Genomic DNA, 144179 nt, shown 5'->3' with positions numbered 1-144179 from the left:
ATGCAACAAAAAAAACAAATAAACGGATAACTCCCTCAAGCTATCCGTACGAATACGGATACGAATAAAAGGAGATTATATACGTGCGGACGGACAGAAATTGTGGCATCGGACAACTGTGTGGGATTTTGCTGTTGTTATCCCAGGCGTACCCACCCTGCCTGTATCCAAAGGCAAAATGTTTCTTGGATACCCTTAATTTGGGCCGTGCTTGGGCTATTCCATGGCAAAGGTGAGTCTCCCGCCCCTACTGATGCTGCTTTAATGCATCATCACCAACGGTGCGACCATTAAAATTAACAATTAATTTTCAGTTTATGTGGCTACAAACATACATATATTTCAGTGTGATTGAGTGTGAGTGCAAACAATGTAAACATGGAACAAGAATTTTTATATAAAAACAAAATAAAGAAGGCTTGCCAACGGCCAATGCGGTTCTTTATGTGCGCCAACATGCAAGTATGTTTATGGCAAATAAATATGTATATAGATATATGTGTATGTGTATAAAAAAAATATGCGCGGTACAAAAAATTATAGAAAAATGTCCAACCAAATCCTAACGAGAGCTCTCGACGGTCATGGGCGCAATAGAAATATAAGACTAATATAAAACACTGCGCGCTACTGCAATTGGCAATCTTCGTACAATATAAGTGTATAAGAGTGTGAACTTTTTATTAATTAAATAGAGCGCCAAGCTCTGTCTAGGTGCCACTTTCTGCCTCGTTTTGGTTTTAATGATCTATGTATATATATTTTGTTTTATCTTCTTTTTTTTTCTTTTGCAGAAACTTCAATGGGCGGCGTGTGGGACCCTGCAGGCGCAGCCCATACAAACGACACGACGTAAGGCGCGCGGGATCTCTGCCTGATGTCGCTGCTCAACCGCGAACAATAGGCACGGCGCGTGGCCAAGGAACGGACTCACCGGCTTTTCTATCCTCCGCTGCTGATGGCGCAGACGGACGTGTCTGCTGTTGCGTTGTGGTGGCGCCGCTATTGCTGCTGCTACTTCTTGGGTGGGCGCCTTTGCTCCGGCTGCCACTGTCGTTGCTGCTGCTGCCGTTGAAAACGCTGGTGCTGGATCTGCTGCTGTCGCTGTTGCTCCTGCTACGATGCGGCTCGTGCTGCTACTTATGACGGCCGCTGCAGCTGCTGTGTATGGTTCCACCGCTTTCCGAAAACTTGGCGATATGCCGGAAAATCTATATGCCAAGGAACAAAAGGCATTTAAGCACTGGTCGGCACATTTAAGTGGATATACAGGTATGCATACATCGGCATTAGTTCTGCCTTGCATCTATATCCTTATGCTCACCTTCGAACGGCTTCTGGTTCTTCCTTTCCTTTTGCAGGTTTCAGCACGGCCTCCAGTTCACCAAAAGAAAACACTGCCTCGTGGGTCTGCACCGTTGCCCCAAAAAACAGGAATGGCGTGTTGCGGCTTGCCTTTTATAGGCCGGATGTCGTATGCCTGCGGATTTTTACGTCCTTGCGCATCCGTTCATCACGGCCTTGACGTTTCCCCACTTTGAGGTGCCATCGGGACACAACCCTGCGCCTGCGTGGCTGCAGTTGCCACCATGGTGCCTCGCTCGGTACCGCTAGATGGCGCTGCAGTACCTTTATAAATTCTTGGCGCCTTCCGTAGCGCTGCCACCTTTTATTCTTCGTGACCAGCCCGATGCCACAGATGACTAACCTCATTTTCACTAATTTGACTTGAGACTATGAGCTTTTTAGTCTTGACGTCAGCTTACATATGTACATAGGATAATATATTTATTAGCCGCCCTAAGAGTCAGTTGTTACTTAACACTACTTAGCTGATATTTGATTTTGCATTGCGCGCGCAACGGCAATGGAAGTGCTGCCAAATGTGTACAAGATGGGAAACCAATAATAAATAAACGGTGAAAAAGTGGCAGCCCTCAATGCCATATCGCCACTGATGTTGCATGTATCCCTGGTCCAGTCTATGTGTCATCACTACCATAAACATCTTCATGAAAACAAAAACAGTTTATTAACAATTAAAACATAAAATTTAGAAAAATCTGAGACAATAATGAATTTACGCCTAACATTATGTGCAGATGCATATTGTTGATTAATTTATGCTGCTGTATATATAGATATGCGAAATTCTTGTACTTCATCGAAAGAAGAAAAGAAAAGTTGGAGACAATAAAGGGCAAATATTTTCCGCATTTATGTATATGTATATTAGTAGAACTATAAATATTCTTGTAATTTTAGAAGGAATGATCTAGTAGCAGACTCTTAAAGCACGGTTAACTGCCCCCGCTATGTGAGATACGTTTTTTGCATCCGACGCCGCCACACACGCTATCAATAACAATAACAACTTTATTTACTCATGACAACTGTTGGTGTACGGGAACACGCTTTTAATTGAAAAGTCAGCAAACGAGGCACGCGACATGCCGAGAGCATTCTCATGACCAATTGCTGTTGTCCTTAGACATCTAAGGTAACCTCAGCTAACTCTCTTAATTTGATTCGGCGGTCGTCCAGAAACATTTGGTTCTTAGGCGTCCCAGACGTTTCTTATCGTCAAAGCTCGAAGGTCCAACTTGAAACTCAGCTGCTCGGCACTTAACAGTTATGTATAAATGATGGGGAGGAGTCCCTTTAGACAGCGTCCATCTCGATGTTAATTTACCACGGCATATTGCTCTTCAAAAACAAATATTTTATGGCATGATATTGAACTCTTTCCATTTGTACAAAGCACTGATTTTGTTAATCGAGTTTTGAACGGTAATTATTAATTCAATATTTGCAAGCTTTGATTAATGTAGGAGGTCGTCTGCCCTCTTAGAAAATAACAAAAGTTAATTTCCGTCTGTTTTTATACCCTGTGTAAGGCTATATTAGGTTTGTGGAGAGTGAATAATTCATCGTGGCAGATCCCCCAAAGTGTCTGTCCGTCTTAATACCGTACGTAGTACGAGTTTATTTTGTTTTTCTGATGCACCCCCACTCCCCCGTCGTTAGTAATTTCTATATATGTGTATGCAGATGATCTGTACCTAAAGGGTATATGGGTACACAGAAGTATATATTTTATATGTCTGTAATATATATATATTTGGTCGATCTTCATGACATGTCTGATGATCTGTCCCAGATCTCATATACTGTAAGAGCTAGAGAGACAAAATTTTGTACAAATTTTAAATGTTGACGTAGCTTCCCTTCGTTGTTAAACATGTTATTTAGTGCTTAGTGCTTATCCCGACAGGAAATGCGACATCAAAGATATCGGCTGGAACAACACACTAGGAGCGTGCATGCAGAATTTTATGCACAAAGGCGATTGGAAATTACAAAAAACACGTGTCAAAGACTGAAGCTTTTTCACTTTAAGTTGTTTTTGCTCGTTTACCTTCACTGTTTCCTTTCATTTACATGCACTGTTTTGTATTCTTTTGAGCCTCGCAACCACATTACATATAGACGCACAAGCACACACACTCCCACAGAGATGTACACCATATGCCAAAATGCAAATAAAACCAAGAAGTAGCAGATAGAATTATCCGCAGTGCGACGGGAAATGGGAAGGAGTTGGTGGGATGGGGCGAGGGAAGTGGGGTGTTTGTGTGTGGCATTTAAGCTGAAAAATCGGTTTATTAAATGGCGTGCACTGCAATTAAGGGTAGCTCAAAATTAATAACCGCAAGCCATGCCGTAACTACTAATTATAGATTGTATACAAAAATGTTGTACATACGAGTATAGAGTATAGTAACTGGAATAGTTTGCACTAGAAAAGAAAGAGGCAACTACATATTTTAGGGTTATAAGTATTTCATATTTCAAAAAATAACAATTATGTAAGTCCTGTGGCGTACAGACATCAGTTGGTCCTTAGTGTTGGCAGGTCAGATCAGTTTTGGAAATAGAAGCAGGATGGTCTTCTGTGAGGCAGTGGCAGAAGAGTTGTTCTAGGGCTTCGATCGCTTCTGAATCCTTGCATTTCGTACAGCTGTGCGCGTTATTAATGATCATGATCGTATACGAAATAATTCCACAATTTATAGACAAGTATAACAGTCCTTATATTAACGAATACAAGCAGATGAAAAATTTCTCAAGAATAATACTGAGCAATAAAGCAAAATATGTTAGTTGCAGTACTTTGGCTGAAGTCTGACTTATCTGCTCCGTACCTTTAGCAGTGACTTAAATTTGTACCAGGTAGGGCCTGGCATATGCAAGCATTGCCAGAGCGTTCATGCTTTATCGCATGTTTTCACTTCATTTACATATGAATTCGCATAAAGTAGACCAAAAGGCAGCGACATCAACGAAAAAGAAGAACAAGAAAGCGAAAGCCAAAAGAAACTGCATGCAGGCCCAAAGGACACATTCAAACTCCCCTACACGCCCACACAGATGACGCTTGAAAAAACTTGACACATGGTGTATGCAAAAAAGTAGGCGGATATGGCAACTGGCTGTTCCTGCTGCTGCTGCTGCTTCTGCTTCTGCTGGTTCTGATTCTGATTCTGCCGCATATCATATGTGCAGGGCCTTTATATGTAACACAATGTATGTATGTATGTATGTATGTACACGTACATGTATTTGCTGCTTGTAAGCTGCTACTGTACAGATTTTCTTGCATAAATAGCAGCAGCAGCAGCATGTGTGCATTTTTTTATTGCATTTAAAAGTAAAATGCAACTTCCTTTCATGAAATTGTGCGCATCTCTACGTAAGGATGCGCTTCCTTACGAAGAATTCGATGGCAACTTATTTAATATAGAAAATATACACATACAAATGTGTATGTATTAAAACAAAAAGTATTGGGGGTTCATAAAAAACACCAGAAACCAATCAGATAGAGCCCATTTAATATAAAATAATATATACATATAGAGTACAGAAACAACATCCTAACGGAAGGATCCCATAAATGTTGACTGGAGTCTAAGCTGTTATTATAATAGGTCATCATTATATAAATATTAATGCTGTTTCAGCGAAAAATAAACTTATTTATTTGAAAAGTATAGGAGAAAAGCATCCCGACACTCGTCTAGACCAGCAGTGGGCCCGAAATTTTTAAATCGGGATCCTACAAAAACTTCTACAAGAAAAACTATCGTTAGGGTCATGAGTAAATCCTACTGGAATCGATCAATAAATGTACAGCTCTTTTGTCAATCCTATTGTTTTTAAATATTGGAAGATATCATTTGGAATGCACTTTTGTATTATCAACTTCGAAATTCGTAGAGAAAACCATTTACATTAGTTAAAAGACTTAATATTCCCCAAAAATATCATTTTTTATACAATTCATAGTTTTTTGTAACAATTAAACAAGTAAAATTTTAACAATAATAAACCCGACTTCAGGTCCAGTGCTGTGAATGCGTTTTTGTCATTTAAAATGACGGATGATTTTGAGGTAAAATATTCAGGAATATAACTTTCAGCTATTTGGACTAAATGAGGTAGAACTGGCGAAATTGGTCCCCACAGCAATTTTGGAAAGCATCCGCCTTAAAATACAAGAAGAATCATCAATATCAGTTCTCCCCGTCAAAAGTACTGAGGTTACAATCATTAAAACAAGAAAGGAATGCTAAAGTCCAGCAGGCTCAACTCTTAAATACCCTGTACCACCCCACAAAAAAATAAATTAATTTAATTTAATTAATGTAAGTAATTTAATTAATTTAATTAAATAACTAAATTAAATATAAAATATTCCAATCATGCATACATACATTTACATCAGAATCGTGTCTATTCGTGTTGATGTATTTGTACATATGTATGTACGTGTGCATTGGGCATGGTTATATGGCTATAACTTTCTTTCTGATCAACCTATCTTAATGAAACTTGGTATACGGATATATAATTACTAACTGGGTGTGTCTACCAATTTTAGTTAAAATTCCAAGAATTACGGGAGTTATAGAAAATCTTGAATAGGGGGGGAGTTGGGGGGTGCATCGGGAAAAATGAACAAACTCCTTTCTCGGGCTCAGGAGAATCTGTATACCAAATTTGGTTATTCTAGCTCTTATAGTTTCTGAGATCCTTGCGTTCATACAGACTGACGGACAGACAGACGGACAGACAGACATACAGACAGATGGACAGACGGACATGGCTATATCGACTCGGCTTGTCATGCTGATCAAGAATATATATACTTTGTGGGGTCTGTCACGCCTCCTTCTGTGTGTTACATGTACACTCGCACAAAACTAATATACCCATGTACCCTTTGGGTACAGGGTATAAAAACACATACAGTCGAATTGAGAACCACATCCTTTGCAGTACCTAACAAAAATCTCATCAAAGTACGCTTTCCAATAAAAAAAGAATCATCGAAATCGGTTGGCGAGATATTGAGTTATTCGTCCATTTGTCGGTTATATAAATATATATAAATATACATATATATATTCTATCGAAGGATTAAACTTGCATTCAGTGGACTTAGGAAAAGTTACTCTAATAAAAGATATATATTTCTTAAGGAGCTTCGTGAGACTGCTGTTCTTAAAAGCCTTAAGAACAAAAAAGTTATGGCAAAAAAAAAAAAAAAAATTCCAAAAATTTATTTTCCAATCGGGTGAGTAACTATTTCATTCTTCCAGGAACTTAAAAGGCTGCAAAAAGGGGAGTTTTAGGGAAGAAACTATTCCTTTGGTGCACAGATAGTGCTGAAACTTTGGAATTATTGAGGAACTATTTGTATGTATAGTATACAAAACCCATAATTACCACATTCTATTAAGTTATCTTATTTAATGATGTTAGAACAATAAACTTTCTTCTCTGAGTGTAGCAATGTTATTGTTATAAGTGTGTCAGCACAATCGAATCGCAAGTTACATCGCACATGCCTTGAAACGTGCTTGACACGCGGTTGTTTTTTAACATAAACAAAACTTTTTACAAAGGCAGTTGCAGTTCAAAGTCGACTTCTTCTTCTTCTATTGCTGCTGCTGCTGCTGCTGTTGCTGTTGCTTTGGCTTCTGCCTCTGCTGCTGCTGCTGCTTCTTCTTCTTCGATATTCACTGTACAGTTGGAAAGTTGCATTAAACCGTTAATTGCATGTTTGCTTGGCGCGCTTAAATTGCTTGCCAGCAAGTTTTGTCGCTGGCGCTGACAGCGTTCAACTTTTTTATTTTGGAATTTGTTTGGCAAGCACTTGCAGTGGAAGTTTCAGGGACAACAGTGTACAGACTGTCTGTTGTATGTGTGTGTGAATGTGCACAGCAAACAAAATTTTGATTAATTGTTAAAGTTTACACATTTCCTGCCTTCTCGGTCGTTCTCGGTCGTCTCCTGTCCAATTGTTCGTCGCAATCCCTCCTCGGTGTTGCGAACTTTTGAGGGATTTGGCAATGGCCGTTGTCAGATTTTTCGAGTGCAGTGCATATATTGAGACTATAAGATATTTTAAATCAAACAATTTTTGAATTTAAGTGTAAAATACAAATAGTTTCTATACATACCGCATATTAATCAAGCATATATATTAAAAAAAGAAGACGCTCCAGCGAAAAAAGTTCTCGATGCGGATGTTGGGGGGAGACGACGACGGGGGAGGCCTTGCCTACGTTGGAAGGACCAGGTAGAGAACGCACTTACTACCTGCGGAGTGACCAACTGGAAGCGACGCGCGCGAAGCAGAGGCGCGTGGAGAGCTGTGTTACGTCAGGTCATAGCCCGATAACGGGTTTGAAGACCAGTCAAGAAGAAGATATATTAAAAAAAAGCAACGGTGCAAAGATTTAACGGGCTACGATTTAAAGTCGTCTTGCCATGATGATCATGATGGAGAAATAATACATACTGTACCCCTTTCTTCACGTCCTCCACGCCACATTTCGAAGCCACATAAACCAAAGATTCCACACATGATCTGAGGGCCTTCCAGGCTGCAGCCTTTTTGTTTGGTTATTTTATTTATTACTTGTGTGGTGTAGAGTATTGACCTGTCTGCCTTGCTTCACTGAAATATTTTCTTTGGTTTCCATTTTACATATGCGTGTCAGATATTGACAAACAACATTTTCAGTTGCACGCGTTTAAAAGCACTCCTTCATCCGAAAAGTATGCAATCATTTTCGTGAGAGTATTTATTTAAATTTCTTCATAACAAGCCGGAAAATTGTACACTTATTTTGTTCACACACATATTATTCACAACGTAAATCACGACCAGATAAAACTCACCTGATTTTATTATTAATTTTTCAAGGATTACGCTTCGTTGGCCGTTTCAATTATTTATGATCACATGACCGTTTACAAAAAATCGTTTATTTTCAACAACCCATTCATTGACACTGCGCCCGCGGCTACTATTATTTGCATATGTGCTACGCGCGCAATAAATTGTTGCTTGTAAATGTTAACGACTACATACTTTTATTAAAACTACAATATAACCAATTTTTTGTGCACCAGCAACAACAGCAACAACAAACAACAAATTTGTTAAGTCTGGCGACGTGCACAATAAGCGCGCCATTTGTATTCGAGTATGTAGTACGACGAGCTTGTTACATCGACAGGCAACATACATACATACAGAATGTATGTAGAAACATTTGTATATACTATATTCTGGCAATTTTTGTCAAATCCAACCGACATCAGCACGCATGACAAAAAAGCAAATCGAACAAATTCCAGCCTGTTGTTGACAGTTATGACATTAGCGAACCGAGAAAAGGGGGTAGAAGATTATGCGAGCCCTGGCAATACCTATTTGATGAAATATACGTATACAAGAATAAATTTTACAGTCGAGCAAGTCCGACAGTGAAATACTCTGTACTAAAAAAACTTCAGCGCCTGTGTTATATAGCAGAAGCAAAAAAAAAAAGAGCCAACTCGATGCTTCAGCAAAATTGTTTGTCTAATAACTTTTTGTAGATTTAGCGGTTTTAATGAAATGCTGTAGAAAATGTAACCAAGTCTCCATTTTCTTATTTGGGTAAATAATTAATTTTTATAGCCTGTACTGGCTAAGTGTAAATGCAATATATACCAACTGGAAAAACCAATCTTTGTTTTCATATTACAAGTAGGATGAATACACTAAATTATAATTTGTTAGTGACGTCAGGAAAAATATTGGATCCGATTTTTGGGCACTTTGGATATTTCATTAGCGGCACATGATTATAGAGGAAGGCAATCAACCATGTTCTTAGCTCTTTAATTGCATAACCTCCTGGAGGAGGAGTATGGAATTGGATCAGTTCGATTTTATTGTCCGTCTGCTGTCCTGCGCTTCGGTCCGTATTAAGTATATGGGCTAGAATGAATCCACATGGTATACCCTTTTCGGAAGAAGGCTTGCTTTGTTATCACTTCCTACACTCTTACGCTAGAGACCTTTTGCTGGAAGTTTCGTCACACTTTGATTTTCGTTTGTCGAAAGGGTTTCTTGTTGCCATGTCTGTCTTTCCAAATTGAGTCTCAAATGAATTGCGAATAATAAAACAAATAGCATTCTATAAATTCCCCTAGTGTTGACCTTTCACGTTAAAACACAACATGCCGATACAATTACTTTGGGAAAATTCCAAGAAGTACAGAAACTATGGAATAATCAAACTAGTAGGGTAGTGTTACTAAATAACATACATATAGATGAGGGATCTACCCTTGTACCCTTACAGAGTACACAAATTGTAAAGTTTTGGTTAAAGGAGTTGCAACTTTGTTGCGTTGTTATCTGAAGAAGGCAAGTAAATAATTATTTTTTAAAATTATTTCAACTTCTAGGCCATAATTGCAATAGTTGTTATTTGAGAGAGGGACTTGTGGACACGTAAAGGGCGGAAATGGCGGTTGTAATCAGGGCATCATGTCAACCACACCAGTGACTCTGAAAAGAAAAAACGTGCCATTCTCATTGCAATTAATCAAATGGCGGACCAGATATCTTAATTTGTTTGCACGGTGCTCTGACAGCTGCGAGTATTATAAATATGTATATTTTTGCATGCATCTGTGCGTCTGTCTGTCTGTCTGTTCGTCTGTCTGTCTGACTGTACATCTCTCTCCTGTTCGTGGTGCGTGTGGTCCATAGTTTTTAAAACTCTTTTGTAATGCAATATGTTGAACGTCAATGCCTGTCCATATCCAATTTGTGACATATATGTTCCCGTATGTACATATTTTTATTACTTAAACCATTCCTTTTTAAAAATTCGTATTTTAATGCGCTTTAATGTGTACACAGTGCATGCTCTTTGCTTTTTGTAAATTTGCGTGATTAAAAGCAAATTAATTTTAAATTAATTAAAATTTCGTTCGCTGTTTATTTTTGCTGTCACTCAACGAGCACTTTTGTTGCCATTGATGTTATTTTGCCTTGGTAATTTATTAAATCAATTAACAATTGCTTTGACAGGCCGGACCTACATACGATTATACTCCATGGAGACTAATGCAAAATGTTCGTTCATTTGCGATTGCACTAAAAATATTTACCCATTTGTATATGCTAATTCATTTAATTCTAAAACGAAATTATTGAATCAAAACACAAACACACAGACACACGCTCATAATTTCCAGTGATATATAGTTCGAAAATGTTGACCAGCTACGAGTATGTACACATACGTTGCGTATACGTAATATTTGCAGCACTTAAAGCGTGCGTTTCATGCAAATGGCCATGGAACACAATAAAAATTTTGCAAATAATGCATTTAATGTGGGCTTCGCCTACAAATTGGATGTCATACCATGGACCAATATCCGAAATGCGAGGTCACGCAGCCCCACTGCCATTTGCATACGTAACGTATACGCGTTTTTGTTGACGACCAAACACAACTAATGCATAATGCGTGCACTCCCATACATACAAGTATATATGTGTGTATGTATTCGTAGCTGGAGTAAATAGTAACTTAGTTAAGTGCCACCACCCCCAGTTGGCCAAAATTTGCCTTTTTGTAAACTATCGCAAACGAGGCTTTGTCCAAATACAATGCCATTTATATTTGAAATAAAAGCAACTCTTCAAGAACAGACTCGCAAATAATAATGTGTAGTGTGTAAATAACAAACAAACAAAACGACCAAAATAAATAATTTAACCATGATTTGATTGTAATGAAATATTTCAATTGTTTGAAATTTATGCACTTTACTTAAAGCAATTACATTCTGTCGTAAGAGTTTTTTTCAGTCTCTGTTTTTATTGTCTGAAGCATTCGTCAGACACGACAATTAAGGAACAACAAAGTTCGATTGCAATGCATATTTTGCCACGCAGGGCCACCAAGGACCAAATGCAATTTCACAAGACAAAAGGCCTTAGAAGTACAAGAATTACAAGTGCGTTGTCAGCGGGATGTCTTTTTAGAGAGACCGGCACGGAGACCTACATACATACAAACACTTACATACATACATACGCATGCATATGAATTTGTACATAAACTTATTTGCCTTGCAGCTGCAGCGGCCGCTGATGCGACTGCGAAAGGGACAACAAATGTACAAAGAGAGCTTTTACAAAATTAATTAAGCGTTTCTTGCTTCGCAGAGCAAATGCGCGAAGAGAGAGGTTTTACAAAATGAATAGAGCGCGATCGCAGCAATCGTATTAAGAGTTACGAATTATTGAGTGCTGTTTGCTTCGCAGAGCCAAAGTTCAATTTATCTACATACTTGTACATACATACATATTGGTCTATCAGCCAGAGCTGCCAACTTTATAGAAGTACTGAAACTATGCAAATAAAGGTTGTTTTTGCCGGGAAGGAGATGACAAATTTTTACAAAAAAGCGTTAAAAGCAAATTTATTTTAACATAACATTTTTTGGAAAATGTATTTCCCAAGGTTTTTATCACCTTCACGAACATTTTAAGTGATATTGTTCTATGCGCCTTCAAACAATTGGCCAATCTGCACTATTCAACTGTATGCTGAGCAACAAATAGGCACAGCGTTGTTTCTTCCTTTGATGGTTTCACGGGCCAGCAAAAAAAAAACCAATTTCGTTTTTCTGCTGAAACGCGAGCCAAACCTCTCGGCATTTTCCCTTGAATTCCTTCGACTTGATTGACAAATATTGATAATAAAGAAACAAAAAAAAGCTAAAAAGCTAAATGAATTTTAAAAAGCCCGAATTCCCGCGTTTCGCAGTTTCGAATATTTTTCCGCAATTTGATTTCAAAAACAAGTAAAAAAGCTAAAGTCGGGTGTCCCGACTTTGAAATACTCTGTACATATGTTTACAATAATTATAGAAAATAAAAAAATTAAGAAAATAAAAAAAAAAATTTGATCGATTTTACCTCTCTCGGTATTCGAACTCACGTAAAGGGTGTATAATTGCACATTTACATAGCAATTGCGTCTGTGTGAGTGTATGTATGCCTATGCGCATCTATTCGTGTCTGTGTAAGCATTTTCGCAGTCAACCAAACAGCAACATCAACAACAGCCGCGGGCAGCGCTTGAGCAGCGCTGCATCTTGTTAAATCGGTCTATCATAATGAAATTTGGCATACGGACACATAATAACCAACTGGGGGTATTTCCAAAATTTTAGTTCGAAATTCCAAGAATTACGGGAGTTACGATTTTCGGGGGAGAGGGGGGAGGGAGGGGAATTCCAAAATATACATTTTCTGCGTATTCACACAAGGCATCTTGGACTAAAATTTGGTGTGCCTAGGTCTTATAGTCTCTGGGATATAGGCGATTATACGAATGGAAAATCGGGAAAACCCCCATAGGGGGGAAGTGGGGGGGAAAATCAAAAAAATAAAACAAACTCGTATAGAATACACACATAACGCATCTTTGTGGAAAATTTGGTGCCTCTATCTCTTATAGTCTCTGAGATCCAGGTGTTCATACGGACGGACAGACGGACAGACAGACAGACAGGGCTAGATCGACTCGTCTTGTCACGCTGATCAATAATATATTTACTTTGTGGGGTCTGCCACGCCTCCTTCTGCCTGTTACATTTTTCAGCTCCCGCAAACCTAATATACTCTTGTGACTTCTTCCTGACTTTGAAATACTCTGTACATTATAGAAATGTAAAAAATTAAGAAAAACAATTTTTTGATAAATGTTACCTCCTTAGGTGTTCGAACTCACATAAAGCGTGTATAACTGCACACAGATTGTGTGTGTCTGTGTGTTTTTTGTGTGCCTGTGAAAAGCAGCAACATAAACAACAGCTGCTGGCCGTGCTTGGGAAGTTTTTATATATACATATATATATAAATTACTAATTGTAGGCGAGAAGGGGGAGGAAGGGAAATTCCAAAATACACATTTTCTGCGTATAAGGCATCTTGGAATAAAATTTGATGTCCCTAGCACTGATGCTTCTGTGAAAGGGACGACAAATGTAAGAAGAGAGCTTTTAGAAAAGGAATAGAGCGCGATCAAAGCAAACATATAGGGAGTTACGAACCATAGAGCGCTTTTGCCTCGCAGAGCAAAGTACAATTTATCTGCATGAACTGACTGCGGCTGTGGGACTTGTGTCTGCACTAGTTCAGCCTTTTAGCTAGTGGGTAGTACCCTACATAAGTAATACAATAAGAGTTTTAAGGAGCATTATATACGATTAGATAAGTTAACAGAAAATAGAACAACATTATTAGGAGATAGCGATAGCAGTTGTCAATTTTATTAATTGCCCGCTCAAAGAGTTGTTGTTTAAGCGAGTCATTTGACTATATTTTCATTTTATTTATAAAATAGTTATAACAATATGTATTCTCTTTGCTTAAGGTTGACTTTAAAAAGTTGACCATATGTGAACCTCTTCTCCGGCTTTTATGAACATTTCATCACTTACGTTCACATATCAATTAATTTTCTGTCGTGAATGGGCTTGGAATCAAAACTTGATTGCTCGAAACTAAGTAGCTTAACTGATTTCTGGTTATATAAGAAACCGACTCATTCGGTCTTTATTCTAAGAGGCTATAATGAGAATCCATGTATATGATCTTTACTCATAGGTGCTTCAATTTCAGAACATTTAATTTATCTTTTTTCAAGACTGCAACGAAATTAGGAATCGAAGAAGTAGGGATAAACAAGAGAATGTCTCAATAAATTTTAAGATTATTTATTGTTATGGATATTTCTCTACTCTACTCTTCTTTCTTTTACTTAATAATGTGCGAGGCAGTGTGGGCTTGAACTAAAGTAAATCTCATTTGTTACATTATTTCAATTGGCAATATTTTTAGTCGCAACGAGGCCGAACCTCAAAGCTGCACGGCATTAATTAAGTGTCGAGTCATCAACAAATCATTAAATTGTCAATTTTGCAAGGGCAGCGCCTAAGGGCGAATGGTGTCATAAATGCTTAATAACTTATTTATAGGCTGTAAGCCGATAAGGTTAGATACATTTCAAATTGATTGCGGCTTGTGGGGGCGTTGGATGTGGGCTGCACTGAAACGTAATGCATAAATGCTGCCTCTTGGGGAGAGGTATACTAAAAGTGTGGATATGGAGGCTTACATGCAAACATATCTATTTAAAGGTTATCGCTTCAGGTGTAAGCTCACCTCATAAGGCAAAGGATTTATGTTCCTAGAGTGGGACTAATGCTCGCATGTAATATGTATTGAGTAATGCTCGAATAAGTGGGTATGTCGCACATCTAAAGACATAAAGACATACACGAGTATGTGAATAAAATTTAATTGAAAGTTAATAGTTTTATGTGGTGCTGGGCAGTTGCAACCACACTTTGCTGCTCGCAGTGCTGCGAATAAAATGATTAAAATTTATTCCAAGGCTTTTAGGTAAATCAAAGTAGTTGACGCGTCTTAAACAGATTTCAAGAAAACTCCTTTTGAGCATAAAACCATCCATTTATTTACCATTAAAACACTGCAAATATATAAAGGCTTAAGAAAGTGTTCCAACTTATTCCCAAATGTATTTTTTACTCGAAAAAATGGTTAGCTTAAGCAAAAAAACAAACATGAATATACATATATTTCAATACGTGCATACAAGAGTTAAGAAAAAAAGAATAGATTTGGGATGGTAAATGTTTTCTTTTTCACTTTTAAGTGCAGTTTTGTTTTGTGTGTGTTTTCTTCAGGAACTTTATAACCAAAATACATTAATACAAACAAAAAGGATGTAAAAGTCCAGAAAAGTTGGGGATTTCTTTTTAATGCGCTTCTTATTCCTCAAAACATTTAATAATTTTATGTTTAATGTAGAATATTGTCTTTAACAATACACTACGCTTAGATATAGCTGCCCGGCACTTAAGAGTTGCAAACGATGGAGGAGTGTCCAAATAGAAAGCGTCCATCTCATTCGTGATTTGCGTAGACGTATTGCACTTTAAAACTAAATATCGTATGACTTCACTATATTCAAACCTTTTCCATTTTGACAAATGATATACAACAGCTTCATCGGTTGTTGAATATTAACAATAATGTCCATATATTTTGAAATTTTGGCTGACAACACAAAAGATGCCAAATCACAATACAAAACTTCATTGTCCTCATTGGCCTCAAAAAAGTGTAAAATATTTTATTTCATTTTAATAGATGGTTTTTGACTTTCAGAAACTCTTAGATTACATTTGGAAAATTCTGTTTGATTTTATAATACGCTTTTATATCAATATTATTATTATAATATTTTAGGTCCTTTTTGCTTTTCAATGTCTATTACATTTATTTGCATTACTTTGTTCGATTTATTTCTATTATTACATGTGGACATTGTTCAAAAAAGGACAATGTTTTCAATGACACTTTTAGTGCTTAATTAAATGTCGAAACATAAATAACTTTACAGTTTATAAAATGCCATAAGCTGTTGTCTTGAATATTTAGAAATAACGTTGTTACTTTTCTCACTTTTATCCTAACCTGGCAATTTAATTCGAAATTAAATTTGTACTTCACTTCCTACCATCCTAGTAGAGCTGGAAAATATTCGAAGTTGACTGTTCAATTAGCTTCGCTATTTTCTCAAAAATCAAATGGATTAATCGTGAACAGAACAAAATTAAATCAACGTCATTTTCAGTGTATTAATTCAAGTATGCATGAGACTTTATAGGATTAATCGATTCTTAGCAAAAATGTTAAACATCGATTCTCAATCTTTTTCTGCAGCTCTACTTTCTAGACGTTGTAAATTTTGTTTATAAGTACAAAAAAAAAAAAAAAACAGCGTATAATATCCATGTTTTCAAATTTCTTTCCAAATATATCTTTCCTAGATAGTATTATTTTGCCATTAGCCATTAGCCAATTTAAATCGTCTTTTATTCTTTTTTCTTTTTTGACAGAGAGACACGTGTGTGTTTATTCGATTCTCAGTCCTAACAGTCCAAGCGATTAAAAATGTTAACCACTCGCCATCAAAGCTTGTGCGCCTTGAACGACTTTTTAAGTGGCACAATGTGGAGCGAAATGAATATGTAAATCAAACGAGCAAGCAGACACACACGCGGACACCTCCGCACCTCCCTGCATCCCACCTCGATGGAAAACGCGTTGAAAATGAAAATAAATGCGAGTGTTTAAGTGATTTATATGCAGCAGCACTTCAATTGCAAACACCCGAGCCCGGGGGGTGTGCCAATGACAGGCCACACATATATGCATATGTTAGTGTGTGTGTGTGTGTGCTGTGTATGTGTATGTGTGTCAGTCAGTCAGGGCTGTAGATAAATTCATAACTGCATGTCTGTCTCTCTCTCTCTGTCTCTGTCTCTGCTCTGCACACCCAAGATGTCTAAAGATTAACATCGCAAATGTTTTTACCGTCGCGCTTTTGGCGCATCATAAATTTTGTCCGCCAGCTCTGTTGCCATTGGCACAAAAGAGTTTTATGTATGTGTGTATGTGTGTAGATATGGCACATACTTGTACAATGTTTTTATTGTTATTGTACACCTGCAAAGGCAGCCAGAACCTTTGCCAGGCTGGGTAAAAGTTTTCATTTTTGGCACACACCAAGAAAAAAAAATTGACAAAAATTATTGCGTGTGTCCGGAATATTAAAGTCGTTTCAAATTGTTGCACAAGGGGGTCAACCATGTTTGAGAATTCCGACTTGTTTGTCCATTTACTAGAATATCATAAGAAAAACGAACCTTTTCGGCCCATCAGCCCACAAGAAAAGGTCAAAAGAGTTCAAAACTTGAGGAATTTAAGCCAACATGCAACCTTTATGAAAAATGTACATTTGGGTTAACATTTAACTTTGAACTTGATGTTGATGATAACAATAATATTTTCGTGAGAGGGCTTGACAACAAATTCTCGCACTTCAGCAAAAAACGATCCAAACATAATTCGGAATCAGCCCATTTTTAGATAATGACAATTATTTTGTGATCACTGCTCTGAGAATTTATAGAGAGTTAGGCTAATTCGTAAAGATCACAGTTATTTCAACTTCCTTAAACACAACATATTTCGTTGATTGTTTTATTCGACAGGTTGGGAAGAGTATCTAATATATTCTTCGTAGAGTATGGCCTCTGAAGTTGTATTCTTCTGTTAGCTCTGTCAGGCTGACTTTAAAACAAAAACAATAAAACAGATATAGCAGGTGGGGAGTGCTTTGGGAAAAAAATAAACTTGTCCTTTCTTAGACTTAGAAGAGAATAGATACTTAGCTTTGTGTTTCCAGCGAAGCTTCCATTGGGAACAAGGTATACAGAGTGGAAGAGTAGAGTCAAAGTATGCTTTGAATGGACGACTAGGTGGATAGATCCCACCCGATCTTCGGTTCGTCTGCACAGTTGATTTGACGACCACAAGCAAAAATAAAAAGCAATCTTGTGGCGTGAATCAAAGCCATGTTTGGAGCAACTCAGCAGCTACAACTAATTGGGCGTATACTTGAACAAGCGCCAGATTCACCAAAAAGCTCTCACTGAAGAACAAGATCCCCATATGCAAGCCCTTCATCGCTCCTTCCTGTTATGTTTTTTAAGAACTCGACCACCTAGGATAACCCTTCGCCATTGGCACATGATAACTGCAAACATCGAAAGATGTCGTAGGGGTATCCAAAGTTGGTGGAATCTCTTAGAAATTCGAGTTCTGAGGCGGCGCAAAAAAGAGGTTTGATAGAGGGAAGGAGGCTACGGACCTTGTCGAGAGATTTTTACGTAAAATAAAATTCGTAGCTTAAGTAAATTGTTTAAGTTTAATTTAAGTTGTTCAAAATAATAACATAATAATTAAATAATTAAAAAAAAGTCTTATCTTAATACCAATCCGAAACGGGATTAATCAAGATTGTGCAATATTGAAGAAACATACTTTTTTTTCAGAGTGTATGTATTTCATAAATATATTCAATATAAAATATTTGCGAGTTCAGATTGAATATAAAGAACAACGAATCAGCAAGTGAACTAAACTTTGAAATGGCTGTCTATTTGAGGATTGGAATACAGTGACGCGTAGAAAAGATTTGAAAGGAAAAATTAATGACACGTATAGGTTTTCCTACCAAGCCGAATTTATTTTTAGTAAATTGTAGGAAAGGACAATAACATTTGAAACTCTAATCCGTTTTTAAAAATTTTGTTGCTCGCCTTTGTCGTTTAACCACTCCTGCTACATAATTTAAATCCATTTGTTGCTCAAAAGCGTTAGCTGTCAACTTACGATAGTTAAAAACTTTGCTATCAACTGGAATTAGTCATTTCATTAATTAAGGTCGGCTGCCATCATTTATTTTACAAATATTACAGCTACATAAAAACTTGCCTCCAAATAAATGGAAGGGCACACACACACACACAGAGGCATGCGGATAAGTATGCAATAGTTTCTGTGGGCAGAAATAACTTTTTGTAAATTGCCATTCACACACACACGCACACATACGCACAGTATATAGTGTAGTTATGTATGTGGACAGGTCGAAGGGTATGCAAATGCAATTGACGTGGATGCTGCTGGCACACATACACACACGCTCGCATACACACACACACTTGCACATTCTGATGAGCACACTTGCATTAAAATTCAATTTTGGTTGTTGGGTGGGTTGGGGGGCCTGTTGTTGCTTTTGGTATTGCTGTTGTGATTGGAGGTTGTTGTGCTCGCTGGTGTCACTTGCTCGACTCATTAAATATTAATTGTAAATTTTAATTAAAATAAACCGAAACGATTACGACAGCAGCAAACTGGAAAACTGGCAAACAGCCAGCTATCCACAAAACAACGACAACAACGACAACAACAGCTGTTGGTACAGGTAAGGCTTACAGAATTTCTTTCCGCCTGTCAACCTGTATAATTTGTATGTTTTTATGTGTGCCTTGAAGTATGTAAGTATTGATTATACTCGAGAATAATTGCTCATATGGGAAACTATAAATGAATGCATGAATAGTTGAGGCGAGTGCGATTATCAAATACCTTTACAAACAGGCTCAGGAAATGCCCAGGACTGGTATAAATTATTAACAAAATAGAAGTCATCATTGCTCTTACATTTTAATCTGATTTAAATAACAGCTTCGTTTTTGTCAAATGTAGCTTTAGATTGTTACAAAAAAGCCATCCAAATAAGCAAAAGGTGTGGTTATTGACTTAATAGTTTATATACCGTTTACTGCTTAAAGTTTGAGCAATACTTTTTATTGCTTTCGATTGTAGATAAATATTCTTAACCTCAAATTTGTGAACTTGTACAAATGGCTATGGTGGATTATTTTATATAGAATAACTAACAACTTGTTTTTAATAGAAATTTTACAAAAAATATGAATGCAGGAAAATTATAAATTTTAAGATGCATGTTTCGGCAGCAGAAATGGAGAAATAGACTACTTGTTGCGCGAAAAAGCCGAGTGTTCGATCATCTTTATTACTCCACTAGTATGGTTTGCTTTATTACTCATTACTCATTTAAGCTTTGTCGTTATTTAAAAGCCGATTTCATCTTTAGATTATTAAAATGCAAGCACACTAGCAGGGCATAACCAAATGAAAAGTAAAGAAAAGTATAAAAATAATAAATTTAAATTCAGTGGCAACACATACATTCAATACACTAGTAATAACAAATATAATAAGGGCCAAAAAAATTTAAAAAATATATTCACATACTAATTTCAATTATAAAATGTTTGTTAAAATAAAATAGAACATATAAATATAACATTACATTTTAAATGAAGTAGTTGTAGAAAATATGTAGAAAATAATATTTTCCTGACAATTATATTATCCATCACAGATTGCGGCAGACAGGATCGAATAGCGACTTTTTTAATTCATGTGGTTTCTGCTAAAAGTATTTCCAACGAAGCCTAAAATGTTTCATTTGCAATGTTTATTTGCGATTGCTCGCACGTGCATTAAAAATGAGCAATGTTGTGATTACAGTTGTTTATATTTTTAATTGAGTTGAGTAAATAGACCGCAATTTATTCTAATAAATGAGAAGTCAACAAAAACAATGATTATAGTCAGCAATTAATGAAATGTGCACATACTACATATATAGTCGTATGTACTCGTACTACATGCCACACAAATGCTCTTTTCTATGTGCCACATTCATAAGTATTTGAAACAAGAGTGGAAAGCTACCTTGAATACCTTTTTATGGCACTATAGGGTATAAAAAATCAGTCTGCCCGTTCTTACGTTCCGGGAGTAAAATGCTATATTAATTATGCATGCAGGGCGTTACATGGAAATGCATTTAACAAAATGGCGTATGTGGCATGCGAGTGACAGTTGGAGACTGCGGAAGGAAGAAGAAAAAAAGGAAGAGCTACAACAACGGCAACAACAACAACAACAACAACATTGACAGCATGTAGTCCAGTTCTTAACGAAGGCTTAATTACAAAAATGCGCTTATGCCGATTGGTTTTTTTGTTGCTGCACTTGACTTTTATGTAAGAACTCGGCAAGCACAGCTTGGCAAGCTGTCATTTTGTCATTTTGTCAGCCTGTCAGTGTGTGACTGTGGCAGTTGAAGAGGCAGGTATGCAATCAAGCACAGCAGGAGGAGTTTTCAGAGTTTACAGTTTCGTTTTTGGCTGGAAATTGGCAATAAATTGTATTTTAATAATCTGCGCTTTACATCCAACTAGTCAGCCATGCGTGAGTGTCTGGCTGACTGGCTGGCTGGCTGGCTGGCTGGCTGACTGGGTAGCTGGATGGCTGGAGTGGTCTTATGGGCGTAGAGGCGTATTGTGGGCGTGCCGCACTTGTACAATAAATTGCGCCAACGACACGACCACAACACCAACACCAACACCAACAATAACAACGACAACTAGGCAGACTCTCACCCACACACACGCCGGGAGATACTCTTTGCGATTTTATTTATTTAACGCCATTTTTTCGATTTCACGTTTGTGTCCGGAATTGCATTGACCCGTAACATTATTTTCTCTCCCTTTTTATTTATATTTTTATTTTCGTTTTCATTTTTGCCGCTGCTGCGCCTTTTTTAAGCACAATAAGTTATTACGCCCGATTGCGTTAATGATCATTTATAGCTCAGCGAATTCGCTGTTGGCCACTGTTGGCTTATGTAAATGGCAGCACGCACTTTTCCGGTTTATCGCGCTTTAATGTTGCTTATGTGGCTGCCGAATCAAAAGCCGCCAATGCGGCTTATGCTGCACCGAGAAAAAAAAGGGGTAGCATCGATAACAAGCAATTATTTGGTAGAAGTCTCGCCATGTAAGCAAGCAAATTCTTGCTCTTTTTTACCAAATCGATCAATGAATTACATGCATTCATTTTCTTATTGTAGTCTGTACCCAACAGGATATTTAGATATTTAGAATAGAAGTAAATGTTCAACATAAATTAACTAATTTATTTTTCAGTTGTGCTTCTTTTAAGGATAAGGTGAATATATATTCTTGATGTTCTGCAAATAACTGAGAACTTGAGACGAGCTAAGAGGAAAGAGCAAAGGACACTGCCCACAATTTAATAAGGAACACATCTTCAAGGATTGGCCTCCGATTAGCCAGCGAAGGAGGATTAATTAAGCTGAAGTCTTCTTGAGGTGGGTGAGCAAAACCAAGGAATTGTTTCTGAGCAGACTCAACTCGATTCTGATCTGCATTCTGAGCAGTATTCTAGTATAGACGCTACCTGTGAACTGTACAGGGATCATTAAATTCTTTGGACCATCAATTAATGAATCCAAGAACGCCCTTAGTTTATTTACGATAGAAGAGTTGTGAAGGTGAAAGTGCAATTAACTGGTTTATTGTCAACCATAAAACTGACTAAATGTGGTCTGTTCCGATGAACTCACATTTAAATCAGTTAAGGTGCAAATGGTTAATAAAGGACCAACGCTGCATGCAATTCAGATAATTCTATATGCGAATATTGTAGAGATGGCAGAATTAATGAAGATTCTTGGTTAAGTGTAACACAACTCTCGCAAATAAACATTAAATGTGCTTCTTAAAATTATGTAACTGGGGTACAAATATGAATGATTGGATATCAAACAATTTGATTTAGTGCTGTTAAGTAATAATAACTTTACAAAATATTATACTTCTAGGTACTTCACTGATTTATGCTGCTTGTCCTATCCAAGCTGCAAAAAAAACAATCAATCTAGATATGATAGGCTTGTTGCAAATAATTGCTGAATGAATGCATTTTTGGTTGAAGCAAGCTATCATAGTCTGGCATACTACTCGTATGTATGTATAGTATATTCTGTCGTCTTTAAATCTGAATATATCTCGACTAATGACTGGCAGAGCAGCCCTGGACCTGTCGATATTGCTGCGTTTTTGTCAACCGTTTTTTTATAACATCCACTCTCTGTCGTTGAGGAATGAAAGTATAAAATAACAAATGCAATTATTGTAAAATTGTTATTGTTGATTGAGTTTTTAAAAATACAATTGATTAAATATAAACAAGAACGAAACGCTGTGCCCACTCTTTGTGTGTCTATTAAACACTGTCTGTATGTGTCTGTATGTGTCTGTATGTGTCTGTATGTGTGTATGCAATGCAGAGTTCAGGCAAACCAGCAACAAGAACAACAACCACTGGCAGAGCATGGGCAGAGGCTGCAACTCCGTTTGACCTATCACAATCAAACTCGACATGAGGTCACATACAAGGTGCGTTCCAAAGTAAACAGGACTTTTTGAATCTAGCGCCCCCTGGTGGCGCTATCTATATGTCGACTGGTGCGTTAGAATCTGCCATCTTTATCGATCGTTCAGTGAGAATTTCATGACATTTCATCGATTGGAAGTGAAGTTATTGCGTTTTAAGTGTCAGTATGTTTGTGTTATCGGTGCGAAAATGAGCTTCGAACAAAGAGCCAACATTCAATTTTGTTTTAAAATTGGTAAAACTTTTTCCGAAACGTTTCAATTGATGGAACAAGTTTATGGCGATGATTGCCTACCCCGTAGCAGAGTGCACGAGTGGTTTCAACGTTTTCAAAGTGGTCGTGAGGACATAAATGACGGTCAACATGTGGGCCAATCAAAATTCGTGATCACCGAAAATTTGAATCCTGCATAAAGCTGTATTGAAGCAGAAGGAGACTATTTTAAATAAAATAAATTGATTTGGCCGAAAAAAACAATTTGTTCTGTTTTTTTTTTTTAAAGTCCTGCTTACTTTGGAACACACCTTGTATATACATAAGTACTAACCAGATGTAATTGTCAAATTTGAGTTTCAAATTCGAAGAATTACGAGAGTTATGGAAAGTCATTTAAGCGGGGGAGTGTGGGGATGCATCAGAAAAAATTAAACCATCTCCTTTATCAGACTTAGAAGAATCTGAATCTGAAGTTTAATACTGAGGGCTTTGAGCTGAGATCCTTACGTTCATACAGACAGACGGAGTTTGAATCCTTTATGACCTTTTTTTCTAAGTGTGTGTAAATATTTACTTATTGCCTCACCGGAACGCGAGTGCGTGTTTTTTATGCCTAAGCGTTGTTAATGCGTTGCCATTTGACATTTTATTGACTTTCATGAGCTAGTTTATTATGGTTTTTCGGCTGGTTGTGTCTTCTGAGGAAGAGCCGTGTGCATGGCTCATACTTATAGTAGATTTTGCCTGCTGCTGGGCCTTTGAGTGTTTATGAGAGGAGGCTGGCCATAACAAATGGTCGAAAATATCGCTCTAAGTGCGTACTTGTATGTACATGCATGACTTGAAATCACATAGTGGTTGGGTGGACTGCAGTCTAGGGCAATAAATAACTGGTTCTAATTCGCTGCTTTGCCGAAGATGAAGTATTATATGTCGACTGGTTTTTATTGCAAGAGCTTACAGCCACCCGTAGCTATGCCTTGACTTGGATTAGATTAAAAGCCCACGAGAAGAATTATTATCATTATTATTATTCGCTCGAGTCGGTTGCAGTGTTTTGTTGAACTTAAATACTCTTTGATATCGTTCAACAGAGGGAGAGAAAAAGAGAGAGAGAGAGAGAGGGAGGGAGAACTTGTACACCAAATAGCTTAAATTTTATATCCTGTTCGGCGATAAAAATATAAAGATATGTTCCCCTGTACGTTTGTATGAATGCAAGGATCTATAATGCCATATTCTTCTGAGCAGAATGCTTGCAATTCCAAAAACAATTGTTGTTAGTAATGATTGTTCTATGAAGAATTAAACCTACTTATTTTATGGGGGCCTGGCAGGAATCCCATTGTGAGTTCGTTTCTGAGTGCAGACACCGGTTGGAATCATACCGCAAGTAATAATAGCTTGAAGAGTAATACTGAAATTGCACAGTTAAAATAAAATGCTAATATCCGTCGTATAAAAAGACGACACAATCGGTGATGACGATTTCCTTGTAACAAAAGTGGACGGCCAAATAAAAATATTAAAAAAACCTGTTATATAGACAGCTTAAAATATCGCTGTGTCATGGAAAATCTTTGCGTGGTAAGTACTGATTCGATCGGCTCAGTACAGAAATAAGAATTGCGAGGAAGATGTAAATAAGATAGACTGCCGGACGAACGACGATGCCTAGTCAATAATATTATTCAGTCCTTGAGGCAGAATAAAACGATTTGAAAACAGGAAAAAGTGTAATGGTTTTATGTTTTCAATTCAAAAGGCAGGCATGCTTTGCAGATTTGCACGAAATGAATTAAATATTGTTTATTATTTATTGAATATTGCTTCGTTACTCACCATTTGGAAAATGATTTTATGGTTTTTTGCATGCATCAGAAAATCAAAGCCACATTTTACACATTCAATTGAATTTATTTTCATATATTACTTATACGCACAGCTTAATAGCTAATCCATTTTGGTTTTTCAAGTTTGTTTTTGGGGTTCTCTAGATACTTTTTCATTCCAATTAAGCTATTTTAACCCCATATATTTTATTGATTTATTTCGCGATGCCTTTGTCTTTTTTTTATCCATTTTAAATACTTGTTTGTTTGTTTGTTTGTTTTCAATTATGTTTGTTTTTGTATCAATAATTTGGACTTTTGTAAAATTCATCAAAGTGAGTTGCTGTTTGTTGTTTAAATTACATTTATTTATTATTTGTATATTTATTTTTATTTAGTTCTTTAATATGCACGAACGACATTGATGTGGAGTTTGTTTTGCTTCGTTTGTAGGTTTTTACATTTAACTATTCGTTTACTTAATGTAAGAGTCGACAATGCATATGTAGTATGTATGTATGTACTTGTATTATGACAACGGGTATAAAAACATTTCGAAAAAGTGAGAAAAAAACATCTGGAATGGGCTCGGGATGAGAAGGGGAAATGCAAAGCCTGGCTGTAAATGTCAAAAAGCATATGCATTTAATAAATCTATTTTTAAGTGAATTGCACAAATCATTCGCTATCACAGAAGATACACAAACCCAGGGCAACATATAGTATACCTAATAAAAAGAGCAATTACATTAACAACAACAACAATAATTGAATAGAGCTATGTTTTGTTTTGTAAATGAAATCGAGTGGGGCACAAGGTCGTCCGCCTAACCCTCTAATGCCAAATGAGAACCAGAAGCAGCAGAAGCCATGTCCAGAGGCTCATCAGTGCGCGGGTGGAGCCTGCAGCAGTTGCAAAAATGTTCACACCACTCCAATCGCTTAGTCCGGCCAGATTCCTTGAGGCCACCCGCATCAGATACGTCGTATTTGCCTCCAGATGGGAGATTATAAATCGATGGCCTGCGAAACAAACAAAAGGAATTCAGTTCAACAATTCAATTGAAAAAAAAGAGCTCTACAGCTATTTAATTCATTTATGCTTAAGCCGACCAATACTATTGTGTTATTTTAAACAAGATTTAAATAAAATGGGTGGCTTTTAAATGCAATTGTATCTTAAAATCAATCGAATATACTTATTAGAGGTAGAGGGTTTGATTTTCTTGGAATTTGTTTTAGACGTTAAGCCTAAATTTCGGTGGGAATTATTTGTCTGTTTAACGACCCGACTATGGTCGTTATAATTGGATTGGCTTGGAATCATCAAGTAACCCTAAGTGTTAGTCCAATAAAAGAGCATTAGAAGAGGAATTTCTCCTTCTTGCCGTTTCTGCTAAAGTGCCAGTTTCGTATTATTACGCAGATTATTATAATTTTTTTGTTCAACAATAAAATCATTCATTTATATTAACTTTGAGAAAGCGAGGATTTACTAATATTGTTTTTTTTTTGGGAATATCTATTTTAATATCTTTTTTAAATTGTTTTTGTTTTATTTTTATTTCAGTAAATATTAATTTTTAAATTTATAATCAAAAAAAATGATAGTTTGTTAAAGTAAAACTTAAAATGAATCATTATATTGTGAATTGCGAATGAATAAAATCAAAAGATAATCGTTATTTTGTACTTTTAATAATAAGACTTGTAATGATCCCTGATCTGGAGAGCTCTATTGAGCTTTGTTTGAAGCCCTGCTTAAGCTTTATCGTTCTTGTTCAATGAGTGCCCCATTGTATCGTAAGCTCATTAGCCTGACAGTCTTCCCGTTCTCTGCATTCTGAGCCGCACATGGCACCCACATCAGATTAATGACATACTTTCCGGCAGCCAAATAAAGAGACAGTCGGAAGCTGTTTACGGTTTTCAAAAGTACTCGAATGTGTGACGCAGCCGAGAATTCAATAATAATCTGTAAGCGATAATGGTTGTTTGACAATATGTAGTACAAGTATGTATGTACATACAGGGTGCGCCATCTTTTATGCCGGTATGTAAATATTGAATAACTTTGTCATTAGTGAACCGACTGACTTGAGTAGACCAGTGTTGAAAACCTCAGTTCGAGAAATTGTACAGAACCAAATTAAATAAAAATATCTCGTACTTGAAAATCGGTTGTTTATTTTCAAATATATTCAATGTATAAGCCAGTTGTAGTGTACAGAGTAGTGAGGGAATGGTAATCGATATTGCCATTCGACAGTACAGTCTGCACTGGACACAAGCGAACTGCACTCGTTCTATGGGAAGAGAGTCTTCAAGTTGAGTTCAGTGGTTGATCTTGTGTTGTATGCATATCACATTCTATCAACTAAAGAAAACCCTTTATGTAAACACCTAAATATACTAATCTTGTCATTTAATAATTAAAGCACTTTGTGAATAAATTAAGTAAAATAAGTGTGTGTTCAGCCCACATGTATTTTATAATTGCAAGGACTAGTCGATCCGACGCGTCGGACATGTCTCGACATGTATCGATTTGTCTTATCATGCTGATGGCGTCTGCTACACACCCTTCTGCCCATAATATTTTCCACTGCCATGACCGTATAATTTGAGCCGACATGCGAGTATAGACCGATTTATTAACATACTACTCGTAGTATTAAGGACAGAGTAGGAGTGGTGCCTTTTCACTTACCTCGATGGAAGGAGAAGTCTCGCTGCTTTGCGTAGCTCCAGTTGCCTGCACTGTACTTGAAATCGCTTTCGCTCATGTACGCCACTCGATAGCCGTAGATTTGCATCTCGTCCGTGGCATTTGGCATGCGTGGGGCGCGAATGTCCAGCTCGAAGGCGTCGGTGTAGAGGCGCTTTATCTGGAAACGGGTTGGCCTCGTTGGCTTGGCGCCCGCACGCAACTTAATGATGCGCTCGAGCGTGCCCAAGGGATTGCCCACCTTACATTTGTAGTCCCCGAACTGCGATTCGTTGCGTATGTGGAGCTGAAGGGTGGCGCCGTAGTCGGCGAAGAACACACGATGATTGAAGCCCACTATCCCTTTGCCGTTGTGCTGCCAAGTGAAAGATGGCGGCGGCTCGCCCATGGCATCGCAGCTGAGATTGACGGCCCCGCCTATATAGGCGTACTGTACGGGTAGTGTTTCATTGTAGAACCAGTGCGGCTTATCTGTGAACAAAGTGAGAGTGAAGAGGTGGGCTAAGGTGCTGGGGGAAGGTGTGAAAAAAAATGCATTTGCCTAAGTTGCTGCACTCATTTCATTTGACAAGCCCGCATGGGCTTGATGATGATGATGATGCGCTTTGTTTGTTCGCACCCGCAATGCATAGTCAACCACGAACATATAGTAAGTATAACCATCCATCTACTCGTACTCGCACATTCCCGCACCCTACATATAGATTGTTAAGCGGCAGACAGCCTGCCAGGCAGCCTCCTTTTCGCAAACAAAGGGCTCACGCGCAATGCGCTCATTTCCCTTTACAATCTCTCAGATTCCACACTCCAATCCGAACCCGTTACATCAGCTCCTGCACCTCGTGCATTTGTCGTTGTCTTCTGCAAATCCCATGACGTGCGGCTGTGGCGCCACATAGCCCATCCGTTACAATTCAAGCCGTTCCACAGTGGCTCCTGATTCCGCAAATGTAAAGTAAATGCTAAAAACGGATCCGCATAATATCCTTCATTTTTGCGCACCTACTTCTGCGATCTTTGATAGTCAGAAGGCAACCCAAAGATTTCGGAAACGGAATACACTAGAATAAATTGCAGGAGAGCGTACGCAATTGTTTAAAATGCATTGTACTTTGCATGAAATCTGAGCCACTGTGCACATCTGCACATCTGCACCTCTTCACCCGATGCATCTATTTAGCCATGTCGTGACCGAGTACTAGGTACAGGCGTTCCATTGAAGCGTAAACTAATAGCACATTTTAGCATTTCGTCGACGTTCCCATCCCCATCCCCACCCCAAACCCCAACCCCATTCCCGTCGCTGACGGCCCTCAGCCAACGCCCATGCTCATTGAAGTTTATTGCTGAGGAAATGCAAACATATATATTTCAGGATTTCAGTTGGCTACAAATTAGTTTCGGTCTGCGACTGGCCATGTTTACTTTTCGGCACACTTCTTGTCCGCTCTGTGGTACTATAAATAGTATGTGCACATGTCCGAGTACGTATGAGTAGAGTGTGTGTATACTTACTATATGTATAGTACTTGTATTTGGTAACTATGCATGATTCGCATGGTCATCATCATCGTCATCATCATCGTCATCAGCACATTTGGAAGGCAACTCAATTGTAGCATCAATTGCATTGGCCAAGCCAAGGCATATAGCTGACGGATTTGCCTGATTGATTTCAGTTGGTTTATGGAAGTATGTACGAGTCCTTGCCAAGACTCTTGCTCTGATGAGCCAAAGGACTGTGTGCGCTGATGAATAAATTTCAACTGACATATTGAAATTGTAAAGTAAACATTTTAAATTGATCAAAGGATAAGAGCGCATAGAAAAAGACAAGAGCCAGCACTTGCCACACCGACCATTGCATAACAACTGGGGGAATAAATGTTCACATATAGTATTTAACAGCAAAAAACATAAGCGCCCTACTTTGCAACTTTAAGAAAATACAAAGTTTTCCCTCTGACTTTGTATATATCTATATCAGATCTCATTCAGGCTAAGCAGATATTGGCATGAACAAAATAAATTATAGGCTAGCGTCAGAAAAACATTCGAGAGTACATTTCAATTGTTATTCATCAGAATATAAAATTGATAAAATGTCGATAAATATAAGTAAACAATGGGCAATATTAATAAAATCAAGTTAGTTTCAACAAGTAAAACACAGCTTTTTATACCCTGCACCCCTTGGGTATAAAGCAGAAGGAAGCAGGTCCGATCCCGTAAAGCATACATAACGACAGCAATTGATTGAGACATATTCGTCCGTTAGTTCGTCTGTCTGGATTTCACTAAACTTGGTATGTAGCCATGTCCCTCTGACCGCCTGTCCGTCCGTCTGTATGAACGCAAGGATCTCAGAAAGTAGAAGAGCTAGAATAACCAAGCTTGGTATCTAGATGATCCTAAGACCGAGAAATCACGAGTTTGGGTTTTTTTTCCATGGACCCCCCACTCCCCCCAGTTCGTATTTTCGTATTCGTACTCGCCATAGCTAAATATATTATTAATCAGGGTGACAAGCCGTCTGTCCGTCCGTCTGTCCGTCCGTCTGTCCGTCCGTCTGTATGATCGCAAGGATCTCAGAAAGTATAATAGCTAGAATAACCAAGCTTGGTATCTAGATTATCCTAAGACCAAGAAATCACGAGTTTGAGTTTTTTCCAAATACCCCCCCCCCCCCACTCCCCTGCAACTCGAATTTTTGACATAACTCCCATAGTTTTTGGAATTTCAATTTGGCAATAACATCCAGTTTGTGATTATGTATCCGTATGCCGTACAAGTATGCCATCATGATTGGTCAATAAATTGGTCTGAAGAAGTTATAGCCATAATCGCTGCCCTTGCTCTGCCCGCATCTATTGCTGTTGTTGCTGCTTTGGCTCAACTTTGTGCTGCATACATACACGCATATAAACACGCAGAGACACGATTCTGATGCAAATTTATTCTTTTCAAATAGTACATAAGCACTTATGTATGATGCATGTATGCGTTGAATATTTTATATATAATTTAATGAAATTTTTTATAATAATTTTTATAAATTTCGCTTTTTTGTGGAGAGTACAGAGTATTTTGCTGTCGAGCGGGCTCGACTGTAGCGTGCTTTCTTGTTTTAATTTAAGCATAAACATTTAACAATTAAAAGAAATACCAAACTTAGCAAAAGAAGCAAAGCATACATATAAAGGTTATTACGCCCACAAACTGCAGGAGGGGTTCGCTGTTTTTGTTCTTCTGGTTCAACTTTGTTTGGGTGCAGGGTATTGCACAGCCGGGCTTGCTCGACTCTAGTTTGAAACTAAAGAAAATAAAAAGAAAGTTGATAGCTCTTATGAATAGAATAGAATACAAATAAAATGATTAGTCCTGTTAAAATTGAAATTCAATTGATTAGATTCAAATTTTTTTCCCCCTTTTTTTCCAATCTTCAAATCTTCTTTTGTAGGACAATTAGCTTGTCAAGTACAATTAGTCAACAGATTTGTTTATAGGTTTTAAAGTCCACTTAAATCTCCGTGTCATGGCAACAAGCAAGCTCGACAATTCATTCACTCTCTTTATTTGGCATCTGAAAATATTTGACCATGGCTTTGACCTGCGAGCTTTCACATTCATTCCCCCTTGGGGTGCGAACAACAAGCACGCGGGGGAAACACATTTCTCATTACAGGCAACGAAGCATGCAGTTGTTGTTGGTGGAGGCATCGGGAGCGGCATAAATGGCTTGCAGGCAACAGCTAGCCAGAAGCAATTTTTGTCGAAGCATAAAATTTAAGTTGAAATGCAACTCACAGCTTGCGAGGTGGCATTCGCATTCGCATTCGCATTCGAATCGCCGCAAACGACGACGACAACTGCAGCAAATAATAAATTTTAGATTAAATATTATCAAGGGGCTGGGAACGTATCGAGAGATGCCAGGCACTTTTGTGTGAGAGTTGACAATGGAATTGGCGTTGGCGTTGGCATTGACGCTGACGCTGACGATGACGTTGACCAGCAGGCTTTGTGCATGGCTAAGCAGACACACATACATACTTGTATACACTTGTACATACGAGTACATAGTTAGATGCTGCAATAAACCCACAACTATATGGTGTCCCTCGCCCTCCCCCCGACCTAGCTGCAACTGAAATCGCAGTGACAGCCCGCATTGGTCGATGCTACTACTATATATAGTAGTATAGTACGTAGAAGTATTACTCCGGCAGCTCCGGCCACTTACGTTGTATCCTTAGCAATATTGTTATTTGATCGGAATCCGAAAAAGTTGGTGTAATACGCATCGCACGACATGTATACTCGCCGGCATCCGTTTGGCTAACATTCTTGATGAAGAGTCCGTCCGACAGACGTCTGTGTTTCGACGAGTTTACAGCTGGGTTTGTGTGTTGTTTGCGAGCGAGAAACGGAAAGAGGACACTAGTTAGATACAAGCAAGGATGCAGCATACATAGTTAACAAGTTTGCCATGTCATTGTTGGTTCTATGTGTGTGTGGGTGTGGGTGTGCTACTAACTGTTTATATTTTCGCCATTATGCAGCCAGAAGACTTCCGGCTTTGGCTCGCCCGTTACAAAGCAATTGACCATGGCATCGTGTCCTTCGCGCACCGATTGCACTTGTTCCGTTTTGTCAAATGAGATTTTCTCTGTGGCACACACAGGCAGTGGCAGTGGCAGTGGCGGAGGCAGTGGCAGTGGCAGTGGCACGGAAAACGGAAAAACACAAATTGTATAAATTGCTTTAGGGCAGTTGTAAATAATGAGAGACGGCATGAGGGAATAATAGATTGGTAACAACTGAGGTCATTGCTTACATGTTGTGGCATTGCTTGGGGGACAAACCGTTTTACATATTTTCTTAAACATCACAAAAGCAGATTAATTTGATTAATCCCGGGAGCTTCCGGGTTTCTGTTGTCTGATGAATTATTTAACAAGCTGCACTTCAACTAAACCTAAGACATACAAGTACAAGTATATTTTACAAACTCATTTAATTATTTACTAATGTTGGGAGTCTTTCTAGCCAGCTTGAGTAAAATGTGCCTCTATCAAGTTTTTCTTGAGAAAATCGTATTCTACATATATCGCTAGATTATTTGTTCACACCACATTTTAATTGGAAAGCATAGATTGTAAATTCTTTATTTACGTTCGATGCCAGTATTAGCGAGTGAGTTATAATTATTAACAATTGGCAACTTTTTTGTTTCCACAACAGATAGGACGCTGATTCTGATAACAATTTAATAAATAATTAAGTGCTGCAAGCAAAGAAGTAATGCAACCTGTTCCGATTTTTGCCGATAATATAAAATATGATTATAAATATAAAGAGCTGTTTATAACCGCATAGCAAACAATTAATAATGACATGATTGGTGTGAAGAGAATTTGTCCTTAATTTCTGCCTCACTTACTATTTAGCTGCCATAAACATACAAGTATATGTATGTATATCTACACTCTTGGATAGGTTTATCAAGCAATGCCGCCACAGTAGAGAAATCTTTTTTGATTTTCTTCTGACCCTCTTCTGCTTGTGTAAGCAGCCGCGTCGCTATCGGGCTTATTGGGGCTGGCGCCTTTTTTGAGTGAAAGCTGTTCTCTCGACTTACGATTAACAAGCAGTTCAAAGGATTTTTTAGCATCCTGCGTCGCTGCATCCGCTTCACAGGTCCAGTTGCCCTTGTCGGCGAGTGAAATATGCTCAAAGACCAGCGCTAGAAATCCTGGAAAGAGAGACACACATGCACATTGGTACACGTATACATGCGTGAGTGTGTGTGCGTGTGTGTGCGTGTGTGTTTGGCGCTTGTGTTGGAAGAAAGCAAGAATCGCAAGTGCAGGGGCATGATGTGGCAACGTTTACTTTTGCATAACTCGACGTTGGCATGTGCCTTGCAGCAACTAACATTTATCTCAGCATCTGTGGCATCTGCCGCTTCTGCTACTGCAACAGCTTCAGCTTCAGCTCCTGCTCCTGCTGCCCTCGACCACCTCGAGCACTTGGCATGTCTTGGCACACTTACCCGTCTTCTTTTCAATGTGGACACGGCCCTTGGTGTTCTCGCGCGTCTGGCCATTGGGATCACGCCACTTGGTGTCCATATCCTTTTGTACTGTTTTGCAGAAGATGATGAAGGAGTCATTTATAAAATGCGATATTAATGGCAACGATGGTGTCAGCGTGAGTGGTGGGGCATTGCCATTGTCATTGCCATTGTTGTTGTTGTTGTTGCTGTTGTAGTAAGCATTGCCCAGCTGTCCGAGCACTGCAACTGCTGCGGAGACAGAAGGAGAGGAGCGAGAAAAAACGCATTAAATTTATCACTTTTTATGTTGCAGATTTCTCAAGCTCTCAACATCTCAACATCGTGCACCCCCGACTCCTCTACACCCTATGCAGTGGGCGAAGCGAGAGACGTGCGGGAGGGGCATGAACATTAACATATTTTGTGGTGTTCTCTTAATTTTCGTTTCGTTCATGGTGAGCATTTCTTTTTTATTCAATATTTTCGAAACATTTATAACCTTATGATAATCTCTTATGATCCGTGATTTCAGACCGGTTAGGATTACTCCAATTTCTCGTTAGTGAAGCTATAAATAAAATCATCAGTAGTGTCGTTATTTCCAAGTCCTTTCTTATTCGATTGTGAAGCATGCTTTGAATAAAAATCTTGAAGTTTTAAAAACTGTTGCATAGGTTAAGAAAATGTATGAGTCTCTTTAAAATACCGTCTACTCAACAAGTTAAATAGTGATTCCTACTTATTTCACGTTTAACGTTTAAGGCATAAAGACATAACTTAGACTTGGAGCTTTACCCATTTTCCCATGACAGCTGTTTTATGAAGCTGTTAGTCTGTTAATTGATCGAGCTTTGTTGCCAAGTGGCTTCCTCATCGGACTCGTTAAGAGATTAACTTATCAGGAGTCAATTAAAGGTTTTAAAAAGTGTATATATATATGTTATATTTATATTATGAGGTTAAGGTTCAGACGCGGAATGGATAAGACAAATGGATAAGACATGCATCACAAGCTCTGTTTGGCGTCGGACAGATGGCTATATAGAGTCGTCCCCTCCTCCCGCCTTCTTTGGTCTCTGGTACCTAATATGTATAACAAACTTCATAATATACCCATTAGTTTTTGGGGATAGAGTACTATGGAGAAGGATGCAGAGAAGCATAATAAAATGGCAACTTGTGTTCAGCGCGTTGGGCTCATAACACTGGCCAACATTGGCCATTCCATGGATTCTACTTTGCTTCAATTTAATTAGCTTTTTGCGTTTGACTGAGAGAATGAATGAATAGATTTTTACCATGAAATGTTGCTCGCCAGCAGCCTTTTTGCCGCTCCTGCTGTTTTTATGAAATTTTAATGGAAATTCTTTTGCTTTGAATGCAGTTTGATGTTTTATGACCGAAAATTTATGAAAAATTTAATAACAAACTCATATTATTTTGCCCAAGCACACACACACACACACACACACACACACACACACACACACATACACACACACTTAAACTCAAACTCGTACTTGTATATATTTTTTTGGAAATTGCTTGCGCTTGCCAAATTTTAAAAGCTTTGTTGCCAGCTTGGCATTACGCATCACCTATACTGCCCGCCTTCAACTGCTAGCCCCGCCCCTTTGTTGGCCAAGGCCCAGGGCCCAAGGCGCTTGCATCCAATTCCCAACACGCGACGCTTTTTAGTTGCAAAGGCACGCGCGTTCTTGGCCCTCTGCCGCACCACTCGACCCCTTTAAGCTTCTGCTCCTTTGTAGTTGCTATTAATGTTTGAGCCAAATAAGTTCGGCCCTTTGCGCCAGCGAAATTGAAAATAAATATCAAAACTATTTACCAAGAATTTCTTTTTATTCCCCATCGCCCAGAATAATTATTGGTAATTGAATAGAGCAGCAGTGAACACATTTCTACGTTGCACTGCAATCTAACATTTTTTAAACAAATACTTGCACGTTTGAATATATTTTCTGTCAACTACAAGTATTTGCAAAGAGTTTGCAAAGTGACGAAAGCTTTTCCTCAATGTTATGGTCGGCTTTGAAAACATGAACTTTGCGAACATGATTGGCACAACATTATTTGAAAGAACTACCTCTTTCGAAAGTTGTACTCCTGACTCCTTATACAAGTATGAAAGCAAAGTTGTCGGAAGGTACACGAGCAACAAAAACTCGCCAGAAGTGTGCTTGTTTTTCCCTCAATGACACCCTTACTTCGAAATGTATTTTAAAGCGGTTTTAGAAATTTTAACAACTGCTGTTTCTGATTTTCACAATTTTGAGTTGCAATTAAATAACTGGCGAGCAACCAATTAAACTATTTCTATTCCAGATGCCAATTTTAGCAGTACTTTTAAATGTCCAATTTTTTACAAATATATTAACTATATATGTACATATTATTCTATAGAGATGAAATAGATGATGTACATAATATATCAATTCGTGGCTTGAGTGGTGCTTTAAAGTACAGGCAAAGCGTTTCTACTCACAATCATAAGCATGTAAAGAATGATATTTAATTTATAAAAAAATTGCATTTCCATTTGAAATTGAAATGAAATTACTGCTTAACAAATAACTTTTATGGAATTTATACTTTACAAATGGACGAATAGGTAGGAATGTGATAACAAGCCGTGTAAAATGTTGAAAAATTAAAAAAAAAAAAAACACTTTGAAACACTAATAATAATAATTTTCAAAATAATTTAACCACAATAACAATTGTACACTGCATTTGAAAACTAATTAGGCAATGGTATAGGGAATATTTAATTAGATAAAGACTCTTAATCATGAGGGCAGATGAGTCGAGCAAAGCCAACTCTATTTACATACATAAATATTTAAGATAAATGAAGAAGCAAGATTATTTAGGATCTATGTTAAAGCTCTCCTTTATTTGTGTATTGTGTTCTCTCTGTTCCAGCTCAAAAATTATACATTTTACAAATAATTCGTAATATTACAAATCGACTAAACTGAATATAGCTTTGCAACCGTTCTCATACAAATATATTAATTAAATCTGTTCTTCAAACATCATTGTACTTACACCTAACCTACACTATTGCCGCTCTATCTCTCTTATTCTCTTCTAACTGCGACCGCGCTCAGCGAGTCCTTGGGATAAATTAAAGTGGAAGGACCGTCTCATTTTAAATATTAACAAATTTTTATCATTGCGGCTATAGAACGTTAACAATTTTTTGTGGCCCCCCAAGCCACCAAAGTAAATGAAGCAAAAACAGACACGGTACATACATAGGAGACGGTTGTTTCCCACATACACAGATGTGCAGCACGCATAGTTTTTGTTGAATATGTCGAGCATGAATAATCTGATGTAAATATGCTTTTAACTACTAAGCTCGTCAGTTCTCTCCAGAATGTGTAGAAGAGCACTTAAGCTTTGCCTTTGCCGGCAACATACCCGTCTAGTACACCGAGGAAGGACATGTAGCAGGAAAATTGCCGCCCAACATGCGGCATATGCCTATGCGAAGAGCTCATATCAGAATCCGAGTACAAGTAGATGGCACAAATCCCTTAAACGCAATTTAATCATATTTTATGAATAGTGCGTTGTCAAGGCAATGCTAATGTGAAAAATGCTAATCCAATAAAAATTCAAATTCAGCTCCGCCATCTACGATTTGTAGCCAAAGCTTCACCAGACGTCCTTTTTTATATTTTCGATTTCCAAATAACGCCGTTTCATGGTTAACGCTCTCGTGCGCTGCTCTGCATATCAATCACGTCGCAAGTCGAGCAACCGGGCACTGACACTCCACTCCATTTTTTATTGCCAAGTTTGTTTGTCGTCATGACTGCTTCATCTATTTATTGACTGGCATAAATTGTTCTTTTATTGCACAAATTACAAATCAATTGTGCTCACGTGCGTAAAAAATCAAATTTAAATAATTTATTGCCAATGAAATATATGAGGTTTTTATCGTTCGCTATATATACATATGGAATATATACTCCAAAATGTTGCCCAGTTCATGGGGATTGATAAATCAATATTTATGTGCAAATGATTATTCAGAAAAGTGCATGCACGAATATTAGGTCCTCACACTTTTCAATTAGCCATTTAACAGTTAGTATCGTTGCCAAATTGTTCGAACTTGCGGAAATTTAATGCGTCTGAAATGTTGCAGCTTCCATCCGAGTAGTTGGATGGCCTCCCAGCCACCCTTTTTTTTCAAATTGCTGGCAAGCACATTTTTCGAATCGCAAATTCGTAGCATGCTTTTAGGCTGTGCCCAATAAGCCAGCGGCATGTGTCTGTGCATGCAGAACATGAATACATTGCGGTTAACGCACATATCTTCTTTTCCTCAATTGTCTATTATTATTTCTTTCATATTTTTACGCTTTGTGCTTCATTCCGCAACATTTGCACACGCGCTCTGCTCGAGGTGCTGTCACCTAAACCTAAGGCCATTCAGAAGCAGCCATGACCTTGCCCAGGCGCACTAAATAAATACGTTAGGGATAGGGACGATATACACACACATATAGATCTATCTTTGTCATTTTACAAGCTTTTCATTGGTTTTGAGCTCGAGAATTCACGAGTATTGGCGTGAACGGACACAGATAATGTTGCTATTACGTTTGTTACGCAACGAAAACATCCAACTGCTTTGCGAGGCCCTAATTTAATTTGGATTCAAACTAGGATGACGACATGAATATGTTTATGAATACTTGCAAAACATCCTCTTGATGAGGTAAGAAGCTTAATGGCGAAACAGCAACTAGAAAATTAATGCTATTACATTCTTTAAAACTAGCACATCTATTCAAGTAACAATACTTGAGACCGATTCAAAAATGTCTCTAAATCAGCTCTATTTTAAATTCATATGATTTATATTTACAAATTTAAACAGCAACTAGAAAATTAATTATATTCTATTCTTTAAAGCTAGCAGTTAGATGGGAGTATCAATACTTGAGACGGAAACAAAAATGTCTCTAAATCAGCTCTATTTTAAACTCATATGATTTATATTTACAAATTTAAACAGCAACTAGAAAATTAATTCTATTCTATTCTTTAACGGTATATCTATTCAAGTATCAATACTTGAGACCGAAACAGCTATGTCTTAAAATCAGTTCTTTTTTAAATTTATATTAATTTATATTATTTATAAATTTAAGCAGCAACTTCAAAGTTAATTCTATTATATTCTTTAAATCTAGCATTTAGGGGGGAGAACATCTATTCAAGTATCAATACTTGGGACTGAAACAAAAATGTCCTTAAATCAGCTCTATTTTAAATTCATATGATTTATATTTATAAATTTAAGCATTAACATGCAAATTAATTCAATTCTATTCTATTCTTTAAAACTAGCAGTTAGATGGCAGTATCAATACTTGAGACCGAAACAAAAATATATCTAAATCTGCTCTATTTTAAATTCATATGATTTATATTTATAAATTTAAACAGCAACTAGAAAATTAATTCTATTCTATTCTTTAAAACTAGCAGTTACATGGGAGAACATCTTGGGACTGTAACAAAAATGTCTTTAAATCAGCTCTATTTTAAATTTATATGTGCTCAGACAACAAGAGATAGAACAAGCACACAAGTCAAAAAATTATTTAAAATACCATTAAAATTTGGATTTATATGCCACTGGACGCGACGTCACATGTGTCAATAAAGACTACAAAGGATCTGTATCATCCGATTCACTTTTAGAAAACGGATTTTCAAAATCACCTATTTGGACCTAAAACTCAGAGCTGTGGAGAAAGGCAAGCAAGAGGACTGGCCTCCCATCCAAATCCTCTTGCAAGCACTCTAATCCGAGTTTGCAGCCAAAGTCAGCTGCGGTGCAAAGACCAACCAGCCCAGCGACCTATTTTCTTCACCTGGGCCTATACATACAATTAAACAATCAATTGTAAAATAAATTAGAGTAAGATTTGATTAATTATTGTTAGTCCCTCAAGAAAATAAGCGGAGATTCAATAAATTTTGAAATCTTTTTCGACTATTTCGATCGGTGCAGCCAATGAACAGTTGTATAGTATTATACTGGACATAGAAGCCAGACTGAGGTCTGCAAAAATGAAACTAAATTGAAAACCTTTTACTTTGCGAATTGACGCTGCCAAGATAAAGTTAAGGTGTAAGTTTAAGTTTGCTATTTTAGTCTAATAACTTTCTTTCAAAATTGCAAATTTGCAATTATCCATCAAGTTGAAACAAGTCGGAGATGTCTTCAAATAAGGAGGGGCCTTTTCATTTCAGCAGTCAAAATAGGTGTGCAAAAATATACCCAGTTCTAGCTACTTTTCGTGCTTAATTGGCAACTTGAGAATGTGTTTTTATTGTTGAACGAGGAAATAGAGAAGCGCTTGCATAACGCACTCGTAAGTAAGTATGTAAGTCATATAGCATAAGTACTCGTATTATTTCACAATTTCCAACCCGCACCCACACACACGACTGCACTCAGTGCATGAATCATTGTTGAGAGTTTGTACGAATGTCTGCGTGTGTGTGAGTGAATGGTCTGTGCGTGTGTGTGTGTGTGTGTGTGTGTGCGTGTGTGTGCGTGTGTGTGTGTGAACTTCCATTATTAAAATACGCACGCACACCAAATTGAAATCTTCTAAAACATTACACACCACAGAAACACTTTGCCCAAATTAAGCAGGCCAAGCAAAAGGAAAAGCAAAAACAAAAACAACAACAAAAACCGAAGTCAAAAGGGATTAGAGGAGGCGAAACAATTACAAAGAGGACTTTAGTGAAATGTCACTGGACATTCGCACTCCATTCTGTTTACCATTTTGGGCGAGCAGCAGGCAGCATAACACAATTAATAAATCCATTTTTCAATGCTGATGTCTGTTCCTTGTTCCCTACTCGTATATGCCTCTCCAATAGCCGCTGGGGCGGGCCGCTTAGGTTGCTATGCCGAAGGCGACGTAATCCTTAATGGTTAATTAAACTTGCGCTTGGGTTGGCTCTTCTGTTAATTATGCTTCCTCGACTCGAGCATATATTTGAGTACACATGTATGTTTGGTTTGTCTTTATGCGTATATTTCACTTAAACTGCTTTCAATGCCGCACGCTAGGATAATGACACTTGACTGCGGCCCGACAGTTCGCAAAATGATTGCTCATGTGCCGTTTGTGGCCAAAAGACGGCTGCCAGCAACAGCAACAGCAACAACAAAACTTTCGCTGCTGCCTGCACAATGCCATGACATCATCGCCTCGGGCAACGACAACGACAACATCATCATAATCTTGTTTTTTCTTTGCTTTTGCTTTTTACGCAAGTTTCTAGCTTTTTTAGACACTAACACAGGGCCACATTGGCATCCACTCGAACGATAACATTTCCGGCAACATATCCTTGAAACATGAAATTCGCATAGTTGGCCAACAAAATGGGCTCCGTGAAACGTTTATGTTGATAGTTGTCGCATCCTCTACACTGGCACACTTTGAAAAGGCGCGCGCGTATCCTTGCTCGGCACTTGCACTTGTGTAATTATCAAAAAGGACGTCGCTACGTTGTTATCAGTGGTTGCCGGGCGCTTTTATTGGCCCGCCATTCTGGTCCATTGCAAACGAGCGCCGAAATTCGACTGAAACAACTGTGACTGCAGCGGACCACAACAGGATGCACGCCACGCCGAGCAACGTCTCCTCGTGCCGCACGACGCACGCACTTCAGTCCGAATTGAGAGCAATTTCTTTCATTTGATTTCGTGCGCGCACTGAGCGTTCAAATCACAGCGACATCTGAAAATATACTGAAGATATTTCGCGTCCTGTTAAATCCTTTATTTTCGCATGTTCCGCCAGTCGCATGTTTGTGAAACTCAAACTTTCCATGTTGACACAGTTTTGTTTCTCGGCTATAAGCATGTTGCTGGCAGCATGTGGCCAAACATTTAAATGCCGCTGTTCGAAAAGTTGCCAAAGAACTCGGCAAGAGGGGCACGCAACATGTCTTGATGGCCGAGAGCTTTTACACACAGGGGTACTTGGCAGTGAATGCTTGCCATAAAGCCGAGCTTTCTTGTAGAACAATTTTTGAGAGTGCTTTCGCGTCTTTCAAAGCGAATAGCGAAAAGGATGCTTTGTGCATTTTAGGACCTATAATCACAACCCCAGAGCTTTGCCATAAAAGTTCCGTGCTCATATATTTTATGTACAAAAGTTAGCCTACAACTTGGAGTTCGAATTTGTTGACAGACATTAAAGCGCGTAAATGTTGCCCTCTTTTCAAATGTTGCTTGTTTACACGTCAAGTGCCGTAGTTACATACATAAATACTTATACGTATGTATATATGTCTGGAGCATTTTTGGATTTGTAGCGCCATTCAGGTCCATTGCAAACGAGCGCCAGAATTGCATCTGGTTCTGTTGCAGAGAGTCACAACGAAGAGTTATTTAATGAGCATAACAAGAATAGTTTATGGTGCTATGCCCACACACGGGGGAATATCAATCACTGAGTTTTCTTACAGACGAATATATGGTACATGGGGCGTAATAGGGCCCTGTATTCATTGTATCCCAACTCTCTGATGTTCATAGTCCATTCCATAGTCCATGGGCCATCCTATCTGATCTCAGAATCTCAGCTTTTCCCTAATAACAATAATCAGTTGCCATTCTAGTCGGAGTCCCACTTATTTTGCTTTTGGAGTCTGCTTGCATAAAACCTTAATCGAATCGATGTATACCTATAATTGAGGCAGTGGGACGAGAACTATTTGGTGGGCGTTGCAGCTATTTCGACTTTAGTATCTCCTAAGTATTTTAAGGTCCTAGGCTTCTGTAAGGTGCTTTAAAGAATATAAAGCCAGAAATACGCTGAAAAACAGGACAATTAATTCCGCTGTCCTACATGTGCTTGCTCGACTGTGGCACGCACTTCTGTCGCGAAAATACTAGAACATTACGTGTCGATTTCATGAGACAATCTTTTTGTGAACAAATGCGGATGTGGTGGATATTCAGTTAAACATATAACTGCAAAGTCTTGTCTGTGTTTTCCTAATTTGAATGTCCATAGTTTTTTCTTTATTTCTATTTTTATCTTGTGACACTCTTTAATGCCCAAATACAACAAATTTCCTGAACGTGAATCACTTTTTGAACGTTCGTTTTTATAGTTTGTATAAATACTGATGAAATTGAAGATTCAATCATTATGCTGATTTGAAAGAAATGTGTGTATTTATATATATAAAATATATATCAAATCTGGCAATATTTTCGCGCAAACACTGATAAGAAATTTGCATATTCCAAAAGTCCTTCATTCGACAAGTCTATGAATTGAAAAGGTCATCAGATTGTGCGAATCGGGTAGTGCCTTTCTTTTAAGGTATTTTCATTAATTAATATAAACTTTGATGATATACCTACGAGTATATGTATATTAGTCGATATATGGATTAAAACTGTTGCCAAATACCATTTCAGTTGCGTTAATAGCAAACGGATTTTTAAATTGAAAACTCGCATACAAATGTATGTATTTTTATACTTATGATGGAACATTACACAATGCTAAATAAAAGAACAAATAGGCAGTTGACAGATGAGAAGGACTTTGTTTGGAATGATGAGCGCATTAAAGCGGATTATTGGTTGGTTGGGAATTTTTAAATTAAAATTTTGAATATCACTTGAAAAAGCTACACATTCTGGAGACTGCGTTGCAACACTCTGCCGGCAGAACGAGAGCAAAATTTTAATTAAGTACGCGTATATTTGCCAAGAAACAGAAATTTCTGCAGTGTTAATGGAATCTAACGTCTTATGGTAATAAAGATAAGGCCATGGAATTTGATGCAAATGTCGAAAGGTTTTATTACACAAACGAAACGGCGAACAAACGAAATGATGCAACACTTTGATGGCAATAACAAATAAGGATTGAGAAGTCTTGCAGCTCATATCTAAGTGCAGTCAACTGTTCTCAGTTCCCCCAAGGAGCCTTGGGATTGACAAAGGCCGTACGATCCGGAAAGTAAACGCGCGCGCATTTGCGTGGGGACTGCTCGAGCGCAGGCAAGTTTGTCTGGGTAATGCTCTGAGCACCGTCCTCCTTGTGGGTCAGGGTCAGGAGTGTGGCTGGGGGCTGCACCCACTCGTAGGTCAGCTCGGCCAATATGTCGTAGAGGCGCTGAGCCCGCAGCGTAACACAGAAGCTCTTGAGACAGCTGGTCAGACCGGCGGGCATGGCAGTGAGTGCGAAGGCGTCCTCGACAAACTGCAAGTTGACCGCCATGTGCGGACACAGGCTGACAAACTTGAGCAGCTGGGACGTCAGAAGCGCTATTGAGGCGATGAACTCCTTGCGGTCCTCAAACACGTAACACTCGAGTCGATGGCGCGGCTGATTTGTCGGCTGAAAGCCCGGAAAGTTGACCTCGCGTCGCGCAAATATTTTAAAGTCCAGCAGCTCGGCAAACTGGAAGAAGGTCATTAGATGCTCGTTAAGCGGAACTGGTCGACTATTGATGCATTCGACGAGCTGTCCAAATTTCGCAAAGGCCCTTTTCACCGTCAAGTTGCGCAGCTTGTGCTGCAACTGAGCGCAGGCGCGCTTCGAATACTCGGCGGGCGGGGTAATGGGCGTCAACAGTTGCTCGAATGCGACCGAGGATTTCTTCAGTATGGACACGGAGGACTTGCCATGGATCTTGGGCATGTGGAACTGGATCGCTCCGCTCTTTGTGGGGGTCGGTATATGGCCCTCGGATTCATGCAACGGCTGCGGTTCCCATAGGATTTTAATGCCTTGTTCATCCGCTTGTGGCTCAATAGGTTCGCCCACTTCGACTCCGGGCAGTACTCCCTCGATTTCAGATGGATCGCCCGATTCCGTTGGCTCGCTGAAGATTTGTACGCCTTTGGTTTGGGTGGCGGGCCTATTTCGCATGATCTCTGCAAACTTAACGGTTTTCGGCTGTTGTTGTTGCTGTTGGTCGCTAGAATAGTAGTTGACATACAAATTGTCTAAGGTCTGCGAACGTTGTCGTGGCTCGAGGTTTTTAGCTGGCCTGGAGCGCTCTCTGGCTTGATAATTGGGCGGTGCGTCCGGCTGATCTCCAGCCGAGCCCTCGGAATGGCAGCGGGCTCGCATTTTCTGCTTCATTTTCTGCCTCCGTATATTTCTCTTCACCTCCTCCCGTTCGTCGCGTGCTCTGTCCAATCGCGCTTGGAACCGTGCCTGCTGCAACTCGAGTTGCTCAGTCTTCTCCTTTATTCGTTTGGCCTGCAGCTTCTGCTTCGCCACACGAACGCGTTCTTCTTGGATTTTTTGTCTCTCCTTTCTTAACTGCAGTTCTTCTTGTTGCTTCATTTGCTTCGCCATTTTGACGATGGCTCTTGTCTCTTCGCGATGACGCTGACTCATCCGAATCTTCTGAGCATTTTCTTGAGCCATTCTTTGTAGCTCTTCAGTGGTGTGGGGCTTGGAACTTTCGTCAGACTCCTCCCTGAGCCTCAGCAACTCATGTCGAACGGTTATCAGATTGCATTTCAGTTCCTTCTTGGTCTTGCTCTTGCTCTTGCCCATCAGCTTCGTGTGGCTGGTGATGTGACGTTGCTTCGTAGTATTGGGCTTGGGATTCTGCGCCACCGGCAACAGCCAGTTGGAGGTTCCTGCTTCCGAGCCACGGGCGCTGGAGTAACCCGTCCGCGTCGACATCTTCTGCCGTATATCCAGAACAGTAGCCTGGAGCTCCGCCTGTCTATGCTTAATGGCAATCTTGTTGCGCTCTGCGTCCACATGCTGCTCCCGCATGCGTTTGCTCTCAAGTCGCAGTCGCTTGTGAGCCAAGGTCTCATATTTGCGACTACGCTTGGCTGGATCTCCGGGCTGTTTAGACCGGTGGTTCCCGTTGCACGATGAATTGGTGTAGGAGGTATCGCTGCAGCGCTGGCGTCTTAACAGCGCCTGCCTTTCCGATATCCTGTGGCTCTGGCGCACGGGTATTTTGGGCTCTTGAAGCGACCTAATGCCCGTGAAGGGCTGCACAGCTTCTTCTATCACAACGTCCTCCTTAATCTCCTCCTTGGCATTCTCTCTTAAAAGTAAGCTGAGCGTGATGCGTTGACCCCGATACCAGGTCCTCCGTGAGGCGACTGTTCCATCACGCAAGGTATTAAATATTTGAGTCTTAATGTGGGTATTCCTTGCCATATCTCCCAGATCGATGTGCCTGGAACAAAACATCACCGAGTAGTTATCGTGGCTGTGATGTCGCTCCACCAACTCGCGCTCCTCGTTGGTGAGGCTCGTGACCCCAATGTGTCGTTCCGTGTCTATGGCAAAGCAATGCACCTTATGGTTATCCAATTGCTTTTCAGTGGGCGTAATGAACAGCAGCAAGTTGTTCAGTTCCTTTCTGCCCGACAACTTCCGCACCACATTCTCTATATAAGCCCGTTGCCGCATGTGATTGAGGATGCCCGAAAACTTGGGCTTTACAAAGCGTTTCCGCACCTCGAAGGGATGGGTCGAGACCATGCTCGTGACATAGCGGCCCGCAAAGCTAGGCATTAGGGGAACCGATTCCAGCTGCTGCTCCGGTACGGCTTCCTCCTCGGCATCGCCTATTGGTGGCTGCTCACTGATATCGTTAGTAGAAGCGTTCACCGCCTCCTCCACTCTGCTGCTTTGAACTATGTTCGCCTCTGAGGAACACAGCGGCTGTTCCTGGCACACATTATGAAGTATGTCCTCAACATCGTCGCGTAGTTTCTCCTCATCCAGCTCTATTTTGGCATCGTCCGCTTGATCGCCGAATCTGTGCATTTCCATATTGCAAATTTACCCAAAAAGCCAAAAGGAGAAACTGCTGTGATTTTGTTATTTTGATATTTTTTTATGCTTTATTTTCTTTTTTTATACTTAAAATTTCGATGAAGTTTTTAACTTCATGGATGAAGGAATTACAGAAAAGTATAGGCTTTGAATGTTAAAACAAATCCTACTGCAAAAAAGATTTTTTGGCACCCCCTTGCAACGCTCTTTGATAAACGAAAACGTTACTCAAAACAGGTTTTTGTGGCCGTACTTTCCAATATTTTATTACAATGCTGCAAATGTTTTAACTTAATTCGGAGTCGCACCATTCATGATCCACAATTGATTTGACACCACATTTTAATTCTTAAGTCAAGTTATCTGCACGAACCTGCTTGTATTCCTAACACTTCCCACATACTGTTCACCTCCATGATAATTCCCGAAACTATACATACATAGTATACCTTACAAACAACCTTTTAATAGAGAGAGATATTAGAAACAAGTCTTTAAAACTCGTATATAAAAGTATCCTAAAGCCCATTCATGATCCACAATTGATTTGACACCACATTTTAATTCTTAAGTCAAGTTATCTGCACGAACCTGCTTGTATTCCTAACACTTCCCACACACTGTTCACCTCCATGATAATTCCCGAAACTATAAGTACATACATAGTATACCTTACAAACAACCTTTTAATAGAGAGAGATATTAGAAACAAGTCTTTAAAACTCGTATATAAAAGTATCCTAAAGCCCGTCTGGACATATGACAACATCTACTTCTACCAAAATATCTAACGTTACAATTCTGCACAGATTCCAGAACTTTTCATCTTACTTCATAGATGAAATAGCTAGCCTCAGCACCAGATACACGAAGCAACTCTCTGACCATCCAAACATAATGGTCTTAAATATACTAAAAAGACTCCATACATTAGACATGCGCTTCAGAACATTAAACTACTTACCCGTCCTCCGGTCTCTCCATCAATAAACTCGATCTTGCATTTCCAAAAACCTTTATATAAGATCTCCTAATTACACTTTGAAAACTGTCAAGGCATAACTTTAATCATAGTTATATAAATGGAAGTCTGTATGTATGTTCCCTTTAGACCCCGATATTCAAAATAGTTCCATGGTTGATCCTGTGAAGTTTTATGGTGATTGGTATCGCCTTCTTTTTAGCGGCCAGCTGTAGAATAGCTATCTATCAATCTATCAGATCGAATTATACAATATTTATTCATTAATCATCTCGATCGTGGCTCGCTTGTACGTATTTAGAAACCGTCAATGCGTCCCGTCCACTGTCTTGTTGTTATCGACAAGGAGTTGGGAGAACGATGAGTGATGGACAGAAAAACTCTTATAAAAGCTTTCAACGGACCAATAGAGCAATAAGAATACATATCTATAAATAAAATTTCGTTTGATTTTTACGTTTTCTCAATGCATATATTTGTCAAATAAAAAATTAGAATTCATTCTCTGCAACTCAGCCATAGTAGACATAGGGCGAGGAGTAGACAGCAGGATAGCCGGCCGAGTAGAGGAACTGAGGACTGGGCGCTGGGTTGGGTCCAGGAATCGGTGCTGGCACAGCCAAGGCAACGGCGAAAATGGCGGCGAGCAACAGGAATACCTGAAAGGTCTGAAATGTTAGCTATATCCGTAAGTTTTTGGTCGGGCAGTCCACTCACCAGCTTGAACATTGTTGAGCTTTTAACTTGCGACTTGTGACACAATCAGAATCAGACTGCAATTGCTGTTCGGGAATATGCAGACTCTTATATACGAAAGTCGGCGCACAAACAGCGTTCGGCTCTCTAAGCAATTTAACATCACACAGCGTCGTCATTAGCCATAAGCTGCTTAGCTCCAGCCCCACGAACCCTCCTGCCCACCACCCAGTTGAAGTGTTCCACTAATGGTAACCGCCAAATGGCAGTTGCGGACCTCCTCCGCTCCTCCGCTCCCCCAGTTCCCGGTTCCTCCTGTTCCCAATGCAGATTGACGCTCAGTTCCGCTTAGATATTCTATATGCATTCGTTAAGCGTCTTTATTGCTTCATTATTTCGCCTAAAGCGTTTGTTAAATGGCAGCCAAAGAAAAAACGAACATTTTGCACTCAAAAGAAATTGTTGTCTTAATCCGCTTGCAATGCAAAATGTGACATCGACGACGACGACGGCGACAACAACAACAACAGAAACTTCGTCATCATCATCAGCGGCATTCTATACTACATACATATACATATAGCAAACACTGTATATGTTTTCGTCTGGCCCATAATTGCGCCTTTCAATGGCAGTCTGTCATTTTGTCAACTCATTTTGGCACGCAATTGTTTGACAGCCGCGGGGCACTCTGCCATCGATTCCATTTGATCTATATTTTTTGCTCTCTTTAGGGGATTACTTAATGCTTCAACAAAACAAGTTGGAATTAATTACAAATAAACAAATACTGCACACACATATGTATGCACATTTATTAATACAAGTGCTTCTTCAATTTCATCAAATTAGGAGTGGTTTGTGTCCATGCTATGTGTGCAGTGCAGAATTGACCCAAAGCAGCAACAACAACACCAGCTGCTGCCAGAGCATGAACAGGGCTTAGGGCCAGTGCTGTCATAGTTATACTCTGTACATGAAATGTACAGAAGTATATTAGGTTTGCGGGAGCTGAAAAATGTAACAGGCAGAAGGAGGCGTGGCAGACCCCACAAAGTATATATATTCTTGATCAGCATGACGAGACGAGTCGATCTAGCCCTGTCTGTCTGTTTGTCTGTCTGTCCGTCTGTCCGACTGTCCGTCTGTCCGTCCGTATGAACACCTGGATCTCAGAGACTATAAGAGATAGAGCCACCAAATTTTGCACAAAGATGCCTTATGTGTGTATTCTATACGAGTTTGTTTTATTTTTTTGATTTTCCCCCCACTTCCACCATATGGGGGTTTTCCCGATTTTCCATTCGGATAATCGCTTATATCTCCGAGACTATCAGACCTAGGAACACCAAATTTTAGTCCCAGATGCTTTGGAAATACCCCCAGTTGGTTATTACGTGTCCGTGTGCCAAGTTTCACTATGATAGACCGATTCAACAAGAATTTATAGCCATAAATATATTTGCTGCTCAAGCGCTGCCCGCGGCTGTTGTTGATGCTGGTGCTTTGGTTGACAGCACACATGTTTACACAGACACGAATTGATGCACATAGGCATACATACACTCACACAGACGCAATTGCTATGGAAATGTGCAATTTTTTTATTTTCTATAATTATTGTAAACATATGTACAGAGTATTCCAAAGCCGGGACACAAAAACAGCCAGATTGCCAAAAAAATAAAGCTAAAAAAAGCTAGGCAAGCTAAGGCGAAATAAGCTAAAAAACAAGCCAGCTTTAAAAACACTATTTTCTTGGTTAAATTAAGGAAATACATATCTGTTTTAATGCTTTCATATTAGTTCTATATTCTTAATTCATAATTTATAATAATAATATGAGATTCTTGTAAAAAAAATAGTATAAAATTCACATTAAAATCAAGCTAAGAATTCTACAGCTGTTCATCTAAACTCACAGCCTCTTCGTCAGGACAATTTTGGTGTTACGATCAAGTCCGTAGCTTAAATTGAAAATTAATTAATTTAATTATAATATTATAATATAATATTGTTTTTTTTTTGCTTACAAAAACCTAACTTAGGTCCAAAATTGAGTTAAGCGTATTTAAATTCATTCCATTTCTTAATTTGGCTGAAGACCCGCTCCACTTCGCGAACACTTTGTTTATACACTTTAGACATATCTTAACGCAGCGAAGAAGAAAAAAACGTCTTATTCTAGAGCCTGGAGGCACTGGCATTCAAAAAAATGCCAGATCTAGTGGAGAAAAAAGCTAAAATGACAGCACTGCTTAGGGCTAAGGGGGATTGAATGCCAAGTTTGTTTACAGTCGGAGAGACGGACGGAAAGACGACCATGTCAATGGGGGGTTTCATTTAAAGCAATACAAGCTTTATTTTATTTATTATTATATTTATTTAAATGGTAAGTTTGGTATTTTAATGTGCTCTGTTAAGGTGGTTTAACATCCAATCAAAAATGCATGGCTTGGCTTAATGTTCCAAATACCGAACTCGTCGTCTCTTTGCTCGACACGTCTGCCGAATTCTTTTTCTTTTCTCTCCTTCTTGCTAGGGCCTCGCTTGGAAGGCAAAAAGAGAGGGAAAAGGAACAACACTCATGCCCACATAAATAATGTAAAATATGCTTAATGTTTTATATGCTTTTAGGGTCCCAAATAAATGATAACTAGATTCGAGTACACATGCATTAATAAGCCTTGGTTCTATGTAAAAATGTAAATCATTACACTGATAAAGAATATTCAAACTTTATGGGTTTTGCCACGCGACTTAAGGCGTGTTGCATACATTCGCCCAAAACTAGTATACCCTTTCAGCCTTGGGGGGCAGTTTTTTAAATGTTTTTGAAAATATTCGAATGTAATGTAATTATTGTTCTCGAAAATGGTTAAGTTGGCCTTTTATATAATTTAAATCTACAATCACTTATAAAGCCTTACCTTGCAAAAAAGCCGTAAACGGGTGTAAATGCTTATTCCGCTAAAATAAAATATTTATTTTGTAATTATTCTTAAATTGGCACATACACGTAGAATAACTGAACTTTGTGTTCAGGTACTCCAAAGACCGAGAAACCGAGACCCTGCTATTTGTCTTTTTCATAACTAGAACAGAACTTTGACACTTAAATATATTTAGTAAGTATATATTCAAGTATTTCACAATTTCAGATTCAATACTTACAATCACGCGTTCAAACACATATAGTAGAACATTTCAAAATTTGTCTGTTTTTTAGAGAGCATTATTTAAAGAAAACATTTTTTGACTGAATCGTTGTGAATATTAAACGTGAATTTGAATTAGTAAGTCAATTTTGTCTTATTCATTATCTTATAGTAGAATCTTATCCTGAAATGGATTGCTTCAAATTACAAATAAATTGGTTCGATTCGTAGTTTCAAACGAACAATTTCAGGTATCGAGAGATTCCCATTCCTATTGTGATCTTATAAAGCATGCACATGATTTGAACAAATCAGTCTGATCAGACTACAAATCAATTACATCTCAATTAAAAGCTGCATACTAAACAGAATGTGTTTTGCTTCCATCTACATATATAACATATAACAACAGATTCTCCGCTAACTTTCCTAGGTATGTACATATATACGAGCCGTAACCACTATTAATTGGTACGTTTCACAAACAATAATGCAAAAATTCAATTTAAATAAGTCAACGGCAACAATATTTACTAATTAATCCTGAGTATCATCTTTATTTTTTAATAATAACTTTAATTCTCGTTTTAATAGTATTAACTAAATTTAGACATTCTTCAAGAGTTATAAAGTCCAACATTTTCTCCAATTTTGATTTTAATCTTTTAATGATCACCCACAAGTTTTCTATTGGTCTTAGACCTGGAATTGGTGATGTCCTATCTAGGACATCAATACCATTCTCTTGAACCCAATTATCGGTTATTTTTGCGGGGTGTGTAGATGAAAAGTATTCTCCACAGTCACAAATCTGTGAAATGAGGTTACTTTGCAAGATAACATTGTTTTTTTCTGCATGTACAGCTCTATATGTGAAGTAAAGTTTCCCACATCATTGACTAACCTGCATCCTCACCATTGTGATTGATAGAAATTTGGTTGGACGCCTCAGACAATCTTTGTGATATGCCTCCGTACGCATTCGTATTACTCGTTTTTGAGCATCACCGACAAACACATCAATTTTGAATCCCTCTAAAAATAATAGAGTTCTTCTCCCTTAGTACCCAGTTCTGTCTTTCTCTTGCCCATAGCAGTCGTTTTTTTATTGGCAAAGCTGTGAGCAAACGTTTTTCTTTGGCCTAAAAACATCAAAATATTTGTTATGTTCAACCTTATAGAAGCTATATTAAGTTCGTTTCATTTCCTGTCGCGGCCATTCATGTTTTAGTGTTTTCCCAATATTTTCAGAGCATTTTGTCGCTATATCTAACACAGTACTTCTGAATTATAGACGACAAACCTCTTTTGTCACGTGAAGTCATTTTTGAGACTCGACCTCTGTTTGCTGTATTACTGTGAATATTCTCAATCATTCTATAGCTTTGCACTTCATTTTGTACCGGAGACTTAGAAAGCATGCGATTTTTTCATACTTTGTCATAGCAGTTGCCCAAATTGAATTTTTCTATATTTGAAGCTCGACCTTACTCACAAACTGGCTTACCATCGTGCTCAAAAATTAGAAAACCCATTAAAAATTACAATTCAAAGGCATATGTTTTTTATATAAGGTTAGTTTTACAATTTATGTTCACATTTCACTTTTTCACAGCCTTATTTAAAACAAGTAAAAAAGCTAAAGTCGGGTGTCCCGACTTTGAAATACTCTGTACATATGTTTACAATAATTATAGAAAATAAAAAAAATTAAGAAAATAAAAAAAAAAATTTGATCGATTTTACCTCTCTCGGTATTCGAACTCACGTAAAGGGTGTATAATTGCACATTTACATAGCAATTGCGTCTGTGTGAGTGTATGTATGCCTATGCGCATCAATTCGTGTCTGTGTAAGGGCGCTTGAGCAGCGCTGCAGCAGCGCTGCATCAGCAAATATATTTATGGCTATAACTTCTTGTTAAATCGGTCTATCATAATGAAATTTGGCATACGGACACATAATAACTAACTGGGGGTATTTCCAAAATTTTAGTTCGAAATTCCAAGAATTACGGGAGTTACGATTTGCGGGGTAAAAATAAAACAAACTCGTATAGAATACACACATAACGCATCTTCGTGCAAAATTTGGTGTCTCTATCTCTTATAGTCTCTGAGATCCAGGTGTTCATACGGACGGACAGACGGACAGTCGGACAGACGGACAGACAGACAGACAGGGCTAGATCGACTCGTCTCGTCATGCTGATCAAGAATATATATACTTTGTGGGGTCTGCCACGCCTCCTTCTGCCTGTTACATTTTTCAGCTCCCGCAAACCTAATATACTCTTGTACATTTCATGTACAGAGTATAAAAATAATATTGCCGTACCAATTAATAATGGTCAAAAATATTTCGTGTATTATGAAGTTGTCTTATTTAAATTGTTTTTTGCATTATTGTTATGTGACACGTGTGCATGTTTTGATATGTAATTAAAGGTAATTCAATGGCCTTTTCAAAAAGCATAAATATGTTTGTGCAATCATCACCCACAAATAAAAAAAGGTCATTGAAAGTTGCACTATCGAAAAAACCTAGTGTGGTTAGGGCTCGTATTATACAAATGGTTTTGTTTTTCTATGTTTAATATAAGCATTCAATCCGGGCATACAGGCTTAGCACTTTAACAATACATGAGGATGCGCGATGATTTATTATTAAAATAATAATAATATTACGAAAATTAATACGTACTTTACAATGTTTGTCCGATCGTACCACAGCATTGAAAACGCTCCAATAGACTCTAATGGGTCTACAAATGATGTATGTACAAGGTTATATTAGAGATGCATAGTTTTCCTTTCTTTTTGCTCCTTAAGTAATCTAATTAGCTCCTTATTACAATGAAGTTTTTTACTCTACTTACTTTCTATTTATAGCCTGTACAAGAGCTAGAATTACCAAACTTGGCATCCAGGTACCCCTAAGCCCTAGGCAGGTAAAGTTTGTTTTATCTTTTCTTATACACCCCCCCAGGTCGTATTTTTTCCATAATTCTCGTAATTTTTGGAATTGTGTACTCAGATTTGACAAATATCTAGAGATAGTGACTTTGTGTCTGTATGCTAAGTTTCATCATGATAAGTCAATTATGAAGAAAGTTGTAGCCATACATATAATCTCTGCCCAAGCTCTGTCGGCAGCTGTTGTTGTTGTTGCGGCTTTGGTTCAACTTTGTGCTGCATACCTCATATCCAGGTATCCCAGTTCCCCTGAGACCTAGGCAGGTCAAGTTTTTTTATTTTTTATTTTGATTCACCCCCCACTCGCCCACAATTAGCAATTTTTCATAACTCCCGTAATTCTTGGAATGAACTCAAATTTAGCATATACATCCAGTTTGTTGTACATAAACACTTTGTATGTATATATGCAATATTTTATGCATATTTAATTTAAATATTAATTAATTAAATTTGTTTAAATAATTTTTATTTTAATCTTTCTTTTTTTGTGGAGAGTACAGGGTATTTTACTGTCGGGCTTGCTATCTAAGTTGAAAATATAACGTATTATTAGTCTGTATACACACAAGATTTTGCTGCTACTTATTAGTTCTTCCATATACTATAGAGTACACACATTCACATTCTGTTAATGATTCGATATTTCGCGTTGGTTCATGCCTGGTCGTTATTCAAAATATTACACCGATTTCGTGGCCATGTATTATCACCTGTCAGAACAATTATGTGATATGCGGAGCCGGAACTGAATTTGTTTACAATTCCTATATAAAGAGTGGGAATATGTATACTGAGCTCGTGACTCTTCTTACATGAATTTAAGAAATCATCAAATTAAAGCTGAAACAGCGCTAGAAATGCCAATAAAAACAAAAATTGTTCTAAATTGCTTATTGAAGTCTTTGTCAACATACAATGTAGTATGTAGTAAGTGAAATGTTGCGCAAAATATTTGTGCTACCTTTTTTGATAGGATCGAGCCGATTTGACTCTTATTTGGGGAACACTTGCCAAAGTCTACAATTCATTAATCACTTTAATGGCTTTCGAATGCGACTATAAACAGAACAGCTGGCTGGCAAACGCTCTAAGCCTTTTGAAAGCAGTTCGGGCATAAGTCCAATAGCAATACCAATTAAGTATGCAATAAGCGTACCAAAATTTTTGCTTCTCCGTCTGCCTGACTGGGCTTGAAGCCACCAAGCCACCAAGCCACCAAGCCACAAATTTGCGCCGAAGGTCAGTTCTATTTATTATTGTGACGAGTGCTGCTGCCGGTTACGCTTAATGAGATTGCGATAAGAAGTCATTAGAATGCGCCGAAGGAAACTCTCCGACAGTAAAAACTATGAAAACTATCGGACAGATGATTGGGAATTTTGAGCAGAACAAAGTGGTCATAAATCTGAGCAAAACAAATGACAAACTGAATATAATAGGGGTACATGCATACATACATATATAGTATGTATGTATGTACATACATAAGACATGAGGATGATTTTGCTTTCGGGGTATAAATAGCCGCCGCTGCCTAAGGTACAGCATCAAAACAAAACTTGGAAGTCTCTAATCAACACCGCAAATAAACAACTTTGTCAAAATGTTCAAGCTCGTAAGTAAATGCTGACATGAAAAAGGATTTAGCTGTTCAGTGCATTTTATTATTCTCCTCCCAGTTGGTTGTGCTCTTCGCTGCCCTCTTCGCCGTTGCCCTGGCTGTACCAGCGCCAGCTCCACGCGCCGCCCCCGCACCTGTGCCTCTGCCAGTGGCCAGTCCTGAGCCCGCCCCACAGTTCTACTATGGCAGTCCCTACGGCTACTCCGGCTACTCCTCCGGCTACTACGCCTCCCCCTACTCGTACTACGGCTAAGTGCATGCGCCAAAGATTAAAATGATGACAGCAATTACAACCAACCGGCAAATGGAAGCCTGATAATGGACTTGGAAAATGCGCGCTGGCAATTCTAATTAGGTTTTAGCTATAAATGCTTATAAAAATGCAAAAAAAATTAATAAAATGTGTTAAAAAAGCAACGTGATTTCGTATGGTGCCTGTCTCTGGCTGCGTGTGCATTGATAAGTGCAATTGATTTTAATTGCCTGGGCTCTGCCAGTGACACTTTATCAATAGAAATTAAATATACCTTTGTATTTTGCAGCAGTCGAGTGTGTATTTCAGATTAAATTCTGGTTTTTTATTCGACACATTGATTTCGGCAATCACACCAAATGTTCTCACTGATTTAACGGTGTTTTTACAAGCGGTGGACAAGCGGTTCCATGGTGTAATGGTTAGCACTCAGGACTCTGAATCCTGCGATCCGAGTTCAAATCTCGGTGGAACCTAAGACACGAGCTAAATTTCTTGCTTTTTTTCTAACTCCTCTAATTCATGTTATAATTATTTTGTTGTTCTTTTAAGGGTATTTACGCGATAAATGCTGCAATTAGTATAATTTTTTATGTGGACAAATTAAGTTCCATACAAGTTAAAGTTGGCCGAGCTTTGGTTTCATAGGTTTGTGTACCCGCTATAGCCATTGGAAAAGCATTGTTAGTTCCTACAAAAATACACCTAAAATGCTTGGAGATAAAATTACTGTTAAGACTGCTAATTTGATTAACTATTAATAACTTAAGCACAGCTATTTGTTCTTTTTTCCATATACACAAACATAATGTTTGTGTGCAGGTGTAGACTACTTTCTATTCATGTTTGACTCTCAGCAAAGTTTTACACCTTATTTCTGTCTTTTCTTTTATTGTGAATTTGCTGATGACCAATCAACTGGTTCTATGGTGTAATGGTTAGCACTCTGGACTTTGAATCCAGCGATCCGAGTTCAAATCTCGGTAGAACCTGCAACTCAGGTGCAATCTCCTTTTTTACATTTTTAATTCTTAATGAATAAAGACGGAGATATAAGTGTATATATACAAATTAAAATATTTCTGTTAAAATTAAGTTATAAATATATAGCATCAAAATGTTTTTTAATGCTCCGAAGAGGGTGCACCATAAAAATGCATCTGGCAAAGTCCCGGCACATCGGTTCTATGGTGTAATGGTTAGCACTCTGGACTTTGAATCCAGCGATCCGAGTTCAAATCTCGGTAGAACCTCAGACGCGAAGCTCTGCTTTCTTTATTTTTTTTTTTAATTGAGGGAATCATTTTTCGTTTTATCCGGGTTCTTAATATTTAAAAAATATGCGAATATTTTAAATTTCCAGAATATTAAATATTTTATTTGTGTGCTTTTTATGGGAACTTTGGAAAAACAGTAAAAAAAATAAGGCGAAATTTGCAACGTATCCATAGAAAATTAAAAAATTATTTGTTTCCTAGAAACTAATATAAAGAACAACCAGAAAATGAAGTAATATGGGGCGGACAATCCAAAAAACTTTTACAATTCGTCACAATTATTAATTACCTATGGATTCTGCGCATACATTTTTGATAACAGCCCATGCAAGAAATACGATTGTATGTATATATGCTATATGACGACAAATACTGCATTTGGTAACGAGATTGTCAGTGGTTCCATGGTGTAATGGTTAGCACTCAGGACTCTGAATCCTGCGATCCGAGTTCAAATCTCGGTGGAACCTGAGAAATTAACTTCTTTTTATGTTCTCATTTTTACATAAATTATAAACAACTCTATTTTTATGTACAGATGTAGTGCAACATATGTAGTGAAACAAGTTTTTAGTATTCGTTTTAACTTTCTGTATAGTTGCTATGCATTTGTGTTAACTCAAAACCATTTTGTGGGTTTGTGTATTCACTAGCGGAGCTGCCATATCATGCTATTTAAAGACGCAGCGAGCGCGTGATATAAATAACCTAGAAGGTATAGTATTAAAGTCTGCAAGTTTTGAACTCTCGTTACAATAAATTCCGCGTAAACACTCCATAAGGACTGTCATTTGATTTTTGTGCACTCTTGTCCACAATGGCACCCACCATTACTGTATAAGAAATTGGTAGCCATGCGCGTGCTTTATATTCAATTATTTATCAGCTTACTTTGAGCGCCGGCGTTATATATAGTGCAAAATCAAATACTTTCGCAATTGAATACTCAAGTAGCGGCATTTTTGCATTTAATTGCGGGGTAACAAATGACAAAATGCAAACGCTACGAGTAGGGCTCATTGTGACGTCATTTTGAAGAGAACACCGAAATACGGACCTGCGCAATATCATACCTTCTAGGTATTTGTATAATGTGCAAGCGAGTTGGCAGGGCTGTCTGACAGCCAGCTGTTCTGGCATTTTATCACAGCGTTCTTGTTGTACCAACACCAGCCGCCTTAATCGCTTTGTTTCTTGTGTTTGTGTACTGTGCCATTGTTCTGCGGCCAAATAAACACGATAATAATAAATAATAAGTGAACAGCAGCAAAATGCCATGAGTAGGTTAATGCGAAATGGCCATTAAATTATTATAACCCCAGTTTGTTATCGTACTTGTCGTCGATGATGGTCGCTGCCGCAGCGAAAAGTGCGCGCATTAAACATTTATCAGAAGCGTTTCAAAAGTGACGACAACGACGCAAAGGGCACCAAAACAAAATTCGTTGCTTCCGTTACCTTTGTTCTATGCGTCAATCACACAGGTGCAAATATCGTGTCGTGTTTTTGTTTGTACGCAATTATGTTGAAGCGTTCGCTAAAGCTTCTAATTGCAATTTTTTTGAGTTTAATGTTCACCATCTCATTAGTTAAGATTGTGTTATTGATTTGGTCATCGTATCCCGGCGAACACAGCGAGCCCAGCGTCGACGAGTGGCTGGAATCGGAAAATTTGGCTGCATATAAAAAGCTATTCCGCGATAAAGGTAAGTGCAGGTTTAGCATATGTACATGCATACTACATACATATATGCTTATTATCAAAGAGCCAAATGCAGCTGCAGCCTATACCTAAAGCCATTACGTTCACAACAACTTATTTAAATGACAACAGCAAACTTGCTAATTAACAAGTTTCTGTTTATGTTTTTTTTCGTTTCTCATCTACGCCTGCAAGCTCGCGTTTGTGTGAGAGTGCACTCGAACTTGTCGCTTTGTTGACTATTGTCACGCCTCAGTGTGTGTGGGTGAGCTTTGCCTGCTGCGTTTCTGAGCCCATGGCACGTGCTCATTTAAAAATAATGCTGAAGCTTTTAAAAGCTCTTCTTAGAGACAGTAAACGTAAACAAATGTGTTTAATATTTTTAAAAAATCCAATAAAATCCTAAATCTGCTTTCACCACCACACACACACACACTTCTTGTATGCATATGCATGTATGCGCAAGGCAGGTTCTACCGAGATTTGAACTCGGATCGCTGGATTCAAAGTCCAGAGTGCTAACCATTACACCATAGAACCGCTATGTTAGGTGGTGGCCGGGGTGTTTTTTTGGGTTCCAGCTTCAGCGGGGGGGGGCCAAAAGATACCGGAAAAATTGTTAACCAAACAATTGTTTCTAAAAATACACTTTTATTTGCAATGCCGGGTGATGTTAATATACGCAAAAGAAAATATTAAAATTTAAGCTTAATAGCCAGGTTCTACCGAGATTTGAACTCGGATCGCTGGATTCAGAGTCCAGAGTGCTAACCATTACACCATAGAACCATCACGTGTTTAGCCTTGAAAATGCTGTCTCTTGAGCTGAGCCGTTTTTAGAGCCAAATTTTAGCAGTAGGTGGCGCGAGTGTTCCTCCATCTTGTGGAACGTATCGAAAAAGAAGCAATAAACTAGAACTTAACGTTTATTTAGGAAATAGAAAATTATATTAAAATATTCCTACTGTGGGACTTTAATAGAAATGATTTCGAATTTTCAGAAGGCTATACCTTCCTTGTTTTCAAAAAGGTCATAATAAAATTGGTTGTATAATATTTAATAGGTACATTTTAATTTGCTATGTTTGTCCTTATCGGTGGATTATCGGACATTGCCTAGAGAAAGAAAATTTGGGTTGCTTTCTTCAACGCTGCACAATTCATTATACAGAACATGCAACTGGAGCTTTCGGTGATTAATTGTAGACTTTTGCTTGTTTGTGGCGCAAATTTCTGCACAATATAGCGTGTATTGGGTCCAACTTTCGTAATAATTAAACAAAAAGCCAATTAAACACAAAGCGCAACGTACACGTATGTGTGTAGCTGTAGTGAAATATTCATAAGCGCGCCAAGGCGAAACACCTGCTGGAATATGACGCTCAGAAAGTTTTCAATTGGCAAAAGGATGCGACTAAGGCTTTTAGAGCTTTTACTCCGAAAACCACGGCTCGGGTTTGTGTGGCCCATTCACAAATTACTGGCGAGCGAAGACGACGAAGGATAGGACGAACAATCCGAGAGAGATGGACGGTACGAATGGTGCAAAGTTCGGACCTTTTCTGTGTCACAACAAATGCAAGGCTTGTCGTTTGGTAGCATGTTTCGGTATAAAATCAATCGTAAATGCCCTTAAATGCTCAGTTTTGGTTTTACTTTGAGCGCGCTAGTTTATACACGCGAGTGCACGCGTTATAGTTTTTTGGTAGAACAAAAAAAATTAATAAAAATAAAAACACCATAATAATAACACAAGTACAAACAAATAGGACAGGCTTAGACCGGAAGTGCCTTGAAGCATCGCCATTGTCAAATTAAAATAACCCTGCAAAATTATTCCTTTGCGTATTAATCTACTCCGTGTATAAATTGCTATTATTATTTGCTGTCTTGTTTATTTGTCAAACAATTCGTGACTACTTTGACAAAACCTGAAACAATATAACCCTAACCTATATTGTGTTTTCATGTGAGAGTGCGTGAGCATGCACGTGGCGAAAAAAAAAACATAGTCGATGACAAAATACTCTTCACGCTTTCATAGTTCTAAATACACTAGTGTTACTACGATTCTTATAAATTTATATAATAATTTAGCTCGCACACAGAAAAAAAGTGCCAAAAATGTTTTACAAACTTAATTTTTTAACAATTAACATTTTATAAACGTTCTAAAAACTAATGTAATGTTGCTAAATTTTGAAGCAAACACTGAATATAATTCATAACTTGTTTGTACACATGAGTAATTGTAGTACATGAGTAATAAATTGAGCAATTAGCTAAATTATAGACCGCCCAGCTCGCCATTGGATACATTTTTTAATTGCAAGAACATTCTGAACAGACAGCCCTTGCATGCGATACTCTTCTTAGATGGTTCGTTCTGTGAATTATACACATAAATACATATACATACATATGTATGTATGTATCGCGAATATGCACATATTTGTACTCTCTGGCAGAGCATTTACTAAGCCGGCCTGATGCAATGGAGGCCTGCTAATCACACAAAACATAGCGCCACACTTCTAATAGCTAATGATGCATAGCTAATCCTCCATAATTCGTGTGGAAAACAGAGCAGCAACAGCAGAAAAAAGAAGACAAATTTGGCAGCGAGCAATTTTCCACTTTTGGCATATTAATTTTTCATTGTCAGTGTGTTTGTGTGCGCGTGTATGTGTGTGTGCGTGTGCGTGGGTGTGTAGGTTGGAATTTTTACGTTTCTTTTCACTTCACGCACTTTCACGCTCCAATGCGCACGTGTTTTTTATGGGCATTAACTGAGGCACTGGTTGGCTCGTCTCCTTCACTTCCTCGTGTCCGCCGATATCCTGCCTAAATAAAGCACATATAGCACATATGTGTGTAAGTGTTTGCGAATGTGTGTGTGTGTGTGTGTTGTCATAATATTGTGTCACTGTCACTAGCAACTGACACTGTCAAGCTGTTGGTCTTCTGCTCATAAAGAATTAATTGCCAATTAATTTTGATGTCACTCTTATACGCCATCCCGTTTGCTCTTGTCTTGCAATTGACGTGTCCACTCGTGTCCACTTGAATTTACTTTGTGGCCGTTTCTGTTTCTGTTTGTTGTTGGTTTTGTTGTACTGCTCGACTCTACAGAATGACATTACTTTCGACCCAGGCTGCTGGCATACTAATTAATGAGTGGGCGACAACGGTAAGGGGTCATACCTATGTACACGTATACTTGTATAGTATGTAGGTCATGTGGTCAATTATGCATAAAACGGCATTGGGGATTAACTGTAGAGCATTATGTTTTGTTAAAATTGTGCTTTACAGGGTTCTCTCAAGTGTTTAATCGTTGTTTCTGTAGCATCTAATTGCATACAAATAACAATATAATCATAGATAAATAATTTCTTAGGCAGAAGTAAATTTAGTTTAATTTGTGTTTTCATTTAATTTATATATTTTTTCAATACCAAGGAGGTATACTTGTATAAGTTTCTAAAAATATTGCCATTATATTCTTAAGACAACCATTTCTTGAGTATCTTAAAATTTAGGGATTAACATTCACGGATCTTCCAATAACGACCTCGACATCTTTCAATGCTTGGAATAAAGTAACAGAAATTATATTTTTATGACGAGTTGCATTGTATGAATATAAATTTTTAATTACTTAATTGCCAACCGATTATTTCTTTCACTACTTTAGAAAATCGTTTTAGTTTTATGTACATCTTGGATATGTTTGGAAAGAATTCAGCCATAAAAACTGAGAATTTCTGAATATTTCTTTATAGTATTGCATATCAAATATCATATCAAAGAAATCACTTGTATTTTTCATAAAATATTCACTGTATTAGCTAGCCTGGGAATTTCTGGCCAATACATACATAATTATGTATTTATTTTTTTATAAATGTTTCCAAAGCTTTCTATTTTTAAATGCCTGAAAACTCTCCTAAGATACTTAATATAAAATATCTGCTTTAAAGCCAATTGCAGGCTAAAAAAATCTTCTAAAAATGTGGTTTTATTCAGGTTCCACCGAGATTTGAACTCGGATCGCAGGATTCAGAGTCCTGAGTGCTAACCATTACACCATGGAACCGCTGAAGATCAGCGAGCTTCGCGCTATATGTGACTTGTCTCCATAACGCTTATCAGTTGCTGTCTATTAAAAATAAATCGCTTGACCAAGCCTAAAATTTCGTAAGCGATTTGTAAAATGAAAAGCAAACGCAAGCATTTCTCAACGAACTCAAATAAAAGCAAAAGCCCAAACCCCTTCGCAAGCATTACTCCTATAAATACAATTTATTTATACTTGCATTTGTATTAGATATAAATATTACGTCATGCTCGAAATTCGAGACCACTGAACATGAACAAAACAAATGGACGAGTTGAACATTTTACAAATATCTAAAGTGAAATGAATTGGTTGGCCATAAAAAAGCGAAATCAGACCGAAAACAGGAAAAGTATAGGCAAAAAGGTCCACTTAGTTGTGTTGAGCGGAAGCATTTAGTTTGTGCGACAGAGGAGGAAATAATTGTTTTGGGCAAACATTGAGCAATGTCCGTTTGAAACAGGCGAAGGCACTTGGATTATTTTTTTGCTCGAGTTTCGTTTTTCCTTTGCTAGTTTTTTCCAAGGAAATTGAACGGAAATAGTGTTTATGTCGTTGGGTTGAGTGGAAAGGCAAAGCGAGTGTAGAGTCCAACAGGGCCGAACTGAAAAATGAAGAACTAGTCATGGTTTGGGAGAATGTTTATGTGCAGCCCATCAATGCTTACTACGAGTATGAATCAGTGTTTGTGCAAAACATGCTAAACCGGTTAAAAATAGCTTGAGACCAACAACAAGATACTCCTATTCAAAACCGGCATCAGCAACAAGGCGTTGTGTTTATCTTTGATGGGCCAAGTATTTCATAGAGCTCGATTCCCGAAAACTACCCAGAACCAAAGTAATTGCCTGTGCTGCATATATAATTAATGTTTCTACATGAAACTATTTAGGGCAATGAGTTGTGTGTTATTTATTGCTTAACTAATCTCAGTAATACCTCTCTAATTTGTGGCACGCTTTTAGTTGCAACTAACCAACATTAATTCCTAAACTTCATGGCAATTTTTATTATGTATATAGTACGTTAATACTCCTATTCGTGAGTGTTCATGTATGCCTCGAGCTTACTTCCTTTCCGAAGCGAGTACATACCCTGGATTTATTCAGTTACACGTATTGAAATAATACTCTAATTATTTTATTGCATCCAAAAGAAACATTGACGTGTCATTTATTGGACCTAAATTTCAAATTTTTCATTGTACTTATATATGCGAAACAGTACTATAGCTCAATGCATTTTCTTTCCCGAACTTATTGAGTTAAGTCACCCTAGTTTTTATAGTTGATGAAATTTGTCATTCAGACAAACACACACGGGCGGACAGACAGACTCGTTTTGTCGTGCTGATCAAGATTATTTATTATTTGTGATTATTTATGGTTGTGACTGATTGATTTCATAATATTCTCGTACCCTTCACAGGGTATAAGAACGGGATATTTTGATAATAACCTTGTAGGTAGGGTAACTATCGGCATCCTCGCATTGCTGTTAGGTTTGCTTTCTGATGCCTTACTTAAGGTTTCGTTTAGCCCTTCACATATTTACTAATCTAGCGTTGAAATACTAGAGCTGTCTTGCCAGATGGTTAAATTCCAGTTATCAACATCATTTTAAGGAGGATAAAAAAGCATTTTCACGAGCATAAAAACTGCATTTTGAGGAGCATAAAAAAGCCAATCTCAGGCTGATACCCTACTTACTCAAAAGTCAATTTTTAAAACGCTGCAGGTTCTCGTGACTTCAACCAGATCCTCAATCGTCACCCGGTGAGACAGCGCTCGGAACTCTTGAAACCTTTTGAATGCAGAAGTTCCATCTTCTGAATTGTTTAGCTGTAGCATAAGTTAAGGATTCTCTTTATCTGTACTCCTTGCGCGAAGTCTATCTTTAGGATCTTGAGGGCTTCTTTGCTCTGCGTTTTTTGTCTGCGAACATCTGCAGTTCTAATGCGTGGTGGTGCGACCATATCCATTTGCCCGGGGGAGTTCTTCGGGACCTTAGACACACGAGTTGATGTATGGAACATTTTTTAGAATCACCAAAAAATTTTACCAGCTTTAAGATCAACTATCCTTTTGGCATTTGTTACTCGTTTTAATGCGTGCCAACTGCTAATGAATGCTAATTACATTTAAACCTGCAACTACTGCAACTGACCCTCACACCTCTTAGCCATACTTATAAAGCGAAGGTGACAATAACAGTATATAGACATAGCCATTTCAGAATTCCTCCGCTTACTATTAACCATCAGCCCAAGGGGAGCCCAGATACTACCTATGAAGAAACCATCCACTATGTCGGAGGTCACGATTTGCTCCAACTACTCTGGACAATACAGACGAGACGCATAATACATACACATACATATATTTACATATGCATGTTTGTAGGCATGTGTGTGTAAATTACAAACCGCACAGTTAGCCAGCCATTCGGCTTTTTGTCTCAGCCCGCTCTTTTATGTACGAGTACTCGTACATACATATGTATGTATGTATGTATTCCACCATTGTACATACAATGTGCAATTGTGCAATTGCTTCTGTTGCTGTACTTAGTTGCAAATGTTGTTGTGTTTGTGCTTTGTGTGTTTTGTGGCCTTTGTAGGCCAAGCCAGAGCAGATGGCAGGAAGCTGCGTCCGCCATCTCGCTCACTCACACACACATACACACACATACACACATACACTTGCCTGCAACTTGGCGATGTGGCGCGCGCGCCATTTTGAACGCAATTGTGTTGTTTGTTTTTACTGTGCTCTTAGCCGCGGACTCTCGGCAACTACTTGCGGCCTACAGTGTTAGAGCCCATATGACTGCCCTGCCCCTGCCCCAGCCCCTGCCCCAGCCTCTGCCACTGTGAGTTCTGCTCGCCGAAAATCCATTTGTTTTCTGGTTATTGTTGTTGTCAGTGGCATTTGTCAAGCACAATTATTATAATGCAGCACCAGCAGCATCAGCAGCAGCTTCTGCGCATGCCGTCTCGTTCGCACTCACTACTCCAGCTTGCCACAAATTATCATATTGTTGTGCTTTTCGGCTGCTCCTCTACGGCCACTGTCCTTGAATGCGTAAAACAAAATGAACGCTAATGCGAATCTTTTTGCGCATTTCAACACAAAAAATACATAGTTTCCTTACATAACATTTGACTAAAAATAAAAAAAGAAGAAGAACATCATACACAATTTTAATGTTAACGTGCCTTTACATACTTGTATGTATGTACGATGCATCTTAGAAGTACAATTCTTTAATGTTTTTATATCAGACCTGGCCCTTTCTAGACTTTAAAGATACTAAGTTGGCCATTTTTGTTCGACAACAGCGAACAAAATTATAGACAAATCATAATATTTGTAAAAAAAAAAAACAATCGTGGATGCATCTTATTAAATGGAGATGGACATTTTTCATCTTCATTAAAATACTTATACTTGTGAATACAAACTCCTTCCATCCAGGGGCATGGAGCTGGAAACTTCAACATTTTTCTTAATACAACTGCAATGTCTACATAATATTTAAACTACAAAAATGAAATGCAGTACATGCGCAACTTTTGGCTTCTTTTATTTTTAACATACTTGCTCACTTCCATTAGCATACAGAAAGCATTTTTAAGCTGAAAGGGCAAGAAATGGCGCACTAAAGAAATTTGCTGTCGTAAAAGCTTCAGTATCATGCCTATATTTTGTCGAACAGGCGCACATATATACATATGTATGTATATAGCATACATATATACCCATTTATTATACAAGTTATGACTAAGTAGGAGGATGGTCTCAACTGACCCCCATCCTTCTTCAAATCTGCACGCTTGTCTGTCTGTCTGTCTGACTGTCTGTTTGTATGGTTGTTTGCTTGTCTGTTGGCCATGTTTGTCTTTCGCTCGTAAAAAATGGCAAGCGAAATATACTTTAGTTTTTATATACACTTACTCCATGTACATACATATGTCCATACTTATGTATGTATGTATGTGAAAAAACAAAAGGCTGCGCTGCTTCCTGCCATAGCCACAAAAATGTGCGCTAAAGGACTTCAGGCCGCTAGGCGACCCTAAAGCAAATGAACAGCTCACTTTCATTACAAATTCCGACAGCAAACACACGTACAAACAAACAAGCAACAAACACACACACACACACGCCCATAACGGCACACAAACTTTGTCAGCTCGCATTATAAACATTGACATACGTACTCGTATAGTAGTATGTAGTACATACTTGTACATACATATATAACCAGACATTCGCAGGTTAGCGAACAAGTGCGGCAAAACAAAAATGGCGCCATCAATGACGACTCGCTGATGATGCCGTTGATTGCGATGATGACTGTAATGATAATGATGGCGATAATGACGATGCTGATAATGAGGATGAAGCTGCCGTGTTTGCCACTGAAAAATTATTCACTAACAGGCCCGCATCATTTTTTGTTTGCTTACAAACACACACACACACACACAAGATCAATATATATATACATATATACTATTTGTTATTTATGGGCGAAACAGGATAACAGATTTGAAATTTAGCATCAACACAGGTATGGGTATACAAGTGATAGTTTAAATTCCGAAAACTTTTTCATTGCAAATCAAAATTAATTCATTAGAGATGGTTTTGACAATTGAGGACGTTTTCTTTTTGCGACCACCATTTAAATATTAATCTGCTTCTCGGTGGTGCATTTTTAAGGTATGTACCTGTATACATAACTTATAGCTTTACTGTTCCGACGTCAGTGCTTTGTATTTGGATATGTTCCCTTAAAAAAGGTAGTGGTGGTTTAAAAAGTTATGCCAAATAAATACTCGTACAATTAATTTTAACCTCAGTTTTTGGAGATGTTCCCCAACTCGACACAGCCAACCTAGGAATATGTGATTGAAATTTGTCCTTTTCCAATCCCCGGCTCAAGTACCCTTCGCCCTATTGGTAAAGTTTTCTGCGCTCATTAACAGCAGTAGCCTGTGAAACCATTAGAATGGACACTCTGTATCTCCTGTCGTTATATTCCAAATTGTAGTCAGTGCTTTAGTACTAGATTGTACTTGCTTTTATTGCAAGTAAACCGTTCTTGAAATCCCTTCATTCAAGAGTTATGTACCCCTGTGCTTGTGTGTCACGTTTTAGCCTATAATTGTCTTGTAATCAATAAATAAATATATAAAGTGTTTTTTTTTCTCAATAATCTGTATAAGTATTTATTTAAGCAATAAAGCAGGCGAAAAGAGTTACTATATTATACAAGTATTGGATGATGGTGATCCAACATAGGATACTTTTCATTTATTAGATGCTTGGGCGACCAGTGTGGCTTGTTAAGCCAATATTAATATGTTTGAAAAGACTGGCCACTGACCATCCCTAGCCATGACCTACAATAATAATTAGAAAATTCGCCACAAAAATACAGAAAGACCTACAAATTTGATTGTGTTGGATAATAAAGGTATCCAAAAGTATGAATGAAGAGGCTGACACACCAGTCAGCCAGAGGAAAGCTGAATACGATTTTAAGAACTTATTGGAGCATGATTGATAGAGCACTTTCTAAGATGTCAGCGTAGCCATCAGAGCAACCACTATCCCTATTGCTGGCGTCCTAATTCCTTTACCGAACATTTTGAGAACTTTGAAAACAAAAAAGTTTTTATATTCAAGAATTTAAGATCCATGAGTTTCCAAACTGAAACTTTTTTGTAAAAAGCGTTTAACATTTTGTCTAGTCCTGCAAAGTCAAACATTCTGCCTGCGTCTCGTGCCTGTCCTCTCCTCCAGAGCGCTCCAATCTAAACTGTTTAAGTTAGGTAGAAAAGCAAACAAAACATACAAAGAAAACCCTTAGCACACGCATGTGGACTGTGGGGTTGGCAGGGGGGTGGAAGGCAACCGATGTTCAATTGTTTACCAACTTACAATGTATAGTACAATAGAGGTTGTTTGGTAGTTGTTGTTGAGTCTTGAAGATTGTGTTGTCAAAACAATCGCCTGTATATTGCTGCTGATGCTGCACTCTGGTGGCCGCCCACCACACGAAGACGTTTTGAAAACGCTTTTAGCACAGTTTCCTCTTAAGCTCCTTGGCCGTAGAGTAGAAAGGCCAAAGCTAAACGTATCATAATGTATTCCTAGAGCCATTTTGGTGGCCTTCCAAGATAAGTACATCAGCTCTTTATTTTGTTGCATTTTTAATACCAGTAGATCAATATTAGTAGTTGGTGTTGGTTCGCTCTTGGCCCGACATTATAAACTACATTCGACATTCGGCGACATTTTGGGCTTGCATACGAAATGTGTGGAGCAGCAGTGCTGTTGTTGTTGTTGTTGTTGCTGTTTTGTTTACTATTGTTGTGTTGGTAATTGGTAGTTTAAAATAATGGCGGTGCTAATGGCGGCTATTATGGGGCGTCGTTAAGAGCAGCGGGTGGTTTGGTCCGCAACAGAGGGACAAGAGTGCCAGGAGAAAAAGATTAAAAAGTTAGCTAATAATATAAGTATGTATCTATGATTTGTTTAGACCGTAACAAAAGTTTGTTAGTTTTTCAACAAGTTTATTTAATCACTGTTTGGCTAAGAACGCGTATGGAACCACACTGATAGTCTAATCATCATTTACTTTGCTTTATGAGTCTCTCCGTGACTGAAACTCTGTATTCAGACCTGATTCTTTTTAATAATGTGAACTTTCAATACTTAAGAATTGAAAATACTATTATGTTATTCATCAGATTGTGTGCTTTACACTCGTCTAAGCCAGCAGATGGAACCCTCTGTTGAAAGTCTTCAAAATTTAAGTTTTTTTGTACCCTTATGGCAACCGTACAAGTATATATAATATTTACATACACACACATACTATCTAATGCTTTTTCAACTTTGACGTTTCTCCTTTTTTTTTATAATGTAAAACTTTCTCAACTTCTCTTTGAAACTTACGCAAAGTGGCGCGCCCGACACTCGCAGCTATTCATGAAATATGTCCGAACTTTTTACAAAAACTTTTTTAATAAATTAAAAAGCAAAAAATATACTCGTAATAATAATATACAACGACCACGAAGCGCCGTTGTCATAAAAAACGAAGCGCAAAATGATTTAGATCTTAAGTTGTAAACAATTTGAATAAGGATAAGAAAATAAATATCAAAAGCATAACTTAAACAACGACGCGTACAATAAATATTGCAAAAATATTATATACCTACGAGCTGTACAAGCATACTGTATAAGAAAATCAACAAAATGTGGTCACCCGAATCGGAAATAAATTCCATTGCCATGGCCACCACAATGCGCCATTCGCAGTCCTCGTCGTCAGGTGAGTTCACATGGAAAATTGCACAAATTGCAGAGGGGTGGGCGGGGGTTGGCGACTCAGCCAACAAGAAAATTGCAAGCCACGCAAATGCAGATACCAATTGAATCGCTTTTCACAGTCCACAATATTTTGGCTAATGCGAAAAGTGTGCACATTTCTTGGACTTCACTCAAGAAGCATGCACAATTTTAAATTGATCCAGCACCAGATGGTCGTATCCAGCTTCTCGTTTTTTAACTTTTTATTGGTTTTGGGTACTTTTCTAATGAATGTGGCTCGCTGAAGGCCATGGTTGATAACCAACTAGAGCAATATACGTCATATATGCTGAGAAAGAGTATAGCTGTACAGCTTTTGGAAAACTACAACTACATAACTCATGAAAAAAGCAAGCTCTGTTTGGAGTTTTGCTGGCTTTGCAACTCCATTTGAAATCTTTAGAAGCGTTACCAAAACCAATAAAGAGAGAGAGAGAGAGAGAGCGCTTCTTATTATTCCGATCGATTGAGATGGTTATTGTATTGATCGGTATTGAAACTTGCTTTCAAAATATTCATTCTGATTTAAAATACAACTTGAAAGTTTTATCTTCGTCTGCATCGAAGCTATGTACCCTTTACTATACCTTGCAACAAAACTCTATATAACGCGAATACTGTTTTCGTACTACCCCATCAACACTTAACAAGTTTTAACAAGCTATATGATATAGCGGTCTGGCACGGCTGGTCTTGACATATCATGTCAGTACCTGTCAAAAAGAAGCCTCGATAGCCTCACAGCCTTCAAATCGGGGGAAGTAGGAAACGAAACGGACAGACATTACGATCAGATTTTTTCTCCACATAATGATCATAAAGTCATATGCATAACATATGTATGCTTGAAGTCTATTAGACTTCTTTCTAGGTGTTACAGACTTAGGCAACAAGAGTATTATACCCTTGCACTTTTAAGTTAAGGTCATGGAGAGACGAATGTAATATGGCAATGGCAATATCCGTCCGAGCTTGGATTTGGAACTGACACACTATAAACAATATACCCTTCCACTTTTCAGTGAAGGGTATGCAAATCGTTCACTTGCAAATCAATAGATTTATACAGCCATTCAAAAGCCAGAGTCCCTGCTTTGGTATAGTCACAATGATCAATCGTATTTGCCTAGAAGAGAGGTGAAAGCTCTGTTACCTCATTCCCTTACATAATGGATATAGTTTCAGAACAAGAATTTTTTATTTTAGACTACTTCAGCAGCCGCGAATGGTTTTCGCTTTTCCCATTTGCATACATACTCGCACATACAAGTAGTTGGTCCTTTTCCTGTGGCTGCCAATGGAAAGGAGGTTCATTGTTTGATTTGCCGCCGAGTCGCGCTTGATTTCGTTGGCTGCCTTGAACTTTTGCCACGCTGATTAGAAAAACGCAATTGCAACTTCACTTCAAGAAGGAGGAAGGAGAGGCTAAATAAAAATGCTCTACACATATACACGTACAAGTATTCCCGTTGCTGCCAGTACTCCACTGATTAAAATAAAATACAGCGAAAATTTGGTTTGCGTGCCAATGACATAACCTCAAAGTGAGCCATGCCCAACGCAAATGGGCAGCAAAGTGCCGTTATGCACGTAATCTGAGAGCCAACTTGTGTGTCCTTCACACACACACACACACACACACCCGCACTAACACACACACACAGACAGACTTCAATTGCAAATGCCAAAGTGTTGCACATGGATTGGAACACTCGAGCCATTCTTTTTGTTTTGTAGATGTGTGTAAATTTGTTTATGGGAATTCACATCTTTCCACACATTCACACACACCCTCATAATGACTAACATAAATATGTGTATGCACACATGTGTGTGTAGTAGTGCAGCCAATACTCGCATTTTAACGCCTACACGCTCATGTTTTCCCATTAATTGCCAGACAAAGTTCGCCTACAGCCAGTTGCCATTGCCAATTGCTGTACCAGCAATGGTTGCCAATGTTTTGCGGCATTTTCGCCAAGTTTTCATCGTGGCGCAGCCATTAAAAGTATTAGGCAAGCCAACGAGTCGTGCCGCAAACACACTTTTACAGTCAAGTAGCAGAGTACGCTGTCCACCTCAGCCTTTTTCCGGTCACATTTGGCTTTTTCTGAACCCCAACGCAATGTATTCCCTTAAAGTCAAATAAATAGCAATCATTTTATACCAAATCAAAATCTCTTCTTAGTTAAATTCCTAGGACGGGGGTCTTAACTTATTTGTACTAACAGATACTTTGACGAGATCAACCAGAGCAGACCACTATTTAATATAGCTGCCATATATGATGAGGAAGTTATTGACCTACCTGATGATGTCACAGATGGCTTTATTTTACAACTGAAAAAGTTTAAAAAGTAGAAAATGAGAATTACAGGCAAGAAAGAATAGATTAGCGGCCTTGTATAAAAGTTACGGTGAAAAAATGTAATATTTCATAATGCATCAAGGGGTAAATAATCATAATTAAAATATTCATGTCTTGGCTGATCAAATAATACAATATTCAATTCATTTGATTTGATTCTTAAGATAGTAATAAACTCTTGAATACTTTCAAAAAAATTTCTGCGCTAAGAGGGTTTTGTGCACCGTTTGTTCCTATTGCACAGATTTTGATCAAACATATGAACAGTCCATTAATACCAAATTGGTCCGACGTATTTCTGAATATATACAAAAAGTGCATCTAGTAAAAGAGACTAACTGTAACAATTGATCAGCTTCTATTCATATGGCACGAGTATAAATTAGGGTTAGTTTCCGTATGAATAATACAAGGAAGAGTTATTTCTATAGCCTTCATGGTTCAAAAGCTCTCATCAGATTAGTACTCCCCCTATTAGCTTCATACAAGTTTTATTGCTGTTGTTGTTGCTGCTGATATACAGATACTTTTAAATAAATTTCTCTCACATGGTAATTGAAAAATTCTGTTACATGGCTTTTGGTATTTCCTTCTTTTTTTTTATAGAAACCATTAATATGGTTAAAGGAAGGGAAAACAATTTCAGTTCACAAAGAGTCGGATTGTCAATACGTGAAATAAAGAAAATAAAAATTAATCAATAGAAGCCGAGAATTTATAATCTTACGTAGGGTACAAGACAATTTTTCATTCGGTGGCATACAAGTTTCTAGTTATAGCCAGTATTGGCCTAAAAGCACAATCAAAGCACAATCAATTTTAAAAATAGCTCACTTGACAGTTCTATAAAAAACAACCGACAAAACAAATGTTGTCATACTGTATAGATTAGATGCATTTTAATTTAATTGCTTAAAATTGTCAAATTCAGAACAATTTACCATGATATAGTTGGACTTATTGGTGGACAAAAACTAATTAAGCAGCTGTGTCCGATAGTGGTATGTCTAGCAGATTTAAAGATTAAATAGTTCTGAAAGTTTTAACTTAAGCTATGAGTAGGCAAGGTTATTTGTGGAGAAATTTACAAGTAAGCATTGTCGAACGTGGAAAACTCAATCAATTTCTTGGTATATCCTTTAAATCTCATTCCCATGTGAACATAAATGTCTAACCTTTTCTTCCAACGGATGTTTTGACATCACTGGCCATCATCGTCCAACCAACCACTGGGTTGGCCACTGGGCCATCGTAATACGTGTTGCCAACCGCCGTAGCTCGGCCCGTATCCTGTATCTGTTCTGCTGCCACTGCCAAAGTGCAACATTAATACGTTGGCATTATGGTTTTAACCCAATTAGGTTGTTTTTTGTTGTTGTTTTGTTTTGCAAAAGCTTTACATGCGCAGTACAGTTGTCGGTTGTTCTCGGTGCTGCGAGTAAGTATCTGGAGGGAATGTATAGTACTTACATAGTACTTGTGTGTGCAATTTAATTAAAGCTGCGAATTGTTGGCAGGAAGGGAAGCTGCTGCTAATCGATTTCCAACTTTATGACAGAGCCCAGTCAAGCGAATAATTAAATAAACATCGTCGCACAGTGCTCGTGTAATAAAACATAATGCACAATTATGCAAGACAAAACAATAACTGAGTTAAGCTTAAACAATATTTAAGCTCATGGCTAGCCAAGTCGAAAGCATAAATATAAATAAATAATTCATTTATTCACTACGCCAAGAACAGCAGCTCAGAAAATAGGTTAAGCTGCTTCTGTTGCAGACACTGCAAATTTATGATGCAGCTACAGATATAAAATGCAAATTTGTTATAAAGCTCAGTCAAGCAGCAGGCAGCTTTATATTAAATAAAATACAGTGTGAATACAGAGCATTAAATTCATTGCGCCTTATACGAGAGGAGTTCTATATGATAATGCATAGAAGAGTTTATTCACCGTTTAAATAAAAACACTAACGGACAACAAAGTATCATAAATGATAATGTGTTGGAAAAGGTCCGTATAAAACGATAAATTAGAAGGGAAGTTTGGGATAGTGTACTCATTTAATGGTAGTAGAAAAGGCATTTCAATGACTGCCAATAAAACAGATTGGCTAATTCAGAATTGAATTACTTAATTTTCAACAAATATATATTCAATCAACGTAATTAGCTCTCGGCTTCCAACCTTGCAATTGAACAGTTGTTATTATACTTTATTTATTTATACTTTACAAGTATACTATGTTCCCGAAGGGTATTAGGTTTTTGCAAAATATGTAACTAGCAAAAGGAAGCATCTCTGCGACCATAAAGTATATATTTTAGTCAGCATGACGGCACAAATCGATATAAGTAGCCCATGACCATCTTTCCGTCCGCCTGGCTGACCAAACTTGGCAAGTAGACATAAGTTAACTTTTTTAAATTTCCCCCTCTTCCCACGCTGTAGAATTCCGTCCGCGTAAACACCGAGAACAGCAAACGTGGTATGCAGAGCAAGTACATATATAACAAACTATATAAAGCCTTTTACGACTTGAATGATGACATTTTCGTTTATAAAGATACCCTGGCAATTTTGTATAGAACTTATTGACATTTTGCAGTTTCGTTAAAACAACGAACTGCTTATACTTGTATTGTATAGCTTGCATAAAAATAATTTGTACAACAAAATGTATTTTAGTTGATTGTCTGTAGCGTTCTGCTGGATAATATTGTTGTTTGAATAGAGTTCTATCTTGAGTTCCCTTAGTCGGGCTCTGTCTCTCTTGTGTTGGGCTGAAAGTGTGCTACAATAATAAATTTCGCCACTGGCTGATACGGCAGAAAATTTGCAATGACAATGTCTTTAACTTTGGTAGTGAAATTTCGGCAGCAAGCGACAGTCGAATGAAATGACATTTAATGTCGAGGCTTGGGCCAAGCGTGTGCGCACCTGTTTGCCACCAAAGTTGCCATGCGGTTGTGGTGTGGGCGCTGGTGCGGGTACCCGCATACCAAACACGCACACGCACGCACACACACACACACACACACACAATCCCCACACACATACTGTACATTCAAATGGAGGGACACGTGTGAAATAGCTTTGGCCAACAGCAGAGGAAGCCGCAGAATGTAAAGCAGCCAGCGAGGTTTGCAGCCAAACAAGTTTAGAATGCAACAGCTGCAGCAGAAAAAAAGAAGGAACAAGTAAAAAAGCTAAAGTCGGGTGTCCCGACTTTGAAATACTCTGTACATATGTTTAGAATAATTATAAAAATAAAAAAGTAAGAGAATTAAAAAAAAATTTGATCGATTTTACCTCTTTTGGTATTCGAGCTCACGTAAAGGGTGTATAATTGCACATATACAAAGCAATTGCGTCTTTGTGAGTGTATGTATGTTTATGCGCGTCTATTCGTGTCTGAGTAAACATGTTGGCAGTCAACCAAACAGCAACATCAACAACAGCCGCGGGCAGCGCTTGGGCAGCAAATATATTTATGGCTATAACTTCTTGTTAAATCGGTCTATCATGATGAAACTTGGCGTACGGACAATTAATTACTAACTGGGGGTATTTACAATTTTAGTTCGAAATTCCAAGAATTACGGGAGTTACGATTTGCATGGGAGAGGGAGAAAGGAGGGAAATTCCAAAAAATTCCACATTTTCTGCGTATTCTCATAAGGCATCGGGGACTAAAATTTGGTGTCCGTAGGTCTTATAGTCTCTTAGATATAGGCGATTATACGAATGGAAAATCGGGAAAACCCCCATAGGGGGGGAAGTGAGGGGGAAATCAAAAAAATAAAACAAACTTGCACAGCGTACACACATAACGCATCTTTGTGCAAAGTTTGGTGTCTCCAGCTCTTATAATCTCTGAGATCCAGGTGTTCATACGGACAAACAGACAGACAGGGCTAGATCGACTCGTCTCGTCATGCTGATCAAGTATACATATACTTTGTGGGGTCTGCCACGCCTCCTTCTGCCTGTTACATTTTCCCGCAAACCTAATATACTCTTGTACATTTTATGTACAGAGTATAAAAATGCGGACCGAATTCTGTCTGTGGAGGCAGGAAGACGAGCAGTGCTGATGCAGGAAGACGCTGCATGTCAGTCGACGAAGTCAGCCTGTCTGGTCTTCTCTGCCTGTGCCCTGTTGACATTATTCGCACGCCCACCAATGCCGCCATCGCACACGGCAGCGCACATCGCACATCGCATTCCTTCGTCCTCGCCTGCATTTGTTTGTCAGTTAGTCAGGCACGTCCTTTCCACCGTCTGTTTGGCGGGTGCCATCATTTGCAGGTAATTGTGGCAGCACTTGGCACTGTCGTCTCCGTTCTTTGTCAGATGTGATGCTTCCAACCTGCTTCTCAGGCATTTAGCCGGAGATGGGACATACATACATAAATATGAGTGCTCAGCATTTAAACGTATCGCTCATTCTATATGTCAAAGAAGAATGGGTTAAATATCAAGTACTATTAGGACCGAGGAGAGGGTATTTAAGTGAAAGGGACTTAATATTTTCTTTGGTTGACAAAATAAGTGTTGGTTTTATCCAGCAATGGCAAATACTCGTAATAATGACACTTAAGCAACGTTTGTCGCGTTTTTTTTTTCGAAACAATAAAAAACACCGACTCTAGTTAAACAGCGTTAAATATAGAAAATTAAATTGCTCGTTTGATAGAAATTTCTCTAAATGTATTCCCTTTTCTGAAGACCCTTTATTGATAAATTTCTAGTGGCAGATATCAATTAAAAATCAAAATGTTTGCAAATGAATGGAATTGGCGCTGAAGTTTATTAGATAATTGTAAAGGAGTAAGGGGGTGCTTCAAAGAAATCGTAAACTGGTCCTGTTCCGGACCCGTTATCGACTTGCAGACAGCAGAGGGATAGACAGGCGTCCGCCTAATCAAGAATATATGAACTTTGTAAGGCCTTCGACAAAGCTAAACGATTTGATACCTCGGGTACAGAGTATAGAACAACAAGCGAAGGCTTCAACTAGAAGACGTACTCATCACAACTATATAACGTATTACGATTTTAGATGAATTCTATTAAACGCAAACTCTCAGCCTTCAATCAATAATGGAAATATGCGAATATGTGACCTTTGATGTGAAATTTGAATTGTTGTCATTTTTCAAATTTGTAGAATAACATCAATAACCTTTAAAGCCCACACACATGTTCGGACAATTCTGCTGGGCCCGCTTCAGAGCAGAATGGATTTTTCGTCTCCAAATTGCAAATATACGTTGAAAGCGAGAACAGTACCAACAACAAGAGGCTTGCGCAGTCAACGACAGCAACTAAGCATAAGGATGCTGGGAGCATGTGTGTGTGTGTGTGTGTGTGGGCTCGTTACGTATACGTAATTTGCAAAGCAAGCGCGCAAGTGGCATTTAAATTTATGCGGCCACTTGAGGCAAGAGGGACAAACAAGCAGCGCAGGCTGGAGCAGCAGCAACCAGGGTTTATTTTAAATTAAATATGCAAATTTTTCGCCATTGTTGTTGTTACTGTTAGACACTTATGCATGTGTTGTGTGTGCACATTAAATAACTATAAGTGCATAAAATATGCGTGCATATTTATTTAAGCTGCAACCGAGTGCAGCAAGTTATGAAATATTTATGTAAGAATTTAAGCTGTTGATATTTCATTTCTGCAGGCAGACCCTCCCGTACGTGCACCCACACACACACACACACACACACACATACATACAAGGGCAGACGGCACAATAACACACACAGACACAAGCACACACACAAGCACAATGAGAGACAACAATGCTGCCTGCCCGCATGCTGGAAATTTTATCATTTTTCACTTTGGTAAACAAACACAAAAAGCGTTGCCAGCGATAAAATGAAAACACCACCACCCCTACCCCCCACATTTGCAGCAGTGTTGGAGAATGCTGCGATTTTTTCGATCCAGTGACAACTTCAACTAATGATTTGAATCGTTTAACATTTCATTTATTTTCTGTATTTCTTTCTTTTCCATTTTTATTTGATTGATTCTATTCTAAACGAATAATAAATAAACGTTTACATTTTGAAATTGTTGTTTTTATAATATTTGAACTTTAAGAATTCACAGTTCACTGCTCGGCGGGACTTTCTTCCGATAGCAAATCTGCAGTATTCAAAAATATTAGATCACATGACATGGATGTTATCTGCAAATACCCTGCATGTGCCGCTATTTACGAGCTTTTAGCTATCTTTTTTTTTAGCAGTTTTACAGGATATAATAAAGGGAAAATTAAAATTTCAGCGTTCGGTATATTTAAAATGCATTTTAAACTATTCAGACAAATTTTTTATCGCGATTTTGCCGCACTATTTGGAACCTAGCTGTATTCTATATATATTTAATTCGCGTAACAAAGCTTTTGATTCCTTTTTTCTTTGCCGATTCGGCATGAATTATTGGAAATCCAATTTCTCAGTTTCCAGCTGGGCGCCCACAGGCCATTGTCCGGTTGGCAAACCTACTGCCAGACTTGGCATCCTTTATCATGATGTCTGCCGAAACTTCAGAGACGAGGAGAATGAAAGTGTTGAGCACCTTCTCAGCCATTGCCCAGCACGCATAGGTGTCCTGCCCCTTAGGGCAACCTGTCTAAAATTAATTCTCAAAGTTACATAAAATCTCGATTGCCAAATTCTTGAGTAGTTCCGGGGTACCTGAAGTTGGACCCATAAAAAGAACTACAGATTATATGATATCACAAAAGGACTTATGAGGAAAGGACTTTGATATACAAATACTAACAATAGTCATTATTTAGCAGCTACTGTGATTAAGGCGCAGTTTGTGTCTCTTTCGCAACACTAGGGTACACAAAGACAGCGCCGGACAGACAAGGAAGCAGCACCATTTTGTGAGCTGTAATCGAAAACCCAAGAGCTTACCCCACCTCTCTGGTCGGCCCACTTCACGCTTCTATATTTTGAGTGACGGGAACAATAATGGCAACAGCACCAGCAACATCAACAGAAAAGCGCAAACTGTAGCATAAATAATAGGTGTGTTGAGGAAGAAGAACAAGACGACAAACGGCAAGAAAAGCTGGCAAGCAAATATCAACAACGGACAGGAGAAAAAGTAGAAAAAAACAATAAACATTTTGTTGACGCCAGGATGTTGGAAATGTTTAAAAATATGTATGGAAAAATGATGGTGGAGCAAGCCAACAGATTGGATAAAATAATAATGTATTTTATGTTTTAGTTTGTGAGCGAATGCCAAACAAGCCGTGTATACTTATGTATATTTGTTTGCTTTTAAATGTATGTACTTTTATGTAAATTTATTTTTATTGTACGCATTTTACGCTACTCAGTTAATTTGAAATATTTTTTTGACGAGTGCTTACAAATTAATGTGTTTGTATACTTTGTTCTTTAAATATACAAATATATAAAATGTATTATCTAAACGTGGTGTAGGGAAATCGAAACGTGATCGTTAAAAGTAATCTACTCATCATTTTAAGAGTTCATATTTAATATTATATATTTAATAACTAATCGTTACAGCTCTAAACATTTTAAGTGGTTTTTGACAACTGAAATTATTTTTATACCGAAAGGGGTACTTAAAAATGGAACCAGTTTTTTTTTTCTAAAGGATCCGCCACGCTACTTGGCACAATTATTATACTCTGTACATGAAATGTACAAGCCGATCCAGCCCTGTCTGTCTGTCTGTGCGTATGAACACCTGGTTCCCAGAGACTAGAAGAGCTAGAGAGACCAATTTTTATACCCTGTACCCGTAGGGTAAAAAGGGTATATTAGGTTTGTGCAAAGTATGTAACATGCAGAAGGAAGCATCTCCGACTCCATAAATTATATATGTTCTGAATGTTCTGAATCAGCATGACGAGAGAAATCGATCTAGACATGTCCGTCCGTCCGTCTCGCCAAATTCTCGCCAGTACAAACTTGGTATATAGATGCTCCTAGTCCCTAAGCTACACGGGTTTATTTTATTTTTTGTGAATTTTTCACGCCTTCCCCCGCTACATAATTTTATTAATACTGTCCACATTTCAAAAGCTACATTAACTACACATAATGTATTAATAAATTTCTACTTTTGTTTGAAATTTCATTCAAATCGGTTAATTCTAAGAAATGTTATTATCGAAACAATTTCACTCCGGTACTACGCCCACAAACTGCAGCAACAAGCGCATATACCTCAGTGTCGGAAGTTTGTCTGGGTACCACTGTCGGGCTTGCTCGACTGTAGCGTTCTTTCTTGTTGTCAGCTTGTTGTCAGCCTATATTTGGAATACGAATACTACAAACATAATTCAAAAGTTCTGAAAAACCCATTTATTTGTGCAAGCTTATAGGGATATGAGTACCAAAGAACGAAAAAAGAAGTAAACCTGAAAAGCAAAGCGGGCTTACATTTTCCAATTGCATCCTTGGCAATGGCGCAGCTAATAGAGCGCAGCATAGGCAAAGAGAAGATCGGGGGAACGTATTTACCAAGTGCTACAGTTGTCGGAAGTGCACAAATATGTGCACAGCACTCGCAGGCGACACACGGGAAAGTTGGAAAAGTTGGAAAAGTTGCGATTGTTAATGAGAAGGCAAATATGTATGTACGCACATGCAACACTGACTTACTTGGGCTGCGTGTGTGAGAGTGTGAGTGCACTTTAAAGATAAGTGGCACGCTTTTTGGGGCATTGCATGTTGGCCGAGTTCTGATGCCAGTTTCATTAAAGCAAGCATACCAATGTCAAAGTTTCGAGTTTTATGCCAAATTCGTAGTATATTTTATTTGAAAAATTCCAACTCTTTTCTTTATGAAATGCCATGGGCCAAATACAATTTAAGCCCGAGGATGAAATGTTGAGCAATGAGTTGCTTTATGTGCGGGCTTATACCAAATACAAAGGAACTAGTGGGAAGCTTGCCAGCAAATATGATATAGTGCTTATGGCGCATAATATTCGAGTGGGCTGGACTAAGTGTTCAGTTTTCAGAAAGAGCTTCTCACACATAGCTTTCAAGTTTTGTTTTAGTCCAACGGGTAAGTTTATTTAGAAAGGATTGCTGAGATGCTGAGAGGGGATCCTAAATTAATGATTTATTGCTAAGATGAAATGAGAAGGGAGGCTCTTAGATTGTCCTGATCGAATATACAATTTCTTCTTGTTGTGTACTTAATTTATTCTGTAACTGAAAAAATACGGAATATAATTAATTATGTCTATTGACCAAGAATATGTATGGGCAGAACCCGAAAAAATATACATATATTTTAGATCAGTATAACGAGAAGAGTCCCTATAGCGGATTGATATATTGTATTAATTATAACAAAATTGCTTCTCTTGTAACTTTCGGTACGATTAGTCGAATAAAAACAGAGATATAACTTTAAGTATAAGCCACGCTTACAGAATACAGAACTTAGTTTATGTACCTTTGGAATTATGGATAGTTTTATAAAATATTCGATATCGTGGGGTAAATAAAAAAATGAAATAAACTCGACTAGGATCCACCAAGTTGTGTCACTATTAAGTTGTTTTCGTAATCCCGACGTTCTTTGAGACAGGCGGACGGTCACCTCTAGAACGATTTATCTCATTATGTATTTATCATTGAAGTCTCTACAAGTAATTGACTATCCACACAAGCTCTATGATCTTCAAAGGCAGAATAGGAGTCCAATTTATTACAGAGAATTTGGAAGTTCTTTGAACTATCCACAACACGAGTCCAATCGAGATCGATGAACTGTAAAGCTGTTCTCACAGGATCAATCTTCTTTTGCTATAGTTTATCATTTACAGACATACTATATCCTTGTTTCTGTTTACGTTTATAAATGACCTTCAAAATAACATTTTCATTACCATAGCGACTGACCTTTTTCGTTTTCACGAAGCTAAATGAAACGCAAGGCTCGCTTTTAATTAAAACGATTAGCAATTCTCATTAAACAATCAGCAAAAGGTCGTTTGGTGTTTGCAGTCAGTCGCAGCGCTATTAAATATGCAGCACTCTTTCTGACTACAAATGCTTTAATTACGCAAATACACACACACACACACACACATGCATACAAGGGCGAATAGACCCACACATTGACATGAGCTGGTTCGGAAAAGTTTCTCTCCCTGTATTCATTGAAACACATTCAAAGTCGCCTTTCATTGTTTGCACGTCTACTTTTCAGCATTTTAGACACCAGCAGAAATATCGCCAACGAAATCAAACGGAAGTTGTTCGTTTCGCGCGAGAAATAGAGAAGTGTGGGAAAGCGGGGGAGAGGGGCAAGTATATGGTGGGAGGACTGGCTAGAAATAAAAGAAATTGGTAACGAAATGAAATTGTTTACGAATGTCAGGCACGCAAACTCTCGACACTGTGGCAATTTCCCTATTTTCATTTTTTCAGCCAAATGTCGACCGCAACTGGGTGGGAAAGTCAGACGTCAGTTATACATAACTATATAGCTATGCTTCTAGTTGTGGTTGGGTGTTTCGTTTTATCCTTAGGGTTGGGGCACATCTATTTATAGCGATTATTTTACTTATATTTGTGCAAGACATCTACGACTTCGAAAAAGAAATATAGGTATAAATATTTGCACTTTTCTTTTTTTAGTTGTTGGTTCGTAGATAAATATCTTCAACAAGTAAGTATGAGGAACTTGTTTTTCCAATTGAAACCTTTAAATGAAATAAATATTATATAACGCCGACGTGGGGGCTAAATTAAAGCACTACTTTAATATAGAGCATTATTTTCTTTACTTAGAGAAGCTTTTGTTAATATTTAAACGAATGCAGCAAACAACAAATTAGTCGACATTTTAGATGTTTTATTTTACACAAAGCTCTTTATACCAATCATGGCCAATATATCCAAGTAACGTAGTGGTTTTATGGAAGGAAAACAGAAAATGCCGATGAAAATATTCAAGTTCTTCTAAATTTGTGAAGAATAAGAATCTTAACCCCAGATTAATTTGCTAAGCCCTTTGACAGACAGAGGGATCTCATCAAGACAATCTTGACCGGCAACTGCCTGGCCACCCACCATGCACGCACAAGTGTCCTGGCCATTGCGCCAATTAAGCTTCGGCCAACTGGCTCTTTTATGCGCCGTGGCGCTGTGGTGGCTTTTTGTGCTTCCTCGAGCGCCACCAACATAGCTTAAACTTTTGTGCTACCACTTGACTTTGACTGGCAGCTGAAAAGAAAAAATTAAATACAAAATACGGCGCAGGCAACATCGGTGGAAAACTTTGCGTCGTTATGCAGGAGGCAGCACTTTCGTTAGCGCTGGCAATAAGCCTTTAAGCAGCCAGAGGACGATGGTAGCGAAGGGGGCAACAACCTTCACCTCCCCCTCCATTTGCAGCCCCACCTGCTCAGCCACAAGCTTCGTGGGCGCTGATCCGATGGCAGGCGCCATTGTGGCTGGAGGCCCGCATTAAATGTCAATTGTGGGCGGGTAATTTGCAGGCGCAATCGTAGTCATAAAAATTGAAGGATAATTGATTGGCGTTCATGTTGTTGTTGCCATTGTAGCAGGAAAGAAAGTTGGGCACTCGACATTGACGCACTTGCGCCACTAAATTAGTTGGAATGTAATTTTAGACACCATTAAGTTGACTTTATGTGCTTGTTAAGGGGACTAGTCTTGGGCTGTGTATTCATCGATTTTTATTTGGCTGGCGCTTGATGGATGAGCGCGGCATTGCACAGTGGCACAGTGGGTTGACAATCTTTAAGAAATCTACTTGAAGATCTTAAAACTATCATGTGTGATAATAGGTATAGGTATGTATACCAAACATTCATTCCCGGGCTATAAAGTTCCAGGGAAAATTACATCTTTTTTACTTAATTACAATTATTAACAATTTAAGGGTATTTGTCCGACTACACTAGAGATATGAACATGTTATCCAACGTTTCTTCAAACTTCATCAAACGATATTCAAACAAATCAACTTTATCTATTAGTTCCTTAAAATCATTTCCCTAATTTTATTTGCATTCCTGAATTCCTTGGAAGGTTATATCTGAAATATTCGTGAACTTTAGCTTTTCATCTGATTTTCATTAGCATTACATATATTTATAATAAATGGGAAAGCCTTTGCATCGCTATATACTTCCACATGCACCATATACATATATATATTGTACATTGTACAAGTATAATGCCTGCCTGTCGGCCTACCCGCTTACCCGGCTACTGTTGCTGATGACGATGATGACATGACAAAGTTTTTAATAGCCAAAAGTTTCGTAATTTAACTCGATTAACGCGAAACGCGAAAACTTTTGTAATATGCCACTCACTTGCAACTCTTCCTCGCTTTGATTCCTTTGCAGGCATCTCATCGCTATCCAGCTGCGGAGATCCGGAACGTCTGCCCGAACTGCCGCCGGGTGACGAGCAGCGTCTACAACGCGCAGCTCTACATTTGCAACAGAAGCTGATACTTCGTGAGTGGCTGCGGGACCATCGACTGCAGCACCATTATCAACGTCTGTTGGCGGTTGAGGTTGCCTCTCTGGAAGACGTTTACTGGTTGGAGGATTCGCGTGCTAGCAAAATACTTGGCAAGGATTGGCAAATTTGGTCGGCGGCCCGCCAAAATCTGCCCACATCGAAGGCGCAGCTGGACGCGCTCAAGGCGCAGCTGTGGTCGACGGTTGTCAAGTCGAGTCAGCATCAGGACGCGTGGACATGGGGTGGCATGCTGGTGGTCAGCGTCAGTGTCGCCGGACTGGTCACCCTCGCCGCCATGACGCAGCCCTCGCTGGCGCCCGAGGCGCGTCACTCTCTGCTACAGTATGTGACTGGAAAATATTTGCTACCTGCAAATTGTAAGGTGCAGTGGGACTGGAAGGATCCCGCCCAGGTCGGCGGCACCATGTGCTTTGTGGTGCGCTTCTTTCAACGCAATGGACAGCCTTACCCCATCTGTGATACGGATCAGTTTTTCGTCGAGGTCACGGAGGGCACCCGGAAGGTGGTCACCATCAGCGAGCTAGGCTCCTCCACAGACCCGAATAATGCAAACATTGCCAAAGTCAAGTTCACGGTGCGCACTGCGGGCCAGTATAAGATCTCGGTGCTGATCGGCGCCAGTCACATCGCCGGTTCACCTTTTGTCAAGAATTTCCTGCCCGGACCCATAGATGCTCGTCGTTCGCGCTTCATAAGACCTGCTAGCACAGTCATTTGCTGCGCCGGCTCACCCACTCTGATGCACATTGAGCCACGCGATGAATTTGGAAACGCGTGCCTGTTCGAGCAGAGTGACGACGCCCTCCAGGTGAGTTCGATTTATCGGGCTACTTACAATCAAGAGTGGACCGTTAGTAGAAGGTCGGCATCAATAGTTGTTCCAACTTGAGGAGAAATTCACCGAACTCCTTGGAAAGAGAACAGGCATTACATCTCCGACATCTCTACGAGACAAATATATCTAGACAGGTCCGCCCCGTCTGTTGGTCCCTCGGACTAAATGAGCTCTTTTGAAGCCCACTAATAATGACTAATCATGATATGTACAATCCTCTAATAATCCCACAGCAACATGAGTTTATTTTTTGTTATGCCCTGTACACGAATTGTTAAAGGATATACTAGAAAGTCGAAAAGCTACTCGTAAATGTGTGGATTAGGGTGAAGGGCGCCTGCATGAAAACACAAATCAATATACGCATGTCCATGTCCGTCTGTATGAGCAGCGAATACTTTTGAACCACAACAGGTAGAAACACCAAACACACCCAGGTATGCAGACTTGTTGTATCCATACAAAGAGCATGTTTTCTACAAGCCATATACACATATAGTATGTAAGCAGGCGGTATATAGCGGAGTCATGGCTCGCTGTTTCACGATTTGATTCAGCAGTTTGTCGTTGCAGTCGTTGTTGCAGTTACAGTTTCTTCGTTGTAGTAGTAGTATATGTATGTACAAGTATAAGCATACAACATCATTGTTTAACATAAAACTGCCTTACGCCACCTTCTTATTAATAGAACAACTTCCTATCACTGTTTATCAAGATATCTTAAGCAATCAGTTTTATAGAAAGGAATGGTGCCAAAATTCAACTTGTACACTTTTCCAGAATCGGACTTAGTACTTAGAACGTTTTGTTTTATTGTTTATTTTATTTACTGCTAATTTCGATGTCGTACCCAAGCTGGGCTTTTGTAATAGGTCCTCATCATAACGTGGGGTTTGGAAAAACTTAGAATTAAATCATATAGCTGTAATAGGGAGGATGCAACAAAGTTTGGTTTAGTTCGAATGTTCTTCTTCTTTTACGATTCTACTTTGCAATCGTATAACCTTTCACATAAACAGTTGCTCGGGAAATAGGTATGTACATAGGAAATTTAAACATCAAATATTTTGAATATTATCGATGAAAACTACTTTCAAACCAATTGGAAGCTTTTAATTTAAATGATGATCCCATAAATGAAGCATTTAATTCTATAGGAAATGGATATAGGCATATCATTTCACATTATGTCTTTTTTCTTGATTCTCATTGCTTTAATCTTGATAACAATTGTTATACAGGGCTATCAGGTGGCAATATACGATCTGCATGGCGTCGCCGTCGAGAAGCTGCATCATGCGATAGCCTTTAACTACGACCGTGTTAATTCTCGGGTTTCTGTTACGGCGCTCTTCCCGGAACCCTCGTGTCTGCGGGCTGTCATCAGTTACTTGGAGCAGAAGCTGCCCAATGGCGACTTTGACATAATTGTGCTGAGCAGTAAGTATCATACAATACTATATAATATATCACTATACAGTATTACATAAATCTTTCTCAGGCAGCGACACGACTCTGGTGCACAAGAACATAGCCTCTCGCAAACACAATATTTGCTACGAGGCGAAATTGCTGAGCATTTACGGGGCGGCTAAGAGCAAGCCTCGCAAGGTGCTCTGCTATGTGGGGCCAAAACAGGTGAGGCTCCAACAACTTATAAATGTTTGTGTGTGAAGTGTTTTGTGTGTGCAAAAGCAGAATTCATTGATCTTTCAGGTGACCATAAAGGAAATGATATTGAAGTTCATACCCAAACGCATTGCCACCTTTCGGCTGTGTCCGTCGACCAAGTTCCACTTTTTGCCACAGTTGGTGACTCAGCTGCACGGCCCGGTCTTCATCATAGACGATGGAGCCCAGCCTCGTATTGAACTGGCCTCCAGGGATCGCAACATCATTGCCGCCACTTTCACGCACTTTCTGCTCAAGAACATTGGTGGCTCGGAGACCTTTAAGGATAAGCAGGACTTTTTCTATCACGAAGTACGCAAGTTCCATGCTAGTTACTATCACGAGAAGATGACGTTGAAGGTGCAGCGGGAAAAGATATTGGAGAGCAGCATGAAGGCCACCAAGGGCTACTCCGTGTCGGATTGGTGCGGCAATTTCGAGGTGACCTTTCAGGGCGAGCAGGGCATCGATTGGGGTGGTCTTAGGCGCGAGTGGTTCGAGTTGGTGTGCAGCGCCCTCTTCGACGCACGCAGCGGCCTCTTCTGCACCTTCCATGACAAGCATCAGGCACTGGTTCATCCCAATCCCACGAGGCCGCCGCACCTGAAGCTCAAATATTTTGAGTTTGCCGGCAAAATGGTGGGGAAATGTCTGTTCGAGAGCGCTCTGGGTGGCACCTATCGGCAGCTGGTACGGGCTCGTTTCAGTCGCTCCTTTCTGGCTCAGCTGATTGGACTTAGAGTGCACTATAAGGTCGGCACCAACCCCACCTACAATTGCTTAATTTCAAGTCTAATTTCATCTTATTTTATTTCAGTATTTTGAGCAAGACGATCCCGACTTGTATTTGTCCAAAATCAAGTACATCTTAGACACTGATTTGGATGCCACAGATACGCTCGAGCTGTATTTTGTGGAGGAGGTTTACGATGCCAGTGGGCAGCTGAGCAAGACCATCGAGCTCATACCGAATGGCGCCAAGACTCGCGTGACGAATGCCAGCAAGAACCAATACCTGGATGCTTTGGCACAACAACGCCTTTGCAACAGTGTGAAGGACGAAGTAGATAGTTTCTTGAAGGGGCTGAATGCCATCATACCCGATAACTTGCTAAGCATTTTCGACGAGAACGAACTGGAGGTGTGAATGGCTAAGCCTTTTTAATTGAATTATTTGTACTAATTAATGGCATACTTCCTCCACCTCTCCTTGCAGTTACTGATGTGTGGCACTGGCGAGTATTCAATAACCGACTTCAAATCCCATCACATTGCCAACGGTAATTCGGCGGAGTTTCGTCGCGTTCTGGCCTGGTTCTGGGCGGGCGTCAGCAATTTTAGTCAAACCGAAATGGCGCGTCTGCTGCAATTCACCACAGGTTGTTCACAGCTGCCGCCCGGCGGCTTCCAGGAGCTTAATCCGCAATTTCAAATAACGGCTGCGCCCACTTTTGGCAACTTGCCCACAGCGCATACATGGTAAGCACTTATGTACACACCAGTATATATGTACCCGCATATGTACATATGTATATCGCTGATGCACACACTGGCACTAACTTTCGTAAGGACAGAAAATCTATTCCATTACTGCAAGCACAGTATTTGTGGATGATACCAACTACTATGTGCTATAACTGTTCTTTTTTTACACGAATTTGATATAACACGGTTTGAAAATGAAAAAATTGCATATATATTTCTTTAGATATAAGGAACCAATCACCTATTTGTGCATATGATCAATGTCTTTTTTTACACGGTTGTTTCTGGAACCAATCTACCGTGTAAAAACAGAATTAGGTGTATATGTATTCTTGTCTGTCCGTCCGTATTATCACCTAGATCTCAGAAACTATAAGAGATAGAGACACAAAATTTTGCACAAAGATGCTTTACGTTATACGAGTTTTATTTTTAAGATTTTCCCCTCTAAGGGGGATTTTCAGAAACGCCGTTCGTATAATCATCTATATCGCAGAGACTTCTAGGGACTAGGGACACCTAATTTTATTCCAAGATGCCTTATATGTGATAATGTGAATTTTAGAATTTCCCTTTTTCCCCCTCTCTTAGTCTGACATAGACACAAATTTAAATTTATATAATTTGATAGCAGTAGCATTTATGTTTCTAATCGACTGAGTAGCATTGTATAATGACTGCGTAACATGCATCTTCAACTCACCACGTTCCATTGCAGCTTCAATCAACTTTGCCTGCCCGACTACGAGAGCTATGAGCAGTTCGAAAAGTCTCTGCTTTTAGCCATCAGCGAGGGAAGCGAGGGATTTGGCATGGTTTAAAGGATCTAATTGTCTCCTGGCATCTCTGACTCTCTACGGCTGATGTTTTTTCTAGCGTCTACTACTGTGTTCCTGCGCTTTATAGTACTTATATAAGTAGTATACATATGTAATGCATATTTACTAAGTATAGTAGTTTGTAAAGCCGCGTAGTGATATAGATATTGATTTTTGATCGGGCAAAAAAAAAAAAACACAACAAAAAAGCACATTAATGTGCCAGTCTGTCAACGCTTTTTCGTTGCTTTAAATGTTATTATTGTTGTGGCTTTTTGTGCAAACACTTTGAAGCAATAATTAAATAGGAATAATGTTAAACACTAAAGAGCATAGTTTTAAATCGCGTAAAAATGAAAATGAATATATCATCATCAAAAAGAATGTGATATTTGTATTATAAAGTAATGCAACTTAATGATAAAGATCTTTATAAAATTATCTCAAGTATCGTCCCCTAAAACAACTCCAAATGCTAAAGAGGGCAATAAACCAAATGTTTGTATTTGTATAGTATAGTATTGAATACACAAGGATCGTAAAGCATTCCCAATAAACCCCTGAATAAGCAATTTATTGAAAGATTAAAGCAATGTTAATATGCATTTTAAACAAAGCGGCCGTTATTAAGGCACAAACTAAATAGTAATCTCTAAAATTACGCTCCTAAACTATTTGTATAAGCAATATTTAAAATTAAAAGACAAATAATTAAACCATGATGTTAAATTGTAGTTTTTAAATGTTGTTAAAAGGCTAAACAATGCAAAACATAAATCAATAAAGCCAATGGAATGTAGTTGTTGAAAAGTGTAATTTCGAAAATCCAAAATAATAAATAATATCAAAAGAAGTAATAACACGAATATTTCAAACTGTAATTATTTCGCCATCTTGGATTACAGTAATAACATAACATTACAGTAATAACATTTTCCATCTAACCTTCAAGTGACTGTCTCACTCTTGCTTCCAACAATTAGGTAGCGCTGCCAACCGACAGATGGCGCCAGCGACTTTAGTCACTTTCATTCAATTTGAAATATTTCTACAACGTCGCAAGATGGTTCCATGGTGTAATGGTTAGCACTCTGGACTCTGAATCCAGCGATCCGAGTTCAAATCTCGGTGGGACCTGGTGAGAAATCCTTTTTTTAACTTATTTTTTAAAAATTGAATATACTTAATTTAGAGCGGAAAATGATAATGCTATACGTTTTTATTTATTAACAGCAAATGAGCTATAAAGCTGAAGAGTGTCCATTTTGTAAAAAGTTTGAGTCCTTGCACCAATTCCAAACTCAATAAATATAGCATTTTTTTTTAACCCCACTTGCCAGATGCACACAGATACGTCTTTTACATTTTGTTTACCCATTAGAAAATCATAAAACACAGATTTTAGATGACTGGTATTCAAAATACATTCTAAATGATGTTACATATTTTTAGATGTTCAACGATTGTTGTAGATTAATACTTGTAGTTTATTTATGGCACAATAATTCCGTTTTCATTTCATTTTCGAGGGAGCAGGCGTGTTTTGTACCTTGATGTGCAAGTTTGTAACACTTATAAGTGTTGTAGACCACATACTATACAATAACAACTCCTCCCTAAGTTATAAGTAGTTAGTAATGCTATATGTTAGACCACTTCATTGAGGTTCCTTTTTTATAGCAACAGTTAGTGCTTATGTGTCCGTGTGCCAAGTTTCATCATGATAGGTCAAGAAGAAAGTTATAGCCATAAATAAAATCGCTGCCCATGCGCTGCCTGGAGCTCTGCCCGCAGCTGCAGTTGTTGTTGCTGGACACTTATTGAAGGAATAATTTACTTATCCGCCACATCGTTTGAGGAGCACAGTCCGTCCACTGCAGATGCCAAGCTGTATTCCGTGGGCCACCAAAGACTTCTTAGATATTAAGTATGCTTATGTGTTACCTACAATGTCCATAGTTGTGACAATTAACGCTTGAACGCAAACCGGAGCCACGAGTGAGAAGCAACTTTCTTCGCGCGGGGTTCCGTAGACCACGCAATAAGTGTGGTCTAATATTATAAAGGGGGGCCAGCTACCGTGCGCGTACTCGTTGTTAATGTGATATTGCTAAAGGTCACATGTCGAAATTTTTGGGTGGCAGCAGAGTGAATGAACCCGTTTGGTGGTAAGTACTGTCTTGCGCAAGAGCAGCCCAAGGCAATGCGCTTCAAGCATTGCGGAAAATTAACCAAACATACTGCTCGTAAGACAGACAAAGTGAAAAGTGTGTCCATCAAGCTGCACTCAAATCTCATAATTATTCGGCTTTAGTGAGAGTTTTATGCGTGAGTGACAAATTACAGGCAATCACTTAACACAGACGAGCAGCCGTCTGCGTAGACGCGTGCGCGTTACAATGTCTTTTATTATTAATTTGTGATATCTAATTAGGGTATGAAAATATACAAATCTGCCCGTTAAATAGCAGTTGGACTTCGCCTCCGTTATATTGACGGAGAAAGTAGGAGTACTAAACCAACACCAAACACCAAAGACCAACACACAAATACTGTCACTTTTTAGTTCAGAAGAGCCCTGTAAAGAGTTCAAGAAGTGCAAGTCGAATCTCTCTAGGGGGTCATCAGAGACCAGAACCTTGAGCACCTATGTAGATAGTAAAAGCACATTAGCGTAAGCCGATAAACTGTGCTGGTACACTGTTCGAAAGTCATTTAAATCTTGTCTCATAAGTTGTTCACAATTCAAGAAAAATCCATATAACTTGTTTAGCAACAATCAGTTAGAGGCCATACCTTGGGGGATATGATGTAATTATGTTTCCTCGTGGAGAGTCCTCTAATAGACTGTCTTATCAAAAGTACTCAAAGAAAGGTGATTTGAACCTATTTTCGGATGTTTAGACGTTGAATATATTCTACATAGTCTTATCTTATCCATTTCTGCGCTTGCTGCCAAATATTTATAATAAAAATTAGGTATGAAATCAAACTGCTTTTTACAAGTAAGTAGTACTGGGAAAGCTATTGATCTGATTAATCTCCAAATGTTATCAATGATTACAAATTTATGCAAAAATTTAAACAACTATTACTGCCTTTAATATTAAAGTTAATATTTGGTTTTTGCAAAATGAACTTTGATTATAATTTCAACTTGTATTAATATTTGTTTGTTTTTATTTAGCTGTGCCAAATCGAATTGTTAAATGGCTTGGAAATGAAAGACAAATATGAATATTGCTATTTTAAGATTAATATTTTTGTTTTCTATTTTTGTTATTTGATGTGCAGGCGAAGCAGATCTTTGGCGGAAAAGAATTTTGTGGAGCTTGTGTGTTACTCGAGGAATATTTCAGATTTTTATTTAAGCCATTCCAAAGGACTCCTGTTCTTTGTTAAACAAAAACTACTTCGCATCTTGCTTAGTGACTTTTGGGGCAAGCTTAGGCCCACTGACTGCCAAAAAAATAATGTCACCGACTTACATGTACATACATATAGTATATGTATGTATGTATATGCTCTCATATGCCACTGAACAACAAGTAAAAGCTTAATGCGTTCGCATTAAAAAAAGTGAAATTTTTCGGTCCGACTAAAATGAGGAAAACCATAACGCTTGCTGTCCAGTAAGTACGTATATTAGTCATCTTGTAGGCATATGAGAAGGTCGTTCGCACGACTTAAAGCCAGTACCTGTACAGCAGGTAATTAAAAATTAAGCAGCCAGAGAGAAATGAAGGCACAAGGTCTTCCACATACTTGTAGAACATTAAAAACAAATCGCGCTACTTTCTAAGCAATTTACACAAGAATTATTTCAATTATTTTAATTGTATTTTATTTGGAAGCACTTTGCGCTGCATTCTTAAAATAAAAACAAGCACTCTATAATTAGAATAAATAGCTTACGAATCTAGTCAAATACGATCGCTTAGGCCTATGTGGCAACTGTGGCAAGGGGCATACGAGTGCAAGAACTAAGCATAGATCAGTCGCACTTGGAGGCCAGAGTGCACATGAGGGTTTTGGGGCAGAAGAGCAGACCCTTTGAGCAGGTCATCTTGTGACCCTTCATCTGACCCTGTGCGTTCTTATAGCAAACAAAGTAGCTGGCTATGGATGTTTGATCCGGTATTTTGTCCCCCTCCTTGCAGTAATACTTCCGCTTCTTTTGGCTGCTACTTGAGGGTGAGAATGTGGGCGCAGATGTGGGTGCAAACGAGGGTGCAAATGAGGGTGCAGCTGTGGGCGCTGTAGGAGGCGGCGGCGGCGCGTGTAGTGTCGGATATGCAGACAGAGCAGGTCGCGGCGTGCTAGCCGAGAGAACGGAGGGCATGTTGAGCATATAGGAGTCCAGCATATCCTTCTCGACGCTGGTAGAGGCAGGGGATGGCTGCTCCTGAGAATTTGAGGCGCTGCCATATTGCTGAAACAGGTTGACCAGATTTTGTGCTTTCAGAGCCGCCTCCTGACGTCTTTTCGCCTCGGACAAGACCTTCAAGGCCTCCATTTGCAGTCGCTTGTTCTCGTTAATGGAGTAGTAGGTGCTCACGAGCGGCAGATTTCCACACTGCGCATAGGTCTGGGCATCGCAAATACGCGTCTGCGTATTGAACCCGGTGTATGGGGGACACGAGTAGGAGAGCACCTTGCCATCCTTCTTGCTGCACACAAAGTAGCGGGTGCAGTCCGTCACATTGGGCTGACGCACTCCTGCCTGGCAGGTGATGACCTCCACCTTGCCGAGCTCGGAGAGCGAGGCCGGCGAGCGAGTGAGCAGCGGAAGAATGGACTTCTGAAAGACATCCAGACTAATGAAGCTGCCGTCGAAGTTGACCAACTGCTTATTATGGTGCTGGCCATTGCGCAGTAGAGTGGGCGGAAATTTTGGCTTGACAGGACTGAAGTTGTTAGAGATGGGCGGCAGGGCGCTGGCGAAACTGTTGCTGAAAACATTAACGCCCAAGTTGCCGGCATTGTCGTAAATACTCGTGCTCAACGATGTCGTTGATGGTCTCGGCATATATTGGTGATTGCTGACCGCATTCTGACTGCCATAATTCTGCTCCAGATACGAAGAAGATACGGACGCAGGTGCTAATTGCTCGCTCAGGTCTGACGTCGGTTCCATGTTGCCGCTGCCGCCGCTGCTGCTGCTGTAGGTCAGTACATGGTGCATGTTGTTGTTGTTGCTGCCAGTGCTGCTGTGGCGATTGTTGTTGGCATTGGCGTTAATAACTTCATCAGCCTCCACTTCCATGCTTTCGATTTTCTGTGAATTGGGACGTATTTTCACTTGACCCGCTTCGAGCGGGGCGGGAAAAAGATTGTGAGAGGGATACCTCTGTCCCGCTGAGGATGCCGTTTCCATGGGCCTAGGCATGCTCAGCACATTCATGGTTGGGTAGCTCTCTGTTTGAAAGACGCGATTGACATTATGGTCGTTAAGATGAGGACTAGGCGTGTAGTAATTGGCAACGGTCGCGGGGGAGGGCTGCTGCTCAAAGGGTCGCGGGGTGGTGAGCCCATATTCTGAAGCATAGGGCGCTCCATATTGTCCCGAATAGCGTGTGGCCATCGTAGTTACAGATATAGTAGGTCTGGCCGTGGTGACAGATGCGACAAACTTGTTGGTATTGTAGTAATTGTTGTTATTCTGATTGTCTAGATGATTATTGTTATTGTGTTTGTCTGCCCCCGGAATGGATGGAAACCTTCCCAGACTATTGCCATAGCTGTCCATCATCTCTTTCTCACCCGAATTGGTGGTCGATACGTGCACGGGTATTACATTATTGTGAATAATTGTGGTGCTGGGTTTGTTATAATCGTTGGAGGATGCTCCAGACATGTGATGGTGCTTTTTGTGTTGACTGTACTGTGGTGGTTGTTGCTGCTGTTGTTGTTGCAGCTGGGGGGCGTAATATTGCTGGAAGGGATTGCCCTGTGGTGACAATATGACGGGTTGCAAAATGGGCGGCGCGTAGTACGCGGGATTATAGGCCGGATTGGGCAACACTTTTGGTAAATTCTGAGCTGCTATCATTTGCTTCGAGAGCTCCAGCACCGTCTTCAGTGTTTCCTCCGATATCTTCGGCTCGTTACTATATTCGTGGCTGTTTAGATGAGGATGGGGCATGTGCTCCTGCGGCAATTGCTGTTGCTGATCCGGCATTAGTCCGTAGTGGGGAAGCGTGAAGAGCACCGACCCCTCTGGTCTGTTGACCACAATCTGCGAGTTGGTATAACCCGAGCCCGAGCCGCCTGGCATTAGACCGTAGCCATTACTTAGCACCACTTTGGTCTCAGGTTCCATGTGATGATTGCTTAAGTGCTCCTGCAGCCGTGTCTTATTTGGCGAGGGAGTGGGCAGCTGGGAGCTCATTGAGGATGGCATAGTCGTCTTTATAGTTGTAAGGGGCGCTTGTGTCGTTGAAGATATAGGCGCGGCTTTGTAATTGTCCATGGGGTTCATCGTGTCGAAACGATTTTTAATGTCAAAGTGGGCCAGGAAGGCGTTTAGTTGATCCGGTCGCAGTTCCGTCTGCGGCTTATCTGAATTCTGGTAGGTTTGCTTGAGTCCATCAATCAGTTGCGACAACCTCTGCAAGTGCGCTGTCAAGTTGGGATCGATGGGTGATTCCGGTGTGGGGCTCGGACTGGGGGTAACCTGCTTTAGCTGCGCCTGCAACATCTGCACTTGTCCCTCTTGATGCTGGCCCATGGGTAATATTATATCAGTGGCTTGTTTGCTATGATTACTCATATGCTGCTCACTTTCACGGTTCTCTGCCTGCAGAAATCCATCCAATTCCACCAGCTCGCCATCTCCGCTGGAATCGAAATTGTTAATGCCACTTATCTGGCTCTCGTTGTCGTTCGGCTGTGCAGTGGACTGCGGTCTTTTGCCATGGTGCTCTGCATCCTCCTCAAGCTCCTCTTCACTGCTCAGCATGCCATCGAGCACAATTTCCACATTTTCGTCGTCATGCTTATGTGACTCTGCAGATGACTCCTTGAGCATCAATCCCGCTCCATTTCGATCGCTCACAATAATAATGTCGTTCGGTTTCCTTGTAGTCGTCGCCAGTTCGCTGGCTGACAGGCACTCCCAATCCTCACCAGGGAGCACGCAACTGCCCACATTGTGTTCGTAGACGAGGCCCTCGTTGCATTTGGTGGGTATCCAAACGTGCGAGTTGCTGGGCAGTTGGCGACACCTGTAGTACGAGTCGCAGCGGGTTTTGTGGGGGCGCGTCTTTTCAGGGCATGGTTTACCTGGGTGACAAGCAGAGGAAAAGAGAAAGAGCAGTCAGTGCACAGATTGGAAACATAAGCCGAAACAGCAGCTGTATATACAAACATATTTTTGTATATACTACTTAGTGTGTATAAACAAACTCAAGCAATAGCTCTAAGCGATTCTAGGTAATTTCGACTTCAAACCCAGTTCAAACTAAATATGAATTGATATAAATATAACGATGTCTTTACACTTTTATTAACAAACAACAATAAGTTCGTGATTTATTAATCTTTTTCCATTATTGAAATGGGTCACTAAATATGAGAATATTCAAGGATCAACTGAGAACATTTGATTTGATGGCCAATTTCAATCAACTTGCAGTTTCTTATAAAAGTTGTATTGTATTAAATAAAACATTATAATACATATATTGAATTGAAATGTTTAAGAAATTTAAAAAACACGATAAACTTGTATTGCTCGAGCCTTTGCAGAAATATAATACAGTCTCGCCTGAAAAGTTCAATACTACAATTTTTTCTGCTAAGATGTTCATTGGATGCTATGTAGATGTCCATTTTTAAGTCCACGAACAGCTATACCGACTTTGCAACCGCAAATCAACAATACATTTTCTTTTCTTCAACTGTGCAGTGCACTGCAGTGTACGCTTTTAGTTTAAAATTTTCAAAAATACAATTTTTTTAAATTTCTTTTTTACTACGGTTTTTGTAAATGAAAAAAATGCTTTTTAGCTATCGGATCAGTTTTAATTTTGTTTTGTTTTTCGAAATATAAATTCAATTTTTTCTATAATACAAATATTCGAGCACTTTTGCATGGTTAATTGGTTTTAATTGTACACAAAACTTGTAAAGTGTTTTTCAGAATTTTCATCCAGACACTTGTATGAATTATCAGCACTTTCAAATCAATTTGCAACACTCTTGTCGTACCTTCCGAAAAGTAAAAGAGGCCGGCCAAAATAAACGCGTATATCACAAGGCCACGCATACCGCATGAACTAAATCGTTAAACCAATGGCAAGGGCTAAAGCACGAAAAATATCCTTGCACTCGAAACGTAACCGTTAATCCACCGATAGATAATGCACAAATCCGTTAGCTACAAACGTTACTTCCGCTACAGAGCTCGCGACACGAATGACTGCACATCCAACAACTAGTCAACATTAAATTTTAATAATTTTCACTTTGTGCCGCAGTTCTCGTCACTGTCACAGTGAAATGTGAACACGTTCGAGTCGTGCTGAAATTCGACCAAAGTGTGAAATAGCCTGGCCATTTCTTTTTTTTTAATAGCTACATCACAAGCTTGGCGCTGGCTTGCTTACATTGCTCTGCTCTCCACTGCTCTACACAAATAAAAATTAGTTTAACATGTTCTCAACGGTGGGCAACGGAACCTGGCGTTCGACGCTTTAATTGTTTGCCTTAACAATTCACTTGTTGCCATTCATAATGATGATGATAATAGAAATGGGGTGGGGATAGACTAATTTCACTTTTTATGTTAAAATATGTAAATGAAAAACAAATAAACAACTACAAATGTAATTTCAAGCGGTACAAGTTATTTTGCAATGTATGAAAATTTTCGCTTTCCTCTATAAATATGTATTTATAATTATTTGTAGTACCATTTTGTTATTATAGCTGAACGATAGTTTTGCTCAACTAACTGTTTCTTATGTAGAAATATATCTAGCCATGTCCATACATCTATGTCTTCGATAATAAACGTCCTTGCTTCGGAGACGGCACTTTATTCAATTTAACAGTGGCGCCGTCGACTTCAATACTGCTGACCGATAGATTAAGAAATCGGTTTGCCTATTTTGGTATTTTTCTATAACGTCTTGTTGTCTTGTTGTGAGGCATCATTTGATTAACTACTAAACTACTTGTACAATCAAAAAATAAAAACAAATTTGTCGTCTATTGTATGGAGATGTAAAAACGGCCTGGCTGAAATGTAGTGAACAAATTGAAGTAAAAAATAATTTTGAATCACAACACACGAAATTATTTAATATGTTTTAGCAGTTAAGCTAGCAGCATAATAGTTGTGGCAAATGATGAGGGGAATAGTGGCGCCGCCTACCAGACGTCTCTGAAGCTTTATTTTAGCTGGGTGGTAGCACTGCTGTTATCGGACACAATCGATATGTTTTTCGACACCTCGATTGTATATTCACCAACTAATTCTGCTGCTTAGCTCGCAAAAAAAAAAAACAAATGTAACAAAGTACATTTTCCTATAATTGTAATATATGAAGAGCAATTTAACGCCGCGACTGCAATGAGAATCCGGAAGAAACCGGGGATTGTGAATCACTTGTGAATGTTCGTGAGTTTGGCAGTGGAACGAACTAAAATTCTGTAAAAATATTAAATTACATAAAATTGTGGCCAAATACCTGCACAAACGTGCACCGTGCAAAATGCCAAGCTAAACCAATAATACAATTGTGCAGTAGAAGCTCCCGCGAGAATTAAAACGAATTTCGTTGAAATTTTGGTGTTTTTTTTTCGCAAAAGCAGACAATCGCGGACCTCACGCCAATTAAGCAGTCAGCGAGCGAACAGCAAGAAGGTAAGCAGCGTAAACGAAAACGCTTAGGCAGGTAAAAAAGCAACACAAACAGTTAATACATACATATACATTGGTATGGATTGTTTGTGGTCATGCAAAACACCTTTGTGCATTGGAATTTACGTAAATTCCCGTGTGTGCAGTGGAGTGGGGGCAGTGGCAAGTTTCGTGGAGCAGCGTCAGCGTTTCGCGACCTTTGCCTCAATTACAAACAAACAGAGTGACACACATACACCAACAACTGTGTTAGCTTTTGACTTCTACATACACACATACAAATCGACATGGATGTGTTTGTAGGAATAAAATAGTGGCGGTTGTGCGTGTACTGCTTGTAAGAATGTTTGTGCCTTACTGGGCTAAATTCTTTTCTATATACATGTATGTACACACACACTACATATGAACATATACATATGTATATTTATGTGCATACATATGTGCGCGAGTGCTTAGTATGTGTGTGTGGGTGTCAGGTGTCCCTGCGCTAGTGCAATGACAGCCTTAAGTCACCCACCCATCCTCTACCTTCACTATTTTCAAGTTTCTTGCGTGTGTCATTGCATTTTTAATGTAGACTTGTATGTGGGTATGGATTCCTTTATATGTACCCAATATACACACGTTCCTACATATGTACCGATGTATGTGTATGTGTAAATGTAGCTTTTATTGTTGTCACACTTGCTGCTGACTACTTTCCGTTCTTTTCGCTATTATTTTCGCCGCCTGTGCCTTTAGCTGGCCTGGCTAAGCACGCTCGTGATAAGCAGCACTTTTGCCAACCGTCTCACTTATACTACTTATCATACATTGTTTATTGAGTGTATTTGTACGAGTATGTGTTACTGGTATTGGTACGTGTACAAATCATTATCATAAGGGAAATGTGTGCCGCTGTGACGGATCGCATACACATACATACATATTTACTACATACACTATTCCCACAGCTGCCTGCTGATAAGCCGCTGCTCTCAGATTGGGCGTGCAAAAAAAGAAGTCGTTTTTATACTCATTTAAAGGATATACATACATACATACATTACGTTCCAATGATGTGTCTAAATTGTATACATAATGAACACTCCATGTTTGCTAACCTGTTCAGCAATAATATATTTTGAATATATGTATGTATGTACGTATTGAACCACTTGCTATTAATGCTAACTGAGCGCACATGCAAGTTCACGTGTAAATTAAAACCACACCATACAAAACTGCCATATAATAATAAATCTATTATAACAAGCCCTAACAGCAGTAGCAACAACAACAATTGTTACAATATCAACATTTAAAAAATTAAATGCCGAGCTTGGGCGTACAAAAAACCGAGCAGCAAAATTGTTAGCGAGGGCCTTGCAACACAAACAAAAACATCGAACAATTGAAAATATGAATACAATAAGTACTTTAAGATCCATACGTATAGTACTTCGTCGTATCTACGAGTATAAATATATAGTATATCAAGCTTCGCCGACTTATACTGTTGAGTCATTTGACGCGATTATCGTGTAAAAAGGCTCCGATAAAATGACCGCCCGGAAAAAGTGCAAACCGCTGTTGTAAATGAATGCCAAAATTTAATAATAACCTACATAACACTCTTATTTGTGCATATGATTGATTTTACTTGGGACATTTTTACTTGGGTGCTTTTTTAATTTCGCTGATAATAAAAACATGGCCATGTTAAATATTTTAGATTAGTTAAAAATAAAGAGCCACGGTTTGTCATGCGGCACGGGCATTGCCATCGCAGTGGAATCGTTGCTTGGATGACAAATATAACAACATTATACAATAATTTTGAATCGCACGCAACTGCTGTAAATACCAAAACAACAATAGAAAAACTCAATATACAATATCTACAAAAATATTAAAATGAAAGTCTGTATGTTTGCTTGAAGACTTAAAACCGCTGGTCCGATTGGCGTCAAATTTTGATATGCTGTTGTGCACATGCCAAATTGAACTATTACAATCCGTTAGTATGGTAAAATCGCGGTGAAAAGTTCTACATACATATATGTGTTTGTGTATGTGTGAAGTATAGAGTTGGGCCAAAGCAGCAGCACCAGCAACAGCCACTTTGGAATAGATTTCATTTCTGCCTATAATTTTCTTTACAACTGACCTATCGTGATAAATAATTCAATAATAATAATACGCAAATTAGGGTTCAGGGGAACCTGAATACCTTGCTTGGTTACTCTAGCTTTGATACTTTCTAAGAACCTTGAGTTCATTAAGAACATGGCTACACATATCACATTATATCATTCACAAACGATTTAATGTAAATATTGGAAGTAAGCACGGGATAGAAATAAATTTTTTTTTTTAAATTTTAATTTAAAAAAGAATTAGGTCTGGATAGAAAGGGAAAGCTTAAATACGCATCAGAGCACGCAGGGTAGTAATCGTAGATATATACGTATGTGTGTACTATATATCAATTGCACTAGCTTAAGTACAAAATAGCTTGGGACGTGATGAAATAAGTCTCCCAGATCCTATGTTATTTGATGCCATTGACGTTATGACAAGTCATAATTTTTCATCCATTGCTATTAAAAGCCAAAATTTCATATCTTGGGAACAACAGACGAATTAATTCAGCCACATAATTGCTGCTTTATATTAATTATTTATTCACTTTGCATTTATTTGTGCATTTACTTAAATAAATGCTGTTTTCTTTATTCATTTCTTTGTTTCATTTTCTGTGTTAGTCGGCGATCGCGCAAAATATGTTCCGTAACGTTATCTAGGTTTCGAAACAACACAAGTCATCGTTACGCTTTGTAAAACATTCGCTACCCTAATTAAAAATATTACTAGCATTATAAATTATTATTAATGTGAAGGAGTCACTTCCTCCGAAATGACAGGAAATTTAGTTCGTATTTTGTAGAATATATGCATGTAGTAGTATGTGTGAGGAAACGTACATAGCATGGTTATATATTCATAAATACATATAGTATATCGCAGTTGAGGTTTTTCCTGAGGGTTAACTTGGCCATCTCCCATTTGGCTAATAGCAGTGTTATCAGACAGACTTCCCCACTTTATCATCTCTGCTTCAACTCAGCTCCCACAATCTAATCTTTCGTGCGCGTAATCTACAGCGTATTATTTGGATGTGTGCGTATTTCTGTGTTATTTTGATAAGCTTTGTATTGTTGCCAAAAATTTTCAGCGGCACTAAATAATTCTCATGTTTCTCTTTTGCTCAACAGCAGTTGGACGTCACGAAAAGGCCAACAGGAAGAGGCGAGGGCTCGCACTGCAGTGTGAGTGACCACAAGGACATATAGGCCGACCCTTGAAAGCCTTCACAGAAAATACAGAGCGCACAAGAAGCGACGAGCCAACGAATAAATGGCCGATGGAAATGGGCTGTCATCAGGTGCAGCTTCCGGTGTGGTTGTGGGAGGGGGCGGAGGTGTTGCTGGTGACGGTGGACAGGCATTGAATAACTCGTCCTGCAACACTAGTGTCTCCAGTGCGGCCACAGGCATGAGTTGTAGCAGCAGTGGTGGGGGCGCTGGCAGTCAAGGCTATCATCAATTGAGCGTGACAAGTGAGTATCCAAAGTCCACCTGGGAATCACAGCACTTGCTGAAAATTGTTAACCATTGTAATTATTTTATTTATTTACCAGTTGAGGAGGCGTCACTGCGCAATAATGGGTTCCTGAAACCAAACCCATATGTCGAGCTAGTAATCGATAGCAAAAGCAAGCGTAAAACAGAACTGGTAAAGAACAGCTATCTGCCCAAATGGAACGAGGAGTTCACAGTGCTGGTAAGAGATTCTCTTAATTGCCTGATATGTGACTACGAAGTCTGAAATCCGAAGTGGTGTAAACCTAAGATTCCAAATAAATAAGCCTCTTTTCAGTAGGATCCTATCGAATTTAAAACTAAGCAAAAATACAAGTAGTTACGACAGTCAATTAAACAAAATTAACCTTCAATGACTTCATTAAAATATTCCACATATTATAACATATTTTTTGGTATCTTCAGATCACGCCCAATTCGACGTTGCACTTCAAGGTGTTGGACCATTCCAGTTTTCGCAAGGATGCCATGCTGGGTGAGCGGGTCATCCATTTGGCAGACATACTGCAGCACTTCAATGGTCGGTGCTCAGATTTAGAGCTGTCCATTGATCTGTTCGTCACAACGAAGTCGGAGAATCGGCAAACGAAAAGCGGCGAGCTGGTGGCTATTCTGAACGGATTAAAGCTGGACATGAGTAAGTTAGCACTGCAGAACGGCAATGCTGGAGGGGCCACTGCCATGGCAGTTAATCCAGCTGTGAGTGAAGCTGCAAGCTCAGGCCGCAGCTGTGTCATTTATGGAGGAGTGCGTGCGCGTATGCGGCTCCACTGCAATAATGTGAATGAGAATGCGGCGCCTACACGCTCTCCCATTGCCAATGGTAGTACTGGAGACCAACAGCTGATGCATAGCATGCGACGTGGACTGGCGCCGCCCGTGTGGGAGCAACAGCAACCCCAACAGCAGCAACAACAACAACAACAGCAGCAACAACAACAACAGCATCAACAACAACAGCAACCACTGCGTCTGGTCAATGGCAGCGCGGCGGCAGTGCCGCAAACTGCGTCCTATCCACAGCAGCCACCGCCCACGACATCGCCCGTCACTCAACGTCCACTTCCGCAACTATATGCCAATGGGGCGGCCATGCAAATGCCGCTCCAGCAGTCGCCCGTCGTTATGGAAAATGGAGCACAGGCTACCGCTGCCGGCTATATGGCGGTGACGGGGGCTGTAGGCGAACAACCGCCCAGCAATGTTCTGCCTGTGAGTAACGTGGCCGATCCTCAGTTGCAAACACAGCCCGCTGATGATGAGCCTCTGCCTCCGGGCTGGGAAATAAGATTAGATCAGTATGGGCGTCGCTATTATGTGGATCACAATACACGCTCCACCTACTGGGAGAAGCCAACACCCCTACCTCCGGGCTGGGAGATACGCAAAGATTTGCGCGGACGCGTTTACTATGTGGATCACAATACACGCAAGACTACATGGCAGCGGCCAAACAGCGAGCGTTTGATGCATTTCCAACATTGGCAGGGACAACGGGCACATGTAGTGGCGCAGGGCAATCAGCGGTTCCTCTATCCGCAACAGCAGCAGCAACAACAGGCGGCGCAGGTGACGCAAGACGAGGAGGATGCTCTCGGGCCGTTGCCCGATGGCTGGGAGAAGAAGGTGCAATCTGATAATCGTGTATACTTTGTAAACCACAAGAATCGTACAACCCAGTGGGAGGATCCGCGGACACAGGGTCAAGAGGTAAGCCTTATTAATGAGGGTCCACTCCCGCCAGGCTGGGAGATTCGTTATACAGCGGCTGGCGAACGTTTCTTCGTGGATCACAATACGCGGCGTACCACATTCGAGGATCCGCGACCCGGTGCGCCGAAGGGAGCAAAGGGTGTGTATGGAGTGCCGCGGGCCTATGAGCGCAGCTTCCGCTGGAAGTTGTCACAATTTCGTTACCTGTGCCAGAGCAACGCTCTTCCCTCGCATATCAAGATTACGGTCGCTCGGCAAACGCTATTCGAGGATTCCTACCATCAGATCATGCGATTGCCGGCCTATGAGCTGCGCCGGAGACTCTACATAATATTTCGTGGTGAGGAGGGGTTGGACTATGGTGGCGTGTCGAGGGAGTGGTTCTTCCTGCTATCGCATGAAGTGCTGAATCCCATGTATTGTCTGTTCGAGTACGCGAACAAGAATAATTACAGCCTGCAAATCAATCCTGCCTCCTATGTAAATCCGGATCATCTGCAGTACTTCAAGTTCATTGGACGCTTCATTGCAATGGCGTTGTATCATGGACGCTTCATCTATTCCGGCTTCACCATGCCCTTCTATAAGCGCATGTTGAACAAGAAGTTGACCATCAAGGACATTGAAACAATTGATCCGGAGTTTTATAATTCTCTAATTTGGGTGCGTGACAATAATATTGATGAATGTGGTCTGGAGTTGTGGTTCAGCGTGGACTTTGAGGTGCTGGGTCAAATCATACACCATGAGCTGAAGGAGAATGGCGAGAAGGAGCGTGTGATAGAAGAAAACAAGGAGGAGTACATAACACTTATGACGGAGTGGCGCATGACGCGGTAAGTTTCATGTGCTTAGCTGGAAATGGGAAAGGCTAATAAGTATTTTTTGTAATTATAGTGGCATTGAGCAGCAGACTAAAACATTTTTGGAAGGCTTTAATGAGGTTGTGCCACTGGAGTGGCTCAAGTATTTTGACGAGCGTGAGCTGGAACTGATATTGTGTGGCATGCAGGATGTAGATGTAGAGGATTGGCAACGAAATACCATTTACAGGCACTACAATCGCAATTCAAAACAAGTGGTTTGGTTCTGGCAGGTGAGTCCATAAAACGCGTTGGTCAAGCATTAAATTATATACATAATGTATTTGTCTTCCTCTTGCTTAGTTTGTACGTGAAACAGACAATGAGAAGCGGGCCCGTCTGCTGCAATTTGTCACAGGCACCTGTCGCGTACCCGTCGGTGGTTTTGCCGAGCTCATGGGCTCAAACGGCCCGCAGCGCTTTTGCATTGAAAAAGTGGGTAAGGAGACGTGGCTACCGCGCTCGCACACCTGCTTCAATCGCTTGGATCTGCCGCCATATAAGAGCTACGATCAGTTAGTTGAGAAATTGACCTTTGCCATTGAGGAGACTGAGGGCTTTTGCCAGGAATGAGTGGTGGTGGATTTGTGGTCGGTTTGTTGATTAATGTTTAATTAGTCGCGCATCGTCCTCGTCGTCTGTCCTGTGTTGCGTTGATAGTTACTGTTATTATTATATTATTATTGCATATATTTAACCTTATTGTATTGTATGTATTACTATATTATGTACACTCTATGTTAAGGCCGCCTCGGGTTTCCTATATTCAACACTTACTTCTAAGCGTCTGTTCCACAAAAGCGCTGGCTCAATTGCTGCAATCGATTGTTAAGTTTCCATAATTTCCATTAATTTTTAATGCACATTTCATTCACACAGCTTAGTGTTTGTGTACCAATTTTAAACTAAATTTTAGAAATCAAATCAGGCAGACTGTCCAGAAACAAGCGAAACGAAAGCTAAAAAGATACATACCTATGAATAAGTATATATCTAAATGTATACTTACGCATAAACCTGAGCAATAGCAATGCTGCAACTAATTACACACTTTAAGAATTATTTTATTTAAGGTTTTATTGTAAATAATTATTTGAAACTGCTGCTTCTATTGCTCACTATTCCACCACAAATCATTGTTAACACACAGAGCATAACTTTACTATCCAGAACACTCGTACATCGCCGATATGCGCGCGTGGCAAGCTTGAAGTCGAACTAAGTACATACTTAGGTAATGTAAAATGCAACTAAATAGCGTTAAAGGATAACTGATTTTAATTGTTCAATTGTTCACAACTGTAGCTCTAAGCATACTATGCATAATCACTATACAGAAAAATTTATTTTAAACAAAAAAAAAACACAACCAACAAATATCGTGCAAACTTAAAACACCGGATATAAAACAAACAACTCATAACTAAATGATTTAGTTCGTAAAGACAAGTAAACCATATATATACAAGTATAAATACGACATGTATGACTTCATATAGCAATAATTGTTGATAACAAAATGTAGTTACAAACAATTAGCGCAAAGCAAAACCGTATGTAATACATAAATAGGGCAAACTAAGGGCAATTCATTGTTAGTTGTAAACAGAAATCACAAAATGCTACGTTTATTGTAAAATGTCGAAAATGTTGCGTGAGGCGTGGCCGGAGGAAGTTGTGTAAAGCAGAGTGGCGTCTAAAGTTGATATATAAATAGATTTCAATTAGTTTAATAAAATGTACTGTATTAAAAAAAATAAATGCAAAATTATTTAGTGATAGTCTCGTTGTTTTATTTCTTTGCTTAGTATTACTCCTACAAAATAATTAACAAATTACGGGTCAAATGGGATGAAACAGCAGGGACATATGAAGGGCACATTGCTTTTGATAAGACGAAAATAGGCTTCCAAGCTATGGGTTTTATGAAATAAAATACGTTATGTCGAAAATAATCTCCTTTCATACTATGCCCTCCGTGCGCAATACTTGATTTTTTTTGTAGAAATAAATCTAAATGTATTTAACTATCTCAATTTCGCGTGGCTCGTAGTGTTGCATTCCCTCACAAAAAATATGGATAACAATGTTACTGCATTGAACGATCTTGTGTTCTGAATTAAAGGAAATAATACATATTTAATGTCATGATGTGTTTATTTATTTCATTTGGAGGCAACGAAGAAGCCACACTCCGGCACCGGGACCCGCAGTGCGGCATCCATTGCGGTTGATTCATATACTTTGACATGGAAGAGAATTCGCGATGATAAAGGCGGTCAATGATAATGACAACAACAAATACATGCCATCCACTCAGCGTCCGCGACGTGCTGGGAGCCTGCTGCTGCTTTTCCAGCTATCGACTTTGGCCACGCGCCACATGAGGCAACTGCCACAAACGTGCACCTTTGGGCAAAAGCCATTTCCGTGCAGTTTTAAATGCAACATGGTTAGCTGAAGAGAGAGAGGGGGGGAGTATTATGAATTTATGAGCAATTTCAATTTTGATTTATCAATGTTGGAATCCAAGTTTATTGAATTTTTAAGGTCTCCGTGTAAGTTTCAAAGTTAAACAGAAGGTTCTGAATTCCACTTCAAACCAAATTTTAGTTGGAATTGTAGAATTGTACAAATTGTACAAACATTCCTCAATAATTAAAACTTGCTACTTATAAAAAAATCAATGTAGAATGCTCTACAACCTTGCTTAGTAAGCAAACAAAAATTTCCATCACTATTTTATACGTGCATAGCAAATCAAAATGAAGAAAAGTGGAGACAGCTCCTTGCTGAAATTCCTGGGCGTAGTATTGGACTGAAATTGTTTGTATGAAAAGGTCGGAGATACGCAAACATGATATTCCCTTTTTACTCTTGGGGTTGAGGTTATAGTAATATTATAATGTAATATTAGAAATGTGTGTTATGTATCCGGGGATTAAAAAATAAATAAATAGATTCCTAATAGGCACCTCATCTGTCAGTCCGTCTTATAAACACAAGTATCCCAGGAAGAATGAGCGCCACTTGACAAAAACAAGCTTGTGTTTTTCCCTGATGCATCTCCCCACTCCCTCCCCCATTTTCTGTTAAGATATTTGTATTATTATATTATTATTATATTACACTGAATTCTTTTTTTACACGGTAGATTGGTTCCAGAAAAGCCGTGTTAAAAAACCGTGTAAAAAAAGACAACAAATAGATGATTGGCTCCTTATCTCTAAAAAAAAACAATGCGATATGTTAATTTTATTAAATCACATATACTTGTATAATGTGCATAACGACCCATATAAGAATGGTGTGTTTTTATTTATTTATTTTGTGTTATTTTGAATCGTGATAAATGCTAAATGGAATAAAGCCGTGTAACCATATGTACATATATACTATTTTTAATTTTCAAACCATGTTAAATCAAAACCGTGTAAAAACAGAATTAGGTGTATATATTTTGAATATTTAATAATACTCGTCGAACTGGCATAAATGACCATACGTGACACCGTATATCACAACGAATTTGTTCACACCGAGGGAAAGGAATACTGTTAAAGCGTATTAAAGCTTCGGGCAAGAAAATGATAATATTTGCCCCTGTTGGTACTACTGCTTGAGCGTGTGTAAGTGAGGTGTGTGTGTGTGTGTGCTGTGCTCTCCGCAGGCACTGCTGGTGGTACGCGTTCCGCTCCAAATTTAACAAGCTTCTTCATTATTTATTGCGGGAAAATTGCAAAAACGCAGCATCCAAAACAACAGATAAAAATCGCAGCAACAACAACAACAAAAACACCACAATGGCAACCCATTTAACACCATTACGAGATGGCGCCGCTACTGGGCGCCACACACAGGCTCCCACCTGACATTGTACTATATGTTTCCATGGCCATGCCGCCTTTCCATTGGGATTGGGCGACAGCGAGAGCCCAACTAGAGCAGCCTGCCGACCCTTCTCTGTTATTTGAGTGAGTGGGTGGGTGTCTGTGTGCTGTTTTGTAATTATAATTATAGTTACACACATACATACATACATAACGTAACGGGTATGTGCACTTCACAGTTGACAACCTGCTGCTGTTCAATGAATTTGTATATTAATTTAAGACTTACTACTTATAAATTTACATACATACTTGTACATACATATGCATGCCGTAGTGCCGTCGTCACCTTAAACACTAAACAATTATTTGCATTTGCCTTATAAACTACATAACAAATAACTGTTATCGTTCTGTAACTATTATAGGATATACTTGGACGATTTAAATGAGTTCAGACATTATTTACGTATGACATAGACGAATACAATAAGGATAACATAAGGCAACCTCTTCTGTCTACAGAAAAAATCCATTTAACCTTAAAAAAGTAAGTTTTCTAAGTGAAATCGAGTTTTACAATAATATAAGTATGTTAGTTTTTGAGATCTCATCTCAGGGTCTGACGAACGATCTATGTATGTATGTATGTTCTATACGAAAGCGGTCATCCCTGATCAGCTTTTCTACAGCTTTATTATTATTGAAAAGTTATTTTGTAATTAATTATATTAAGCTTATACTACAGTCATATAAGATGAATACAGAACTAGTTGTAGGACACAGTGAAGAGTGGGATTATAAGTATAACTTCGAAGCATGTAAAGATAACTTTTTTGTTATTTGTTCCAAATGTTAGTACCGCTAATGTGTACTTAATACGATCTGACGCTCCTGGCCATTTCAAATACTATTTATATAGTTGTAATAGAAACAATATTATGCAGAACTACTACAAAATGTTGCTGTCATATTCCGGTTGGGTCCCAAATTATCGGCGGTGGTGCATGCATGGATATAGTTAGTAGGATATATGATGTAGATGTACTTAGTAGGACATATATGTACATATATTCCATAATTTTTATTTGATAGGTCTTATGCCTCTGACAAAAGATGGCTGTGATTCATCTCATAGGAAATAAAATTTCCTCAATGCGAAGAAGGTGTTACGGGATAATATAATATAATATAATATAATATGCGATAATAAATCAAACTACTACATTTGCAAGGGTATACCTATGGCGTACTCATATATAGTACATAATTGTGTACAAAAGGCCATGTGTGTAAATAACGGAAGCTTTTTTTTTTTTATTATGCATGACATTTGTGTGCAGTGCTCACATCAAATCGATTTTGTTTTGAATAATGCATAAATAATTTATTTAGGGCCTAAGAACGAACAATATGTACATATGTATGCACGTGTGTATGTACAAACACATATTTATGTCGCATGCCAAATTATGAGGTGTTAATAATTGTGGCATACGTGTTTCCATTCATGCATATTTTACAACATATAATTGGGAAATTTTCACACACACAAACGGAACTCATGCTTTGTTGTCCTGTATTTCATTAATCATAACCTTATGAGCGAGTGGTACATATTTTATTTGTATAACAGGTCAGACAATTACGTATGTACTTATACTGATGTCGCGTCAGCCATATACATAACTCGCTATTCAATACAAAATAAAAAAAAAAAAACTACAAGTAAAGCCGGAAGGATCAAAGCCAAACTTCTTAAATTTGATGTTAATTTTAGGATGCAGTATTTTAGACGTTATGCAATCATCTCCTTTGAACTATATAACAGGAAAATTTACGGAATTATTATCACTATTTCAAGTTCTTTATCTTGATTTCCATTTCATTACGCCACAATCCATAGCATCACACAAAATAATTCTCGAATCGCTAAATAAAAATAATTTACAGCGTTTTGAGATATTTTCGTCCCTACATTTTTAAATCATTTAATGTACGGTATTTAAATACCATAAAATGGGATTAGTTCCTAATTTATCTGCTAATAGTACAAAATGATATAGCAATATTTAATGTGCTTTTCGGCTTATAATTTTTCCTTTTATTCCCAATATCATTAAACCTTTTATTTTCTAGTAACTTTATATACAAATAAGCAACTGAAAATAATAAAGTGAGAAATCTTACAGCACTTAATAAGGGTTGCATTCACAGCGAATGGCAAAAAGAAGAAGAAGCTTGAAAATAAAGCGCGAATACCAAGCAATTGCAAATAATAAATAAACTAATAAATATGTCATTTTCAAAAGTGGGCAAATGCTGTACAAGCACACCCTCAAAGACGTATCCGCTTCGCGTACCAGAACTGTTAGCTGACTTGGGCCTATCGCCTTGGAGTTGGGGGAACAGGTGAAGTGAAATTAGCTAGAAAAACAAGCCAAAAAATGAAAGAGCATTCATTTTCAGAACCCCCATTAATGTGCCCAGGAGTGTTGATCTCATGCCCATGCGCACAAGGGAGATTGAGCTTCGTTGGCCGTCAACAAAGCCGTCCACCACATCGAAATTGGGAAACGTTAACGAAAACAGGACTCATCTTAAGGTTCCTGGTTGGAGAGGCCCTGCGTCCAAGCCCGGAAATGAGACTAAAATAAGGCGAAGTCTGTTTGTAGTCGAACGACACGCGGTTACACCACAAAGGGACACTCAGTGGATACAAGATACAACAGAACGCATTGAGGCCTACTTGAAGCAACTGGGCATTCGCCAAACACTCTTCCACGGAAGTTTGCGACAAATGTCTACGAAACAATTTGTGGCAGTAGTTAATCATTTCCTACGCTGCGCAGGGTGTACGCAAATTGCGCTAGATAAGGGAAATCACATTGAAAGCTTATTGGTTGCACTGCGGCAGCTTCGATATCCTCATAAGGTTAACAGATCTTGGCTCTTGACGCCAACTGTAACGCATTGTTTTGGCTATGTACTAATGATGCTCGACTTCCTCATGGATTTCGCGCCTCCTCCAGAGGCGGATTCACAGGCCGAATTTGCATTTACAGAAGACACGCTGGACGAGTTCATTTTTGGCAAGGCCGTGAAGTTGTTCCCTATATATCAGGCGAACAAATCGAAGCTGTGCGATATCTTGGACCAGGATAGCGAACTTGCGGAAATGAAGTCAAAAAGCCTTGAGCTAAAACAGCTGAAGGCAGAAGAGAGCGGGTTAGATGCAGATATTATGTCGCGCAGCAAGGAGCTGCAACAACTAAGGGAAAAATTAAAGACTCTACAAACAGAGCTTCTTCAATGTAAATATCTCTTGCAAGCGGGTAGCGTGAAGTGCAAAGGCAGTGAGCACTTGTTGAAAACTAAGGACAACATACTACAGAGCACATGTTCAGAACCTGAATACCAGAAACAAGAAGTAGCGCAACCGACAACTTGCTCTTTGGAGAAGCTTTACCAGCTTAAGGACGAGCTGCAGATGTGTCGTCGTGTGCGCCAAGAGCTTTGTGAGCGCGATCATTTACAAAAATTGCAGTTGCGACGTGCTCGCAAGGAATTGCTCACCAGCATCGAGGCATTCAATGTGCGCATGCGTGATCTAATTTATTCGTCGAGGTGGAGAGTTAGTAGCTCTTTGCAACTGGAATTACCTATACATCCAACTCGGGAAGATGTTGCTCAACGCCATAAACTGTTGCAGCTATTGCGCAGCAAAATGGATATAGAATCAAGTGCTGTTAAAACTAAAATCGGCACCGATTTATCAAAAGCAAATCATGCTGCATAAACACATATACATATATATATATACTTTCCCTCCCTTTTTGCATAACAATATGAAGATTTGTCTTATTTTAATGTGCCAATACATTGATCTCCTTTTTGTGAAAAGCTTTACTCCATGAGGAAATGAATATCTACTATAAAAAGTAGGACGTAAAGGTCTAGTAAGCCCGTTACAGAAAACGTTTAATTATATGTGGTTGTGATGGTGATAAGTTTTTGGTACGAAAATCAAGAATTATCAAATTATACTTGTATATTAAATTAGCTTAAGATATCTTAAACAAGCAATTGTACCAGTAGGAGTTATTTTTCCTTCCATGGACATCGGTGTATTAAATAATAATGTTATATAAGGCTTGAAATAAATCGGTGTGCGTATAATTAAGGCAAGTTATCTAAGTTTTATGGTCAAGGGTGTTAGGCCAACTAAGCTACCAAGCTCTTATGAAGGCAAGTTGAATTGACAATTGAAAGTATATGCTGGAAACTCAGACAATAGGATGTTCTGGTGAAATTGTGCAATGGAGTGGAGTTTAAAAGCTCATTACCAAAGGAAGTCAACACAGCACAAAATGAAATAAGTAGCAACAAATTGTTGAGACTAACAATACAAATATATGTGTACTGCACAGCTGCACATAGTACATTACATATGTGCGAAGTTAAATTGAAAATTGAGCAGTAAATTGTATAAATTAAATAAGTTACGATTCTGAATAGGACTCAACGCATACTCGTATATAGTTAACAACTAACCATTTAACAATGTACTTCAATCAGCCTTTTGGATTTCAACAAGCAACATTTCATAATAAAACGCTTAATAAATGAAAGGTATTTATTTCATCTATTAAAAAAAGAGTCTCGTAGAAGAAATGTTATTGTGTTTTAATTAGTAAATAGGAATCTCACTCATAGGATATATTAGTTTAGTGTGAATGCATGAAACACACAGAAGGTGGCATCGCAGACACCTATCTACCTATCTACCTATCTATTACGTCTGTTAGTTCATTCTACTTTTCGATAACTGGAATAAGTTCAGGTAATCAGGAAGGAGCGCTCAGTGCAATGGATATGTTAGTTAATTAAGCATAATTGGTACAATTTTCTTGTTAAGCTTAATGCACAATGCACAGCACAACATACATTAAACAGCAAAAAGAAATTTGTAATGTAATGCTGCTGGCAAGCCAATGCCGATTGCACCAGGAACTAGTATTTAACGACAATCTTGGAGGACGTTAAAGAGAAATAACATCAAGTAATGACAACTAGAAAATGGCGAGGCAACCACGAGTTCATTTTGAAAACAACGCGGATGTCAGCCACGGAAACCAGTGGAAAGGCAACACAAACGAAAGCGTAAAATAAGCAAATTGAAAGTTTTACGACATGCCACACAGAACGTGCAACATTAAAGTTATAAATGGAGTGGGAGGGCGGTAGGTCGTGGGAGGATGAACTGCAATCGTTTGCAGCCAAAGCAAATCAAATTTGTATGCACAACATAGCAGAGCAGACAGAGCTCTGTGCCATTGCCATTGCGATTGTGATGGACTGCAATGTTTTCTATACGCTTCCGCTTCCGGCAACAGCGAGGACGGCGACGATGGCGGGCACTTGAGAAAAAACTGTCAGCGCCAGCAACAGCAGCAGCAGCACCATCACCAGAGAGCAGCGGGGAGTATTTCGCCGAGTCATTTCTCTGCAATATTTATATGCAGTATCCTGCACCCTAACCCCCTCCAAACGTTTGACAAATTTTTCTGCAAATTTCAGCGCAATTGGTTCGTGTTGCTTTAGTCGAAGCTTAGTACCGTTTTGTGGCCTATGCAAAACCGGAAGCTGTTGTTGCTGCTTCTGCTGCAACAGCAACTGCAGTTGGACATTTCTGCTTACATTGCTGCCCAAAATGTTGCTGAAACAAGAAATGACATTCCTCCCACAGGTCGAGGGCTAAATACCCTTCCGAGCTGCTGAAAGAGTGTCGATAATTAATATACGGGTACATATAAATATGAAATGTGTTTAAGTTATATAATATTGCTGCTTGTGCAGATAAAGATGATTATTATTAATACAATTTTTTTACTTTGCTACATTATCTCCGACTGACAGCAGGTCAGTACTAGTCTCATATGGGTGCCAGACCTGCTCAGGACCCATCCTCTGGACCTCCCCAGGGACTAGCCGGATACTACAACCACACTCCAAATGAAATAATAAACTGTGAAGTTTATCTTTATCCAATTTAATGATTGTCCATGATGGACAGTTTTAAATAAAATACGAAGACAAAAAAATATGGGTGCCAGAACACCGGAATATTGAGGGAAACTGAATTGCAGACGAGCTGGCAAGGGAGGGAACAAACGCAAGCATCCTACCCGAAAGGGAACATCCTTTCGGCTCCTGACGCGCAACCATGCACGTTCTATGGCAGAGCAACGCTGGGAGAGCACAAAATCGTGTGTTCGAGCAAGGCTTACCTGACCATCCCTTCACATAAAAAGGACATTAAAGCTTGCAAAGTTAAAAAGGACTGAAATCTCCATGGTGGTGGGACCCTCACGGGCCCGATTGGCAGACATGCATCGAGACTGAACATCCCGTTGAACGCTTGCAGCAGAAGCTGCAGAGACGAGGAGGAGAAGAAGAAAAGTGCAGGTGCAGATGCACGGTACGCACCCTAGGGAAACCTTTCTTAAACGGCCTCTCGGAAGTAGAGAACTCATGGACCTAGTACAATTTTTAAATACCACCAGACAGCTGAAGACCGTTCAGCATAATTAGGGATTACATGGTATTACAACGGACCTCCAATGTCTAAGTGGGCGGGTGAACACCAGCACTCCAGCCATTTCAAGCTTGCCTAACATTATCTCTATTTGTTATGAATCATTTGGGTATAATTTAAGGAAGTGAAACATGACTTTTTTATTGTTAGCCATCACATTGTAGTATGTATATTCTTTTATATGGTGTTTACGTGTATATTTATTTTTGAAAGTGTATGTTTAGCTTAATTAGTTCTGATAAATTTTAGGAGTAATTCGGGCGAAGTACGAGTAGTTACGAGATGCTATTGGATATTGGGTTTAAAGTCTCCTGAACATCAACTTTTGACTTCAAATACTTCATATTTGTTGCATTTTCATTCATTCGTAATCAATATACTTGTAAATACGTATGTATGCCGGACTGGGGCTGGATGATTTCTCTTCTCTCTTTTTGGTCCTTAATTAATCTAGTTATGAACTAGCGTTAAGTGTTCCCTTCTACTCACTGGCTAATAAATTGCTGGAGGCGTTAATAGACAATATTGTATATTTTTTTATTTTTTATTTTGAGTTTTTCTGATCTTTTAAGTTATATATAAAATATAATGTATTAATATTTTATATATTTACGGTTTTCTCAAATCAAGTAGAATAAAAATAAAATATATTATTGTCGTCTGTGAATACAATTAGCTGTGACAATATTGGTAAACTGTTCATAGTATGTATAGGTTTCGTAGATGCCCCATCGTGTTGTAGGGTGCGAAAAGGTGCCTTGGGCATGCACGTTCAACAGCCGTTTTAACGGCAATTGCATTATCAGTAAATTATATCTGCGGCTGGTGGCGCGTGTCTCGCTTGCCGGCCATGTTTATGTTGGCACTGTTGCCTGTCCAGCTGTTGGCCATATTTGTAGTTGCGTTGCATGTTTGTTGTCCTTGCCGTTGCTGCTGTTGATGTTGTTGTTGCTGTTGCTGCTGCTTGGTTGCTACTCCTGCCCTAGTCGTTGACTGTTTGCATGCCATTTTCGGCGCTTTTCTGCTGATTTATGCAAAACCGTGGCATTTTTCAATTGCATTTCCATTCTCTCCGCCCTCTCCCCTCCAGCTCTACCTCCGAATAAACACTCTCCTGGGCACGCGTGTTTCCTTTGCTTGTTTGTGGAAATGCGTCGCTGGTTTAGCGTTCATACACAAGTATTTGTTTGTATGCGAGCGTGTGTGTGTGTGTGTGTATGTATGTGTGCGTCAAACAATTTTCACACATACGTATGTGAATCTTTGCTTTGAAATGGGCAACACATCGCTTGGCTCATTGTTGCCACTGTTGGCTCTGTTGTTGCTGTTGTTGCTGTTGTTGCTGCTGCTGTAGTTTATGTGTCGTCGCCGTTTTGCCAGAAGTGTGCATCCTTTTGCGCGGATTTGAAGCTGCAGCTCTGCATTTTATGGTCCGCACACACCAGCAAATGTGTGTGTGAGTGTGTATCTGCGTATTTGTCTGGAGGTGTGCTCGTATGTGTGCTCATATATCTACGCTTGGTTTTGCGCATTTACTGCTTAGTTATAACTTTCACGTGGGTTGTTTTAGTAGTTTAGTCTCAGCCCCCACCCCTATGGCTCCACCGAGCTGGAGCATTTAAATTATATGCCATAAAAGTTGTATAAAGTGCCATGCATAGAAGATTTGCGCCGCTGCGAGTCAAAGTTTTATATGATCGTTTATATTTATGCCACTTATTACATGGCAAGTTTACTATAGTGGGAGAGATTTTTTATATACAAGTCGCGTATAAAAACATTGATTGATATTTCCAACTGAAAGTGCTGTTTGCTATATGAAAATATAAAAAAGATTGGCCAGGTGAAGATATACGCATTGAAATCTCAACTGTTTTTACATTTCTTTCTATTTATATATATATAAACTAGTATCGGGATTGTTTCGAAAGATATGATATTTTAAAAAGCTATTTCAATTACATGCGAAATCACAGCTGTGTCCCACATTTGCCATCGTTGGAATGGGTGTAGACAAACATACTCGTATTTGGGTAAAAGGGGTGCCAAACACTGAGGATTGTGTTTTTTTAAAATTTTATTTTACTCCGGACTCACATTTAATTTTGTAAACAGCCCACGATTTGTCACATTAAATATGATTCGTTGCATCGAATGCTGTTGCTAATTCGCACAAAATAGGCGTGAAATGTGGTTGAGTCGGCGCTGTGGCTGCGCCCTTGTAACGCTGCAAATTAAAATTATGCACTTTGAGAGCCCGAATTTAGGGTTAATCATACGCACGGTGACATCCTGTTGCATAATTAATGCTAATGTACATAACTATTATGACTGGGAGAGCAGAAAATGCGCATAAGCTGTCGGACTCTTTATTCAATAACATTTCGGCTTGTTAAATAAATTATTCGCGCCATTGCACAGTGTCAGCAACGTGCTTTGGCAAAGGATTAGCCAACTGGGCAATTTATGAGCATTGATGTTAATGCAAGTGAAAACAAACAAAGAATTTATTGGCCTGCATAACTCAATGTATTTGGCAGTGGAAGGCGTCCGATGACGAACACGGTACACAGAACACGGACGACAGTGATATATATAATGCGCCGGGCCCAAGTAAGTACGAGTAAGTACGGATGTGAATGCAACCGTTCAAATTTATGGATGAGTGGCAACGACGGGCGGCCAAGGCCGCATAAAATGCCAAAAATGAGTGCAAGAAGCGCGTCTGCAAATGCGAACAAAGTGCGTCAAAGTTCAGGCAGTCCAAGCAGAGAGGCAGAGAGGAAGAGCAGGAAGGAAGACACGACGGCAGGCGGAAGCGGAAATGCAAAAATGCAATTGTCACGCACATGCACACGCACACAGCGACAATCTAGGCAATACCGAGTATACTGGCGACAATGGTGGTGTCGGCTTGAGGCTTAGGGCGTGGGCTTCCAATTTTTAATGGAAAACTGGTGTAGCGAGAGCTGAGCAGTAAATGAGGATTTGGCTGCGCTTTACCCAAAAAAGAGACATACTATAAGGATTTTTATTAGCAGTGCTGCCAATACACTTAACGCCAATTAAGAAAATGGTTTCAAATGCAGGCATATTGCAAATAAGTTCATAGTTACATTCATATATTATTATGATATATTGTTATTTATTTATTTGCTGTGGTCATTCGTGTGAGTGCTGCAACATCATCATATATAGCCAAGCATTGCTGTACCTACTTGTAATACCTTTTCTTGCGGGTGTCTGGAATGGTAGTTATTTGTGGTTTATGCATTTTCTCTGCTGTGCTCTGCTCCCTCTAAAGTCTCAGTGCAAACATAATATAGAATACCTACAAGTATGATTTTGAAATCGAGGAGTCAAGTTGTGTTTCATAGATAGCTCCTTCAATATCTTCTCCATTATAATATCGGCAATTGTTGTTAATTGAGTTTTGTTTATTAATTTTAATAAGTTTCTCTGAAGCCAAATAGCTCGGAATACTAGCAAATGGACCTACACGGCAAAAGGAAGTGTATTGTTACGTCTTTATTTGAATTCAAATGTTGGTTGCTGATACGAATTAAATATGTTCGAGTTTGTTATGGAAATATGTAGTAAACTGAAGTGAATAGCAACAAGAACCTAAGGCTCGCATCAAAACTCTAAGATAGGTAATTGGATGGTTGATACTTTATAACAGCGATTCATTATATTTGTTATAAAGTCAATTTATTAACATCTAACCGTATGGAATTCAATGGATTGAGTACTGTACTGGGTAAACAATACCAATAGTCAGTACCTATTGGTTGACATGGAACTGAAACTTTTATGTACAGCTTCAAAAATATAGTATTATTGACAATTTCAACTGCATTTAGCTTAGTGGGGGTATATTATAGTGATATAGATTCCAATCAAGGCCTAGTATTCCGATTGGTACTCCAAATCTATATGAAGTAACAAAAGAACAATTAATACTCTCAACTGATAATTTAAAGAAGACTCGAGTTAATCAAACAAAGAATAGGCCTGGCTGTCTCCTACAGCCAAAATCTGAACCATAGAGGAACCTATCGATGTCAAATGTCGCATCGAAACAATGGTGCGGACAGCGAATAGGCTGGACTAGAGCCTCTTGGTCGGCACCCTCGCAAAAAGCTGTTGACGTTGACATCGGCTGACAAGTGCAATAGCAATAGCAATAGAAACAACAACATGGGGCCATTATTTCTACCGTTATCTCGTGCAACCCTTTTGGGCCGTTGAAGGTACAGCTTGATGCTACAAGGCAGTAGAAGCAATTGGCAAGCATTCCTTGAGCGGCTTGTGCTACTGACACATAAGCTTGTTTAAGCCTGGAATTTGCATATTACATTATTGGCTGAGTGGCCCAATTGCTATGGATGCCAGTCGCCTGCTCCAAACGTACTTCTCTTGGCTCTCTATTCGAGTCTCATCCTTGAAATGCTTTATGGTCACTTTATAAATGTAACGTGTGGATTAATCTAGTGCCCACACACACAATAAATCTGTGTAGTTGTAAATAGAGATGGGATAGTGAGTATCAACAAATTCGAAAAGTTAAAAGTTCCAATTTGTTATTGATATGAAGGACCAAAACATTTGGCTTCACCATTCATTAAATTTTAATAAAAATATAAGAAATAAGGGAGTGAAAAAATGAATAAAACTATATAAAGTCAAAACAAACTTCAAACTTTTTTAATATAACAGATTTGATCTCGTTCCTAAATGCTCACAACCGATGTGGTGCTGTGCGAACTTTCAATAATATTGTAACATGCAGAAATAAGCGTGGCAGTCGCTCCAACCATTAAATGCACATATATTTTCGAATATATATCCGTTAATTCGTCGGACTGTTCATCTATAAGAATAGGAGCAAATTTTATAATAGTTTGGTTTTGAAAAGGGCGGACAACATTTAAGAAGTTTAGAAGACGCTTCGTACATAGATATTTTTTGTAAATGATCGAAAAACTTGCCCGGATTGGTGAGAACTGCTACTTAAGGCCTATTCTCAACATCGTAAAACGATCATTCATATTCTTAAATGTACGTCTATCACGTTTCCATCATTATGTTGGCTGCATGGCCAACAGTTGAACTGCAAACATGCAAACACTTGCCGTGTGCTTATGCGGCATAAGTTGCGCATACGCCATGTTGACCCGTTGTTGTTGTTGCTACTGCTGGTGCTGAAGCTGATGTCGGGCTGTGTGCCACTTATTGAATATCCAGGAATAGTAGGTGAAGGGTGTGCGAGAGCCCAAGCATAGGCACAAACACAACTGACATGTTGATATGTGCCACACACACACACACACAAACCTAAACACCTGTGCAGTGCGCCACACACAAATAAAATAAACTGCAAATGCATTTGAATATGTGGGCGTGTTTGCCAGCTTCTCTGCTCCAGTTATGTATAATAGGGCCTATCTCACAAGTGGCCACTCGGCTGCTCGGATGCTCGACTAGGCGTTGATAAAGCTGTTCTAACTGGATTAGAACATGTCCAGTTGCCGCTGCTGCTGGTTTTATTTGCTTGACCGACATGCGGTCACTAATGCACTCCGGCATCCATCGACTCTAAATAAAATAAGCTTCATTGACCTTTAGCAATGGACTTTTCCAAAATCAACTCAGGATCAGAAGCATCTACAGGAAATTAATGACCCATACACAGAATATTTTTTTAGCTTCAAGCTATGATGGAGAAATTATGGAAATTATGCTAACATTATTAACAGGCATTACTCGTATACAGGTCAACAGAAGCTGACACAGCAGTGCCTCCAAAGGCGGGTGTGGTTCTCCGGCAACAAATCTACACAGGTCAGCAGAAGCTGGCTCAGCAGTTCCTCCACACGTATGTGGCTCTCTACCAAGTGGGCGGGACTCAGCGGTACTTCTACTGAAGGGCGATTGGCCTACTAGGTATATCATAATAAATACAAAGAAAAGAGCTTTGTAGAATAAGTTATACAGGTACATAAGTATTTTGTTAAACAACTTTATTATTTGTGCAAACATTGTTCAGTGAAGGGGCTGCCGCGTGTTTTAAACTTTTAATCTTTGCAGCATTTTCGGACAGGAAAGCAGCTATCTTCCTTCTACAATTCGTTGATCAGAAAGAAACAATATTAGTAATAAACGTTATGGAATGCATTTATTATTAATACTATTATACTTAAAAATTTACATGACAGCCACACTTTAGCATAATAATATTTCGAGTATATAAGTATAAGTATTTAGTTGGTCACTGTACTTGACACTGTACTGGCCGCTCGACTCAACAATCTTTTAGCAATTTTTTCCTGGGCACATGTTCACAGCTCAAAGCATATTATATACTTGTATCATATATACTTTTGTAAAAAATGCAAGTATGTGAAATGGCTGGTTCTGGACCAAGTTAGATAAAAGCTCAAAACCATTAAGACACAGTACACAGTACCCCATGCTGTGGTTTAAGAGTATTTCAAGGCATAAATAAATTGTTTGCCTCCAACATTTAATGAGCCAATGCCTCGAAAATGTACAAAACTGCAGTATTTCGAAAAAAAATTAATGCTTTAGAAATAATTTTACTAATTTTGTAGAAATATTTATTTAATTTCCAACGCAAAGAACACTTGTCTCTAGAAAGAAACTTTCTTAAAAGTATGGCTAGCTCTGATTTCAGTTGCATTGTTAGGGCCGATTTTCTTAATTTTAAGGAGATTTTGGACATATTTTTCTGAGTGTTTTTGTTTGTTTTATTTTGTTCCACATTTACAACATAAAACTTTTTGAGCGCATCAAAATCAATTGATCGTTCTCAATAGCAGGCTTAGCTGGCGCGATTACGTTGGTACGCATACTGTTTCTAATTCTTTTACAAATTGTCAAAGTACTTTTTCATGCATATACTAGTTATGTATAATGGTCCATCGCACATTCCGGTACACCCAAATGCCAACCTTTTGCACAGCCCAAACGGCTTGTGCGAATGAAAAAATGCAATTACTGGCATTTCAATTTTACCTGCTACTGCAGGGGCTTTGAATATCGTCTGGGGTGCGTAGCGGTATTCGAATCCGATATTTAATTGATTGCGTGCTGATTATGCATAGGTATGCATGGCTATCTGACTGCTGCTGGCATTTTGAATATACTATACCTTGTGCAAATGGAAAAACTTGTTAAGAGTAGTCTTCAATAAAAAATTTCATAACCCATAATTAGAGCGAAGGACCAAAAAACAATTAAATTAATTATATAGGTCTTAGTTTTTGTTTGTTGAGCAAAGGACAGAAACAAGTTAAAAAGTCAAGGAATTGAAATATAAACAAAATGCACAATTAAGACAATTAAAAAGAATTACAATATTGTGAAACAAAAATCAGGTGTAAGACATGGAGTGTGAGTGCACGGCAGATAGAGGAAGTCAATAAGTTAGGCAGGCAAGGCAGTAAAAGCGACAACAAAAGAAAATGTACACTGGACATTGGTTTGAATATTAAAAACTTTTGTATTTCTCTTGTACTTGCGGTACGTTTCTCCACATCGTGTAATTTTTTACTTTATCATCTGTAGCTTTTGTTTTTGTCTTCACATTTAGCAGCTTGTTGTTTGCAGGCTTCACTTTTACTTTTGGCGAAATGAATTTATTAATGAGGACCTTACCAGGCAACTGTTGTGGGACCTCATTTATTAAGACTACCGGTATCTATTGACGCCTCTGGCCACCCTTGTCTGTGAGTTGGGACATAGCTGGCCGAAAGGCCAATAATATTTCTGAGTAGAAGGCGTTTATGGGATATTATTGTTATTGGATTAGATTTCTTGTACTTTGGCTTTCTTAGCTTATAAGGCTTTTTTATAACTTTCATATTGTTTTCCCATGCCGACAGTCAGTTTGTTGACATAAAAATATAGTAATTAAATAAAGAAATAAAATTATCGTGTGAAGCTAAAGCCGGATTCGGGGAAGTAATACAAATATTTTACCAAATCGTCAATTAATATTTTGTTTGACCTTATTTTCTGCAGTAAATTTTTTTCAAGCACTTTTATTTATTTATTTATAAATATGAAGGGAAATTAAAGTTATTTCAATAAATAACTACTGATTTGTTATTGCAGTTGTTCAGAAAACCATGCATATTCTTCAGTTTGACAAAACTGTTTTCGGAAGATACGGCCACAGAATTTATGAAAACGAAATCAGCTGCGTAATTAAACATTTTTTATATTTGTGCAGAAAATATGTTTATTACATAAATTAACAAAATATAGTGGAGAGCATTTAACAAAAATACCGAACTGTAATAAGTAATTTTAATGAGAGTTATAGCTAGAATAAATAAAGCAAACATGAATATTGATATAAAATGAAAAGCCGAAGCTTCTTTAAACATACTAATTATCTTTCCTAGTTTTATTTATAATGAAAAAAGAAAAACGCAGTAGTATATCTACATTTTGGATTAAAGTTAATCTTTAATACTTTCTCCATTTCATTTTAATTTGGGACCCAATGTGCAACGGAAAGCTGTGTGTTGCAACCGAGAAAGTAATCAGTAAAACAATTAAAACTTTTTAAACTAAAGTCAAAAACACGCAGCAAAACAAAACTTGCCAAGACGCCCACAGCTCTAAATAATCAAATCCACTCCTATATCGCTGCCCCCTTCCCCTTCCCCTTTGCTCGCCCGCCAATTAGCTGCATGACCACCAGCTCAGCCGTCCATCAATGTGCACTTATAAAGAGCTCAGAAAACGTAGCCGCAAGCAGACAGTTGACCGCAGTAGTCACCATCAGTAGCAGTAGCAGCAGAAGTAAGCCACATCAGTAATCGACTTTGCATTTGACATTTGCCGGCGGAGGCTCAAGTGTGAAGACCATCAATAAACAATGCCCTCATCGGCCTTAGCGCGGGGCTTCTACCACATACCCTCTCTTCCAGGCCACGTTGTGGGCATCTGGCCTCAGGAACGACGTGCCTTCTATGTGAATCTGGTCTTCGGCTTCAGCTTCTTCGTGGTGCTGATGGGCGCCGTGGGCGAGAATCTGTACGGAGTGCTCTATATAAGCAATCTGGTGACCGCACTGGAGGCCTTCTGCCCGGGTACCACCAAAGCCGTTTGCGTGCTGAAGATGACAATCTTCTTTGTCCATAATCGGGAATGGCATTCGCTGGTACAGCGTCTCAGGAAAATGATGTGGGCAGCGGGTGAGCAGTAAACTTTCTGGGCTAATGGAGTAATATTAGAATAATGAGGCATAAACATATATAGATGATGCAGCTGATCAGCATATGCTGGCACAGCTCTCGAAAACAGCCAATAAATTGGCGCTGTTGCTGCTCGTATCCGGCAGTCTAACCAACACGGCCTTCAATCTCCAACCTTTGGTAATGCATGCCTACAGGCGTTGGTACGGGCTGCCCAGAAATGTGGATTTGCCTTTCAACATTATGTAAGTGGAAGCATTGACACTCTGATATTTGGGAGGGAAAATAATTCATTTTGCAATTGTAAGTCCGAATTTGAAGATACATTTAAATCAAGCAAATTGTCTTTTTATCGGTTGAAACTTAAATACAATTTTGATCTTTTTAAAGCCTCTACTGAACAAATATAGGGTATGTTGTTTTTAGTGATTGAGTAAGCAACAATTGTAAACCACATATTATAGGTACATTCACTACACAATCATTATCTGCTTGCTTCAATGGCTATCCCAGGCAGGCTGAGAGCTATCGGGTTGAAACTTGAAGGCGACTTGCCTCTGAAATTTTGAAACCGCCCATGGCAGAGAATCCCATGATATCAGCTGATAAATATGCGAAATGACAGTACTAATTTTTTTAGCGATATTAAAATCAAATATTGAGAATGTTGTCATATACTCTTAAAAAATGCTTTCAATTTTAATGGAATTTTGCGTAGGGTGTAAATGTAAATTTAAAAAATTTTCGGCAGTTTAATTTATTCGTTCCGGATATATTGGTACATATTTCTCGCATTAGCTATAGTACATACATAGTACAAATACCATGAATTGTAGTCCATGTGATCACGAAATCACCACCAAACCATTTACACTAATATTACAGCTAATTGACTCTGTAAAGTATTCAACAGTATTACTTTCAAATTGCTTGAAGATTGCTCGTCTAACGTTTATTTAGAACCGCAAAATCTGCACTTAGAAATAAAAGTCAATTAAGTGAATTTAAATGGAATTCGTATAAAATAGTTTTGAAAGAAGACCTAAAGCTATAGAGTCGATATATATACATACATACCTCTAGACAAGCCGTTTAATGAGTTTTTATTCTATGTTACTTATGTGCATTAAATACATTTGTAAAATTTGAAATCTACTTATAAATTCGAGAAGATAAAAACTGAGTAGAAAAGATAATACCAAAGCGCGTAACACTTCAGTCAATTTCTAATTCAAGAGGGATGTATATTTATTTGTATGTATATTTGTATACCCGTATATATTATATATACTGTACATACTGTGAAAGTAAATTTAGAGAGCTTGCTTTCTACGAAAGCATAAAAAATACCTTCCTTTAAAAGTAATAATATAATATATATAATAATATAATATAATAACAAAATCCAAAGTTACGCAAATTTTACTTAAATAGATTACTGCAGCTAAACGATAACAACTCAATGGCAGTTTGTTTTTGTATGAACAATAATAAATAAATAAAATAATATAAGAATACAATATACAAATAAATTGTACATATATTTTCTATCAAAATCCCATGATGATCTGTTCATGAATCCGTCAAACTAAAGCCAACCAGCTACAAATTTTTACCCACTTCTGCTTCACAGATTGCCCGACTTTTCCACAAAGCAGCCGATGTTTCCTTTCACATATGCGCTACTCACGTCCTCGGGCTTCTGTACTGTGTGTGTATTCAGCAGCGTCGATGGATTCTTTTTGTGTAGCTACCTGTACATCTGTGGAGTGTTCCGACTGGTGCAGCACAACATCAGGAGTATATTTGTTGGGCTGCACGATGGTGAGTCTAGTGGTGCCAAGTCTGTCCAACACTTGCCAAACTTTCTTTAATTTCATGACCATTATCTCAACTGTAAAGTTGAATTCTATTCGCCGTCGGTGAATGCCCTGATTCAGGGGAGACTTAAAGTTATTATTGAGCGCCACAATGCGATTATCGATTTGTGCACGGACCTGACGCGTCAATTTACCGTTATCGTTTTAATGCATTTCCTGTCGGCAGCCTTCGTTTTGTGTACTACAATTTTGGATATCATGTTGGTGAGTTTGTTCATCTATCCATAGTATGTGAGTCCGTGTCTGCGGATTGGTTTGTTTGCTCGCTTTGGTAGAAATGTATAAGCACATGCATAAATACGCGCTGCCAAAAGTTTTTAAATTTATCTTTCATATGTTTAATGGTTATAGTCGTGGTCTTTAAGCTTGCCAGTTTCGAGATAGTCTGCTGTATATGTACGTATGTCCGGGATTTGTACAAGTATGCTCAACATTTAATAGAAGGACTCTGAATTCTATAGCAGGACTCTTAAGCTTAAAATTCTGTAAATAGTAGATGATTCAACAATGTATCTGTATCTTTATCAAAAGTAACTCAAATAGTTCGTGTAAACATATATAAGTCGGGAAAGGAATCTTCGTCATGCAATTCAATCTTCAATGCTGTACGTATTATCTCAAGCTGAATGGTCGGGAAACGTTTTAACAATCTGATATAAAATTTAATTTTTAATACGCACATCATACGGATTGATTGAATTTATTGATTTTCGCGATAATTTTGAGGTTTTGAACGGCCGCATACAATAGTGAAGAGACCAAAAACCGCTTGGGATGCTCTTAAAAATAGCATAAAGCAATAGTTCTATTTATCTCAGTATAATTGATATTTGTGCAAAATTGGTTTTTGATATTACCGATATTTTAATAGAGATATACTTGTATATGTTTTGTGTACACAAATTTTATCCCTTATGCTTTGTGATGTTTTGTCATACATTTGTTTTTTATCAGCGCTTAATCTATAGTACCGTTACAATTAAGAAGAATACCAAGTCACGAGTTTCATAGAAAATTTATATTTGTGCAATTTTTCCTTTTACATTTTAAGTGTGAGACACATAGTGTATTAACTCCGGAAAAAAAATTTAATTGTCTAGCAGAATTATTGGAGGCTTCTTAAAAGCAGTATCGTTGTGTTTTGGCGAACTTAAAATTATTAATAACTTACAATGCCCCGCGGAAACGAATTAAACACAGAAAATGAAATAAAAATCATAGCTATGGCTGATTGTAACATTAAAGTCGGTGTTATTGTTAAAGCACTAAGCAAACATCGGAAAAACGTCTCAAACTTTTAATAATTTCCGAAAAAATATGCTCAAAACCATCGGAAAGGGGGTGTTCCCATAGGTGGGGACCGTACTAAAAGGCATGAATGAGCTGCGCCCAAGTCAGGGCAGAATTAAAGATGCCAATAACTGGGCTTAAGTTGAAACATATGGGTCATCCTATTGGAGACTCCATATGACCCCAAGATGCATAAACCAAAGCTATTGCACCGACATAAAATGGTCCGTCTTGCATTTTACGAAAAATAAAATGTTTGGGACAGGGAATTTAAAACGGTCAACTTCAGTAATGAAAAATGTTTAATTTAGATGGCCAAGATAGAAACCAAAAGTATGGGAGCAACTCAAGTGATCCCCGACAGATTTGCAACCATAGTGGAGGCTCACTCATGATATGGGCAGCTTTTAGCTCCTTTGGAAAGGTACCAATATGCTTTATAGCAGGCTGAATGCGCAAATGTATACGGTTCTCCTGGGCAGCGAACTATACCATTTCCAAAAGATTTCCATGGAGAGAATTAGAAATTTCAGCAGGATAACGCTCCAATACATGTTGCACGATTGGCATGACATTTTTCGAGACAAGAAATATTCCCTTAATGCAGTGTGCTGCAATAAGTCCGGATTCAAATTCAATTGAGGACCTTTAGGGCATCCTATCAGGCAAAGTTTATAGGTGTGGAAAACAATTTGACCTTTAAAAAATGAAAGAGAGGCCATTGTCTAGGAATGGCCAAGAATGGACAAATTCGTTCTTCAAAAGTTGGTCAATCCATGTCCTGATGGTTGCAATTGGTCAAATAAAAATAGGGAAACACTATATCCTACTAAAATCATAAGTAAATTCTATTCAAAATGTGAATAATAATTAAAATGTGAATGTGAATATCAACTTTCTATGAAAATTTTGTTTATGACCTCTTGTACAAGCTAATGTTTTCCTTAAATAATTTAGTAGCTTGTTGGACACACAGTATTGAGTCAGCCTAAAGCGAAAACGTCTGTGCACAGTCGAACATTCCAACAAATTTTCTCTGGCATGCTAGTAAGCCTGGCTAATTCTCGGATAGGCTTTTTGAATATATGACACACCAACTGGCAATAGGGATTTTTACATAAAAACGAGGTAGCAAGGTACGCTTCATCGAATGAAAGATGCAATTGACTGGTGAACTGATTGCCATACGGAACATCTGGGACAGTAAAAATATTGCCAGGCTTATTCTTTAATAACATTGACTCATTATTCTTAACGTAATGCTTTTAATGGACTCTTTATGCATGTTTACAGACATGTTCTAAATTTAAAATAAAAAACGTTCGTTATATGATTGGCTCCGGTTGTTTATAAAATAGAGTAAAGCAGAGGAATACACAAATAATATATAAATCAGAAAAGTTTTGAAGGCCACCAAGCGTTGTGGACATTTCCTGCTGCGATTGTTATTCCTATATTAAACATGAATTCCAAACATATTTTGCAATGTAAGCAGTTATGTGGACATAAAATGAGGATGACATACAAACAAATATCAAACTGAATGCCGTCTAATGCATGTGATGCAGATGCAATAACAATTTCAGAAATTAATAAACAGCAGATTAATGACCGCCTATCCTCAGCTGGTCTTCGCCAGTCAGGTGTGAAATAGTAACATCAAAACGCAATTCGAATACAGCTCATCATCATATAGGAGCATGTTTTACTTTGAAAAGTTACTAGCAGTTTTAAGCTGCCACAAACATTATTTTGGAAATTAGTAACTTACAGTACTTTTCTTGTGATTTTAGGAATCGAAATAATGCCTGATTATACACATAGTTTATTTATCAATCAACTTATCGATCTTCAATAAGAAACTTTTCGAAGAGGTACATATTAACAAAAGTAAGACCTTCTTTCTAAGAAAATGGCTAGAATTTGTCGATAGTTCAAATGGAATGGTAAGTCTATCAAAAGGGGCTTAAGCAAAAACGAGTCTAAGTACTTGAGGTGTGTTTTCTCGAACTTATTTGTGAAGTTAACCCTGATAATTATACATTTTTGAAGTATAGAATTGCTATACATGTATGTGTTTGTGTGCCTCTAGTCAGGCGTCTTAGAATAGGACCTTTTATGAATTCCCTTAGCCACGAGACACCTGCACTGCATTGTTCGCCCCAACACTAATTCATCGTTAGGAAAACTATTTAAAATTTATTTTAAAGTTCAAATCCCTACTTCAGAAATATGTAGATACTTTTCAAGTTAAGTAATGACTTTGAGAAGAACACGCTTTTCTGTAAGGTAATTTATGCAACCAATACTTGTATTATTTTCCTAGAAAACTAATTCTCTATCCCGTTTCTGTCCTTGCAGAACAGCGCCTCCTTGAGCGGCTTAACCTACATCTGCTATAGCGTCGCCGCCTTGACGCAACTCTTTATCTATTGCTATGGCGGCAATCATGTCAGCGAGAGTGTTAGTAATCCTCTCGCACAGCAACAAAAGCAAAAACAAAAGCAGAAACAAGAAACACTTGAGTATTTCCAGCAGCAGCACAATTTCTGTTTTTTTTTGCTGTTTGTTTGTTTTTCTTTCCTGCTTGTAATTTCAATTTTGCCGCTAACATTAAGCAGAGCTGAGAGCGAAACATAAAAAATTATGCGCCATACACAAATTGCACTTGTGATAAAATTTTAATTACACAACAAAATGAAGCCACCCTCCCCTCCCCCCACCTCTCTTCCCATTTCTTCTCATTTCTTCTCATTTCTCCCGCAGAGCGCGGCTGTGGCGGACACGTTGTACGACATTGAGTGGTATAAATGCGATGTGAAGACTAGAAAAATGATTTTAATGATATTGCGGCGTGCGCAACGCGCAAAAACAATTGCGGTCCCGTTTTTTACACCATCGCTGCCGGCCTTCAGTTCGGTATGTAACAGAGATGATGATGATGGCGATATAACTACCGCACAGTGGGCCAACCTAACTACTTAAGTGGTCAACATTATACAATACGCGGTGGTGCCAGGGCCGGCCTTTTTAAACTCCAAATGATATTATGATACAAATGATCGTAGAGTAGTCGTGATACAGCCATAAGATATCTCGCTTTAGCCATATTTCTAGCCGACAGACCTATTTTCTAAAACAAATGAGAGCTTCTCAGTTTCAGATTCAGAAAATCCAATAGAAGGGATTTGACCTTTATGCAGCAGACAGGACATCAAAAGTATGAGCTGGAACTCTGCTCTATTCTTAATTTAAAATTTGTTTCACTGGCAAATAATAAGGTTAATAAGGCTGATGTTTTTCTGGTGTTCCCACCCGGTTAATGCTGGCGAATTGACATTAATTGTACAGCTGCGTAATGAACTATATCTTTTGCTGTAATATTACGTATAAGTTGCTTTTAGATTGTACGTTTGGAACAAATAATGAAGCATCTTAGCATTCGTCTGTCTGTTTCAATCACTGCTTCTTCTTCCTGATATATGTATATATTTTTATAAGGTTTCCATTTCCGTCACCTGGCTACAAAGTCATTTATGAGCGAGCCGGACAGTAAAGAGCCAAACAAAATATGGTGTTCGCATTACTATAACCTTGTAAACAAAGGATGCAAAAAGGAGAAGAGCGAATGCACTGATTTGTTTGCAGTGGGCACAAGACGGCATAGGATTGTTTTACTAATAACTTTCCCTAAAATAGGCCGAATTGCAATTGTTAACAGAATCGATATACAAGTATGTACCAATTTCTGACTCTGTGGGATTAGCCAATTCCAAAGTTCGTACGCTTATTCAGAACAACGAAGGAACGGTTAGACGGACGACTACATTTGCATAATTTATTATATAATATATATATACATATATCATTTCATTCATAGCCTTTTGGTTAAAGGGTTCGTGGTAACTGGATTATTTGTTTTCAATAAATTATTTTTAAGTGCTATCATTATCGATATGTCGTCAGAAAGCGGCGTAGAAAAAAGAATAAAATCATTTGAAGTTGAAGACTTATTGAAACTTAGAAGCAGCTATGAATATTCAAATCTCGTAAAAAGTGTTTGCCTTTTAAGCGCGTCTGTTGGCCCACTGTACTAGTATGTTGGTGCTTGGTGTGGTTACCAGGGAGGGCCTCCTTGATTATGCTAATAAATGTTTATTTTTCATTTTGTGTTTGTGGATGTGTGTGTTTGCTTTGTTGCACTCATTGCAGATACTCAGCACAACTGGCTCATATATCACGCTGCTGAAGACATTCCTGTAAGCCGACAAATGTTTGCCAACGCGTCGTATGATTGATATGCCGGATTGTCACTGCCACCATTCGCATTTGGCATGTGTCTTGCAATTTGTATTTGCCACTTGTCAGTTGTCAGTCCTGCTGCTTATTTAAATTAAAAAGCGAGTGTTAGAAAACAAAGAAACAATGAAAATAAAAATAAATGCACAGAGCAACCATTAAAACGCATTTGCCTCATTTCGTCCTTGAGTTATGGCTGCGCCGCGCAACAAGTTCGGCCAGCCAGTCCGTTTCTCCGTCTGCACGGCAATTATTGTATTTAAATTTTTCGACCTGCTGCCCGCTCTAGCTAATGCAGAACACGTGCTATAGCCACATTAATTGGGTCTGCACCAACGAGCTCAGAGTCCCGGGCTACTCCTTGTTCCGTTTTAAGGCGCCATCTTGTGCCTCGTAGAAATTGTGCGGTTGTTATTTTTAATCTCGCTCCGTTGCTGTTTGTTGTGAAATATCAATTAAATCGCGTCACCGTATGGCCGAGACATTTATTGAAATTAGTGGGCCAAGAGCATGCTTTCCAACTTTTGTTTAGAAACATGTGCGAGCCATGCTTTAGGAGAGAACTTGCGGCTCAACTCGAAAAAATTGAGGAGATGGAAGACGAAAAATGTTAGTAAGCAAATGTCTGATTCGAAAAACAAGAAAGGAATGCTAAAGTCGAGCAGGCTCAACTCTTAAATACCCTGTACCGCCCCACAAAAAAGTAATTAAATTAATTAATTAATTTAATGAAATTAATTAACTAAATTAATTTAATTAATTAACTAAATATTAACTAATTAAATATAAAATATTCCATGCATGCATACATACATTTACATTTACATCAGAATCGTGCCTTATGCGTATTTGTGTACTTGTACATATGTATGTATGTGTGCATTGGACCTGGTTATATGGCTATAACTTTCTTTCCGATCATTTTATCATAATGAAACTTGGTATACGGATATATATAATTACTAACCTAATGTGACTACCAAATTTTAGTTCAAAATTCCAAGAATTACGGGAGTTATAGAAAATCGTTAATAGGGGGGGAGTGGGGGGGTGGATCAGAAAAAATGAACAAACTCGTCCTTTCTCGGTCTCAGGAGAATCTGTATACCAAGTTTGGTTATTCTAGCTCTTATACTTTCGGAGATCCTTGCGTTCATACAGACAGACAGACGGACAGACAGACGGACAGACGGACAGACGGACATGGCTATATCGACTCGGCTTGTCATGCTGATCAAGAATATATATACTTTGTGGGGTCTACCAAGCCTCCTTCTGTGTGTTCCATGTGCACTCGTACTAAACTAATATACCCTTGTACCCTTTGGGTACAGGTTATAATAAAATAGATTAAAACCAAAATTTACTTGGCATCGTTTCACTTTTTATGTACTTACTATTTAAATTTAAGTCAATATTATTACTGTACAAATGTTTACAATAATTATAGAAAAAAAAAAATTAAGAAAATTAAAAAAAAAATTTTTGATCGATTTTACCTTCAATCAAACAGCAACATCAACAACAGCTGCGCCCAGCGCTAGAGCAGCGCTGCAGCTGCAAATATATTTATGGCTATAACTTCTTGGTAAATCGGTCTATCATAGTATAACTTGGCATACGGACACATAATAACGAACTGGGGGTATTTGGAAAATTTGACTTCGAAATTCCAAGAATTACGGGAGTTAGAGAAAATCGCGATTTGCTTCTGCGTATTCACATAAAGCATACGGACATTGGTGACCGTAGGCCTTATAGTCTCCGAGATATAGGTGATTATACGAATGTAAAATCGGGAAAACCCCCATACGGGGAAGTGGGGGGAAAATCAAAAAAAAAAAATAAAACAAACTTGTACAGCGTACACAAATAAGGCATCTTTGTGAAAAATTTGGTGTCTCTATCTCTTATAGTCTCTGAGATCCAGGTGTTCATACGGACGGGCAGACGGACAGACAGACAGACAGGGCTACATCGACTCGGTCTGCCTGTTACATACATTCGCACAAAACTAGAATAGCCTTTCACCCTTTGGGTACAGGCTATAAAAATATTTATCACATACATACATAGATACAAAAGTGAAGATGCATCAAAGAAGAAACTGCAGGGGAGTGGAGGGTGTATCTGAAAAAACTAAACAAACTTGATCTGCTTAGGGCTTAGGAGAACGTGAATACCAAGTTTGGTTATTCTAGCCCTTATACTTTCTGAGATCATTGCGTTCATACGGACAGACAGAAGGACAGACGGACGGACAGACAGACTGACATGGCTATATCTACTCGTCTTCTCATACTGATCAATAACATAAACACTTTGTGTGCCACGCCGCCTTCTGTGTGTTACATACATTCGCACGAAACTAGTATTAATACCACTTTACCCTTTGGGTACAGGGCATAATTAACACTGTTGCAACAAATCTTACAATTGCGAAGAGCCACTATAAAAAACTTATGCTAAGTACTTATAAGTATTTCCTCGGGATATTTTCCGGTACAAAATAGTTAACCTACTACTTATAAGTATTTTTCCCCACCAAATTATACTCTATAGTTTGGGATTGAGTAAGGCGCAGATGGACATGTACATGGATATGTAACAAAAATATGGGCTCTGCCATGCCTTGTTCGGTTTGTAATATATATCCTCTGTTCATCGGTTCTTTAATAGTGAAAGTGTTCTTTTGAAATTCATTCCACCTTCTCCCCGCATTTTTGAGGACCTTAGCAGGCAGCTGTGTTACGACCAAGCCTCGTTTTTCCACATTTATCGGAGCCTCTCTTCTTGGTCTCATTAAAACCATGCGCACTCTCATCTGCAGCATTGCGGCAATAATTAATACAATACCATTAGATTCCATTTAAGACAAGAACGGCATGCTTTGCCACGACTCAACATTTCATTCTGTTCTTTCCTCGAGAAGTTATATAACAACCATTAAAAAAAGGAAAACCAATACTACTTACTGTTTTGTACAACTAAGAATAGAATAGACTCTCTAACCACGAAACTTCTTTTAAGTTTTGTTTTTTGCATTGTTAGGCAGAGTGGATATGTGTTATACAAGTAGTTAGTTGACCTGTGACTTAATTGGGCAAGATTGAAACAAATCAGGGTTCGTGCATCATTTTCGGAGATACAGATGTATCCAACGATCTTCTCGACCATCTGCATTTATGCGCTGGATTTGGGGCTTCTTTTCAGCAGTTTATTGTCCTATGATTGCCTTGATGCATCAGTTCTTGAAGCTATATGCATCAATTTCATGGGCTCCACGTTCAAGCGCACCGACTTATGAAAGTACACCTAAAGTTTCGCACCGTAGACTCTTTACTGTATAACTAGGCCACTCCCAGGTGCTAGCTCGACTTGGGAAAAAACAGCCCACACTATCCTAAATCATCACCACTGGCGATAACTTCTAACTGTGGTGTTGTACTTTTCTTTGGTTCTGCGATTTGTAGATATTTCGATTCCTTCTCTGCGTTCTCGTTAGGCCATGATTTAGCTCTTGTAGAATTAAACCCACAAGTGAGAACAAGAGCTGTATGGTGTGCCTTCCTAACGCACTGCGCTTGCATCGAGCGCCTGCGACAATTTTCTGTAAAAATAATAAGTAGCAGTAGCTCCACACTTCTAAAAGATGCACTTAAATAACTACTCGCATAGCAGACCACCGCGAGAGCATTATCAAATGCAGCAACCTGTTGTGATAAAAAAAAAACACCTTACAATGACTCTTTTGAAATGAAATCATTCTATAACCTCTTCTGATCTGATGCTGTTGGTGTTCTTATATGAAAGAAACATCTGTGAAATGTTCAATAAAACGTATTATTTGTAGTTTGCCAGTCTTTTTTGAAACATAGACTCCAAAAGTAGTTATCCTTTACTTTTCAGTGAAGGGTATGAAAGGAAGCATTTTGGCAGAAAAAAATGTTAATTCACATTTCATTCATGCTTACTGGTACTTAGCCGCATCCTTGCCCATCAAATTTAATTGCTAATTTAATTTAAATACCGCTTAACACCATTTAAGTTCGGGCGTTTTATAGTTATTTATTGTTATTGAAAGAATGCATGTATTTACTCGTATTTATAATCATTTTATCATCATCACATAAATTATCTAAAACCTGCTTAATTATTTAGTAAATTCATGCCTACACATATTATTTACTAGCACGTGCATATTAATTTGCAAAATTACACTTGGCACCTTTTCTATTAGTTAGTTGTACCAACTGTAGTTTTGCACATAAATGCATTTTTTAAGATTATTCTTAGTTCGTCATAATATTTATTACGATGATGTCTCGCTCTCGTTTGACATTTATATGCATGTAAGGTGCCTATGTGCTCTGTGTGTGTGTGTGTGTGCGTGTGTGTGAGTTATTTAAATATAATACATTGCAAATTAGTGTAAGTTGTGTATATGTATGTATGTGTGTGTATCCGTTTGTCGCCTGAAGCGTCGACACTAAAAACATTGCCATGAAATTATTATAAAGTTCCCTGTCAGAAGGTGTGGGACTGTGCGGGTGAGTGTGAGTGTGTGAGTGTGTGTGAGTGTGTGGGAGTGTGTGTGATTGCGGCTTTTGTTTTACACCAAAGTGGGCGCAATAATGAAATAAAACACACATGCCCGTGTTTCCGTCTCTGCCCTCCGCCTCTTCGGCTGCCGGCTCCGCAACCTTGTGGTATTTACAAAGAGTGCTGTCGACTGCGTCGTGTGCAGACACAGACCTCGCCGTCTTCGTCATCATCGTCATCATCGTCGTCATCGTCATCATCGTCGTCATCGTCATTGGCGACGCCTGCCACTGATGTCTGCGGCTCATTTGTAGTCCGCTTTCCATTTCTTTCATGCGCGCTTTTACTTTTACTTTCACATTTCTTTTGCTTATGAACAAGACACACAGTCATGAAACAAAAAAAATATATATTAATGTGCTCTCTCTCTCTTTGTTTTGCACAGTGAAATGTAAATATTAAAAGGAACACATTATACTTGAAAGGACAAATGGCAACAGAGGCAAGGACGACGACAATGTTGTTGGTGTTTTCCCCCTTTTGCAGTTTCTAAAAAACATAAAAAAGGGGGCATGTGTGCGTGCCTGCATCGCCAGTACAAGAACATTGTTAATAATGACGACGACAGCGACGAGGACGACGATGCTTCCTTAACAGATGCCATCTCACTGAGAACCGCAACTTTCAGTTTTAGCAGCTGCTAGTTAATATGGTGCCGGTTGTTGTTGTAGCTGTAGTTGTAGTAGAGGTCCCAAAATGCAAACGAGTCCTCGACTTAGAGCCGATGTCAAGGCAAATAAAGCGACCGCGGCGCTTTTTTGCATGGCCGCCGGATTCTCATCTGGAAAGAGTCAGAGGAAGGATGAGAGGGTGAGACCAAGCCGAGCACATGTGTGTGTGTTTGTCAAAAGCGGCCACATTTAAATTAGCAGCAAAGCGTTCTTACACCCACACTTACACCCATCCACGTAGCCATTACCTTCGCAAACAAGTTAATTTAATTGTGCGACCCCAACACATACACGAACACCCACACCCTCACACAGCTATGATGTTGTATTTGCCTTAGTAGATAAATGACATATGTGTGCTCCTGCTTTTATTTCGTCCTTGCGTTGCGTCTCGCTGCCTTGTGCTTTGTTTGGCATAGTAAAATAAAATGTTGGCTGCTGCGTATACGCAATATTTTTGTTTGCGAGCGCATCATTTATCAATTCCCTGTCCCGTTTTTGTCGTCCAATCTTAATTCTTCACTATACCATCGCCCACATAGAGGCCTATTTAAAACCCATGTGTGTTGGCTTTCCTTCGCAATTTTAGTTAAATTTTTATTGTTTTTGATTTATTATCTGTGTTTATGCACACATTTAGGTATGTGCGAGTATGTGTGTCTGTTTGCATTAAACAGGGCTGCAAAATGTAGGATTTTGGTTCAATAGCCAGATTCTCAGCTGTACATTTATTAGGCGGGAGTTGTGAGCTAGTTCGCAAACTTCTTAGAGCCTGCAGTTATTTAATTTATATTTCCTATTCTGTGGCGAAGCCAATGAGCTACATTTTATCAAGAAATTTATTGTTTTCGATGCTTGAAATTCAAAGGTTTATATTGTTATTGTAATATTGTATTAAAATATTTAACATAAAACACTAATAACTTAAATAATTATAATTGAAGATAGAAAGGAATAAAGACTAGAGAGATAAAATGATTGGAAACAAAACCAAAACCAGCACTAGAATGGAATGCTTTTAATGTTTGTTACATACATTCGCACTAAACTAGGTTACCTAAATACCCTTTGGGTATAGGGTTTAAAGAGCCAAAGGCATTCGCATTGACTATAAATATAAATTAATTATGCAGGTCTCAACAGTTATATTTGAATATTATTTAATTGAAACTAATTACAAATTTAATAATGTCGTTTCTCGTCCTCTTCTTTTGTAGTTTAAGAGTTTGATAAGGGATCCAGATAAACTTAATTTGACAAATTGCCCATCCCTGGCAAACATAAGAAATTCTTCCAGCTGTCACAATTCTCTATCTTTTATCTTAGTGTCTCTCCCTCCCTCTGTCTTTTGGCCTACTCCCATCGCTTTGCGTCACATGTGCCGCATTCGTGTCCTGTGATTAACTGCCGTTTGTAACTTATTCTTGACATTTAATCATATTTATTATTGTGCTGTTGTTTTTGCAAGGACTTTTGGCTCAGAATCTTTAAGATTCAAATCTCAATAGTCCACTCACCACCCTCAGCACAATATTTTGTTTAATTTGAATAAACAATTTAATGGCCTGCCACATTCAATTTGTTTCTCAACATGGTATTTGACATAATATAAAATATAAAACTTTAACTATCTGAAATTTTTGTGAAGCACAATCAGCATAAAACACCAAAAAGCCCATAGGCACTCAAAGTTTACGACATAGATGACCAGCACAAATGTTTGCCTCTTTTTTGTATACTTTTCAATGTACATATACATTTATATCCTTCTCACCATATCCAACATAAAACCTAACGTAAAATGTCTTAATTCATACAAATTTATGTGCAAAATATGCAAAGTCTAAACGGCGGCATTGGTGCGCATTTGTGAAATGTGCCACAGGCACATCACTCATACGCATTGTTGGCGGGCCAAATACGCGGCACCCAGGCACACAGACACCCAGGAATCCGGGCTCCCATGCACCCAGGCGAACGAAGAAATAAACAAACATACATACATACATACATACTTTACTATATAACTGATGTCTCCACTAAAGGCAAAGGCGCACCAAAAAGTTTGTACATAGTTTGTTCAGGCGCCAGTAGAGAATGGAATAGAAGAAAAAATGTGCGATATCTACACTCATACACTAGGCAAGGAAAGTTTGCATATCCAGCTGTGACTTTAAACTACATTTATCAATGAATTTAAAATACCAGCAAAGTTTTTCTCTGTGCATTTTCAAACGATTGCCTCAAAATGGAATTTGAATTTCAGGTACAGCCTTCAAACCGCATAACCGCTTCTTGGCTAGGAATGCGTCAATTACCGGGGATATAAATTTCAGTGGATTAATCGTTGTTGACCAATTTGGAACAAATTAATACTGAGCGGGAGAGATTCCACACAAACATACCTTTATGCTGTAAGGTAATAGTAATTGTGGAGCGAAATAATAAAAGAATCCAATACTTTTTTTTTTTTTTTTTTTTTTTGGAAAAACTGCATAATCAAAGGGCAAATGAAGGAGTTTTAAAAATTGTTGGCATAAGAAATTGGAACATCGATTGAGCACATAGCTTTGCCTGGAATAATACGAAGATTTTTTAAATTATGGAAAAATATACAGAAATATTGGGGTAAGAATTAAGAATCAACGCTTGTTTGAACTCTGAATTTTGGTTGTACATACTATTCATTGAGTATGACAAGACTAGCTGATATAGCCTGCCGGTATGAACGTAGTGGTCTCAAAAAGTGTAAGAGCTAAAAGAACCAAGGGGTATGCAGATTGTTTTAAGTCCGAGGAAGGACGGCGAACATGGTATCACTATGTCACTTGACATTACTTGTAATTGCTCCCCCGCTATTAGTGATTTTCGAGAACTCCCGAAATTCTTAGAATGTCTTCCTCAATGTTGACAATTAGATCCGGCTAGTTATCATGTGTCCTTATACTACGTTTCTTCGTGTATGTTATACATACTATATACTATATAGCAAGAGTCGAGCGGACCCAACGCCTATATACCCACAACTCTTATGTAGCCAGTCACCTCATTTCCCACTTAGCCACTTTCCTGTTTGTCTTTGGTCAGTACTTAGTACGAGTATAGTGCATGGTCTTTCTTGCATTCGTAGTCATAATTCATCCGAATAGTGTAGCAACTTATTTATACATGCCTCCATTAATGGCCGCACAAAGCAAGTGCTCAGCACAGATTTGCATAATAAATGGGCTATGGCTCTTACATACATATATGCATAGCTAGAAATTAGAAGAGCAGCAAAGAGTATGCGTGTGTGTGTAGTGGTTGGGCGCACCTGGGTCCTCTTGCCATTTTAAGATGACAAATACGTAGTGTGCGTCTCTGGCCAAGCAATCGTCGAACCTGCTGCCTGCTACCTCTGTTTGGCTTTGTTCCATCACTACCTCTCTCCCTCCCTCTCCCATTCACCTACTCACTCACTCACTCACTCACTCACCATTAATCACGTGCACCAAGACGCTGGCGCTGCTGGCTGTTGTCGGCTGACACGTGTAATTCCCCGTATCCGTTGTCTGTGCATTGGAGATGCGCAATCTGTCGTTTGATGGCGTGGGCGGTTGCGGGTGAGATTGTGATATGAAATGAAGGGAGCAGTTAGTTTCGAATTAGGTTCCACATCCTGTTCTACTTCTACAAGTATACATACCGCGACTTAAGCGTATCGCCAAGCTGTGATTCCATGGCTATGCGGGTGGCAAAATCCTTTTGGATATCTGTCGTCAGCAACTCGTTCAACGATGTGTCGAATTTGTCAGAGCCGACTGCCGCTTGTTGTTGCTGCTGCTGCGGATGGTTCAGCAGCGGTTCTAGTCCGGTGGTTTCTGGATCGCCATCATCCGCATCGAATGGAGTGATCATGTGCTCTCCTCGATACCAATAAATAGGTCCAATGTCCTTAACCGACGGCTGCTGCACCACACAGTTAAGAATGATGGCGCTGCCTGCTTTAAAGTGCAAATCGTGTGGACCACTTATGATGGCTTTGGCATCGGGAGAGATTTCTGGAAATTGAAGTGACGAACATGTTAAATGTATTTTTTCCAGTAAAAATAAATTGGGTAATAGTAAATACGATGATATTTGAGAGCATTGTGTACCAAAGACGCCACAGGCAAGGGATTATTAGAAGCGAAGCGATTAAGATGCTGCGTTCTGCTCAAGTCCAGGGGAATTTGATATTTACTCGAGGAAAAAATTTCCCAAAAGGGTCCTCTAGGTAAAGTTTAGCCGAGTAGGAAAGTACGGGAGCTCGAAGGTTCGAGACAAGTTTATGTAAAATATATCCAAGGATTTGTTTATAGATCAATAATTTAAATTACAAGGCCGCAGGGAAAGGACACTATACAACATCTCAGTTGAATATGGATCCCCAAATTCTTTAGCTCAACGTTTAATAGAGCCTGTATGGATCCGCCCCTAATTGTGAAAATGTGAAAATTAAGGCTTGAGTTGGCGTCAATAGAATTGGTTCAGAGGAACGTCAAAAACTGAAATATACGCAATTCAGGTTTAGAAGATTATCTAACAATATTTGAAAAGCAAGCTGGAAATGCAATTATGAAATCAAATAATAAATTGAAAGGAAATAAATGTTATAAATACATAATATACAGATGTTGAATAGTGATTTGATATTTCGAGCTATTAGCCCGATTGTAGTAAGCAGTTTAAGAACATAAGTATATATATGTAGGCTTCACATGAAACTCATTTCGCATATTACGTATTCGCAAACAAATTAATTTTGTGCAATCGAATGAGGTAAACAATTTGGAAATGCGCAAAGATTCAATTCACAAATTCACAATTCATGGCATAAGTTTTAAATTACATAAAATGTTGGGCG

At 38.7% G+C, this 144179-nt stretch overlaps 9 protein-coding genes and 8 non-coding genes across 20 annotated transcripts in view; 10 read left to right on the top strand and 7 right to left on the bottom strand.

Moving 5' to 3' along the window:
• Nucleotides 1–25448: 25448 nt before the first annotated feature.
• Nucleotides 25449–41656, bottom strand: LOC115630612 (fasciclin-2). Its single transcript, XM_030527237.1, has 7 exons — nt 40868–41656; nt 34018–34269; nt 33604–33717; nt 32500–32631; nt 32206–32358; nt 27945–28433; nt 25449–26257 (listed from the first exon to the last, which is right to left on the bottom strand). Exons 1-7 carry the CDS (start codon nt 40911–40913, stop codon nt 26070–26072), a joined length of 1374 nt encoding a protein of 457 aa, XP_030383097.1. The 5' UTR covers nt 40914–41656; the 3' UTR covers nt 25449–26069.
• Nucleotides 41657–48311: 6655 nt separating this feature from the next.
• On the bottom strand, nt 48312–48644 carry LOC115630673 (neuropeptide-like 4). Its single transcript, XM_030527317.1, has 2 exons — nt 48589–48644; nt 48312–48530 (listed from the first exon to the last, which is right to left on the bottom strand). The coding sequence occupies exons 1-2, from the start codon at nt 48598–48600 to the stop codon at nt 48384–48386; spliced, it is 159 nt and encodes a 52-aa protein (XP_030383177.1). The 5' UTR covers nt 48601–48644; the 3' UTR covers nt 48312–48383.
• On the top strand, nt 48493–56741 carry LOC115630672 (neuropeptide-like 4). Its single transcript, XM_030527316.1, has 3 exons — nt 48493–48559; nt 55677–56318; nt 56383–56741. The coding sequence occupies exons 2-3, from the start codon at nt 56307–56309 to the stop codon at nt 56575–56577; spliced, it is 207 nt and encodes a 68-aa protein (XP_030383176.1). The 5' UTR covers nt 48493–48559; nt 55677–56306; the 3' UTR covers nt 56578–56741.
• Nucleotides 56742–56981: 240 nt separating this feature from the next.
• On the top strand, nt 56982–57053 carry Trnaq-cug. The gene has a single exon. It is a non-coding gene; the product is annotated as a tRNA-Gln (tRNA).
• Nucleotides 57054–57497: 444 nt separating this feature from the next.
• Nucleotides 57498–57569, top strand: Trnaq-uug. Its single transcript has one exon. It is a non-coding gene; the product is annotated as a tRNA-Gln (tRNA).
• Nucleotides 57570–57758: 189 nt separating this feature from the next.
• Trnaq-uug lies at nt 57759–57830 on the top strand. Its single transcript has one exon. It is a non-coding gene; the product is annotated as a tRNA-Gln (tRNA).
• Nucleotides 57831–58252: 422 nt separating this feature from the next.
• On the top strand, nt 58253–58324 carry Trnaq-cug. Its single transcript has one exon. It is a non-coding gene; the product is annotated as a tRNA-Gln (tRNA).
• A 786-nt stretch (nt 58325–59110) lies between these two features.
• On the top strand, nt 59111–91525 carry LOC115630427 (apoptosis-resistant E3 ubiquitin protein ligase 1). 4 transcript variants are annotated; one of them, XM_030526982.1, is made up of 8 exons: nt 59111–59560; nt 85853–86802; nt 88071–88269; nt 88331–88467; nt 88546–89253; nt 89318–89641; nt 89717–89979; nt 90704–91525. In XM_030526982.1, exons 1-8 carry the CDS (start codon nt 59377–59379, stop codon nt 90804–90806), a joined length of 2868 nt encoding a protein of 955 aa, XP_030382842.1. In that variant the 5' UTR covers nt 59111–59376; the 3' UTR covers nt 90807–91525. The 4 variants fall into 4 exon arrangements, with proteins under 4 accessions (XP_030382842.1, XP_030382841.1, XP_030382840.1 ...); XM_030526981.1 differs by having other exon boundaries at nt 88528–89253; XM_030526980.1 differs by lacking the exon at nt 59111–59560 and adding an exon at nt 82308–82524.
• Trnaq-uug lies at nt 60025–60096 on the bottom strand. The gene has a single exon. It is a non-coding gene; the product is annotated as a tRNA-Gln (tRNA).
• Nucleotides 60274–60345, bottom strand: Trnaq-cug. The gene has a single exon. It is a non-coding gene; the product is annotated as a tRNA-Gln (tRNA).
• On the bottom strand, nt 63584–63655 carry Trnaq-cug. The gene has a single exon. It is a non-coding gene; the product is annotated as a tRNA-Gln (tRNA).
• A 343-nt stretch (nt 91526–91868) lies between the features above and the next one.
• Trnaq-cug lies at nt 91869–91940 on the top strand. Its single transcript has one exon. It is a non-coding gene; the product is annotated as a tRNA-Gln (tRNA).
• A 2857-nt stretch (nt 91941–94797) lies between these two features.
• On the bottom strand, nt 94798–99072 carry LOC115630754 (transcription factor mef2A). Its single transcript, XM_030527408.1, has 4 exons — nt 99015–99072; nt 97563–98087; nt 95097–97517; nt 94798–95021 (listed from the first exon to the last, which is right to left on the bottom strand). The coding sequence occupies exons 1-4, from the start codon at nt 99070–99072 to the stop codon at nt 94798–94800; spliced, it is 3228 nt and encodes a 1075-aa protein (XP_030383268.1).
• Nucleotides 99073–100299: 1227 nt separating this feature from the next.
• On the top strand, nt 100300–108675 carry LOC115630538 (E3 ubiquitin-protein ligase Su(dx)). The gene is made up of 6 exons (XM_030527143.1): nt 100300–100674; nt 103932–104275; nt 104357–104499; nt 104724–106867; nt 106929–107127; nt 107198–108675. Exons 2-6 carry the CDS (start codon nt 104074–104076, stop codon nt 107465–107467), a joined length of 2958 nt encoding a protein of 985 aa, XP_030383003.1. The 5' UTR covers nt 100300–100674; nt 103932–104073; the 3' UTR covers nt 107468–108675.
• Nucleotides 108676–112983: 4308 nt separating this feature from the next.
• Nucleotides 112984–115078, top strand: LOC115630643 (kinetochore and Eb1-associated basic protein). The gene is made up of 2 exons (XM_030527283.1): nt 112984–113136; nt 113194–115078. The coding sequence occupies exons 1-2, from the start codon at nt 113021–113023 to the stop codon at nt 114521–114523; spliced, it is 1446 nt and encodes a 481-aa protein (XP_030383143.1). The 5' UTR covers nt 112984–113020; the 3' UTR covers nt 114524–115078.
• An 11155-nt stretch (nt 115079–126233) lies between these two features.
• On the top strand, nt 126234–133985 carry LOC115630753 (odorant receptor 22c). The gene is made up of 7 exons (XM_030527407.1): nt 126234–126552; nt 126617–126797; nt 128186–128385; nt 128455–128636; nt 132084–132185; nt 132489–132641; nt 133935–133985. Exons 1-7 carry the CDS (start codon nt 126234–126236, stop codon nt 133983–133985), a joined length of 1188 nt encoding a protein of 395 aa, XP_030383267.1.
• A 5061-nt stretch (nt 133986–139046) lies between these two features.
• LOC115630613 overlaps nt 139047–144179 on the bottom strand; it is an 11510-nt gene continuing 6377 nt past the window's right edge. Inside the window, exons 4-6 of the mRNA XM_030527238.1 lie at nt 142980–143334; nt 142770–142867; nt 139047–139404 (exon numbers count right to left, since the gene is read on the bottom strand). Of these exons, the coding sequence (XP_030383098.1) occupies nt 139268–139404; nt 142770–142867; nt 142980–143334 (590 nt within the window). The 3' untranslated portion in view covers nt 139047–139267. The remainder of the gene's footprint in view (nt 139405–142769; nt 142868–142979; nt 143335–144179) is intronic.

This window comes from Scaptodrosophila lebanonensis, unplaced genomic scaffold, assembly GCF_003285725.1.
Source record: "Scaptodrosophila lebanonensis strain 11010-0011.00,11010-0021.00 unplaced genomic scaffold, SlebRS2 tig00001410-arrow-pilon, whole genome shotgun sequence".
Taxonomy (NCBI): domain Eukaryota; kingdom Metazoa; phylum Arthropoda; class Insecta; order Diptera; family Drosophilidae; genus Scaptodrosophila; species Scaptodrosophila lebanonensis.
The sequence above is the reverse complement of the archived record's forward strand: the minus strand, read 5'-3'. Positions and strand labels throughout refer to the sequence as shown.

Excerpts from the sequence above, each read along its gene's own strand:
- LOC115630612 (XM_030527237.1), bottom strand. The coding sequence starts at position 40,913 with ATGGATTTATTAATTGTGTTATGCTGCCTGCTGCTCGCCCAAAATG. Across the intron at positions 34,270-40,867 it reads CCTGCTGCTCGCCCAAAATG|CAGTTGCAGTGCTCGGACAG; the intron begins GTAAACAGAATG and ends CTGTCTCCGCAG. Across the intron at positions 32,359-32,499 it reads TAATGGCGAAAATATAAACA|CTGTAAACTCGTCGAAACAC; the intron begins GTTAGTAGCACA and ends ACACAAACCCAG.
- LOC115630427 (XM_030526979.1), top strand. The coding sequence starts at position 82,308 with ATGGGCCAAATACAATTTAAGCCCGAGGATGAAATGTTGAGCAATGAG. Across the intron at positions 89,642-89,716 it reads TCGACGAGAACGAACTGGAG|TTACTGATGTGTGGCACTGG; the intron begins GTGTGAATGGCT and ends CTCTCCTTGCAG. Across the intron at positions 89,980-90,703 it reads TTGCCCACAGCGCATACATG|CTTCAATCAACTTTGCCTGC; the intron begins GTAAGCACTTAT and ends GTTCCATTGCAG.
- LOC115630754 (XM_030527408.1), bottom strand. The coding sequence starts at position 99,072 with ATGCGTGGCCTTGTGATATACGCGTTTATTTTGGCCGGCCTCTTTTAC. Across the intron at positions 97,518-97,562 it reads GCAGCATATGAGTAATCATA|AGGGACAAGTGCAGATGTTG; the intron begins GCAAACAAGCCA and ends GCCAGCATCAAG. Across the intron at positions 95,022-95,096 it reads GCGACCTGCTCTGTCTGCAT|CCACATCTGCGCCCACATTC; the intron begins ATCCGACACTAC and ends CCTCGTTTGCAC.
- LOC115630538 (XM_030527143.1), top strand. The coding sequence starts at position 104,074 with ATGGCCGATGGAAATGGGCTGTCATCAGGTGCAGCTTCCGGTGTGGTT. Across the intron at positions 104,500-104,723 it reads ACGAGGAGTTCACAGTGCTG|ATCACGCCCAATTCGACGTT; the intron begins GTAAGAGATTCT and ends TGGTATCTTCAG. Across the intron at positions 107,128-107,197 it reads AAGTGGTTTGGTTCTGGCAG|TTTGTACGTGAAACAGACAA; the intron begins GTGAGTCCATAA and ends CCTCTTGCTTAG.
- LOC115630643 (XM_030527283.1), top strand. The coding sequence starts at position 113,021 with ATGTCATTTTCAAAAGTGGGCAAATGCTGTACAAGCACACCCTCAAAG. Across the intron at positions 113,137-113,193 it reads CCTTGGAGTTGGGGGAACAG|AACCCCCATTAATGTGCCCA; the intron begins GTGAAGTGAAAT and ends ATTCATTTTCAG.
- LOC115630753 (XM_030527407.1), top strand. The coding sequence starts at position 126,234 with ATGCCCTCATCGGCCTTAGCGCGGGGCTTCTACCACATACCCTCTCTT. Across the intron at positions 126,553-126,616 it reads GAAAATGATGTGGGCAGCGG|ATGATGCAGCTGATCAGCAT; the intron begins GTGAGCAGTAAA and ends AAACATATATAG. Across the intron at positions 132,186-132,488 it reads GCAATCATGTCAGCGAGAGT|AGCGCGGCTGTGGCGGACAC; the intron begins GTTAGTAATCCT and ends TTTCTCCCGCAG.